This window comes from Lepisma saccharinum, chromosome 19 (assembly GCF_977018435.1).
Source record: "Lepisma saccharinum chromosome 19, izLepSacc3.1, whole genome shotgun sequence".
Classification (NCBI taxonomy): Eukaryota; Metazoa; Arthropoda; class Insecta; order Zygentoma; family Lepismatidae; genus Lepisma; species Lepisma saccharinum.
The window spans coordinates 34,935,799-35,079,977 of NC_139247.1; the positions used below are offsets into that span (position 1 = coordinate 34,935,799).

A 144,179-nucleotide genomic window follows, 5' to 3' on the forward strand; every position below is an offset into this window, starting at 1 on the left:
CTGTGATATCTAGATTCTTAAGAGATAATTTGAAAACTATGAAATGTGATATACACTTTTTAAAAAATCAGAGAAGGAATGAAAACACCATCAATTTTATTTCTGTGTAAGTTAGATTATATATATGAAACTTTACTTTAAAAATATTTGAGTTGGTGTTGCAACTTTCCCTTTAAAAAAATCGAAATTCTAGTAAACCTTGTTTTTGGGCCAAAACCAGGTAATATTTTACTAATATACTGGAATATGAATGTCACATTTTTCTCTGAAATCTATATTGTTCGGTTAACGTTGTGATATCTCAAAACACATTATATAATTTGAAGAGCGACAGAATTTTTTTCTTCTAGGACACTGCAGCTCACACTGGAAGGTTTGGGAATGGAATAATAAAAAAGGAATAACTAAAAGTTGAAGGGGTCATAATTCAAGGTAAATACCAAAAAAATCATGTGGTTTCTCACCACAATAAAAGATGAAATGTGCTGAATTTAATTAAAATTGAGGATCATAAGTTCTCAAACCTCTTTTGTTGGTAGAAACCCTCCAATGGTGCTTGTATAACCATTTTAGAAAAAAAACAACTTATTAGTACAAATTTCTAGATATCAGAAACAATGTTCAAAAATATTTATTGTCTTTAGTTCTCCTGGAACATCCTTTTTCCAACATTGCAAAGGTGTTTTTTCCTCATGTAGCAAATTACGGAAACCTTAATATCTAAAAAATCAGTTAAGCTAGAGACCTGAAACAAAATTCATTCTGTAGTTAATGAATCATACTTTCTATGATATTCAAGTATGTTTTGCTCAAAATTGCATCCTAAGAACAAAAATTAAGATGGTAATTTGGGTAACAAGACAGTGGCCGCGGTGGCTCAGTCGGTAACGCGTCTGACTACCATGCTAAAGGTCCCGGGTTCGATCCCCAGCCGGTTCAAATCCGGGAACTTTTCTAACGGTGGAAGCGGCCCCGGCGCCCACCCAGTGTCGAATAACATGGGTACCTGGGGGAAACCCTGGGGGGTAAAGGCAGTCAGGGGCGTGATGCTGATCACATCACCCCCACTCACGACCGGATCAAGAAAGTGTGGGGCGTTACCCCCAAATCCCCTATACGCCTTCATGGCATGGTGCTAAGCACAGGGGAACACTTTGCTTCTTCTTTTCTTTTAAACAAAAAATTGGATTTTTAAGCCAGATGTTTTTATAATTAAGGAGTTTAGTCTAAGGGTTGATTTTTTTAATGTGCACACCTACCTGCAGCATGTTTGCTAATAAAATATCAGTGCTTGGAAATGCAACCCTTTTTTTGCAGCATGGGCTCAAACATGGCCGTTTATGGAATTTTGACAGTTTCGGTTTTAAATATCTCAGATGGGTCCTTTTGAAAAATTCTGAAATATGGCGAGGAGGAAGCCCTGCATGAACCTAACTCACAGTAAAAATCCCAACTTTTAGACTCAACTTGTTTGGTAAATATGACATAACATATGCGATCTAATTTGTGACATTGGTGTAATGTTAAGCTATATGTATACCTAGAATAATGAATGAAGCATTTCCTTTTTCATTTTTAAAGTTGTGTTTAAAAAATCAGAAAATATAGTAACATAGGATTTGAATTAAAATTACAAGGTATGACAATTGAAGATCTGTGAAATCCGTCAACTTCTACATGAGCAAAAAAAGTCACGGGCAATTGGAAAAAAGGCTGGCCCAGGAGAACTAAATACAATATTTTTTGGGGATATTGTTTTTAATATCTACAAACATGTCCCAACATTTGTACTAAAAATGATTTTTTTTTCTAAAATGGTCATGCAACCAATTACTTGGTTGGTTTGACATGGAATGACCCAGAATTGACATGAAACTATCCTTGAGTAAAATAAAAGCAAGCCATATATTTGAACTTCTGCAACCCATATCTGTTCTACAGGGCTACAAAATATTTTTACATTTCAGTCTTAATAAATACATTGTGTGTTTGTTTGTTGCAGCCAACTGATAAGAGGACGTGATAGAAATATGAGCAAAAGCATACTTATGCCTCGCTAGGTCTTCTAACCAAAGGCCACTTTTTATTAACCAAAAAGACCTTTGTTCATCACAGTTTGACTGAACATCGCACAAATTTCCATGGAGTGGTTAGCACATTGCACTGCAATGATAGGGGTTCCAGGTTAGAATCCCAGCCTGGCCGTGGCTGAACTGCATCAATGAATAAAGAATTTCTAATAATAATAATAATAATAATAATCTTTACAATTAGCAAAAATGTGGCAGAAAAGTAAAGTAATATAAACCAAATCAATCAATCATCACCGGCAGTCGGTAGATAGGCCTTGGTCCTTACAGGCTGTTGCGCCACGGGTTATTACTATTTGGAAAAGAAGTTTGCATTTCATTTCATTTTAGGAAAAGAAAGAAAATAAGGTATGACTGAAGACGACCGGACCCCTCTCAGATTTTCTTCATATTTGGCATACTTACCAATTGAGGCCTGCTAATGATGAATCTGAAGTTAAAATTTGTCGGAACGTCTAGAAATTGCAAAATAATTGTGAATTATTGACGCTAGCCCCACAAACCATTGACGTGTGGTTAGGTTAGGCAAACATAGTTAAAATTTCATGTCGTGGTAGTATCAGGATCTAGAAATTGCAAAATAATTGCGATCCATTGACGTGTGGTTAGGTTAGTTTCGGTTAGGTTAGGCAAACATAGTTAGAATTTGGTGTCGTGGTAGTATCAGGAATATATATATTTTGCTTGTGAAACAAAAAATTTTGCAAAAATCGACGGTTACCAGCCCGAAAACTAACGCCTTATTTTAGCTTATTTTGCAATTTCTAGACGTTTCCGACAATTTTTAACTTTAGATTCGTGATTTGGAGGCCTCAATTAGAGAGTATGCCAAATATGAAGAAAATCTGAGAGGGGTCTGGTCATCTTCAATCGTTCCGAAAATAACTACTGTGTTTACACTTGGCAAATATGGGTGGGGGGAGAGTTTTGCTAAGATTTCTTGCTATCTTTGACTTTACATGAATATTGTGGCTAGTGGCAGATATAGAAATGGTGCTGATGCCATCACTGTACATTATGGAGTATATAATGGGAGATTACACTTTGAAACAAGCACAATAATGAATCCAGCACATGTGTAATTTCTACATGTGAATTTGGATCATCAACATAATGTTTTTTTATGACTCGTTGAGCTAAAAAAAAAATACAAATTAGCCCATCACAGAACGTTATTACTTACTTGTTTTCTCTGTCTAGCCAAGTTTGTCCTGCACAAGCCACAACATCAGACACCTCTTGCTCTTTAGTATTTGGCTGGTGTTGGCAAACAGTGCCTAGAAGAAAAAAATCATAAATTGTATAAGGAATAATTCATTTGTATGCAAACTGAAATGCAAAATTTTCCATAATTTGAACCCGTTGACTAAGCAAGTAGAAAATATTGCATTTCACATAAACTACTTATAAAATTACAGAACAGTAAAATAAAACATTCTAGAAGTCTGACAATACTTCCAGTGCCTGCATAAGATACCATACTGCTACGCCAACACAAAATATAAAATGAGTGAAACATGCTGCTTATCCATTGCTGATTAACATGTATCTCTCATAACTAATAAAGAAGTAATAAAAAAGGCTCCATCATCACCTGAATCACCTGGCAAAGCTAGTCACTCTATTATAATATACACTGTGTCCAGGCATGGCACTGTGTCACTTTCAGAGGATTGCAGTCATTTAAACCAGTACCACATCTACTTTGTTTACAATTGCACTTCAATGTACATGGGTTATTTATTATTGAAGGGTTTAGCCACCAAATGAAAAGCTGAACTAGTAAGAATTGAGTTTCAGAAGTAATTTAAAATTTAGCTGTAACTACTTTCACCAAGTGGTGAGAATACTCATGGAACTCTTTCACCAGGTTGTGAGAATAGCAGGAGGTACTGAAGACCAGAAATCACATTATAAGGTGTTGGAAGGGTAATGGTTCCGAATGTTTAATGATTTTTTTCAGTTTCATAGGAAGATTAAGAATTGCAAAATTGTAGAATTTATTGTTACAATAAATTTGAACCCTGGTGAAAGTAATTACCACTGTTTGGAATTCCAAAGTGCAACTCATTAGCAAATAAATAAAAACACAAAAAAGTACCTTCCGCAAGCCTTTGTCGACAAGGCATTTTTCATTTGGAACACTTAGAGCTATAAATGGCCCACCCAACCTAACCACAAAAGCATTTAGAGGCATTTTGTGAAAACTAAAAGCCCTAAACCTTATTTGCCTAACTTTATTAAGAAACCCCTTTGCATCATGCACACATGGCAGTAGTAGTCCGTAATCAAGATGGTAGTAAACAAATGGCTGATTGCAATTGAGAAGTACATGTAAGTGAAACATTAATCTCAAAGCAAAAACACAGAAAGTGATTGCTATAACTCTGAAGTACATGTGTAAACAGACATTGAACCATGAAAAAAATGCCTGTGTACCATAATGAAATTGTAATTAAACAATTGGAACTAGGACCAAACCATTTATGAATGTAGTATTATCTTCATCCCTTCTTCACATGATACACTAGTCCATACATGATACATTTTTCCAACTGGTGTGGAGGTAAAAAAAAGTAAGGCTAGAATGTACAATATAGAGAAAGTCTCCAATTTCGTTAATTTTCGGTATACTAACTAATTTTGGCCTCCTAATCACTAATCTGTTGTAAAAAACCGGGGGTTACGTCTGGAAATTGTACATTTTGATGAAAAATTGTTCGTTAGCACCAAAAACCATCCACGGGTAGCCCAACAAACCATTGACGTTGGCCCCAAAAACCATCCACGGGTAGCCCCACAAACCATTGACGTTAGCCCCAAAAACCATCCACGGGTAGCCCCACAAACCATTGACGTTAGCCCCAAAAACCATCCACGGGTAGCCCCACGAACCATTCACACGAGGTTAGGTTAGGCCTGTTAGGTTAGGTTCCATTAGCACTCATTTCACCCGTACATTCATCGAATAAATAGGGATCGTACTAGAATTGAACATCATACATCATTTTCTTGTAAAACAACGGCGTGGTTGGACACAATGACAGGATATTACATTTTTGTTCGTAAAACTACGCATATACACCTATATATATAAAAAATTCAATCGGCTTTTTTTCAAATTTTCAGACGTGACCCCCGGTTTCTTTCAACACATTCGTGATTAGGAGGTCAAAATTAGTTAGTATACCGAAAATTAACAAAATTGGAGACTTTCTCTATATTGTAAATTCACTCCAAAACTAATGATCGCCTGCATGTAAACACACACTAATGTAGTCTTTATACCCACCAATAACTAAAGAATGTGTGTGACAGTGTAACAGGCCAGGTCAGGTCAGAGATTATTCGCATGCACAGATTAAAACCTGGTGAAACAACTCTAAGCTAGCTTCACTAGTCACTCTGTCAAAATTTTACTTTGGTGGATGCTGTATATTCCATATTTAGATCAAATTCTGTTTACATAAGTTTGCAATAATGTGACAATTATATTTTGAAGCAATGTAATCACAGAGTTGGGAAAAGTATTTCTTGTGTGCATTGCTGATTTAAGGTAAATTATCGCAATCACAAAAATTAGTTAGCAAATAATTTTTTAAAAAAATATTGTTTCTGTTACTTGTTCTTTCACCCACTTCAAGCTGTGGTAATTGTAATGCAGCAACATTTCATTGCGTACTGTAAAATTAGAATCTGAATTATAGGAGCACCATGTAAATCATGCTGTGATTTTCAGTAGTAGCCTGTTCGCTAAGACTCGAGCTACAATACACACAGCTAAAAAAAAATTGCAAGTGACAATGCTGCAGCCTTCCATTTACGTATCGAAATCGCAGAATGAATTAGTAGAAACGTATTTCTTATTAGATAAAAACTACTAACGTAACAACTTATGTAGTTCAAAGTATTTTTGCCTCTTCAATATGCACAGGGAGGTGAGAAACTCTTTTTAAGAGGGCAAGTTTTGTACAAAATTAGGAAGGTGGTAATTATAATGTAACCGAAAAATGATACATTTTCAGCAACAAGTACTTTCCGTCTCTTCCATTCAATCTATTTTCGTTATACTATAAATGTGCACTGCTTATAGGTAAGCACTTTATTCCCTGTTATTTTAGTTTCATGAGGTGCGAGAAGTTCCATGCTTCTTCACATCATGTATTTTCAATTAAACAAACAAGACGAAATACTTCTTTAAACACTGGTTTGATAACGCCTGCCTTGTTTCCACTCACGTTCTCACACACGTTACACAACACAGATTAAATATATAGCGTGCATAAGTATAACACAATTAAACACACTTTGGTATTAATAATATTCAACTTACCACTCAATAAACAACATTATTCTTCATAAGATGTGCACGACTCCCGGTCAGCAATGAACGTAAACACAACATGGCCGCCTCAGAAAATTTCCCGGATGGCCGATGATGACTGAATCCAACGTTGCAATGTCTCTGAGACGTTCCAGAAACTAGACAATGAAACGATAACATTACAATGTTTCAGAAACAAAACTGGGACTTCATGTGATGCTTTCTGTAACGTCAACGCGAAACCAGAATGTTAGAAACGTATATGAAAGATTGCAATATTTCTGAAATATGTCTGAAACTTGGTGTGCTGTATGGGAAGCGACGCTTTATTTAGAGAATGTGACCTGTTGTAGTTCACCGTACGGGCGAGCATACGAAATTAATGAAGGAAAATGTTATGTTAAGGGTTAACGCCGAAAGTTGGGAGATTCGTTGAGGTTAACCAAAAAGTACCTTGTTATGCGATGCTAAAAAAAAATACATTGGCCGAGGCTAAAAAAAATAAACAACTGTCCTTTCGTATCATGGAGAGCTCCGTGGAAGGTGGGGGGGGGGGGGGTGGATATGTGTGGACTTTATTCTCCCAATCTCGAGGCGAGGTAAAAACTGGGATCTCCGAACATATGTAGGAATGTTGTGCAGAGCTCCTGGATGGTGTCAGCTTGCACAAACCGTGATAGGAAAAATCGTGTGAAAGCTGAATTGCAATTGTCCGGGGCGATGCAAGGATGTAGGTCGTTCGATGCTGGTGACTTTACCAACGCTGAACCACAAGTTAAGAATCCAATTCCGACGTGCTCAACCCGGGACAGGATTGAGAACATTCTGGTAGGATGTACTCACCACCAAACTCCACAGGTGTACGACCACGTAAATAACGCAACGTAAATTCGATTCATAAATAACCCCCTCGCACAGCCACACAGATGGCCTTGCTTTTTTCCTTAGGCATCGCTGGCAAATACTATTCTCCCCGGCCGCTCTGGCTCGAATCTTTCTCGGCAGCGTTCGATTCCGCCGAATGAACTTTGCCCGCATCTTTTGTCAGCGCTTCATAGTCTCTCTCTCCACCGTTCCATGTTTGCTCCGGAAGCCGCGGCAGTGTTGCCAGCGCACCTGTTCGTAGTTCGAATCCGTTTCCCTTGCATCCACGGATATAAATCTTGATCGCGTTGTCGAAACCTATGTTTCCGTAGCAGTGATCGGAAGGAGAGTTATTTTCACTAGCGAGGACGGTCATATTTATTTAACTATTATAACTGCATTAGAGTGTGAAATTCCGGCGTTGTAGCATTCACATTGATAAAACAGGTGAAACATTATAAAGAACGAGCAACTAGAAAGTAGAGCATTCAAAATATGGTCCCCAAAATGTATATAAACAAAAGCTTTATGAATTTTAATTACTTGATGAAGCCAACTTGGCTTCATGCACTGATTTATTTATTCATCGTCTCTTCATTGGCGCAGCACCTCAAACGTCGTTATTTATGTCGAGATATTAAACGTAACTTGAACGAACGCTAAGCAAAATTATTACTAAGGTGCTGTGAGTTATATATTCCCCGTGCAAGCGAGAAAGGGACTTTTGTATAAAATCTATTAAATCCTTCCACAGTAATTAAAAAAAGTAATATGCGTAAAATTGTGAACGTGTCTTTAACGCCACTTTCGTCCATCCACACACCAAACTAGTGAAGAATGTACTTCGTGTAAGTCATTGATCGTGTGTTCAGCACACGAATTGATAAAAAAACCAAAAGCCTTCGGCTTACGTCGTCTTTTTCCCTCCGTTAAACAGAAGGTGCCCCTGTCTTTTTTAAGCATCTCATGAGTGAGACTCTCTTGCTGTACACTAACATATAAACACTCCTAGTGTTATTTAACATATCTTGCATCTTCGTGACCTTCATTATTCTCGTGTGAGTGACGTATAGTTTGCACTACGTGCAGCTGGGGTGATTGGCGAAAAATAATACTTTCAAAACATTTTCGCATAAGAGAAGGTAGATATTTATTTATGAGCCATTTATGTATTGAGTTAAAATTATCGCGAAAAAAAAATTGCCTGTTTGATCGGGGCTGCTTATTGACCGCTGATTTAAAGAAAACTAGAGATGACCACAGCTTAAGTTAGTTAGGAGGAGGGGGACAGGGGATATTTAAATGTGAACGTTTGCACCGTTGAGAGAAACACATTTAAGACAATTAATGTGCGAACTGTCGCCATTATGCAATCGGCTTGCTTGATGCACGGACTAATAATATCTCCGTCTCGTTATTACTTATGGAAGAAGTCCTCTCGTCATTAACTTATTTACTTATTTCTTCTTGTCTTTATTTGCGCCTAGTCTGTCCAACTAGAAAACTTCGGTATCCATATAACCGTATTTGACTTAGACTTGGCTCAAATCCGTGCAATGAAAATGATATGCGTAAGAATGCGGAAGTATTTTTAACGCCATGCTGGTCCAACATCACACAAAAATAGCGAAGAATGTACGTCTTGTAAGTCATGGATCATGTGCTCAGCACACGAATTGATAGAAAAAACCAAAAGACTTCGGCTGACGTGGTCCTTTCCCCTCTGTTAAACAGAAGGTCCCCTGGGAGGGACGACTTGTATATAATAAGCGCATTATTATTTTCTTTTTTAGCATATCATATGTGAGACTGTGCGCTAACATAAGAATAACTCCTAGAGTTTCTTATTACTTGGTCGTAACCGTAACCATAACATCTTAGTGTGAGTTACTTTGGTTGGCCAAAAAGAATATAATCCACAAAAACTACGCACATTATTTTCCTGTATAACTACTATTCATCCCTTCGAAAAAAAAATCTTGCCTGTTTTAACGCTGTTTGCAATTGATCTTGCTAGATATGAGAAAGACAGAAATAACCGAACTCATAGCCGTGCTTTACCTAATTACGGGGGAAACGGAGAATGTGCTTTCATGTATTTCCGTAGTTAGGACAGTAAAACACACATTTTCGGTAACGTGAAAAATACCAAGGCCACATGCGCTTCTTAAAGCGATTGTATTTATATCATCTGTAGCATGAAATTGTACAGCAACGGGTCTCCGGCAGTCGCAACGATGAAGCAAAAACAAGGAAATCGCCAATATCGCGATAAAATTAATGAAATTCTTCTAACAAAAAAAATGATATGGGTAAAGATGTGAAAGCATTGTTGAAGCCATATCCGTCCAACATCACACTAAAACAATGGAGAATCTGAGTCTCTCTAGCCATGAATCGTGTGCTCAGCAAACGGGAAAAAAATAATAAAAAAAAGTCTGTGGCGCCGTAAGTCATCCTTAACCGTTTGTTTACATGTTCTGCCAGGGCTTCCCTTGCAGAACATGTATATAATAAGCGCATAATTATTTTCATTCGATGCATATGATAATTAAGACTGTCTCTCTGAGCGCTAACCTAATAACTCCTGGAGTTACGTATATAACTTGCTTTCTTAGAGCCTTAGCATCTCAGTGTGAGTGACGTCGATCTACACTTCGTGGAACCGTGTAGGGGCTAAAAACAATACCTTTCACAAAACTTTACGTCATAATAGGAGTATCAATACATATCTATCTCCAAAAAACTTTGCCTGTTTTAACGTTGCTGCTTGTCGACCACTTATATACACAAAGAATGAGCTGACGGGGGTGGGTGGGTGCAATTTCCTTAAGCCGTCGTGTGCTGATCGTCTTCATCAGACTAATTGGGGGGGGGGAGGGGAGGGGGTGCAAGCTAAGTCAGCAAATTCTCGCAAGGAGCAAAAGGCTAAGAACCTGATAAGTCACATCACCAGCTGCAATACCGGACTCCCTGGACTGCGTAATATGATACGTTGAAACTCTAAACTCACTTAATTTAGACGTAATGAGTTTAGCGCTTCGTGTAGTAAAAGAACGAATAAATCTGAAATTGGGCTGCCTATGCAGAGAGTAAACCTGCACGCACGTTGAACCGTATTGTAATATAACTGAATGTAAAACGTGATTATTTCCTAAAGGGAAGGACTATAAAGATTCTGCTTGATTGATCATAATTATAGACAAAATTCGAAAAACTTCATCGTTATTTAATGAAAAATGACAATTAGTTTTACGTTAGCTTAAACAACCTTTAACTTTTGTCTCTATTTATTTAGTGAGTTAATGTCTTACGTTCCGATTAAGTAACCACAGGAAATCTGCGAAGTAACGCTAAGGAATGTCTAATATTAATTAATTCCGTAACTTGAAGCGGAATTATGATATTAATTAATTAATAGAATATGTTATAAGTAAAGTAGGATCACGGTCTGCGCAAATGTAAAACAAAATGTGCAAATAAGTTCTGGAGCTTGCTTGCTGCACGGGTGCATCGCTTATAAACGAACTAACAGAGGCCACGGACCTAAGTCTTGTTAAAAAAGAAATGCTAGATTTTATTTTATTTCAAATGTCACTTTCAAAAGTACATTAAATCCTGGGAATGAAAAAAAATTCCCAGGTGGTACAACCTTGGTGACAATGAAGTTCGACCAGAAAGGAATACGTGATTAAATGCACAGAGGCATAGGTGGTGGAATGGGTGACCCGCAGAAGTGACGCATGTGTGTAAGAGGGGGCGTGTGAGCAGGCAAGAATCGTGATCCCAGCATGTTGCACCCAAGGTCACGTAAAGAACGAAAACGGGGAAATATACGCGTGACATTGAACTTCGACCAGGCACCAGACCCATACGGTAAATTCCAGATAGTGGTGCATTCGACGGAAGCATGACGTCACGGACACAATAAGGGAGTCCGCCGTATATAAGTGCGTGCTGTGCACCGAGGAACCGCAGTGCATCATCACCATGGCCAGGGGCAAACCTATTGACAACACCGTGAGGAGAAGAGTGGTGGAGTTGCAACGGGATGGACTCAGTGAATGGGAAATAGGGCGCCAACTGAACTGACCCAAGTCAACCGTCCACTGCATCATCAAACACCACCAAAATACGGGTACTACAGAGTCAGGTAAGGCCCCCGGTCGAAAACGCCTGCTGAGCGTGCGTGACCTACAGATATTTAGGCGCTATATCCAGACCAACAATCATGTTTCTGTGGCCGAATTACGACTGTGGACTCGAGAACGCTTTCACATTGAAGTGTCAACCAGAACCATTTGCCGTTACCTACAGCGATGCGGTTACCGAGTGTACAAGGCGAAACGTAAACCCTTCCTTTCCATGTTGAACAAAGGCAATCGACTACGGTGGGCACGAATGTACCGGGGATGGACATTTCGGCAGTGGAACAGGGTTTTGTGGACGGACGAATCCATTTTCAATGTTGTGTACGGGAAAATACGGAAAACAGTCCTTTGTCGGAAGGAGAAACAGAATGAAGCAAAATGTTATGCACGTCGGGTACAGAAACCTGCGTCAGTGATGGTATGGGGATGCATGACGGCATCTGCGGTTGGCCCACTACACGTCTGTGAGGGCATTGTGAATGCACACGCCTATACACGCACACTGGAGCGGCATCTTGTTCCACAGGCGGCGTCTCATCTTTCAACACGACAATGCCAGGCCTCATACAGCGGGGCTGACAAGAGAATGGTTGACTCGCCATCACGTGCGAACTCTGCCATGGCCACCTTCGAGTCCCGACCTCTCGCCCATTGAGAATGTGTGGCATGTTCTTAAGCGACGTGTGCAACAGAGGGGACCCACGACAGTGGCTGCTCTTATCGCCTGCCTGCAGGAGGAATGGCACCTCATCGATGTGGAATACCTTGAACAACTCGTCCGCAGCATGCCCGACGCATTGCCACAGTTATTCGCCGACGGGGCGGCGTCACACCATGGTAAACAGGATCCCCTCTAACAGTGGTCGAACTTCAATGTCACGTGTAGATGGACGAAAATGTTTTATTTTGTGTGGACACCATACATTGCTGCGTTGCAGCGGAAATTTATGTTTTCCTTTGTTCCATGTAGCCTGCTGAATAAAATATGTTCAGCATATGCATGTGTTCTCCTTCTTTCACAACGCACTCCTATATTTGTGACTGGTGGAACTTCATTGTCACTAAGGTTGTAGTTCTGTCATAGCCACCGATGCCTGACCAGGGTACCAGGTTCAAACGAACCACGGCGCTACCAGGAGCAAAATGACAGGGGCTCGTCGACGGACGTGCCCGTGATGGCCGCCTTAAGGGCACAATGTGGATCCCTCAAGTCCGACGTCGGACATGGCGGACGCCTGGGGCTCAGGGCTACTCCCTGGTCGCCCGTAGCTACCGAAGAAAACATGATATTTTCTTTTCCTCCGCATTGTTAAAGGTCGCTGGTGAGCGACCCTGACAAGAGGTCGATTAACCTATAGGGGAGGGGAAGGGTGAATTAAAGCCGAGTATCGACATTAAACATCGTTAACAGTAATGACGCGCTTTCGTAACACTTACAGCTCAGGGAGCAAAAAATAACTACGAAAACTTGGTCATACATTTCTCGAGGGGAAATGTATGGAAAAAAAAAGCCAAGCATCTCTACCACGTATAAAGACCAAATATTTGGGGATCAAAGATAGGCTATGACAGCCTTTAGCCACTCGCTTGCTAAGCGAGAGGAACGTTGTATGAGAAAGGGGGTAGCTCTGAAGAGCAACGTCGACACTCAAACAGCTATGGGGCTAGCCCCGTGAAATAACAACACACTGACATCTATTTAAAAATACTACCTTTGACTGAACAGGCAGGGGGAGGAAAAGTCATAAGGAATGTTCGTTACCTGAAGTTCTGCGGCGATCTCTTCTCCGATGGTCCTCGTTGTGACGTGGCCCTACTCTGTAAGAAAACGGACGAGGGAGGAACTCCAGGCTCCAAACTCTGTACTTTCGTAGACCGATATTCTAAACGATAAACTTTAACTTCCCGATCGTTCGTTCGCTCCTTTTTCTAAACTTATGATTCCTGTGGAGCTCTCTCGCGATAACCGAATTCAATGTAAACTGAAAACAACTAGAAACGGAGTTCTTTTGTAACTACTTCATTTGACGGAGAACGAAGACAATTAAGAAAGATATTTTCTCAGGCGACCTATTTAAATGAAATTCGAACTATCGGCTGTTACGACGGTTGCCTCGATCGCGTCCTTTGGAAACGGCGATTCTGAGGAAAAACGCTGAATTTTGATTTCATTTTCTAATGCAATTTCAGCGGAGTTTTTCCAACTTCGCTGAAGGTCGCTGTCGCGATGAGCTTTTAATGCTTTTTTCAATGCTTCAGAGCGGCCCTTTTCATAACATGATTAGCTTATTTATTTATGATGCCGGGTCCTAGGACGATACAAGAACACGTGGGGGGATTTTTTCAGGCTTAGAGAATAGAAAGATCCTGCCTTTGAGGTAGCGGCTCCAGAGGAGGCGATGGGACGTTAGAGGGAAATTCCTGTGGGAAGTCGGATGAAAAGTACCATGCTCCTAACATACAAACAGCTTCATTAAGAACATCCTGGACTCAAAAAGTATCTGAATTTTGATTTCAGTGGCTTCTGCTGTTCTCAACAATGGATCGCATTTTCTTCTCAGAAGTTGAAAGTGAATGTCAAAGACCATTGTTGTGCATTTCTTTATCAAGGAGGTAATAGAGAAAACTCTTATGTCCGCTTGTAAAAAAACAGATCTTATGATAAATGAAAAAGGAATTCTCATGAGAGCCTTGTATTATCCAATCCTAACTCCTGTGCAGTTTTAAATTTTCCCAATGGGGATGTTATTCTACATAGGAGACATTACACATGAAGTAATGTGCTACAAGACTTTAGCTGGATACATTTAACGTGTATGTACGGGGCGGTGCTGATAAGTCTTTAGCCTTTGTGTTTTATTAGGTTTTGACGTGAACAAATAGTAGGTTGTTACGAACATTTATCCTTGTAGTTTTTTAAGACCAAACGTTAGTCTTCTAATGTAATTACACCTTTGAGTTTTGCTGGTGTGAACTGACCGTGGCAGCAATTCAGGACAGTTTCAGGGGGAACGACAACAGGTCAGTGATCAATTTTCGATTCTCGCAAGGAAAGTCCACAAAGCAAATTCTTGACTACGTGACATTTGCCAAATCTTATTTCTTCTAGGTAAAACTAAAGACTTATCAACACAGGGATGATGTACGACTTAAGAGAGAGTGAAATGCGATATTTAAACACACGAGAGAAACAGGATATGACATAGAGTGGAATGAGGCTAAGCAGATAGGAAGGGAGAAGAAAATACTAGTGAGAAAATGGAAGGAGACCAAGGAAATAGAGAAGAAAGGTGAAGAAGACACAATGAACTGGAATGGGGGACTCAAGATAAACAAAGAATGGAAGAAGGTGTTAGAAAGAGTGGAAAGGAAACAGAGAAAGAGGAGAGAAGAAGGAAGAAGAATTAAGGAAAAAGAGCGTGAGATAAAGAGTCCAAGCACATTCTAGATGAAAGAAAATATGTTTAGCTTTTAGGTTAAAGTACAGTTGACAAGGGAAAGCCACCTGCTAGAATGTTCCAGAACAACTTTCTAATAGTCTGGAGGGGATTATTGTTTGTGTGTGTGTGTGTGTGTCTATATATACATATATATATATATATATATATATATATATATATATATATATATATATATAGTATTGTTTGCGTATATATATATATATATATATATATATATATATATATATATATATATATATATATATATATATATATATATATATATATATATATATATCCTGTTGTGTACATTGTTACATTTGTACTTGATACAGAGTCTGAAGAAGACCTTCTAGAAGGTTGAAACGTTACGTTTAGTTTATGTTTTATAATAAAATAAATTTCTGCCTTGGTCAGCATATTGAGTTTTTCATATCATGGAAACTAGGCTTAATGGTGTTACAATATAGTTAAATGCTTGCGATGATATTGTTGTTCTAGGAAATGGAAAGTGAAGGGTAATCCCCCTGATGCAACGGACCTGGATAACTAAAGGCGATCACACTGATTCGGGGTGAACACAAACAATAGTCTGTCCGAAATGGTCATGACTGTCAGTCCAAACATCATGGAGAAATCATGACGAAATAACATTAACATTTTGTTGACTGAATGTTAGACATTTAGGTACAAATTGCCTCAATCGACACTCACTTCCATATTAGATCCTGCTTATTTTACGTTTCTCTTATGCATTGTTGTGTTAATTAGGACTGGACCTACAGTTTAAAACTGGACGCGGTGGCTCAGTCGGTAACGCATCTGACTACCATGCCCAAGGTCCCGGGTTCGATCCCCGGCCGGTTCAAATCCGGGGAACTTTTTCTAACGTTGGAAGCGGCCCCGGCGCCCACCCAGCGTCGAATAACATGGGTACCTGGGGGAAACCCTGGGGGGGGTAAAGGCGGTCAGGGGCGTGATGCTGATCACATCACCCCCACTCATGACCGGATCAAGAAAGTGTGGGGCGTTACCCCTATACGCCTTCATGGCGTGGTGCTAAGCACAGGGGAGCACTTTACCTTTTTTTTTTACCTACAGTTTAAAATGGAATCCGAACCACTATGTGTTTCCATCGGGTTCCTAACACCGTACCCCTTGATTTCAAGGAGACCACGTTACCACTACACCATCAAGGAGGTGAGCAGTTTCGTGTGACGGATATCTCGTGAACATCGGAAGCTCCAAAGGTAATATTTGGTTAACTAAAGGATGTAGATTATATCGAGTGGTTTGTCTGACAAAACTATAAATACCACGTATTATATGTATACGCAAGAACACTGAATCGATCATTAAGTCAAACAATTTCAACCCACACTATATATTTTATGCTTACATTCAGCGTTTATCGAGTCAGCTACTTCAACTTGTGTACTCTATGTCCCGGGAATGTCTGGAGCAAAAGATCAAAAACACGTTCTATGCGCAAATAGGACTTCAGAAAGTTCGATCAATGAACGCGTAAAAGGAGCGGAAAACATGGTTGCAGCTACCAGCCGTTTTGAGCAGCATAGCCCGCTTTGCTCCGCCCACTTGTTTTCTCCCTTTCTGTAGCGTTATGCGTGGCTTTGCTGCACAGATTCCCGGGACCAGACAATTTCTGGCGACATCCTTGCTTAAAATAAAATTACATACATATATATTGGCGGCGCCAATGTTCAAGCATCGACTATAGGTATTTTCTACTCTTACGGCGGGCATTCTATATGCTTCAAAGGGAATTGGTGAGCGGGGAACACGCAGCAGACCAACCAGACAACAGCACTGGCGCCGAGAGTTTCGACGTGCACCTTATTCTACAGACTGCTGCGTTTTTTATCGCGCTGGATTGGTCGCATCCCCGCTCCCCACTTCCCTTGCCAGCATGTAGAGCGTCCGCCGTAAAACTGGAAAAGAGCTATAATATTAAATGCTTAGTTGCAATCTCACTCTGGCCACACATGTGCACCAGGAAACAGCAAAATAAGCAAAATTATAGTGAGCTACTTACACTAAGTTCAATGCATGCCTAAGTCTCGGTTAACAAGAATTTCCAATCTTGGGTTAACTGAACGTAGCAACGTGGACACAATAATACTGAAGAAACAATTATTCATTGTTGGCTCACAAGCTGTGTCTAAGTAACTATAAAAGCCATCTCTTAATGGGGTTGTAATGTAAGTATGGGAGAGTTCTAATTGATAAGAATGTCTAATTTTAAGTAGGATTTAGACCATAGTGTGTGGATAAGTGTTTCCAGTGTATTATTTTATTCTGAATAGGGATGGTGTTAAATTATTGCCAGCAAGAGGCGCAGCTGGTCCTTTTTCTTTCCTGATTTGTTGGAAGGTTACATATCGACAATATCAGGTTCAAATAGCATTTGCTAGGTCTTTAAATGTGGACAATTCTCCACATTTGATAGCTTTCAAAAGAAGTAACTTTCGATAATTGTCTCCCGCGGCCAGGCTTTGAGCTTTCGGAAAGTAAATCGGTCCACTTAATTTGACTTTTAAACTTGGGTAGTTTTGTCACATTAGGTCACTTTTAAACTGAGTAGTCTCCTACAACTAAAACTTTACAATTTTAAAATATAAACTTTATAAGGAGCTATTGTATTGCAGCATGGAAAGAGACCATCTACGCAGTACATTCAAAACTCACTTCCACAGATGGATAGATATATGGTATACTTTTTCAGATTATTCTCACTAGATTTAAGTTTCAGTTACTCATGACATTCTCTTACAATATTCTTCCACGTTAATTTAGGATAATTACTTATCCTTAAAAGAATTTGGCGGCTAGACATTATTATGAGAATAAGGGTGCATCTTAAAATCCATTCTTTCGATATATTGCTTATTTAGGTTAAAAGCGACGATGTACGTGAATGAGTGGACAAAGTATGAAGCGAGGATAGCATGGGCGTCGTGAGAAATTTTGGGGGCGGGTATCAGGCCCTGATAGTGGAAATAATGAGATCAATTATTATAATTGTGACAACCATTATTATTATTATTATACAATTATAACTATTACAAACTTATTAAAATGCTAATTTTATTTCAAATTATAATTTCTATTCATTATCATATCATTGTGGAAACCTACTTGAACCAGCAGATGAGGCAACATACAGTTAGTGTACTGAAATGCATGGTTTCACAATATTACTCTTAACCTTTACACACAGCATTCAATGTATTCAATAAAAGAGTTTAGCTTTCTGCTATTTTGTAACTTGAAATGAACAATGCCAATTTCCAGGAAGGGGTTCAGGGACCTGTTCGACCTCCCTCCCGACGTCCATGCTTGAAAGCAGAGAGAAACACACATGCTTTTTCTAGGATTCAATCCCGGGTTCTCAGTGCTAATATTGATGACTGCACGTGTAATACAGTCACTGATATTTCTGACTTGTAACGACCACATTGAAGTCAATGAGGCTGTTACAACCTAGAAGTGTCCGTGACTGTAGTACACGGTTGGTTCTCCGGCGCAAGGCCGTACGGTACGAACGGCCTTGCATCCCTCTCCAACTGAAACAAAAGAGGCCCCCACAGATGGTAGCCACGTTGACGCCGTTGTGGGGCTTATTCACTACTGAGAGCTACCCGTACCATTTCTGCTGTCCTTGTAGATCAGGGGTTTCCAACTGGCGGGCCGCGGGCCGCGATGCCTTTTTTTGCGGCCCGCGAAGCCAGTTTACAAAATACATTAATTGTATGTATTTTTATTAAAATACGTTCTATTTTTACTGAAGGAACGGAAGCTCTGCGAAGAAAGACAATATCAGAATGTATAATTGATTTTGCAGTTAATAATGATCATCAGAAGAATCTAAAGTGACTTAACTTTCTCTTCACACCATGCATTCCTCCCCTTCGCTATTCGTAATGAACTCGCCCGTTTCCCATCTTTTCGCTATGCTGAATGAACTCACCCGCTTCCGCGAAGGCTTCACTCTTTGTGTTTGGAAACAAACTGCAGAGCGGCGCTATAGAGATCTGTTTTACTACGCACGAAGTACGAAGAGATTTCCAGTATTCCAACTCGGATTGTACTGTGACTGATTGTTAAAGTTTGTGCAAATATCGAAATGAGCAATATCTCCAAAAAACGTAAGATTGAAAATGAAAATAGAACTTATCAAGAACGTTGGGAATAAGACTACCTCGTTACAAACAACAATGCCAAGAAAAGGGGCCAGCGTTTTTCAAATACCTTTCAAAGGAACGCTTTCCAAACCTTCGTAGTTTTGGCCAAAGAATGACATCGATGTTCGGCAGCACATACACGTGTGAAAGTGTTTTTTCTTCAATGAAATTCATCAAGAACCGCTACAGAAGCCGACTGGCAGATTCTTCACTGCTTCACCTTCTGAGACTTTCAAATACAGAAATTGAAGTAGACATTACAACTTTAATTAAAGAAGCAGATCAGCCTCAATTTTCACATTGAACACTTACTATGATGGAGTCTTATTTGTATGGTGTATTTTTAATTGTTTTCAATCCATCTATAAATATTGGCTTTTTGTGAAATAAATTGTAATTATACAATTTTGATTTGTGATTCCATTATTTCTATTGCCTCATTTTAGAAATTTAGGTCATGCGAAAGTACTACATTAAAAAATTATGCCCGCCAATCAACTGTTGGATATAATTTTGGCCCTCGGACCTTTTGAAGTTGGAAACCACTGTTGTACATCATAGGAAACAGATGTACCTGCTACATGCAAATTCTTCTGCTGGTGAAGGCACGCTTGCTAAGAGGAGCAGTGGGAGCTTTGAAGGATAATCAGGACAGCGTCTACAGTTCAAAGTGTGATCAGGACAGGATGCTGTGGACTCGACCTGTTACAACTGATGAATCGCTCAGATTTCCTTGAAAATGTGGCGTCAAGATATACAGGATGTGCCTCGACTACTGCAGAAATGGTTGCCATCCAGGGAAGGTCATCATCAAGTCATATACTTACCCTTCTCTTCAACGGCATGTAACGTATGTAAAGGCATCCTCTGCACTATTCATTTCCATACTCAATATCTTGCCACCATTTTTCTCTTCTCTGTACATTCGTTCCAAAGTGTTCCGTCTTTTCAGATATCCAGGGGAGCATTTCGTTGTCACGGGTGGGACACGTGAACTACATTTTTTATATTTAGGTAACTATTTTACTGATACTTGATCAACATTCATCTTACAGTTTCTGTGAAATAAAATATGAAATTTAACTCTGTTTATTAAACACTACTACCCTTAAAAAACTTTCCCAGATTTGTAGCTATAAGTGAACAATTTTGTGTCACAGGTGGAACAGACGAAACAATCCTCTTCACTTAATAAGAAGATTATTTTAATTTCTGTGAATTGTCAAATTATGAGAAATAAGTTATTTAAGGCAAAGAGAGAAGGTAATTGACATTTTAATATTCTAATAGCGTTGAAGGGAAATGTAATAGTTAAAAAAGGAATTACCAGAATTTACTAGCAAAACTTAAATATTTAAATTTCCTGACATGGCCCTTCTAGCAAATTGGGTGTGAATGGAAAATACGGTCAAACGAAAAACACAATATTACTCTTAAGTCTAATGTTTGGCAATGGATTAAAATACGTTGAGTGAAGAAGCCAACGTACTTTGAAGTTCTTGCGCTGTACCCTATACTGGATACTTCACTTTAATCTGTGGTTTTAAAGTAAATTAGTCACAATATTCAATGAAATTATATTCTGGTGTACGCTGTAACCTTGAAGTGAAACTGAACAAAAACTACATTAGCACTTAATGTCTACAGTAGTTTAAACCACCAAACATTCGGCTTTATCGATTTATTCAACTACTCTTGTAATGTATGAAAATATTAACCTCTCACTATGTGTGCGACATTTATTTTTGGGTATTTTTTTACCATTTTTAGGTCATTCTATTGGTCATCTTTTGACATTTCTTAGAGCATCAACTTCCGAATCCTAGTCATAATTTTTAATGCCACAAGCATTCTCCAGCTATCATAAAAGCTCAAAAAATAATCCCTACCTAAAACTATCCACTTCACACACCACTACACCTCTACAGAAATGTGTATGTGTATCTCTCGAAGCGAGTGCTTAAAATAACGTGAACGCTTGTTGTGCAGGGGGATTGTGTTTCCTTGTGGAATGAAAAATCATGGGTTCAAACCTATTTCTTTGCGAAAACTTTTTCGGAAAATTTACGGCTTTGGTCGAGAATCCTTATCTACATTTCTTGGAAATTTCCGTTGACATTTATGCAATATACGTCCAGCATTTCCAAATAACATTTTAATCGTAGTAAGCAAACTGTAATTTGGAATGTGCAGACACATGCGTTATAAAGTCCGAAGTGCGTAGTTTCAAACGTTGAATATATCATGCAAAATCCGACGTATATTTTAGGTCCGCAGTGAAGAGCACAGTGTGTGTGTGTGTGTGTAGAGTGTATTTTTGTTGTTGTCCTTATACATAGATAGGCCAATCGGGACTGGACCTACAATTTAAACAGTTGAAATCGCTCAAGGCATTCGAGAGTTATGACGGAACAAACATACACACACACACACACACACACACATACATCCATTTTTATATTATTATATAAAACAACAACAACAACTCTTGCTAGAAGAATGTGACACGTTGAGATAAATTACGTTTTAAAACCGCGGTTTCTTGATTTGGTGTTTGAAAGTGTTATGATTTATTTTTATAGATAATGAAAATAAGCTAATACGTATGATTTAATTGACTAAATTAATAACTTTTAATTAGAGAAAAAGATTGAAAATAACTAATTTCGAATTCAAATGTCACCTATCCTTGAATCGTCTTCATCGTCTCGGTATCTAATGACAAATATATACGTGTCACAACTTTCTATAAAAGTGAGCTAATGCAAGAGATATGTGTAAACTCCATTGGAGTATACATTTTGAAATATATTTTCATTAAGGGTGCCAGGGGTGTCTTGGAGTTGAACGGCATTGGGAGAGTCACTATTCATCTTAGCGACCCCGACAACTATGGATTCCACACTAATATCGGTCGTTGTCGATTATCTTTACATGTCACCCCCTTCCCACCCTCACCCCTAGGGGTGCCAGGGGTGTCTTACCCCCACAGTATTTCTTTCCAGATTGTAAGTCATATGTGTATCAAGTTTGGTCATAGTGAATGTCACTTATTAGCTTAGACACTCCGAAAACTATGGATTCAACACTAATGTAGGTCATTTTTGACATTTTATTTTTCACCCCTACTCACCCTTCATCCCGATAGGTGATGAACTTGGAATTGAACGGAATTGGTAGTGTTACTATTCATCTAAAGACCCTGAAATCTATGGATTCCACACTAATATCGGTTGTTTTCGATTATTTTTGCATGTCACCCCTCCCACCCCCACCCCTAGGGTCGCCAGGGGTTTCTTACCCCAACAGTATTTCTTTCCAGATTGCAAGTGATACGTGTTCCAAGTTTGGTTTAAATCGCTCCAGGCGTTCGAGAGTTGTGCCGGAACAAACACACAAACATCAATTTTATATATATATATATAACAGGGTGACTGGTAATCAGATGCATTCCCTGAAAGGGGTAAAAGTAGAGACAATTTGCAATAAATTTGACCATAATCCGAAAATTAGTAGTTTTCGAGATAATCGAATTTCATTTGTCTTTTTTTAAAAAATTACAATTTTCCACATAAAAAGATGAATTGAGAAAAAACTGCTTATTGTATGGAACTTATTTCAGCGTTTTCTGATAGCTAACAAATAAGTGGTTCGTTGAAAAAAAAAAGTTCTTTCCAAATAACAATCACATGTAAGTACCGGGTGGGTCTAAACATACAAGTGATGATAAAAACATGCACTTTTAGTTTACTTGGCAACGTATTAATAACAAAAATGGTATGACACGAAACGTACAAACAAATTACTTTAATTACTTCCTTGTGTCATCTGCTATCCAACAAGGTACAAATGTTGCTAACATTCACATTTGTGTACAAGAAATAATACTTCATTCATCTTCATGTGAATGGAATCAATGAACAATCATTACACGTCTTGCTCAAAGTGGGAACCTCCGTTACGAATGCAGGCACGCAGGTTTTTACAGACATTTGGTCTCTTAACTCGTGATGTGATGGTGTCCTTGATGTGTTGACCAGCTGTTAAGATCCTCTCCCTGAGCTCTTCTTGCGAGTTTACCGGTGTCTTGTCATGTGGCTCCAAATGTAAAAGTCGCAGAAGCGTCAAATCGATCGGGGGATCGAGCTGGGCAGTCATCATGCTGATAAATCATGTCACGTCTTGTAGCTAGAGGCACATCGTCCAACAACATTGCCATCACGTTCCTCAAAAATGTTCATAAGAGATGCCATTTTAGATTTGGGGCAGGAAAAATGGCTCGATCAAATGATTGTTGATGACGCCCATCCATACTTCTGCCTGGGCGTGCGACAGTGGCTGGATAAAAATTACCCAAAGAAATGGATTGGCCGAGGCTGTCCGATTCCCTGGCCGGCTCGATCCCCCGATTTGACGCCTTGCGACTTCTTAATTTGGGGCCAAATGAAAGACTTAGTTTACAACACACCGGTAAACTTGCAAGAAGAGCTCAGGGAGAGGATCTTAACAGCTGGTCAACACATCAAGGACACCATCACATCACGAGTTAAGAGACCAAATGTCTGTAAAAACCTGCGTGCCTGCATTCGTAACGGAGGTTCCCACTTTGAGCAAGACGTGTAATGATTGTTCATTGATTCCATTCACATGAAGATGAATGAAGTATTATTTCTTGTACACAAATGTGAATGTTAGCAACATTTGTACCTTGTTGGATAGCAGATGACACAAGGAAGTAATTAAAGTAATTTGTACGCTTCGTGTCATACAATTTTTGTTATTAATACATAGCCTAGTAAACTAAGGGTGTATTTTTAAGTAGCACTCAACCTGCAACGTAACATCAGCGTAACGGACACATACAAAGAAAAGTTAAATAACGTGAAAAGATCTTTCACGCATTATTTTTATATGACCCCTACTACAGACGAAGAAATTTCCAACATAATTAGAAATATGAAAAACAGAAAGTCAACAGGGCTAGATTCAATTACGATTAATGTGATCAAACAGATTTGCACGTACATTAACGAGCCTTTGGCTAAATTAATTAACCAGTGTATGGAAAATGCAGCTTTCCAGATTATCTAAAAATATCAAAAGTAATACCCTTATATATGAAAGGAAATAAAACAAAAATTGAAAACTACAGACCAATTTCCTTATTGTCAATTTTTTCAAATATTTTCGAAACATTAATTTATAATAGGATAATAAATTATCCAGAAGATAAAAAAATACTCATAAAGCAACAAAATGGGTTTGTGAAATCGAAAACAACAAAAAATGCCATTTTTGATGTAATTGATAATATTCTTTCCGCCATAAACAAAACGTATTCTGTTGTTGGAATTTTTTGTGATTTATCAAAAGCGTTTGACTGTGTGAATCATCACATACTACTAAAGAAATTAAAATACAACGTAATCCGCGGTCTATCAAACAAATTAATGGAATCCTATTTATCGAATAGAAAACAGAGCGTTGCAATAAATAGATTATCAAATAATAGGACACAAACAACATATTACTCCGAATTGAAAGATGTGGTTATTGTAATCCCCCAAGGATCGATACTAGGACTCCTATTGTTTTTATTGTTCATAAATGACCTTCCAGCAAATGTTGAAACTGCCCAAGTTACTCTTTTCGCTGATGATACTACGGCTTTAGTAGATTCTGTTAACGATGTAACTTTAATTAAAAAAAACGGAAGAAGCCCTTACTGAACTACAAAGCTGGTTTTCAGAAAACAAACTTTCTATGAACAACGAAAAAACTAATATAATAAAATTTGGTGTATCTAGAGCCAAAAACTCTTCTATTAAGCAATATAATTTGACAGTAGGTCATGCCGTTATAACAGCTACTAACAATACAAAACTTCTTGGAATATTTATAGACGAGTGTCTACACTGGAAAGTTCACATAGATCATTTATGCAAGAGGCTAAAAACCGTATGTTACCAATTAAGAACCTTAAAAATAGTTTCAATACAGTATGTATGCTAAATATCTATTTCTCAAACTTCGAAAGTATTTTGAGGTATGGTATCCAATTTTGGGGGAACTATGCTCAATCGCAGAAGATTTTTAAAATTCAAAAAAGAGCATTGCGTATTTTGGCAAATGCACACAAAACTGATACATGTAAACCTCTTTTCAAATAATTCCGTATATTAACACTTCCAATTTTGTACATACTTGAAACACTTACTTTCATACACGAAACAAAATCGAACTATCCAAAGAACATAGGCATTCACAATTACAATACCAGACAAAAATATAACTTCCACATTCCCAAAGTGCGGCTAACTGCATACCAAACAGGATCTTATTACTCAGGCATCCAGTTATACAATATGTTACCAAAAAGCTACAAAAATTTTGAAAGATCCACAATTATTAAAAGTAAAGTGAAAAAAATTGTTATTGGAATACACATTATATTCAGTTCAAGAATTTCAAGAATTATATAACTTTATAAAATAAATTTAGATTGTATACACTATATAATATGTACTTTTACAGCACTAGTTCACTTCAAGGAATAATTTGTCAATGTATGTTTTACTATTATATTATGTTATATTATTATAAAAAAATTCTGCCAAATTGATGCTTAGATATATATTATGTGCGATGTCAACATGTTGTATTTTTGTAATGTACATGCACCAATGCCCCTCAGGGGTACTTCCGGTGTGAAAAGTTCTCACATAAACTTAATAAACTCTCCTATCTTATCTCACTTCAAGTTTTCAGTTTCACACTTCACATCTCTCTCTGTTGTGTGTGTGTGTGTTTACCTTTCTTCTTCTTCCTCTTTTAATATCTCAGGCTTCTATTTCTGTTAATCCCCCCTCTCTCTCTCTCTCTCTCTCTATGTTTGGCTTCTCCTTTTCTCTTCCTTTCCCTCGTTCTCTACAGCTTCTTTCAACTCTCTTCATTACTTTCTCCTTTAAAAAGTTTTCGTCGCTTGAAGATACGTAAACATGACATCAAAATATCCTGCTAAATGATAGAAGTGATCAATTTTGTCCACCTACCCCCAAACTGACAAATTTCCTGTTTGGCCCTTTGAGGGGGTTGGCAGTAAATGAAAGGTTTAGAACCGTCTATCCAGAGCACTAAATTACACAGAAGGAACGCTGTAAAGATTTTATTTTATGTCTGAGCGAAACAGATCCTTTTACGAGTAACAGCGGGTATGCAAGGGACTCGGATTATACACGGAAAGTTTTGAGCCGACCGCGACCGAGAAACAGTCATAAGTTTTGTGAGGGCGTTTATTACTTATGCGGAAACTTGTATCCATTTGCTTCCGACCTGTGCTGCACGCTCTCATTCCAGACTTGGTCGGTGGACACGCTGTTCCCTGGCCACACGATCCAGAGTTCTCGAAAGTTGAAATCCGCAAAGAAATCTTTCCTCAGCTACGGCACCGGATGTGAAACCCTTTAAGCAATTGCATTTCGACTCACGGTACATTCAAGGCAGGTTTCAAACCTTTCCTAAGATTCAACTAACATCAGGCCTTGACACATAGATATTTGAAGTACTCAATAAACCTTGAACATTAAGGATCTCATCCAGAGAAGGTACTATTTACCACAGTATCTTAGTGCTGGTGGTTCAAAGTACATTTTTGTTCTTTCTAATACCAGTCTTAGTTAATATTTTTATTTATTATTGAAATGAATAAAACAAGAAGCCAGATATGTAGAGAGATGAAAGCTAAGAAAAATGGAAAATATAAGGTTGAGAGAGACAGAGACAAAAGAGAGAAATATAGATGAAGAGAGAAGGGAATATTTCAGCTTGAGAGAGAGATAAAAACCAAAGAAATCCAAAAATACTACAGAGAGATATACAAGCAAAGAGAAGGGATATATAATATTCACAGACACAGAAAGAGAGAACGAGAAAGAGAGAGAGAGACAGAAGCAAAAACCAAAATAAATGGAAGTATAGACAAAAAGTAGAAATAGAGATAAAAGTAAAGAGAAGGGGAATATACGTTTTAGACGGATAGAGAGAGAGAGAGAGGCTCATTGAGGAACAGAAAACAGAGTAGCGGGAGAGAGAAGTTAAAAAGGAAAGTGAGAGTAATGCATGTGCGAAGCAAGATGAGAGATGTAAAACTGTGGTTGACGACAAACCTGTATGTGATACTCTTGACAAGATAGAACGAAAGAGATTAATGTGGAATGTTCGTTGTTGTGAACATTGAAGATGTCATGAAATGTAAGTTTAATGATAATTATTTATTTTGTATTTCAAAAAATTAGATTTGAAGATATCGTTTCGGTAACGGCAGTATAAGCCGGAGACGGATTTCTTAAAATTTACAGGAGAAAAGACGAGAAATTACTTACGGAATTGTGTTCTTGAGGACTTTCTGAAGCCGGAGATATTGTTTTTTAGAATCGTGCTACGTATTTTGCCCGTAAATAAGGTATTTTTCGTCAATCATGCATCTTCGTTGTGCGATAGCTCATGCCGCCATTACCGTTGACTACGTGAATCAATTGTTCCGTGCGTTTGGTTATGTAACCCAAGGTTATTAGAAGTATAGGTTGGGCCAATCCGTTGTTTACTCGTAATGACGAAACGATGGTAAGATGTGAATTTATCCATGAAATGAATTCCAAATCTATGCGCTAGTGTTGCACTATGCAGATAGGAAACCATGCCAGATACTGAACACACGAAATCGAGAACACAAATGAGCATTTCCACCCATTTACATTTTGTGGCTTCAGACAAATTGAAAATAAATATAGATAGGTACTTGTTGTTATGCGGGACAGAATATTTTTTGATCGGAACGGGAATTTTTTTTAAATCCCGACATTCTGGACGGGAAATATTCGCAATTTCTCGACTAGTCGGGAAATCTCAAATTCTCATTTTCACCTTAAGTGATTTTCTTTGCATTTCTGGAATGAAAACTAACAATTTCCGATAAGTTCCAGACACTTGCAATGTAGAAAACGTCAAGAATTAATACCGTTTTAAAATGACCATTCGGTATTTCCCGACTGCTCGAGATCCAGAAATTTAGGGAAGTCATTTGCTGAAGTCGTGATAGGGACGGAATTTTTCTTTCCGATCCCGGTCCCGACTTTCCGAGATACCGCACACCACTTGATATTATTATTTATTTTAGTTCAGCACAAGATACATCTTCCAAGTACGTTGAACATAATATATACGTTATATACGTTTTTCAAAAGGATTCTTCGGTCACCGAGCTTTGGATTCGTGTGGAAACGCTAACGTGAATCATGCTAATGCTAGAATCTGCAGTGCGCATTTCTGCCCAGAAGATTATGTACGTAATCTGAAAAGTCAACTTTTAGGTTTACATCGAAGAAAGATCCTTAAGCAAGATACCTTCGACTCCTTATTATGAGCAGGAATGTGGGGAGTATAATCCTGGTAAATACTTCGCCTACCATTTTTTGCCATTGGTGTACAATTCTCTCTCGCTTTTTCCCTACATATTCACATAAAGCAATAAAAATACAAACTGCTAACTTTTCATTCCATTTTGGTTATTTATTAAACGGTACGTGTTTGTATTTATATTTGATAAATTTACTTTGCTCTTCCGGCCATTTAAGTCAATTGAGATTATGAAGAAGTGATAAAATAGATGAATGGCCAATCACAGTTCCCCTTACTTACAAGAGCGACCACAAGAAAAAGAACCTTCCTCCTCTTCCGTTCAACTCGGACTATAAGAGAGCATGCTCCACTTTCCCCCTCCCTCCGCATTGGAGTACGGTGCACAGGAGTCGCGAGTCTGCGCAGGTTTCTTTGCTTGTGGTTCCACTATAATAGTAATATAAAATTGTACACTCACCTCACTTAGTTCTCCGGCAGTTTGTTTCTTTATACATCATATTTGGAGAAGATACAATTCAATCTATAGTTGTACGTACACTGTATATAACACACCTTATTACTGACTTCCTTGACCCTGGATGTACAGGGTCAAGGAAAACAAAGAAATGAGCATAATTTTCTCTTCGGTGAAGATGTTGTACCTAAACAAAAAAAAACAAAAAAAAACTCAAATAATGAATTCGACAATGTAAATTGATGAGATTTAGTAAATCATTTGATGAAGTGAACTAATTCTGAGTGGACTAATCGCAAAGGACATAATCAGCTCAGATCCTATTACTTCTTCATGGTATGTGACGTAAAGTTCCCGCCCAACCGTTTGACAGCGTTAGTGGTTATCGCATCCCCTTTTCCATAGCCTGTAGTACACATCCTCATCTAGACATTGTTCTTGTTCTGGTGTTTAATATCTGCATACTACAACACTGTCGTTTTGTCATTTCACGTGACTTAACATTGAAGTGATGCATTCACTTGGCCGGTTACACGTCATCGCACGCAAAAACTTCAACCGTTACCATGGTTTTGGGCCAGGGCTGATGTAACCCCCTCACAGTGTAGCAACCACGCGGAAGTTTGACAAGATGACGTGTCAAGGTTGCGTTGTTAAAATGTTCCCGGATATTGAAGATCCTCGAGATTTTCTAATCGAACATGGAATAGTGAAAGAAGAAATGGAATGTCCGAAATGTTCCAGTATGTGTAAGCTGCACATTGCTCGGGATGGGAAATGGCTGTACATATGTTCGAAAAGAGTGCAGGGGCGTGGTAAATTAAAGCATAAAAGATTTCCATGTGGATTCAAAATCTCTGCTAGGAATAGTACATTTATAGGACAAAGTAAATTAACTGTTCAGAATATCGTGAAATTTTGTAAAATTTGGCTGTTGTTGCCCTACCCGAGACAAGAATACATCAAATTCGAACTGAACATGTGTTCAATAACTATTGTGGATTGGTCAAACCACTGCCGCCAAGTGTGTGAAGACTGGGTGATTGCAAATTCGAGACCAATAGGAGGTCCGGGAGTGGTTGTAGAAGTTGATGAAGCAAAGTTCGGAAAGACCAAAAGATGTTTGAATAGAAGGGCACGTCCAGTTGGGGGTCAGTGGGTGTTTGGAGCAATTGAAAGGGAGAACAGTGATCGTTTCTTCATGGTTCCTGTAGAAAACCGCAACGAACAAACTCTGTTGCAAGTAATACAGCAATTCATTCTTCCTGGAACAATCATCATTTCAGATTGCTGGAAAGCATATATAAACTTGCAGGGAGCAGGGTACACGCACCTCAGAGTTAACCACAGTGTGGAGTTCATCGACACACCTGCAAGTGGACATATCCGTATTCAAAACCAGCAAAGAATGAGAGGCGCCAATGTAGAAGTTCATTCTCAAAACATCCAAAGAGCCTGGCGTAACATCCGTCATTCCATCCCAATGTTTGGTCGCAAGAAACATCACTTCATGGGTTACTTATCGGAGTACCTCTTCAAGAAAAAATTCCCACATAAGAGAAGAGTCCATGAAATTTTTAAGCATGCCAGTCGCATGCAATACATATAAGTGTTGTGAAAGTAATTTTTTTTTCGGTGAAATTAATAAAATTATTTTTTTTTTGGTGAAATTAATTTTTCTAAATTTTCGTAACCTAATTGCAATACATTTAAGTGTTGTGAAAGTTAATTTTTTTTTCGGTGAAATTAATAAAATGATTTTTTTTTTTTTGCTGAAATTAATTTTTCTAAATTTTCGTAACCTAACTGAACCTAACCTAACTTTACGTGAATGGTTTGTGGAACAAGTTTCGATAGGTCTTTGTGGAAAAATTGTCGATGAAAAACATTTTGTGAATAGCCTGTACGACATTTATAGGTTCATACGTTTGGCAACACTGCACATCATCTGACAGTACTGCATATCAGCTGACGACAGACAACGTGAGTCAAGCTTTGGCCGCCGAATTAGGAACGACAAATAAAGAATCGTAATGTTAAAAGTAACGTGTTTTTCATGGAAAAAAAGTTATCGCCAGCTTGAAAAATCTTCGGCTATGCATATAAGGTAAGTAGCAATGATTTTTATTTGAAAACAACCGATTTTAAAGTGTCTCCGGCTTATACTACTGTTACCGTTTATTATTTGGAAACTTCGTTGCTGTGATTAGCAATTAAGTGTGCATTTATGATATCAACTGAACTAATAACATTTTTCTCACACGCATAATGTCATTGTAAAGTGAGATTATATTTCTCTTCGTTGCCAGAATCTGAGAAGTCCGATAGTGAAGAGTGAAAAAACGTGTTACTACTTTACGCAGACCGATTGGTGCATGTCAATGTAGATGCACAAATTGAACTCAAAACTACAATCAACCGAAAATAATTAATTATCATAATTAAATATTAACATATTGGCACATTTTAGCAGCATTTAGCATACTATTAGAGTTTAACACGTTAACTGCCGTGCCGGTCCCATGGGCCCGTCATCAAGATTTCTTATTAGGCCGCGTTGGTCCCTGGGACCGACGTTGTAACGTCTAATTCGAATCACTCTGGCAGGCCAACGGTCCGTCGCGCAAGCATATTTCATATTGGAAAGGCCTGGCACGGGGCCCTAGAATCGAACGGCACATGCATTTTTGGCAACTTATAAGCAGCAAAGCCAATTTTTTTATTTATTATTATTGTTGATATGAAGCATGTATATTCCTTAGAACGCCTTATGGGTAAGTAACCTGATTTCGCTCATTATTTAAATACAGCATTTTAATATATTCATTTATATTTAATTTATTTGTCGTATTTGTATATATAATTAGACAGTGATATTAGTGCATCAACACTGAGGCTATTTGCACATATGTAACTCTATGGCGAGGCGTCTCTATAAGAATAGGGACAATATTTGCATTTGTTGCCTTTACGCTATTTTCACCAATTATGTGAAATATATGTTTCATTTTATTTTCTTAATATTTTTTTTATATTTTTTATTATTTTATATTTTTTTATAATATGCACGAACTTACAGGATAATCTTTAGCACACATTTTAAATATGTATTCATACAATGGAATATATTTTGGGAACATAGAAAAAAATATAATGAAGCACATACCGTACATAATATTCATATTTTTGTAAAAGAAATGAGTTACACTACTGCATTGCAAATATTTTCACAAAACTTTTGAAAAGTTTCAGTCAACACTTGAAAACTGTGATCACTCCACGTAAACTTTATTGAAGCAAGGAATACACATATGTGGTTTACCTTCACACCCTTCACAAAAAGTAACAATCTTCTTCACTTTCTTCGCTGCTGTTTTTCGGCCTTCTTTTTCAGAGACCAATTTATAGCAGTACTTGCAATATTTGCGCACTTTATTATACTCACACACCATTTCAGGCGTTTAGGCCTCCCCGATGGCGCAGTGGTAGCGTCGTCGCCTTGTAATCAAGGGGACCCGGGTTCGATACCCGGTGGAGGCACATAGTGGTTCGGATTCCACTTTAAACTGTAGGTCCAGTCCCGATTAGCCTTACTGTGAATAAAGTGTACTTAAAACACCAAATCAAACCAAACCATTTCAGACGTTTGTGTTGTACCACCCCTCGAATGAGTGTTTTCCTGTTGGCGCCGCGTTGGTCCCATGGGACCGACACACTATAATTTCGATTTATGGATATAATAAAAACCAAATTCGAAATTTGATAACATGAAGTTATTTTACAACAGAAACACTACCCAATGGCATTAAAGGCGCTGTCAGTGAATATTGAAAATTTCATCCGGCAGTTAACATACAACGCTTGTTGTTATCGGGTCGATGAGTGCGATGCAAGCAAATTTTTCAAGATAGAAGTTTACTAATTCTTGAGACTGACAAGAGCTTTGCGCTTCAACCTTGGTGGTCCTTCGTTGAGGTGAATCCGCGAGCATCGCTTTGTGTACGAAAGATTGGTATTTCCCTCAGGACGTCCTAAAATGGCGTTAGAATTTGATGTAAGAAATGGAGTACCCTTTAGCAGATCAAATGTGTTTTCTTTACAGTGACCCAGATTCCAAGACGCGACTTGTGAAATTTTATTTGAGCTTCTTGCTTTGACTCCACCATCCGGTTGACGAATGCTTTCACTCTTGTCTCGGGAATATCTGGAGCAAGGCCACGTATAACGGCGGAGAATGGGAGAAAGCGAGTGGGCAAAACAGCAATTCACCCCAAACATTGAAGTCTTCAATCAAAATTAGAAATGACGAACTGCAATAAATGTGTGGATGTTCTAAATTTTGTTTGCAACAAAGACTAGCTCCCATACCTTACCCATGTGTCGACAATATAATATATTACTTGCCTGGCACCCCACACTTTAGCTCCGCACTCAAGGTTCTGTGCACTCCGTACTCTGCACTGATTTGTCTAGGAGTATCTTTCGCTGTACGGCAATGCACGTGGGTTGTAACATGTCAACATAATTATATAATTAACGACAAGAGACCAAGGGTTACCTTTTGCAAAACCTTTTTGATCAGAGGGATCACAATTGTGAAATTAGAGAACAGAAATTTTGGGTATTTTCTAAAGTTTAATTAACGCAATTTTAATTATATACAAGTCGTATCCGAACGTTCGTTTCTACGGGCCAAAACTCTAATTTTGATGTTGGAAATCTCTAATGTTTGTACCTGGATGCTTTACATTTCATGAATTACACCGGGAGTACGCTTTTCACAAGGTAAACTCACGTTACTCAAAGAAACGTCTTAACAGGCGTGAGGTCGCCCGACGTGTACATTATTTAACACTCCACGGTTCCAAGCCTGCCCGACGCACCGTAATTGCTTCCAAATAACATCCAGAACGAACTACCTTTTTACCTGTAAATTAGATACCTAGGCACTAGCCTGCCCGGTAATTCAATTCCTTACAGCATCCGTTGCGGGAGAGCTGTCCTCCGATCCGAGCTGACCGAAGCGAAACAGCCTCTCCCTTCCAAGTCACAGTTCCAACAGTCGACCTCTCCCACACTCATCTGAGAGTTTATATATGTTTCGTTGGCGTCTGTTGCCAACGGCACGTCTTTCATTTTAATCTTTAACAGCTAAAAACTACCGCCTTTTTCTGATCGTTCGAGACAAGAAAAAAGAACAGAGTGCTACATGTTTAATATCCAGGGAATATATGAACCTAAAAAATGCATAATAAATAGAGTTACACTAATCACACATACAATTATTTTTATACACATAATTACCTAATTTATTAACATATTTATAAATATTTCAATAAGAAGAAAAAACACTGTTGCCCTGACACGGGGGCAGAGTAACAGAGACTAGCTCCATACCTTACCCATGCGTCGCTCTAGTCGACTACACATTTTTCAAACGTTAACTGAGCCATCTGTGTAAGAATAATCTGTGGTCAACTCCGTTTTCTTTGAAAAATGTTTAAAATAAAATATATATATACTTTATCGTTAATATCATATCTGTAAAGATTTTTCCAACTGATTTCTTACTAAAAAATAATGTAAAAGGTTTTGGTACGTATTTTGCTAAAATACAAGAAAATTGTAAATCATTGTAAACGTTCTGTAACTATGAGGATGTTTAATCAACTATAGTGTTGGTTGGTTGATTGCATTGGTGTTTTAAGTCCACTTCATGCACAGTAAGGCTAATCGGAAGTGGACCTACAGTTTAAAGTGGGATCCGAACCACTATGTGCCTCCACCGCCTTGATTGCATCGCCAAATATAGTGTCGTTTGAAAAAATGGGTAACAGTTTAGTATATCGGAAACACACTTCTTCATTTTTACTAAGAAAAATTACTTACGGAAATGAGTTTGTCTAAGGTTTACAACGTTCGTCGAGGTATTTTCTTTCATCGTGGAATATATTTGACCGGGAAATCATGTATTTTTCAAGAGAAATATCTCACCGACGCACAATTGCCGTTGTTTTAATTTGCCTCCCGTGCCTAAACCGGATGCAACGTACGTTTCATGACGTAAATTCCTGTCAGTGTTTCCAACCCCTTTTTTTCACTATGCTTGCCTAACCTAACCAAACCTAACCTAACCTTATGGAAATGGTTCGTGGGGCTATCAGTGAATGGTTCGTGGGGCTATCCGTGAATGGTTCGTGGGGCTATCCGTTAGCTACCGTGCATAATGGTTCGTGGGGCTATCCGTGACTGGTTCTTGGGGCTATCCGTTAGCTACCCATGCATAATGTACAATTTCCACCGGTGACTACCACGATAGTAGGTATTTTTCGGTGAAGGTTGGAAACACTGCTTACCCACAACTTGAGTCAAGATGTGGCCGCCATATTGTGTGTTACGGAAGCGAGGAAAGGAATGAAAGAAATCACTCTGTATGTGAAAAAATGTGTTTGTTTTCGTGTTAAAAGCATAATGGCACCTTGAACTATGTTCCGCAATACACAATTGGTAAGTACGAACCATGCGAAACACAAAATATCTGATTGTAATGTGTTTCCGATATATTAAACTCTTACCAAGTAATGTAAACAAAATTTTTGTATAAAAAGGAGAAAGCTCTGTAAAGTCGAAAATCCTCCAATCTTCGGATCCAGAAAAAACATACCGAGTGAAAGAAATCGTATACTAATCACAGTATATTAAATTCCATACTTTAATGGGCCTCGAGAGGGGGGAGGTCTAATCGGTCCGTAAATCCCACCTCCAAATTGGCATCGCTTATTAAAATTTACAAAAATAAACAAAAGTTATTAGTAATGTTAATAAGATAAATAGTTGATTAGTTTGTATTTGAACAGAATAATAAAGTTAAAAGCTGCGTTCGAAAGAATAGCATGAGTATAGCCGGCCCCCGTGGCGGAATGGTTATCACAACGCGCTACGACGCCAGGAGGCCCGGGTTCGAATCCGGTACGGAGCTTGGCTTTGTTTGTGAAAGTCCCTTCATCAATTTCATCATATCATCACCCATCCTCAGCTTAGCTATTAGCAAAAAATTACAGAAAAACAAGGTAAATCAATCAAGATGAGTGTAAAATAGGTTATGTTTTTTCACACATCCTTTTGGGTGTCCCAGTTAAAAGTAGGCAGGCTCCAAGACATTGCATAAAGTGCAGTAGAACATATTGAGGCGCGCCCAGATGTGTATTGATTCTGTAGGCCATCATATTTCAGCATCTTCAGTAATCAGTAAGTAAACACGCTTCACTTCTCATGACCCTTGGTATGTAACTGTTAACCAAAACCGGGATACCTTTAACTGGGACACCCTGTACCTTATAATCCAAACTTAAATTGTTGCACTGTTTTCAAAAATTCCAAAAACTAGAGTTTTATGTGATAGGTAAACACAAACATTAGGTATAAAATTTCCCCCTAACTTCCAAAGATTTTTCTTGAACGAGATGTACCGACCTCTGTGGGGTAATGATTAGCACAGTGCATTAGGGCGTCAGGAGTCCCGGGATTGAATTCCGGCCTGGGCATGAATGTTCTTTGAAAGTACCCCTTCATCAACCTCATCATATCATCAGTCATCCTCATCTTCGCGATTAACCAAAAGTGACAGAAAAGCGAGGCTAAAAAACAATCAAATCAAACTGAACGAGGAATGTAAACATTAATAACAAAATGTAATAACTATGCATTAGACATTTACTATGTGAAATGTAAGAAATAAAGGATAAAAGTTATGCTGAATATTAACTCATCTGATAGAACGAGTGCTACAAGAGTCTCTCCAAGGGACATAATAATAATAATTATAATAATAATAATAATTTGAAGAAGAAGAATATTTGGAATAAAATTTGTTAATTTTGTGTTTATTTACTGCATAATTATTAGCATATCCATGATTATTATTGTTATTATTTTTACTATTTGTGATCTTTCAATGGCCTGATCCCCCTACAAGAATTGCTGGTGACACCCGTGCATGCGTTATCTAGCAATAACTACTGCAGAAAAATCAAAATAATTATCTGGTATTACAGGCAAAATACCTGTACATGAATGGGCGAAAGTTTGAATAAATGTATCAGGATCAATCCTTTCACAAAAAATGAATTAATATTTTAGTAAATGTTCAACAGGTTGGCTTTTTCCTCCTGCTAAGCTTCGGGCCAATTTTCTGATAACGCTCCAGTGTTTATCGAATTAATACACCATCCGATGATAAATTGCTTTTCGAGGTTGACACGAGATGGCCACGTTTGCTTGTAGATCATTACAGGCAGATATTGAAGCCGCAAACTACAGGATGGAGGGTGGATATAGAGAGTGGGTTTATTTAATAAACATCAGCGAAAAAAACAAACATTCCACATACGCAAACCGTGTGTTCAGGCCATATTAACTACTAAATATGGTTTATGAAACGTAATAAATCGTACGGTATTGACATGATGTTGAATGTGCTTCCTGTAGTATTAAGATATATTCTTGTTTTGATGGGTTGCTTACCAAATTTAAAAATCTACCCCATCCAGTGCGATCAATAGGAATGGCTGGATCTTGTGGGTAAATTTGAAAGTCTGGAGCATCGCCAATAATAGGTCCCCACAGAATTTATTGCGAGTAGGGTTACTGAATCGACAAGAAGCCTCGGTACTTAATATTCTTCATGCATATGCAAAAAGAAAGATGGTATTGGTTTCCGTGTTTTCCCAGTGTGGTGAAAACGGTACCATTGTGAAACAGTCATTTTTGAACTTTCGTCATGTGTCCCATTAAGGTAAGTTCAAAGAGGAGAGATTGCTGGACTCTCCTGAAAAGAGAAATTGTCCATGTATTATACATCTCTGTTTTTTAATTTGTATCCCTTACCCCTTTCCTATTCTAATTTCCTTTTATCTTTTTCGTCATAGTATTTGGTTCATACCAGTCTTCATGATTATTAAATTGTTTATGTCATGTTCTTCATGTTTTGTCTAATATTCTTCTTTAATGCCTTTCTATTTTTATCACATGCATAAACATACATGGATAAACGCGAACGCAAGCACGAGTTATCTTATTTATTTTCCTTTCATTCCCTCATAGATATCTTATTTCTCTCTAAAAAATACAGGGTTATTACAAATGATTGGAGCGGTTTCATGACTTTGCTGTAGCTATAATATTTGACATATTGACATGAAATTTGACAGTAATGTAGAGAAACTCAAAATGTTTTCTTCTCTTGCAGGCGTGTTTCGGATTTCTGTCGGGAGAGTGCAGCACTGAGCAGTGAGTAAAGATGGCGACTGGCGCTGAGAAAGCTTATGCTGTGCTGGAATTTTATGCATATTTTTTTGTGGCTTGTGTAATTTTTGTGTTAGGATATGTGAAAGATTCCGTTTTTGTGCCTCCCTTACCAGCAGACCTCAGAGAACTGAAAGATCGCATCAACAAGTTTTGCACTGATTGATAGGAGCATGTTACATCGAGTGTGGGACGAACTTGATTATAGACTCGATATCTGCAGATGCTGTAACGAGAGACATATCGAGCACTTGTAGTAGTCCAAGGAGTCCTAACACAACTTTTGGAGTTTATCTAGTTACATTACTGTAAAATTTCATGGCAATATGTCAAATATTATAGCTACAGCAAAGTCATTAAAATGCTCCAATCATTTGTAATAACCCTGTACTTTGTAACAACATATACATATAAAAAATATATTACATCAATATCCCACTTGAAAACACAATTTTCCAATTCAGACTCCCTTTAGGAAGAAGAGAGAAAAGAAGATAGAGAGATCGAAACAGAGAAAGAAACTCCCCTTCCTGAAGTTTGTATATTACTTCCTTGATTCATAGTTACAGGGTCATTCAAAATTTTATGGGACGCTCCTGAAGAAGGGAAGCAAATCTCCATTCAATGTGTGTTTGTGTGGTAGTAGAGGAAAATGTGTGTCTTTACTGCAAAACATATTCAGGTTTCCATTTAAGGTCGTCAATTCTACGCATGTAGGCAGTGACCGTGATTAGAGGGAGCGTGGAGACTGTTGGTCCCCTACATTTTCTACTAAGGGAAAGTAAACTGTCCTCCCCCCGCGCTAGTTTTGGACCCCAGTCGCCGCCACTGCTCGTAGGTGAAAACTAATATGGATTTGGAACAGGGGCAAAAGACAGCAATGAAGTTTTGCGTCAGACTCAAGACGATCGCCCCAGAAAACACATAATAATACAAGAGGCTTATTGGAACGATGTTCTATCTTGTGCACTGGTTTTTGGTTGGCACAAGGAATTTCGTGATGGACAGGGAAATGTGGAGACGCGCCACGACCAGGAAGCCCATCTTTAGTTTGTTTCAGAAACCAGTTGAGGTACAGGAAAGTTGCGACAATGTGGTTACCACATGTGCTCAGTGATGACAACAAGAACAATCGTCAGCTGATATGTGAACCTGGTATGCTAAGTAGAGTCGTTACGTGTGATGAAAGCTGCTTGCTGTAGGAACCAAGCAACAACGTTCGCTAGTGAAGCACAGTGACGGTCCGAAATGTAGGAAAGGAAAGGTGAAATGCAGAAATATGGCCCGACTTTACAGAAACCGGCTGGATTCTACATCAGTACAAAGCTCCGTTTCACCGTGCTGCTATCACCCACCCTACTCATCTGATCTCGCCCGTGCCCCTTTACCTATTTCCTGAGGTTAATAATGAGCTTCAAGGAAGCATATTTACTTCCAATGATGAACAGAACGCTGCCGTGATGAGTATTCTGAACACATTCTCTCAGTATTTCAAAAGTGGGTGGGACAAGCGCATTCAGTTGTAAGGGGAATTATTCGAAGGATCCTAAGTGTTATTTCTGTTTCGTGATTAACCACGTATTATTTTTCAATACCCCTCGTACATCCAATTTGTTTCATTAATGACAGTTTTCTACGTTGAGAGTAGTATTAATTCATTGGCTTAAGAAGCAAATTTTTCGCCTTAGTTTTCATATCCATCCAATTATTTGATATTCTAATATCGCCAGCAGATGTCACGCTTCTACATTACCCTTCCTAACATCATCACAAACGTCTAGCTGTCCCTCTCTCCCATCTATGTAATCAGTAATAAGATTTATTTTATGGTCTGTAAAGATTAGAAGCTGCATATTATATCATGTCCTTGCATTGAAGTGGCTATAGGTTTCTTGGATAAGAAACTGGTTGTGCAAGCGTATTTCTTTCTATTATATTTTGTTAACTTGTGCGATTTTGTGTTTCATATCCATCTTGGTTATGTTGCTGATTCAAATATAACAATAAATGATTAATAACCTTTCTTGTCAAAGAACTTTTTTTTACTGAAGTGCGCAGAAGCTAATCAAAATATATCACTGTTAGTGTTATTGACAAGATGATGGAGGTACCATTTTGAAATTTGAGAAAATGCCCAAAGGGGAAATATGATAATATTCAAGGCAGAGAGAAGGAGAAAAAATAACTTACAGATGTCACCACCATGAACACTTTGTATTGTTAGTGAGACTCAGCATTTAAAATTTTTTATTTTAACTTTCTCTCAGTTACTTTCTATACTTATAATAAAATATTCACTTACGATTCATTACTAGAGTAATTACTTGTATCTTTGAGCAGTGTTTAACTCTTAAGCGATAAAATAAGATGAAATTTTGTTTTCGAGAATTCTGATATGAATTTAGCATAACTACACTTTGTGTTATCAAGAGAGAGATGATGTTAAATCATAAGTTCTTAGCTTCTCTTAAAAGTCAGTCATACAGAAAAGCACAAGCAAGAAACAAAATACCAGCCGGTGACGTCAAACTGCGAGGAAGAACAAGTCTCTACGCAAGTTGTGACTCGAGAGGGCTCGACCAATGAACTCGTGAGAGGGGAAGCGAGTGCAGCTACCAGCCGTTTACAGCAGCGCGAACTGCTTTGCTCCACCAGCTCGCTTCTCCCTTTCTCTTCCGTTATGGGAGACCTTGCTCCATTTCCTGCCCATTACTTCCTCTGACATGAACTTTGATTTTAAATATTAATTTTTTTCCAAAGGGTGTTTAGTTTTAGCGCGTAGGCATTGATTTTGGGTGGGGGTTAAAAGGTAACTCAATTGAAGGGCAAAGTACTATTTTGACTCACTCTCAATATTCACTCTCAGGTAAGAATTGTTTGCTTAAAATTAACACAGTAAAATAGTGCACATATTTAAAGCAATGGTGACTTATATTCCTTTAAGTCATATAGGTATATCTGGTGAGTACATAACTTCAGCAAGATTAGCTATTAAAGGTTTATTGAAATAGTCTGAAAGGTCGGAGGAGGCAAATCTTGACAGCCAAAGGTATTATTAAACGAAGTGAATTTCTTTCACAAAACTTATTTTTTTAACGCGTCTGCCCTTATACTCTGATATTATTATTTTTCAATTTACATACATATTTTCGCTACTTGCATGTCTAGAAGAATAGATACAATTGATACACGTAACGTTTGTTAATGTTCCATCATGAAGTCGTCGTGATTGGTTGAGTATAACAAGTATGATAGTACCTCAAAATTTCTCAACTTTCAATCTCCCCACCGAAGCCTGGGCATGGATGACTTTTGAGAGACTCGATTTGTTACTTGGCGTTGCTCCTCTGCCACCTTTGGTTAATTGCGTCGATGAGGATGACGGATTTTACATGAAAATGATGAAGGAGCATTCGCAAAGTTCACCCATACCCAGGCCGTGATTCGAACACAGCTAACTGACCACTCCCCCACGGAGGCCGGCCGTTCTTCATCAAATTCGTATGATTACCATTCATCCTCATCGTCGCGATTAGCCAAAATGTGGCAGCAACAGACGTCGCAATACACACAAAACTGTCTTATCTCGTTCGGCTTTATCATTCTTGTTTTCCTAGTGGAATTTCGGATCGACTAACAATTTTTGGATCTTTGTTTTTAATATAAACCTACAGATTTAACGAGATAACCTATACCGAGAGCGCAATATTGAATTGATTTGATTTTCATCGACGATATTAAACCAAAGTGATTATTTCCTGATAGAACCTCCTCCAACCCCCTGCGTTACGCAATGCTTCATTTGATTACCGCTGGCGATGAAATCGACAAAATAAAACGCTTCGACATTGAAACCACTCTACTGTAAGAAGTTTCTCGCAGGCAACAATTAAAATTTTCATTAGGTGGAATCCTGCGATCAATGAAATGTTTTGTTTAGGTTTTTTTTTCCTCCTCCGCTTTTTTCCAAGGGTGTTTTCTACGAACCAGGCATTCATACCCTGGACAAACGAAGCTCGTCTCACTGACAGCTTTTATCGAATGCTGGGAATCGAGTCGACATTCGAGTTAAATTCCGCAGCGATATTACTTTTCGAGAGCACAAAGCATTTTGCTTCGAAATACTGCATTGTCCGAATACAAGGCCGATGGTGGAGTTGCAGAATGTTGAGTGAAAGTCCTGTTGGAACACGACGCGAGTTTCAGTTAAAAAATGCTGAAAAAACATGCATCAACATTCGGTAAGTTACTTCTGGATACAACATTGCATTTTAGAATTGAACAAATACTACAGTTAATCTTGGCGTCACTTCAAAAATATATAGTTAAACTTGTAGTGGTTTTGGGATATAATTATTGGTATCCAATATTTATTGCCGGTAACTGTACCTACTGCATACCAATTATACACACACACACAGGGTGTTTCTAAAGTTCGTTTCCAACGCGTAGGAGGTGATTCTACAAGTGAAAATAAACACAGAAGTTCATATGACAATGCCGAAAACGGCACCCATTAGGATTTTTTGAAGTGGGAAAAAGTGCGAAAATTATTTTTACAAGTGACACAATGGCCAACTACATGACCGACCGCGGCGAAGGGTGAATTTGAGGGGGTTTTGCAGTAGATAGCGCCACATTAACCCGATTCTTCGCCTTTCACTTCTTACTACCATTATGTTAAGAGCAATATCAATAGTTCATCTACTTTTCTTTACATCAAACCGGGTCTGTTCCACAAAGAAATGCGGCATACTCTATTCCAAACAGCACATGGCAGATGAGTGAAGTTGATGCGCAAGGGATTCCCCAAAGGAAGCGAATGGGTCTGTTGAAGTCATGGGGGTGGGGAAGGGTTTTTATGGAGTGATTAGCATGGGCGATGTTTTTGGTCGTGATGTTGTGTTGTCGATATTTGTACACTTCGCAACATCTTATTTGACCGCCCCGAAAGAATTCTTAGTCCCGAAATCGTAAACTTAGCAACATTGCACTTCAGCTCCAGCTGAGAGTAGCCAACTTTGAGTAGGTGCTTCCACTAGACGAAAAACGCTGCGGTGAAAGGTTTTCAATTTAACACTTTCCATGAACTTAGAAACTATAAACCGCTATTATAGTACGCAATCAAACAAAAATAATAAATTGGAAAAAGAACCTTGAAGGATATTTACGATTCTGCTTGCTCGACTTGAAATTTGGTGGGTTTGAAACACTGAATAGAGTTTTTCTCCACCTGGAGGAAATTGCCATCAAGTTTGTGCAGAAAGAAGCAAATTTGTGAGGAGTTTATGCGACATTTTATTGACAATACCTTGCATAATATCGAACAGTTCTCATAAACATATATTTTACACGACTTGTCGAGAAAATGTGCTTGAAACACTGGAAGGTGGGAGTCTTCATAACGTCAACATGTTTTTAAGTGTATAACGTCAGTAATTTAACGTAGAGCAGTTGGTTAGGCGCTGATATCCTTATTTTTCATCAAGCGTGAAAGGTCGCGGGTTCAAATCCCACCCTCTCCTCTTTCTTTTTTCTTTTTTTTTGTTTGCTGAACAGATACCGTTGATATTAGAATATTTAAAAAATGAATACGATGCACACTTGAGGGACGTCAGTTCTGCGCATATTTCCCCTTAGAAGTTGGAGATTTCCAGGATTTAAAGTTATATCTTCTCTTTTTAGTTATTGTTCATATGTTGTGTTAACACACACATCATGATTAATTCACAAATCACATATATGTATTCAGGATGCAAAAATGTGTTTCTTCTTCACTGACACCTAAAATATTGATTATTTGATTTCGATATACTAAAAAAAGATATACAGTTATGTTAAGTAGTGATGTAGTGCAGTACTGTAATGAAGGAGAGCGTTTAATGAGTTCATATTGCTAAGATTGGTAATTTTATGTCCGTTCCTTCGTAATGACTGTTTTCAATCCCCTCACCACCATCTTACCATTCGTCTAAAACTAATAGTAAATCGCTAATTAATGTAAGTAAATTGTTATTGCGACGAAGGCGGATTCGATAAGAAACTACTAATAAGTATTTATATGGTGAGTGACAAACAAAAAATTCAAAACCTCATAATGATCGTTAATTCATCACTGCTTTGTATCTAAAATGTTTGTCTTCCTTGAACAGAAAGTACGAGTATCAGATATAACAAACTTTCCGCACTAACTTTGCAATATTCGAAACCACATTACAGACTTAGCTCTACGTAACTTGATTCTGCGCATTCCACGTGGCATGTGACTTCCTCCTATCATCGAAATAACTTTCTCTTACTATTTCCTTTCCTCTCGTGAAATACAGAGACCAATGTTAACTTCTTAGCACGGTGGATAAACTTTACACCTAACGATATACTCCTGAAAAAAATCCTGCCTAGGTGGAGAATCGAACCTACGACTTCCCTCGTATGAATCAAGCACGCTACCTCTTCTCCAGGTAGCTCATGTTAAAATTTGCTACCAGTTTGAAGAAACCAAATCACACATAATGTCATATCAATAATTTCCTCATGGCAATTTTCATGAGGAAACAAATTCAGATAAAATCGAGAAACTCTGAAAGGGAAAAATGATGAACATGTCTATTCGCGTTTTGTCATATTTTGTAAATTGTGTAAAAATTCCATGTTTTGAACAAGCAATCGTTTAGTTACGAAGTATTTTGTTGTTTGTTTAAAGTAGGAACAGGAGAGCGACAAGGAGTCATTTGAACCAGACCCCGTTTGACAAGAAACTTCAGCTTATTTCCAAAGACTGTATGAAAAGAGAGGAACGTATGAAATATAAAATATGTGTGAAATTAAACAATGGAAACCTTGAAAGATAATACTAACGAACTTCAAACTATGGAAAACATATTTTCGTGGTGGAAAACTCCAAGTCATTTTCGAAATATGAACTTGATGTTTTTCTTTATTATGAAGTGGAGATATGGGACTATACGATCCCTCAGCAAGAAAAAATTTAAGTAAGCTACCTCCAACTTTTTCAATGGTCATAATTACTAATTAGGGCCCGGAAGTTGATGAAAAATCAACTTTTTTCTGACCATTAAAAACAATGCTAAACCTGATATCATGTCCGTTTCCCTTCAGTTAGAGCCAGAAAACACTTTCTATTTTACATTTTTTTTCATTTTTCGGCCTTTTTTGGTTTTAGTTTATTTGTCAGTATTTTTAACAGTTTTTGTTGCATTTTTACTTATTTTTTAGGTTTATTTTTCTCCTCCCCTGTTGTTTCGTGCATTTTAAAAGCATTTACTAGTAAAACTTACATATTTAGATTTCTTGACATGCTCCTTTTAGCAACTTCACCATGAATCGAAAATACGGTCAATGGAAAAGCATAATATTATTTAAACTGAAATGTTTGGCAATGGATTAAATTACTTTGTGTGAAGATCTACTTTGAGGTTCTTTTTCTGGACACTATTATCGCTTTAATCTGTAGTTTTAAAGTAAAATTAGTCACAATATTAAATGCAATTACACTCTGGTATACGCGAAGCAGAACTGTATTTTCGGATGCTGGCCGACTACAGTATCGTAGAAGGCCCACTCTGAAAGGATATGAATTGGTTGATTTTGGTGTTTTAAGTCAACTTTATGCATAGTAAGGCTAATCGGGACTGGACCTACAGTTTAAAGTGGGATCCGAACCGAGTGCATAAAATAACGTGAACCGTGTGGTATAGGGGGGTCGTTTGCTTATGGAATGGAAGGTCATGGGTTCAAACCTACTTCTTTGCAAAATCTTTTTCGGGATCTTTGGACGAGAATGCTTATCTACGTTTCTTGGATATTTCCGTTGATATTTATGCGAATTATGTCCAGCATTTCCGGATGCAGAAAGTTGACATGTAAGTTCTTATATAATATGTGTTAACTTATAACAGCTGAATGAAAGGAAATGTATTTCCTAAAATCCTGCCAATCACTGAAAGATTAAAAACATTAGTAGAAGCATTACTTGAGGCATGCACAGTGGCGACGATTATGGAGTGTGGAGGGGCAGATGACCCAGCACTATGCTAAACATTATCTACCAAGGGAAAGAAACTGGCCTTGCCCTCCACCCTCCCCCCCACCTTGCCCCATCAGTTTTGAAACCCACTCGCCGTCACTGAGCATGCATCGCATAAATATTTACAGTAATATCATATAATATTATATTACGTTATTAGAACACTTCGTACTCGGTAAATAAAAAGGAAAAAATAATAAGGAAAGGGTGGGATTTGAACCTACGAGGTTTCGATCTTGACGAAAACAGTAAAAAAACGGAAATTCAGTCATCTAACCAACTACTTCAGGAGATTGCTAACAAAGAGCTCATTAAATCACGTTAATCTCAGTTGAAGAAACATTGTGCCGGAGTTTCGAACCATTTTTCGCCAAGAACCAAGGAAAAGACACACTTTGCAGAATCGTTAGGTGTTGTGCAAGGTATCTTTACTAAACATTTCGCATAAAATCACCATAAATTTGCCATCTTGCATTCAAATGTGACCGCAATTCTTTCCAGGTGGATGAGAACCTGTTCAGTGTTTCACAATGCACATACATTTTCCTATTTTCAAATTCAGAACGAAGAATCTTGAAATATTTTCAACATTCGTATTTCTACTTAACATTTTTTTGTCTACTCATATATTTTATTACTGCTTTAGGGTATCTTTACTTTATGGAATGTGAAAGAATGAAAAAAAATCACGAGCGTTTTCATTCAGGAAGAAGAAATGTTGCAAAGTTGGCTACTCTTAGTTGGCTCTGAAGAGCTATACTACCAAATTTACGAATTCCGGACTTTGAAATTTTTCAGGGCGGTCAAATAAGATGTTGCGAAGTGTACGTACCCACATGCAGAAAGGCCGAAGCCACCGAAGCGTGACCTTGACTTTGGCGTTTCCAGCTAGGGGCACGAACACAGTAGTCTTCTTCCGACAGGAAAGCACCGGTCGCTGCCATTCGTGCTTCACGTACTGCGATATCAGCATCACCGCGCATCAGGTTACCATCACACGTTTCCGGTTGAATACGTACAAGTGAAAGGACGTGAACTTGACGAATTGGGTAAACCTCGCAATAGGCACTGCTAGCTGTTATCGATAGGCACCACGCATCGTGTACAGTGCACTAGTGTTCGTCGTCTACGGGTCGGCAGATATCCAGCAATAGGGATGGCTGCATGCACCGCAGAGGAGCTGGCAGACATGCGTCTCATTTATGGCGAGACAGGAAGTAATGGCCATGCAGCGCGGCGATTGTATGGGGAACGTTTTCCAAATAGGAGGCTGCCGTCGCACACCTTCCTTCAAAGAGTGCATATTCGACTTCGGGAAACAGGTTCAGTGCTACCACCCCGTCGAGAAATTGGAAGACCAAGAAGTGTGCACATAGATCAGTTTGTGGATGCAGTGTTAAATGCTATCAGGGATCGCCCTGACACCACCACGCGCGCTATAGCGATAGCCAGTGCCCAAAACACCTACCACGTTAATGTGTGGCGCGTCCAGTCCGAAGAGGGGTGTTACCCTTTCAAACTTCAAAAGGTACAAGACCTCTTACCTCAGGACTTTGGCCCACGTGTGGTGTTTTGCCAATGGTTTTTGCATCAGATGGAAACTATCCCGAATTTTGAGAACAGGGTGTTGTGGACCGATGAAGCAACGTTCACCAAAACGGGTGTGTTCAATAGTAAAAACAGTGACGTTTGGGATTTTGTAAATCCACATGCAATTCTCGAGGTACACCATCAGCACAGGTTTGAGGTTAATGTGTGGTGTGGGATAGTGGGCCGTACATTTTTCCTGTTCGCCTGTGTGGTGGCACATATCATGCATTTCTTCGTGATGTTTTGCCTGAACTGTTGAAGGACGTGCCCTTGGCAGTGAGGCAAGGACCATGGTTCCAACACGATGGTGCACCACCACATTTCAACCAAAATGTGCGTCACTTGCTCAATGGCTTGTTCCAAAATTGGTGTATTGATAGGGGTTGGCCTATGCCGTGACCAGCGAGATCGCCGAACATCACTCCTTTGGACTTCTTTCTATGGGGAGAGAAGAAACGCCTGATTTACGAAACACCTGTCGTGTCAGCCGAGGATCTCGTTTCACGCATTAATGTCGCCGCAGCGACGTTAGCAGACACTGCGGGGTTGTTTGCTCGCACTAGACAATTGTTGATTCGGCGTTGTCATCTCTATGTGGGGAAGTTAATGACAGACAGTTTGAAACTCGTCTGTGATGTGGTTCCCTCGGAACCTTCACTCTGCACACAGTGAACACGTCGACACATATGCAACCTAGCGCAGCACCACCACCATCTTTGTTTTTCTACGTAATAGTGATGTTCACTATGGATATTCGCTTTACTCTTGGTTGTCAGTCTTCACACATCACCTTCCTTGGATAACATCTCGCTAAACTCATCCCTACTTCCATGACTTCAACAGACTCATTCGCTTCCTTTGGGGAAATCCTTGCGCATCAACTTCACACATCTGCCATGTGCTTTTTTGAAGAGAGCATGCCGCATTTCTTTGTGGAACGCCCTTCGCCGCGGTCATATGATTTGCCGTTTATTGTTTTTTTGTGTACCTTACAGCAACAGTTATTTTCATTATTATTATTTTTGATGTAGGGATACTGTAAGGTTTCTATCTAACATATAACTATACAAAAAAAAAAATTTCGTCGTACATGAATTATATGTTCAGTATGCATTTATGATTTTCTTTCAAATTATCGTTTTGAGTCCACTTTATACACAGAAAGGCTAATCGGGATTGGACCTACAGTTTAAGGTGGGTTCCGAACCATAGTGCCATGTGCATCCACCGGCTATCGAACCCGGGACCCGTGGATTACAAGGCGTCAACGTTACCACTACGCCATCGGAGAGGCCCAAGTATACATTTATGCAAGTATGTATGTATAGATATACAGAATATGAAAGTCTTCCTGATAGCGTAGTGGTATCGTCATCGCCTTGTAATCAAGGGGTCTCGGATTCGATACCCGGTGGAGGCACATAGTGGTTCGGATCCCACTTCAAACTGTAGGTCATGTCCCGATTAGCCTTGCTGTGTATAAAGTGGACTTAAAACCCCAAATCAAACCAAACCAAACCAAACCAAACAGAATATGAAAATTATAAATGTATGTAAATTTTAAAAATATATATTAGTAGTAGTAGTAGTAATAATAATAATAACAATAATAGCTATAATAATAATAATAATAAATGATTCTAAGACTCTGCTCCCCTTGCGAAATTATCCTGCGGGTGCCCTTGACCGTAACGTTACAGCTCCAAGTCGACAAAATTTCACGTAACGAGGAAGGCACCACGACACGGTGATCTCTGGAAGCAGTCGCACTCTTCTCGATGCTCTCTCTGCATGCAGAAGCAAATATTCTGGAGAAACTCTGACGTAATGAGATTTGCGTTTTCTGCTGGTTGCCGGCAAGTTACTTCGGATGGCGTACGTTACAATTGAGTTTCCACTGCTTGGCAACCACCCTTGTCGCGATATTCCTTCTGTTCCTCAATTTTCTACCTCACTTTCATCACCAGCGTCAATTTTGCTTCACACATATATTCTCTCCATCCCCCCCTTTACACCAACCTCTCGTCAACAAACAGTGTTATTAACTCGATATTTTTTTAGTTTCAAACTTGCTTTAACACTCATTGTATTGTAATGAATTTATTTATTTTACTTTGCGATTCTGTCACTTTTGGCTACTTGCGAAGATGAGGATGAATGAATGGTGATACGATGAAATAGATTAAGTGACAATGACAAAAACAGATGGACAGGTGCACAACACAAGTCTCACAGAGGATTTTATTGGCTATGGGTCCACACGCCAGAGCTTCGCTAGACTGAAAAATGCAGTCCAGGGTATACTACGTGGAAGTGAGGTTGACAATTGGGTATCGTGAATAATAGTTTGACTGCATTTATATTGTTATATTACATCCCTATTATACTCATTATCAAGGAACAGATTTATATGTATATATATATATATATCCATTGATTGAATTATTTACTTTATTTTACTTTGCTTTTTGTGCCACTTTTGGCAAATTTGCGATGATAGGAATGAGTGGTGATATGATCAAATTGATGAATGGACACTCACAAACATCCATGCCTAGGCCGGAATTCGAACCCAGGATCCCTGGCATCGTGGCGCAACGTGATAACCACTCCACCACAGGGCCGGCATATATATCTCTCCATGTGATGCTAAAATCTATGGTATTTGGTATTTGCGAATCTGGTATGTAAGCTCGAAAAATGCATATCATATTTTTACATGTATTAGCTTTTGGGACATATTTTACATATTTTAGCTATTTTTATATATCGTTGCACCAATGCCAAAACCACGATTGTGCTACTAAATCTTACTTTGATATAAAGGCATTCCGACATTCAGGTCCGGGAAAGAAAGCTGATTTTGCATTTGCATAAATGTTGTCACTGCAAAATGTTAACCCTCGTATTACTGTTGATTAGCACAAAACATTTTGCATAGAAATCTGTCAACAAAAACTAACTCACATACTGCACTTAGATGAAACGGACAAAATTTGCATATTCTGTGGTTTTTGGGCCGGACCCTGTGGCTGAGTGGTTAGCACATCGCGCTGCGACGCCAAGGTCCCGGGTTCGACTCCCGCTCGGCCATGCTTGTTTGTGAATGTCCGTTCATCAATTTCATAATATCATCACTCATCCCCATCTTCGCAAATTAGCCAAGAGGCACAAAACGCGAAGTAAAATAAAATAAATCAAATTAAAATCAAATCGTGGTTTTTGGCATTGTAATTTCCATATTTTCAAACATTTTCCGATATACATTCCATATTCATTCCATATTCCCCTTCTCGTATTAAATACCAGATAAATAACATTTTCCGTTCATCTATTCTGTTCGTCTTGTACTCTCTCCTTACCTAAAATCTTGACAATCGACAATGCATTTGTTATTCTGACGTTCTTGTCAACAATAGAGAATGCAAGCTCAAACAAACATTCACAGTGAAATCTATTGATTGATTTAAGCATACTCACATTACTTCATACGTTATTGAACGTAGTTTCAGTCAATAGAAAATATACTTCAGGAAAAACAGGAGGATATTCACATTTCAGCACTTCATAGACAGGGTTCTGGAGGAACCAGGGGGGCCTGGACCCCCAACTTAAAAAAGACTAAAAATAACACATAATTAAGTTCAGTTACTACATTTTTGTTATGAAGGCATGTCGCAAATCTTGACGTTCTAAAAACCCTGAAGCCAAAGGCCTTCTTTCAGCTATAAAATCGTTGGATTTCATTATATGTTTATCAGTATTTTCTGAATTTCTCCCCCTCATAAATGTTTTTTTCCCAGTCCCTTCAGAAAGCTGATACCTCAAAGTTCCAGTGTAGCGAACAGAGGGATTAAGGTGCTTGAGTCTCAGCGAAACGAAAACACTTGGGACAGAAAATGGAATGTAATAAAGGATGTTGACAAACAATTAGGTCTAAACATTTTTGAAGGTGAAGGTGAGATGAAAGAAGGTACAAATCCAAAACGGCCTAGACTGATATCAAACAAATTAGATGCTTATCGAGTTTGTTCTTCAGTTGGCCAGAGAACCAGAGAAGAGACATCTGCTGAAACACTTTCTACATTTCAAAGTGAAGAAAACTGGAAAGTGAAATACAAGTGTGATTTTTTTTTTATCCATTACTGGATATTTTGATTGGCGAACTGAAAAGATGATTTAGTGGTGAAATTTTGGAATTTGGAAGTTGCTGAAGCCAGTGAAAGATTTATTCATCTGGATGACGTTTCATTGAGATTTACTTCATTCCTGGTATTGACACAACAATGTTGAAGGCACAAATGATCATTTTAAGAAATGTAATGGAAAGTTCAGGTTTGAGTTTGGTAAGTGCGTCTTTGAAGAATGTTGTTCTAAAGATAGTGGACACAGTTTTGAGCAAACATACAGAATCATACACAAATTTTAGCATTCTTCTGGAAATTGCTCTTACCCTGCCAGCAAGTAGTGCCACTTGTGAGAGGACATTTTCTGCTATGATGCGAACCCACAACTGGTTGCGTTGCACAATGGGTGAAGGGAGATTGAACTATTTAATGATTTTATACTCTGAACCAGATGTTGTTAAAATAATTAACTTAGACGATTTGATTGATGTGTACCTACAGTTTGAAGAAAGAAAAACGTTAAATGACTTTGTGTTGAGTCAACAGTTACTGTTGAGGCATCAAAATAACTTTTCAATTGAATTTTTCTAAAATTTCTGAAGCTTACTATTGTACCGTAACTTTTTAAAAGTAATACGAGTATTGTATCAATAAAAAATTAATGAAATGCAAAATGAAATAATCGTACTGTTTTGCTTCTTTTAAAACTGACAACCAATATACTAATTAAAATTTGTTTACTTAAGCGACGAAATTTAACATTTTCAAATCTACAAGGCCAAAAATTCAGTTTTTTAAGTTGTTTTTTTTTTTTAATTTTCGGGGAAAGGCCTCCGTACCCCTTATAACCTAGGGGATATTCAATACCACTCAGGTACATCATATGCTTCTCCCAGGGTCTGTCCCCCCCCCCCAAAGCAAGAGCTCAAACGTCGCTCATGCAGCACTTACAGGAAAGTTTGTTAATCTATTTTTAGGTAGCAAAATATAAATCACACTTTGTATTTGAATTTAGCACGACAATTAATGTCACGTAAGCCTAGTGCATTTTATTTAGGTAGGTGAGCCACTGCTTAATGAGCATTGCAATTTTTCACAATTCTAAGTCCATATTTAATTCCATATTATGACTAAAAAAATATATATATAGTATTTACATATTAAACAATTTTTAGTGCATATAAATCCGTTCTCTGGTCAATACTGCAGGCGAATGACTATTTTAATATTATAACTACCAGACTGAATTTCTCGGTTTAATGTTCAAAACGGGATTATATGACTTTTCATTTTTCAGTGTTATTCTTCACAAAATTCATATTTTTTAAAAAAAATCCTCCTTATTCAGCATAAAATATTCGTAAATTTGAAAAGAAAAACATTATGAAACCATCTATCGCATCACTCAAGTTCATAATTTCTAATAGTTTTGCACCGATATTATCGATAAATAATAAAAATAGTGAAAAAGACCAAATTCCATCATTTCATGACTTATTATGGATACAATATGTTCATTACACAATTTTGTTCACTTGTAATCACATTCTAGCCACAAAACGATTTTCGGTACTTTCCGATTCGTAAAATGTAATGTATTTATTTATAATCAATTCGTATTTCATTGTTGTTAATTGTGATCTGATTCTACTTAGAGGTCTACTATTATATTTATAATCCTATCATCATAATTATTGTTTATTACGGTGAACATCTTTCAAGTATTAGAAATAACGAATACTTTCCGTACAAAATATTAAGAAGCAACTAAAAATAATTTCATCGCTGAACACAAGATGGCGAAGATAATGTTTTAACCCTTACATCTAATTCTCTCTAATGCATAGACTCCCATACAGGTTTGGATTAGCAGGCAAGAAAGAAATGTCTTCATCCAAATAGTTTCTATTATCCCTACGAAAATATATAAATTTTTGCAGATGTAAGGAATGATATAATGCTCCTCTCATAAAGTAATTGTCGCAATTTCCCAATGTTATGTTAAGTTAACATCCTTTTTCACGTAATTTTTACTTCTTGCTCGTTTTAGTTCATTGTGATAAGTACAATCACTGAAATTATATGGAATTATAATTAAATTGACAGTATGTGCCATTGGCGGATTTAGTGGAAGGGAAACTGGGGCACGTGCCCCTTTCAAAACGGATAACTAAGTGTTATTAAATGTATAGGTAGCATCATATTACAACGAATAAAAAATGTTCGAACAATTTTTTTCCAAATAACAAAATAATATAACAAAGTCTAGCACCAATACATTTATCAGGACTACATGTATTAAACAAGTCAACATCGGAAATCGAATCCGGACTTGTTGATTACCAGACAATAACGTTATTTGATGCCATAAAGCAAGAACATTCTAAGGATTTTTTTCGGAAGGGGCTGGAACATTCCATAGATGCTTTCTAGGAGGGGTGGGATTTGCAATAAAATATTTCGGAATGGTAATCCCTTCTTAACCACTCTTTTAAGAGTTGATCAAAGATAAAAATGGTGATCAGGGTCATTTAAGAGGGGTTAACGTCAGGACATATTTAGGGAGGTCCAGGGGGTCTGCCCCCCGAAAGACTTACTAATTACACAAATTAAATAATGAAAATAATGAAGTAATAAAATAAATAAAATTAAATAATGACAATATACTTGTTCTTTAATCGAGGATTATTTATTTTCACCAAACTTATTGGAAGGCAAGGAATGGTAAGATGGCGAACAGTTTTTTTCGGGTGAAAATCATACACGGTTGGCACCACTGCTTCATCATCACTTCCCCGATATAGAAGCTAGCCGTGGATGTTAGTGAAGACATGTTGGTAGTTCGTTGTGCTGAGAGAGGAAAGCGAGAAGAATTTTAAGGTGTTTACATTTATTTTCATAATAAGTTTTCTTACAATTTCTTCACTGTAAATGTAGAGAATATCACGATGTTGATACATAGGCAGCTGTATTAATGCAGAGTCCGCCTGTGTTTTAGTTTTCATTGCATTGTGCAATGGCTGGACATCACGTGCTTTGTTCCTGATTGTAGCGCGGGGCAAGACTGTGCTATAAATTCCAGGTGAACAGATATTTTACAAATCTGCAGTAATTATTGTATAGATATAAATTTCAACATGCCGTGCATTTAATATGGATGAATCTGGTGTCAGCACAGTTCCTTCGAAACCTCCAAAGGTGATAAGTGTGAAGGGGAAAGGATCCGTTAAGAAAGTTTTTATTGGAGAAGGTGGACAAACCATCACTGCTGTATGTCGTATGAGCTAGGGATGGCCAAACGGATCCGGAATCTGATCCGGATCAGAAAATTCCAGATCCGGATCCAAAAGTTCCGGATCCGAGAGTTTCATATCTCAATCCCATTATAATATTACCACACCTTAAAAGGTATTATGATCTTCGATTACAAAGAAATTTTTCATTAGTTAGTCCTACAAGATTTTTTTTCAAGTGTTGTTCTTAAAATACTTTACTACGCATCGGCTAACACACTCGTGCACAAAAATAATCTTACTTGTTTAACATAAAATGTCAGAGGTGATTTTGTAAATTCCATTGAAACGAATATTTATTTATTTATTTATTTACTGCCCTCAACAGAGGTAAACCTCCAATTACAGACGGCAGGAAAAAAAATACAAAGAAAACAATACAATTAGCAAATATATAAACATACATCCACCGATAATACAATTAATCAATAACATAATCAATAATTAAATTAAACAATCTGACGCTTTCTCTTGTCTTTCACCATACAAGAACAAAGACTTGTGCAATAATTACATACATAAAATACCTATAGATATATAATTGTAGAATACAATGGAAAATAATGGGAGAATAGTGATACCGGAATGATTACAGTGTATTTGTCATAATTCTGTTTCAATCATTATTTTATATAGTGTGAATGGCAATGATAAATCTAGGGCCTGGTTATTCATTGAAAGCGTATTATACAAATCACACATTCTACTTAATGGGCTGCTTTTATATTTCTCAGTTTTGGGAATTTTCGGAATCAGTAAGTTTCGCCCACGTAAATTACTTTTTCTGGTATTGAATTGTAGTTGACTGAGGAAATAACTATTGTCTAACATACCGTTTACAGTTTTATGTAAGCATAAGTGATACAGAATATTCCGCCTATTACAAAGGCTTTTAAAATTAAATTCATGCAGCAAATTTTGATATGGCACATTATATTGTACTGGCTTTTTATATTTTATATAATATAAATACCTCAAAAATTTCTTCTGTGTTCTCTCTACGGTATTTTCATGTGATTTGTAGATTGGTGACCAGATAATAGAAGCATATTCCAGTCTACTTCTCACAATACTGTTGTATATGGTTGTTATACAGTTTATACTTCTGAAATTCTTAGTATTTCTAATAACAAAGCCTAGTATTTTGTATGTGTTATTAACAGCATGTGAGATATGCTGTTTGAACGTCAAGGAAGAATCAATAAGAACACCAAGGTCTTTTACTACGAACACCTGAGGAAGAAATTGACTATTTACAGAGTATGTATAATGAATAGTATTTCTCTTATTTGTTAACTGCATAAAGCAACACTTCTTTATGTTAAAACTAAGATCATTTATACAACTCCACTCATGTCATGCATTTAGATCTTCTTGAAGTTTTAATGTATCTTCTACACTAGTAATCTCTTTATATAATTTTACATCATCAGCGTAAATAAGGCATTTTGAATACTTAACATAAGTTGGCAAATCATTTATAAACAACATAAATAATAGAGGCCCGAGGTTTGATCCTTGGGGCACACCAAAGTTTACATAATACTCACGAGATATTGATTGTTTATATGGTACATATTGCTTTCTTCCCTGAAGATATGATTTGAATAAGTTTATTAAATTGATTGTGAACCCAAAAGTTGATAACTTATGTAAAAGAAGATTATGTTTAATTCTATCAAATGCTTTAGCAAAATCAATATAAATTGAATGCACACTTGATCTATTATAAAAGGCATTGTGGACATCTTGGACAAAATTTACTAGGTTAGTTGTAGTGGATCGGCATGGATAAAAGCCATGTTGATTGCTACTTATATAGCTTCTAACATTTTTAAAAATCCTTGAATACAAAATTTGTTCCCACACTTTTGCTGGAGCACACAGAATGGCAATCGGTCTGTAGTTTTCAATTTTTGCATTTTCACCTGATTTAAAGATAGGACATATTCTTGTTAACTTCCAGATTGTAGGAAAAGTTTGCGTCCTCATAATTAGATTAAATATTAAACATAGAGGCGTTTTAAGCACTTCAGCGCACCCTTTAAGTAAATATGGAGGGATTCCATCAGGCCCACTAGATTTTTTGGGTTTTAATTTTTTTATTGCCTCCCAGTATTCCGGTTCAGTAATTTTGTTGCTTGAGAGTGAATTAGATACGCATAATTCCGTTTGCTCTGTTACATCATACGTGCTTGGAAACTCAGAATAGACAGATTTAAAGTAACAAGCAAAGTTATCGACTATACCTTGATTTGTTTCTATTACATTATCCATATATGTCATACTTTGATTTGAATAAGTATTTCTACCTTTTCTGGTTTTTACGTAACTCCAGAATAATTTACTATTATTCTCAATACTTTCTTCTGTTTCTCTTAGGTACATATTATATGCCTTATCTATGAGTGTTTTGACTTTTTTACGAGTATTTTTATACTTAATTCTACTGTCGCAATCGTAATTCATGCGCCTTCTATGTCGTTCTTTAAGTTTAAGTGTTTCAATGATCTCTCGCGTAAACCAAGAAGGATATTTATTATTTGCATAGATTTTCTTTGTTGGTACTTTAAGATTAAATATTGAGTTAATATTGTCATTAAAGAACTTTACAGCATCATCTACATTATCCATGCTACTAATAGGTGCCCAGTTTACATCACGTAACATTTCGTAAATTCCAAGAAAGTCTGCCTTTCTAAAATTCAACGATCTGACTGGGTTATTTTCTATAATATTTGTTGATTTTGCGAAATGTAGAATTATTACTAATGCTGGGTGGTGTGCATCTTCCTTAACAAGAGGGAGTTCTTCTCTGTTAATAGTAACATCATCATACACGTTAGCTAAGATTAAGTCCAGTGTCCTATCATTATGATTTTGTATGTTGTTTAATGAGCGTAAGCCATATAGACTCAAAAAGTTATCTAGGGCTCTGTAACACGGTCCACCTAGTTGCAGATTGTAACTCGTATTAGAGATTTTTGGCAGATTAAAATCACCAACAATAATAATGTTGGCATTATGAAATTCATTATAATTCTCAAACAAATTATAAAAATGCATATAATTATCAATCGTTGAGGAAGGAGTAAAATACACAGCTACTATGTAGTATACCTTATTTCTTAAATTCATTCTCACACATAAGACATCGAAATTATCATCTAAAATAACATTCCTAGATGTTATGTTTTGCCTCACTGCTATTATTACTCCACCTCCTCTATTTCGGTTTTTCTTATCGTGACGATATATTTTATAATTATCACTAAACAACTCACTACTAAAGACACCTTCATGTAACCAGGTTTCTGTAATAATAACTATGTCATAGCCATTTTCAATATTGTTTACATAGAATTCTTGAGTCTTTGTATTAAGACCCCTTACATTTTGATAATAAACTGTTATGTTATCAATAGTCGTCATCTAGAAGTAATTAGTGGTAATGACATCAATTTAAGTTAGATACATCTTCAAGTGTTCTCAATATATATACATTTTTCTCTCCCTCATTCTTTCGCAGTTTAATAGTGCCTGAATTATCCACCCATAGGTAGGCGTAATTTCTTTCGCGTTTAAGTTTCCTAGCTTCACTATAAATATTCCTTCTATATGGGGTAAGATTCTGATTAACATATACCATCTCACTGCTTTCATAACCTAAATGAATACAATTTAAATTTCTCTTCACCTTTCGCCTTTCCAGAAACCTATCCCTGTCTGCACGCCTTACAAATTTAACAATTATACCTCCTGCTTTTTGAGTCGGTAGTTTTCTTAACCTATGACACACATCTATCATATCATTTGTCATCTCAATATACAATGCCCTTCCCACACATTTTACAATTTCGTACGAGTCTTCATTTTTCTTCTCCGGAATACCATAGATTTCAAGCGTGTTTCTTCTTCCATATTGATCGAGATCATAGTGTTGTTGCTGAGTTTCCTTCAGTTGTTTTTTCAAGAGAAGATTCTCCTCCTTCAGTTCCTGAATTTGTGCTAGACAAGCACTGATACTCTCAAGATTGTTTCTTCATTAAGTTTGCATTCTCGTGCAGTTTCTCATGTGCCAGGTTTAGGAATTTTCCCAGCTCACGCTCAGTCTCCTCATTACCCTTCCTCAAATTCTCTATTTCTGTCTTTAAATCCCGTAACATGTTGTAAACATCTGATATTGATAGAGTTGATGAATGCGAAGGTAGTGGCATGTTATTATCTTGCAAGCTACTCCTCCTCGTATTTGAGCATTTTTTGCACCGCCATGTTTGATTTACGGACTTCATATATTCTACGTCAGTTTCCTTTAGACCAACATATTTTATGTGAAACCAATTGTAACAGTCACAACACTGTATTTTTGATGTAATGTCTTGTCTTGGTACGGCTTTAGAACATTCCACGCACACACTCATACTCATGTCGAACGACTAGTGACTTCGCTCCACATAAATCTCTCCTTTTTTTCCTCTGTGACTGGCAATACTGTTTGTTTACACTCTGCGCATCTTACCGCAAGGCAAGGCAAATATTAACTGAATCGCTGGCTCAACTCATCATTACAATGAACAATTCATATTCAGTTGTCATTAGTAACACTTACCGTTCTCCGTGTCTCACTCTTGCTGCCATCACTCACCTCAAACCAGATAAATTCACACAAAATGTCGGAGCACCAAAGCCACTTCACTTCACTCGTCCATCGCCACAGACTAATATTTGTTATAATAATGTTTCCACTTGCAACATGGAGAGAAATTCATATTCTCTTGCATACTAAACCATTTTTTAAATAGCAGTGCCCAATCCAACGATATTGCAATAAATGCACAACTGGTGCGTAATTGTCCCTCTTCGCCTTAAGGCCAGCAACCTAACCACACTCACTGAGCGTTGCAAGTGTTAGATAGGCCTATATTCTGACTTGGCACCGCGGAAAATTCTTGAATATGTATTCATTCGAATATATTGAATGGAAACACACATAAATGTGAGACATTCCATTCCAGGACGAAACCTTTAACAACACATTTAACAAGATAGAAATGATATAGAAAAATTATACAATTGTTTTACAGTTACAGTTTTAAAAATTAAAATAAACATTATAATATATGCAGTGTTATATAATTACAAAGTGTAAGACTAACGTAAGTGTATTAATTACAAATCGCGCACACACACACACACACACTATATATATATATTTATATATATATATGTACGTATATTAGCAGGTAACAATATGTTATAAACACATTTTTACTTTCCAAAGAAGCGCTCATGTGGGATGGCAAAACGGATCCGGATCCGAAAAATTTTAGGGTCCGGATCTCAAGGATCCGGAACAAACCGGATCCGAATTTCGGATCCGCCAGGATCTGGACCCGGCCATCCCTAGTATGAGTTCGTCAGGAACTTTCATTCCTCCTGCATTCATCTTTCCACGGAGGAGAATGAGAGCAGAGCTACTTGAGAGGGCACCGCCATCTGCTATTGGTACGGTGATGAAAACGAACATACTTGCTGAAGAAGACGTATCAAGCTGGCAACGTCAAAAGAAATAGTACAGTTTACCTGGTAGTGATGAGAAGTACAGCGAACCCCCAGCCGAGGATTTGGTTCACTGTGCCACTTGTTTGGATGGCACGACAAATGCATCTCATGTGAAAGAGGAACTTTATGTGAATCTGTTTAGAAAGTGTTAGTACGATGCGCATATTAACCCGAACGTGATTGCAATCTTACCCCGCGCTTCAGTTAAGACTGCTTTTCGTTTGTTTTCTGCTGAAATATTGTTTACTGAGCTTAAGGAAATATACTATATGTTGAGAAAGGATAATGCATTCTGTGTTACTTTCTATCCGTATGTTACTATAGATTCATAACTTCAACATAACGTAACGAACAAAAACTGCACAGTCTTGCCCCATCTTACTCTAATTTGTAATCATACTACTTTGAATGACAGTGGCAAAGTAGATTTATGAAATATTTATTACTACTTACAACGTAACATTCATAAAATATCACCAGCAACTTTACTTTTCGTCAACCGGATCTAACAACCTTTTGCTAATATTTATTAAATATTCAATTCTTTATCTATATATATATATCAAGGACGTATTTAAGGGGTTCAGGGGTTCCGGCCCCCCCAAAAGATTTATCAAGTACTAAAACTAAATAATGAAAACGATATATCTTTTAGACTTTGTTGTATAACTTCCTCTGAACTTATTGGAAGACAAGGATTGTATTGAGACCATACGGCTTTGAAGAACAGGAAGTATGTATTTAGGGTTCCGGACCCCTCACCCCCACCCGAATGACTTATTAAGTACGAAAATTAAATATAATGAAAATATACTCGTTTAGCATTTGTTGTATAATTTCCTCTGAACGTTTAAGAAGGCAATGATTATATTTGGATCATACGGCTATGAATGACATTAAAAAGAAGATTTATGTACACTACTACTCAATATGCATAAAATATTAATCAGAAACTTACTTTTCTCCAACTACATGTAACGTCATCTTTGTTATTCCATAAATATTGAATTATTCATCTATTTGACATTAATTTCATTGCCAGGCCACTTGTTTTTATGTAAATTATTCCGATCTTAACTACAAGTAAGCTATGTAATGATTATACGCTGTTATATCTCTATTCCTATACAGTATTTTTACCTATTCGTGTAATAATAATATAATTTTAACCCTTTACTGGAAGTATGTGTCTGACAGACACGCATGGTTTTTTTTCTCGTTGTGCTGGCATCCCTGTATGTTTCTGTGAAGCGAGCTCCTCAATACCTTCATAATTTTTTTTTCTTAGTTTGGTGGTGTGATTCATTGTTGTCGGTCGCGCTTGTGTGTTAGCTGATAAGAGCTTTTTTGTAACCTACCGTGTCTGAGAGGCACATACTTCCAATAACGTAAGTCTTTTTGCGTGTCCCTTGGACACATACTTCCAGTAGTGGAGTTTTCTTGCACACAAGTATTATTGATGTTGATGATTAGAACTTAGTTATAATGGAGGAAGGACCTTCTACATCTAGGAAAAGGAAACTAAGCGATGTAGCGAAAGTGGGTGAACCCAATTTTTGCGCCAAGGTTTCAAAAATGTGGGAAGAAGTTGAAGAAGAAGACGGGCTAGAAGAGGAGATGGAAGATCTATTTTCTGATGATGATTCCGATGTGGACTCCATGTTCATTCTTGTGACATATGGTTCTTCCACTGATGATGAAGATTGTCGTAATATCGAAGCTAGTATTTCGTCTGTAAGTTGCAGAACAAATAAAGAGAATGACGTTCCAGCTTTCTTTCAAGGTAAGGAAGGATATTCTTGGGAATCTAAAGAACCAACAAAGACTAGAAGTGTTCCTCGTCAAAATATAATACGAGGAATTCCAAGCTTGACAAAGATTGTTAGAAATTTAGGTGAAAATCCTCAAATGGAAGATATTTGGTCTCTAATTTTTGATGACGACATTATTGATCATATTCTGTTGTGGACAAATGTAAAATTAGAGAAAACAAGAATTAAAGTCAAAGAGCATCAAAAGAGCAATTACAGACCAACCAGTGTGAAATAAAGGCACTTTTAGCTCTTTTTATACTTACATCAATTTGTAAGTCTGGACATGAGGATATGGTTTTCCTATTTTCTACTGATTCTATGGGTAGACCCATATTTAGATCAGCTATGTCAGTGAAGCGTTTCTAAATTTTGTTACTCTGCCTCTGATTTGACGACTCTGAAACAAGAGAAACACGGAAGGAGACAAACAAAGTTGCATTTTCATAAAAAAAGAAAAGTTTTTCTCAATAATAGTTATTTTTTCTTACGTAGCACCTGCGTTGTGTATGTATTTTGAAATAAATTTTATAATATTAGATTATAAGAATAAATCTATGTAATACTTTGCAAGGAAACAAAAGTTTCGGCGTTCCGTGTCTGTCAGACACATACTTCCAATTATGTAATAAAAAATCATACTTCCTGTTAAGGGTTAATTTATGGTATGTATTTAGTATTAATTTTATTTAATATAAATATTTTAATTTACACATTATTATTATTATTATTATTATTCCTGATGTTCGGACTCCCCAAAACATATTTCTAGATACGTGTCTGATATATAAAGTATTGTTAAATCGGCAAACGATATCTAAAAGTTTTACATTATTTTGCAATTTTTGACTTATCTAATTTATTTGTGAACTCGTTCCCCACTGTTATTGCATCATCTTGCAGCCCACGCAGGTACACTTCTGTACCTGTACCATACATGAACTCATGTGTATTTTGTGAAATGGGAGTTATCTGATCTCGCTATCAGCTCTAATCTTGAATAGGAGTGTAAAGAGCCTCTTGAGGAAATAAAATGCAAAGTTGTAAACGGAGCTGCAGATCTCTGAAAAAAAGAGTTAAGAAGATTCATGTAGAAGTCGTGGTTCTTCAGCAAAGTATTTACAAAATCTGTAGAAGATAGAAGATAAATATCTTAAAAATAGTTCCAGTTGGCTTGAAAAGATTGATGATTTTTAGTTTTTTTCTCCTTCTGTTCCTGTTCACTCGGAAGAAGTTTTGAAGAAAGTAAGGAGAGAAATAAAAAGTGACAAACTGAACTTCCGAGGAAATACGTCCACGGGAATCGCATTCGCAATCAAAGTGCAGTTAAAGAAGGAAGAAAAAGAAAGTAGTGAATAAATATTATTTAATGACTTAAACGGCGGAGCATCGCGCGCGAGTATTTTCGTTGAAGCCAGAGCCATTTCAAGAGCGCGGTTTTCGAACCTGACGCGAAGTACAAATAAAATCGTAGCTCGAGAACAAATCGTTGTAAAGGGATCAAATTTGTTTTGCTTTCTCTTGCAAAGATAGGACTTCTAGCGGAGATAAAATTTACCCATTGTTCCTCCAAATAATTAGTGTTAAAACAAGAAGAAGAATCAAATTGTAATTTTTCAAACAAATGGCTTAAAGCACACCCATGCGACACCCCCTCAAATAGCCCGAAGAGAATGAAAAAATGAAGTATGTAGTGGTGGTACATTCCTACAACCATGCAAAGTCATCAGAGTGATACTTACTGGTTTAAAAAGATAATAATTTTGTATAAAGCACAGTGTTGCCAGCTTCGAGACAATGTCTGGAATTTCGCTTCTAGCGCCGGACCTATGGACGCTGGAAGGACTAAATTTGGAAGGAAGCACGACAAAGGACCACGCTATGAGAATATGTAATGCATGTGCCGCAACTGTTAAAAGAGAACGGAAATTACAGCGTTCGGAAATTTTGCGTTATTACGGAAAAAATCTAACTTTTGGTATTTGCCCCCGTCCCTTATATGTGGGATGTGACTTAAGATGTTTTTTATTCATGCCTACATGCAGAATTTCATTTCTTTTTTCGAAGAGATGCAGTAACGAAAGGGAAACAAAGTACTCTCTCAATGGCGCTTGTTTATAATAGTATGGGAGTATTGTTTTGCAATTCGAGGATATAATACCGTCAGAGGTATACGAATGAACAAAAAAGGCAGAATTGAAATAAAGAGTATAGTTTTCAATAAATAGCGTGTTAATTCTGCCACGTGTGGTTAGGCAAATTTTGAACATTGTGTCTTTGCCCTGACGTGCTCCATGGACGTTTTAATTGTCGGACGTTGCTTAAACTGTTGCTTCTTACTAATTCTTACATCTAAGTATTTTTAAAAGATGCAGTAGTTTACAAGTTATAGCCATATATATAAATTTGTCCCATAATATTACGGGGATAACAAAAGGAGACAAAGGACTTTTTCAAAAGGCGCTGGATAATAATAGTAACAATAGATATATCGTTCTGTAATTCGAGTATGTCATAACTTCATATGTACACATAAGATCACACAGACAGAATTGAAATTTCGTGTGTAGTTTTCAAGAAATGGTGCTTTAATTGTAATGGTGCGCTGATGGTCGATATATCGACCATCAGCCATCATCAAGAATACAGGCGTGGCAGAAATATCGACCATCCGTCCGCTAAAGACAAATTTATTTTGTACACGATTTCACTTTAACGATACTACTCACTATTCAGCGTGGCTACTCTAGGACCATGATAAAATTGAAATATGATTACCGGTTTTCAAGGCTAAATTTTTAAAAAAAATCAAGGATATAAGCAGATATTTCCTCTATTTCAACCTTACGTGTTACGTATTCAATATATTAAAAATATAAAGTTTATCTGTGATTCCAATGTATCCAAAAATTTTAGTTTAATTCAATTAAATGGTATATATATATATATATATTTAAAATATTTAATTTAAGGTGTAGAGTTTACATTTGAAATTTCACACACAGACTCAAAATAAATCTGCAAACACAAGTTACAAATGTTGCGGGATATAGTAATCTATGAAAAATTGTTAATTCTAAAAGAAATTCACACTCAATTTTACCTAATCAACTTCGATATTCTTATCTTGCAATAACCTACCGTCTGACAGACAGATTGTTCTGCAAAGGACATTAACAAAGCAAATGGATGGAGAAAATTTTGTTTTATTTCCACCCAAATTTATTTTCTATCCTTGATAAAAATAAACGTTAAACGGAGGAAAACTTGCCTCAGAAAATTTATAAATATGTACACATTCAATGAGGTTTGGATTAATAAAAGTTGCAATTTTTCACGTCTACGGAGAACCATTCACACATAATTCCCGGAGCCAATATTTCACGCACAATTCCCGGTGAATAGCCACCCTGGGTTTGTATTACATACCAAACGCACAAATATACCTATAATTGATGAGGAAATGATAAATTTAAATTTTCGATGAAAATAAATAAACTTACACAATTTATTTCGAAGTGACTGACTGACTGACTCTCTAGCCTTCTTAAACCCGAAGGTTCATGGCTGCAGCAACACAGGGCTTCCATCTGTCCCTATTCTGAGCAAGATCTGTATACTCTTTTCCATCCCTACAAATTACCTTGAGGTCCATCTCAACGTTGTCCCTCCATCTTCGTCTTGGCCTTCCTACAGGTCTCTTACCATCAGGTTTCCCAACAAGAATCCTGTAAACTCCTCTTTCCTCTTCCATTCGTGCCACATGGCCTGCCCACCTAAGTCTTCTTGATTTAATTATTCTAACAATATCTGGACATGAATATAAATTATGTACTTCTAAATTATGTAACCTTCTTCACTCACCTGTCTCCTCATCCCTTTTAGGTCCAAATATTTTCCTAAGGATCTTATTTTCAAATACTCTCAATTTATGTTCCTCTTTCAATGTAAGGGACCAGGTTTCGCATCCATATAATACTACAGGCAAAATTACTGTTTTGTATATTTTAACTTTTAGTTTCTTAGATATTAATTAAACAAGAAGACAAAAGTTTATGAAGAGAGAAGTAACATGCATTTCCTGAATTAAGCCTACTTTTTATTTCCTCTTTAATATAATTTTCATTTGTTAATATTACTCCTAAGTACTTGAATTTGGAAACTGGTTCAAACGAGTTGTTATCAATAATTAGATTTTGATTATTACCTAACACTTGGTTTCGGCCTGTAAGCATATATTTAGTTTTCTCTTTGCTAACTTCCAAACCTATCTCTTTAGCAGTTTTGAAAAATATTTTTTAGCATTATTCTTAATTGTATTTATATCATCCCCTAATAAGTCTACATCATCTGCATATGCTAACAACTGAGTCAAACCGTTTAATTGTAGTCCTTCCTTACTTTCTTTTACCTTCTTAACAGCATATTCTAAGGCAAAATTAAAGAGCAATGGAGATAATGCATCTCCTTGTTTTAACCCATCATGAATTGTAAATTTGTCAGACACATTAATACCCACACGAATTTTACTTTCTGTTTCACTGGCGCATACTTTTATCATATTAACAAGCTTCTTAGGTATTCCAAATTATACTAATATATTATATAATTTCTCTCTTTTGACTGGATCATATGATTTCTTGAAATGAATGAATAGCTGATGGACACTTTGATTATATTCCCACTTTTTTTCAAGTGCCTGTCTGATGAGAAAAATTTGATCTGTAGTTGATCTGTTACGTTTAAATCCACATTGATAATCACCTATAATTTCATTAGCATATGGGGTAAGTCTCTTTAAAAAAATGTTGTTATATGTTGTTGAGAGTAGAGAAATTCCACGGTAATTACTGCAGTTCATTTTATCACATTTTTTAAACACAGGAACAATTATGGATTCTTTCCACTGTTGAGGGATTTCTTCTTTATTCCATATTAAACAAATTAATTTATGAATTTGACGTATTAACGAATTTCCACCATATTTAATTAACTGAGCTGGTATTAAATCAATGCCAGGTGCTTTGTTATTCTTTAGCCTTTTAATAGCATCTTTAACTTCAGTCAAGTTAGGTTTTGGAACTAAAGGTTCTGCTGTATGTACGGGAGGTTCATTTACTTCTGATTTATTTCGTACATGAACATTTAAAAGGTCATTAAAGTAGTTTTTCCATCTATTTAAAATATCGCTTGGATCGGCCAAAAAATCACCGTTTTTATCTTTTATCAAGTTTACTTTAGGTTGCCACCCCTTTCTAAATTTATTTATACCTTTATTTAAATCTCTGATATTTTTGTTTTTGCTGGGTTTTTTTCGAAGTATTAGGTAGAATACGTAATACCTAGCTGTTGGTAAGCACCGTCATTTTGTACGTATATCTGAGTTCTCCAATAGGAAGATGAATCGCTACTACTCGTACACGACGTCAAATCATGCATCCAGGGACTCCATCCGTTCCTGTTCGTAAAAACAACTGCGTTTCGGAAAAACAATGCTGAATCTCTAATAAATTGTTTCAGTTGCTATGGTAAGTAGAGGTTACTTGATGTTGATGAAAAAAGATAAGTACATATTTAATCTAAAAGATATCCAGGTAAAAATAGTGCTTAATTAGTTACTATAAGTATAATTAACCACACGTCAAGTAATTTGCTTGAATAATCTGATTAATAACTAGCACGTGGCATACAATACCAATGACCCATCAGTCCGAAGTAGAGCCCGGATTCATATGTCAAATTTTTATTCAAGCACATTTTGTGTCGCACAAAAACCTGAAATATCGACAGACTACATCAATAGATTACTCATATTAATTTTCTCCTTTGCGTACATCAATAGATTCTACATATTTCTAGTGATCTTACACAAAGCCATATACTTTAAAGTTTTCCAAATTAAAGTTATGTCCTTCTGCAACACGTGAGTACAGAAGTTTAAAATATGGACATGTCGATGCACCAAATACCACATGTGGTTAGCACATCGCGCACTAAAACGCCAGGGGTCCCGGTTACGAATCCCGGCCTGGGCATAGATGTATACGAGTGTCCATTCATCAATTTCATCATTCATCCCCAGCCGGCAAGTACCTTACAGAAAAAGTGTTAGATATGTAAATACATATTTAGTTATTTTAATCAAAAAATGGACTTACAATTGTGACGACTCACCTAGGTAATGCATAAGGCTCTCCTGACATTAATTGTGATGCAAAATGTAAATACAAAATATGCTTTATTTTCTGTTAGGAAGACAATGGCTTAGCAAACTTTGTTATAAATGCTGACACCTTACTCCTCCTATTGCCCGTAAAGACAGATTTGAGGGACTCAGATGCCTCTATGCGCAATAATTTGAAACTTAGATACATACTTCTAGCATTGAAATGTTGATACTTCACATTTCCACGAAAAGTAGAGTTACGCCACTTCCCAGTTTTCAAGGCGAACTTTCCAAAAAAATCAAGGCTCTAGCAGATGCTTCCTCTATTTCAACCTTACGCATTATCGCCTCTCACCACTCACACACATACACACACTGGTATATTAACAATATAAATGGTCTGTGTGATTCCAATGTATCCGAAAAATAAAGTTTAATTCAATTAAATAGTATACGTATATTTAATTTTAGGCGAGGAGTTCAAATTTGCCATTTCACATACTCAGACTCGAAATACATCTACAAAAAGAAGTGACAAATGTTACGGGATATACTAATCTACGAAAAATTGTTAATTGTATAAGAATTTCAACTCATACTTACCTAATAAACTTTAAGATATCTTATCTTGCAAATCTTCCGTCTGTCAGATGGACTCTGAAAAGGAGACTAACAAAGTAAACGGATTGAGAGAATTCAGTTTTATTTTCCATACGGTTTTCTTTTCTCTCCTGGATAAAAATAAAAGCTAAACTGTGAAAAACTTGCCTCAGGGCATTTATAAATATGCAAAAATTCAATAGGATTTGGATTAATAAAAATTGCAATTTTAACATCTACGGAGAAAAATTCACGCAGAATTCCCGGAGCCAATAATTCAAGCATAATTCCCTTAATTCAATGAATTTCCGGAATTCAATGAATACCAGGTGAGTATCTACCCTGTATTACTGTGGTTCCGCGTGTCTATTAAAATAGGTCATAAGCTTTAGGTTTTGTACGAGAATCTAAATAATCTACCTCGCATAAAACTTATTATCTTGGATATTCAGTCAATATTTATATTTCTTGTAGCACACCTCACAATGAATCAGAAGGTATTCGAAAGCAAACTAGATTTAGCTAGTTCACGTGTTGTCACGTGTGCCTCCACCAATAGAGTAGGAAGCATAAAAGAACCTACGACCTTGATAAAAAAAGAGTCCATCTTAGTGTTCGCAACCAAAAGCACCTGGGTGTGGTCAGAATCACGTGACCTCTTAGGAAAGTTGCGTGCTCTATCTGTTGTTGGTTACTCGCATGTGGCGAAATGGGCCATCACGAAAATGTGCTGTCAGATGAAATTACAGGCAACGGCTGAGCACAGATGGACGAGAGGTCGGAAGAAATATGTTATTTACGTTCCCATTTGTAGAGCATTGTGACGTCATACGCGCGTCTCTTAATGCCTATTTCTTAATGGATGTTAGACATTTCACAGCTTAAAACGTTCGCTAACTATTGCTGTTAATTTATGTCGTTCTAAAGTATTACGAGTTGGAGTTTTAAGTCTACTTTATGCGCAGATAAGCTGATCGGGACACGACCTCTAGTTTAAAGTGGGATTCGAAATTTTGGTGCATCAAAATATACACAGAAATGCATGAAAGGGTACTTTTATCAGCTGTTGCTCCATGTGATGAATTAAAATGCATCACGTGAGAAAATCAGACACGATTGTTTACGAAAAAACAATTTACACGTCTAACTGTGTCTATTAATGCACTTCAAAATTTGATTAGATATGTCTGTATCGATTGATTTAGTTTATTTTACTTCGCGTTTTGTGCCTCTTGGCTAATTTGCGAAGATGGGGATGAGTGATGAAATGATGAAATTGATGAATGAACATTCACAAACATCCAAGCCCGACCGGGATTCGAACCCGTGACCCTTGGCGTCGCAGCGCGATGTGCTAACCACTCGGCCACAGGGTCCGGCGATATTGTCTGTCGATAATTTTCGTCGAGCAAGTAGGACTTCCAGTTCACTAAATTGTAGTTTTACTTCTATTAGTAGTTTCGAAGTAATCGAATGGAATGAGAGAGGGAATGAGAGATAAAAAGAAAGGAAGACAGAAAGAGAAATGGAGACAGCAAGGAAGAAAGAAGGAGATACAGAGACAGTGAGAGAGAGATCAGAAGAGGAAACAGAGTGTGTGTGAGAGAGAGTGAGATAGAAGAGAAGTGTGTCTTCAGGGGAAGAAAAAGGGAGACAGAGAGAGACAGACATAGAGAGAGAGAGAGAGAGAGAGAGAGAGAGAGAGAGAGAGAGAGAGAGAGAGAGAGAGAAAATCAAATTGAGGTACTACAGTGCGTCCATTTCGATCTTCAGCCGAGAGATCGGGAGAAGCGTGGCGGGCGGCGCTGACGGAGATGCCGACATTTGCGGCGTGTAATGCCCGCTTATTTTTATGGACATATGTAGACATTTATATAAATATTGCAAAACGAGCACTAACCTGTGTTATAAGATTACGGTTTTAATTTTAGTAGCTTAGTGGCTGTATGTGCCGATGATTTTGACACGCCCACCTCTTTTGAAACACGGCGTAGAGGTTTGTTTGGAGAACGTTCTAACGTGTTTTAAATTTAATGATCCAGTTTCTCGTAATTTAAGGACAAGATGTCTAACCGTATCTCTATGTGGAGTTGAAACGCCTGGGAATTTCTGTACAAATTGCCTACACACGTCTCGACACGAGTCTGTTTTCATGTACGTGTCATACATAATAAATCTTTGTTCTAACGTGAAAATTGCGGCTGGTATTCCAATCGTCTAACTGACACAACACACATACACACTGCAATAACACAAACAAGTAACTGCAAGTAACCAAGCATAACACTCTTGCGCACAGTACGAAATTAACACGCTCTTGGTTTACATTGCTCGCCACTATATTCACAGCTCTGTCTTCATCTAGTCGCGAAGGATCAATAAACTCGAGCTCGGATATTTCGGATTGCAAGGAAGCTCACGAAAACTATTCACTTTTAACGGTTTCGTCTGCAGCGTAATCTTGATACAGTGTTGCACATTCGAAACCTCCAAACGATTCCTATCGCCACAAAACTCTTTCAAGGATATAAACTTAAGCAGGACGTTACTGGTCAACATTATGATTAAAATGTTCTTGTAAAGGGTTTGACCACTCGTCCGGGAGACCGAAGTCCCCAGTTCGAGGTGCCAAACTACTCTACCGCTGGTCCGTAGGTTCAGGGTTACGCGGCCGCCCGATTGGACGGTCGTCGGTCCTTGGTTCGCGTCTCCGGTTAAGGAAACACGATTCCTACCACCAGCTAACGGTTTAATTCCAGGTTCGTGTCACCGGGTCGGTTATTTACACCTCCGGCGGTAAGCCACGTCGTGCATAAAGTGGTGCTGTTATTCATTTTATAGCAATAATAATAATAATAATTGTTGTAATAATAGAAAACTATAACCCTTCCGGTCAATGGAGACAAGCTATACAGCTTCAAACTCAGGACTAAAACCAAAAATATCGACCATACGAGGATATACATCTATACATACATATAAATGAGTCAAGAACACCTGTAGGATAACGAATATATACGTGTATTCGGCAAAAATAAACACAACAATGATAATATAACACATTACTTGTACATATCCCCTCACTCTCATTCTATCATGCACTCACACACACACACACGCTGCAGGGGTGAACACAATATACCATTACATGATAAAATATCTAACCGCCTCTTTGGTTTACTTCCCGTGTACCTTCGAATTTGAGATTTCTATTAGCCCCTTAGGCTTGCTTTCAATGTAAATAAGCGCGGCCAGCGCTCTGTCACGCATGAGACGCGATTAGCTAGGCGTCATAGTTACCAAAAGTAAATAATAATTGACATTACACTTGTTGAGGCACTATGCAAAAAGAATAAGCATACACTAAATGAATGACAAGAGGAAATTAACTGGATTACAAGTACACGAGTGCTGATAATACAAACAACTGTAATATAAACTAGGATATATTCAAAATGATTAACTCAGCTATACTATTTAGTACCTAGTTTTTCTAATACCTATATATATCTAAGAGCACGGTAAAAGTCAAATAATTAATTATATAAATACTCGGCGCGAGAATAGAAAAACAATAACAAATAGTAGGTCTTTTACATTTATAGAATTTCGAAGGGTGAGCGAAATAGGTTCTTAATTTTTGAAGATTTATAGTACTTTTGATTTTGATTGGCCAAAATAATTAGTAATTGCAGGCAACATTGTTCGATTTCATCTCGCTTCGTCTTATGACGAACCAGTGGCGACGTAGGTAGACAAATGTTCACTCTCACACATAAAGAGAAAACTGGAGGATACTATACCGACTCAATGGCGGCGTGGTCCTCGTTGCGGCGTCCCGACGATACTCGTGGCTATGCCAGTCTGTCCTCCTGGCGGGCAAAAAACTGTATCTTCGACTTAGACGTAACATTCATTTTCTTCCTATTTTCCATCGCGGCGACGAAGATGGGCGGAAAAAGCACCTCGCTTCCATCTGTCTGCTCGGGGCGTTGCATCCGATCATGGCTTCAATGGCCGTTCGGGGTTACGCAGGGCGTCGGGTCGTCTAAGGGCGGACGTCGTTTCATCTCTCTCTTTTCTCTATCTCTTCTTCTTTTCTCGGCGTAACATTCGTCTCACTGTTGTACTGTCGTCTCCCACCTGGGTTGGCAATGCGAGTTGTCGCTGCGGCGTGGCTTTCATCTCAGACGCCGTTATGCAAGCGTCGTGGTGCGGTTCTCTTGACTTAAGGCGTCGTATAGTTAAGCAACGTCGTGGCTTCTTCTCTTGGCTTCATGGCAGCAGTAATCGGAAACCCTAAGGTCCCGTCCCTCTCGTAGCTTTCTCAGCCGCCCATATTTATTCAATGTCCCTCCTTACAAAAAAGGGAAAAACACAACTGGAGCACGTGAAACACGTAATTAACACGGTCTCAACTCCTGGCACTGTCACTGTGATCACACACTCACGACAATTAACACGACGCGGTCGAAAAGTTAAAACAAAGCAAAGTTCCGTAACTCGCGCAAAGTGACGCGGAGATGGTGTTCGGTCTGAATATGGCGCTAAACTGTGTCGGTCCTCTGGAGTCCAGGGGTATTTAAGGAAATCTTGAAACTTCAAAAATCAACCACCTCGCAGTTCGTTAGCTTAGAAAAAATGCTGGACGGTGGTCTTTCTTCCAGGCTCGTTGTCCACTTGGGGGATTAGGGGTGAAGAAAAAAAAAACAGAGCAGTCCTCACACGTGTTGCGAAAGAACTCCCCCTCGGTCGGCAACTTGGACGTTGTTCCATTCGTTGAACAAGTAAAAGTCACCCTTAGTGTCAAAAATTCCACAAGTCGCTATTGTTTTCCTACCCTCGCCGTCTAGAACCGAAAATCCAAGAAAAGCCAAAAAGCACAACTGGCTACAGAAAGTTGTTAAGAGTATTTACGAAATTCTAAAATACACTCACATAAACTACAAAAAAGACTGGTGACAAAAGTAATTGTCACATTCTATTATCTGTGGCTCTTACCATCGTTTCTAAAGCGTATTTTTTGTGTATATAAGGGCAGAACTTGGATGAATTACAGTTGATAAATTATAACACAGGTTAGTGCTCGTTTTGCAATATTTATATAAATGTCTGCATATGTCCATAAAAATAGGCGGGCGTTACAGGCCGTAAATGTCGGCAGCTCCATCAGCGCCAACCGCCACGCTTCTCCCGATCTCTCGGCTGAAGATCGAAATGGACGCACTGTAGTAGAGTAATCAGATTCCTTCAAAATCTTACTTGGTACGAGGTCTATTATTTTTATTAATTTAAGCACAATAGAAAACCTATTTTGACGATGTTTTTGTCGATTTTATACTATTGCAACTCTGTGATTTTTCACCTCGTACTTGGTACGAGTGTCATAATTTATTTCGAGTTAAATTACGTAACATTACGTAACATTGTGATGACCCATATTAAGCTCTCTTTTATTGTATTTTTTATAAGAGTAAACTATTGCATCATGTTTCGCAACAAGCTAATACGCAACATTGTGATGACTCGTAAGGGTAAACTATTGCATCATGTTTCGTAACAAGTTAATACGCAACATTGTGATGACTCGTAAGGGTAAACTATTGCATCATGTTTCGTAACAAGTTAATACGCAACATTTCGATGACTCGCAAGGGTAAACTATTGCATCATGTTTCGCAATATTATGATGACCCGTACCTAACGTGGTGTCTTCTGATTGGCTCACTGTTTCGGATGTTTTCAACGCGGTCCGCGCTTAGGTTATTTAAAGGGTTTTCGCATTACAGATCAGTCAGTATCGTGAGAGTGTTTGAAGAGTGCGGACGTGTCCTTAGTAGTCAGAGAGGGGGTACAAGCAAACACCCCCCCAAAATCTAAGAATTTCATAGTGAGCTCTCTTAGTGTAATTAACTGAAAATCATGATTTTAGCTCATTTTCCAAGTGTAGAAAACTGAAAATTTGTTTTACGCAAGAGCTTAAATTCCAATTGTATTCTAAAAAAATTCTGTTATAGTTGCAGAAGTTCAAAAAACACATATGTCTAAAAGTGTAGCGAACTAGACGGGGCTAATAATTTCTTAATTGCAATTATTTTTCCAAAGAAACTTCAGCAACACAGAAATGTTGGCAAGAATTCTCATGTAACCTAGTTCACTCAGACAAAATTAATAGTTTTGCATTCCAAACATTCCACAAGTGTGCGTGCGTGTGTGTAGATGTGACGTCGACCTGTTAAGAATGTGACGTCAATAATACTAGCTTGGATATGTCATGACCTTTTCTTTTCTCTATAAAAGAGAGAGAGAGGGAGGGAGAGAGAGAGAGAGAGACAGAGAGAATCATGTAACTGGTGATTTGCTTGGCTAAGGGGAATTTCCTGAGAATTCTTTCTATTCCAAATATTTCTGTATGTGCGTGTGTAAGTGTGTGTGTGTGTGTGTAGAGATTGATATGCTTATGTATGTGTGTAAACATTAAGGCATTGACCTGTTAAGAAAGATACATCAACAATACTGTCTCGGGAATGTTATGCCCTTCCCTTTCTTCTATAAAAAAGAGAGATTTGTGTTGATTGCTTGGTTAAAAAGAATTTCCCGAGTACTTGTTTTGTTAAGATAATTCTTTGCATTCCAATCATTCCTAAGTGTTTGCGTAAAGATTGATGCACTTATGTGGGCATTAACCTGTTAAGAATGTCACATCAATAATACCAGCTCGGAAATGTCATGCCCCCACCGCCCCTCTTCCTCTATGGAAGGTCATGTAAATGTGCTAATTAGGTGGCTAAGGGGAATTTCCTGATTAGTAAATTGAGGTTATAAATGTAAAGGTTTTGCTAATGTGGAATGCAAACGCTCAGTTCATGGCTCCCTCAGGGATTCGAATCCTGTTTAGGTTAAACATCATAAAAATTTCACAGCAAGAATTCTCATATGGACTGACGATTTTTTCAACAGACCTAATAATGAGTTATAACCTGTGTTGTGATTCCACTATAAACTGTATACAAAATATGCAGTCTCTGGAATGAGATAGACGAGGCTTATGAACCTAGACCTATACAGTTGTACAATCTGGCAATGAATGGATGTTTCTTCTTTTTTAAGCATAGCAGTGTGTTTTCACTTATTTTAATATCAGGAAACAATGTTAGAAAGTATGTGCATGGCCCCAAGAATACAATTTAAAATCACTAATGTGATATGAACCCCCTTCACTTGTTTGTATTTGAATATGAAAGTGAGGTACCCTGAATAATTGAGGAGAACAATCACAAATAAGCTTGCAACGGTATTGGGAGGGGTCACGAGTTCAAACTTCAGACGATTTCTGTTAATCTGCTAAGGTCCAGGGTCTACGGATATCAGTACGAAAATTTGTAAAAAAAGAAGATGTAATTTTGGCTAATGGCAACGATGAGGATGAATAATGGTAATTATGATGAAATTGATGTGTGGCACTTAGAAAACAAATCTTCAAAGTGTATTGCACAAACAGCTACAATTGTCCTCCCCTCCCCGCAAACAAGGCAGTTAACAGAGGTGTACTTTTGTTGGTTTACGACTCTGAGGGCTTAAGTTACTAAGTTCATCTATAACTGTACATATTAAAACAAGAAATGACCTGAGCAATAAAATATGACAATACCGATCCTGGCCTTTGTCGGATGACGTAGTGGTAATGTTGTTGCAATCCCACCCCCGATGGTGTATAAACTTAAATGTTTTGCATAACATGAAATACTGTTAATGGAAATGTGTTGTTTCTAATATTCTATATAGAAAGCAGATAACAAGAAAAAGAAGAAAATAAATGTTGCAGGCAGATACGAAGCTTCAACCCAAACATATATATGATCAGACAGGATGTCAACGATGCGTTTATAACTAACATGTGATTATTCAAAATTCAAATAGTGCAGTGGGAAACAACTAACTACAATAACTAACTCTCTAGACTTCTTAAACCCGAAGAGAGCAAATACAAGCACAAGTGTAAATAATTAAATACGTTACAAGGGGCTGAGACATGGTTCGAATCTTTTGATCTAGGTATGGATGCAGACAGGCACAAAGTGTTGTGTGTGGACACAATTGATAATGGAAAAATCCACTTCAACACAATAACATAGTGGTAATGTTGGTCTTGCTTTCTTCCTATCGATAACATAGTGGTTACACGAAAGAAAGAAATAAAAAAAAAAAAACACTGTCTCCTATTAAGAAATACTTCTCGAAATTATTCAACCACTCTTTTTTTCTCTTCCTATCTTCGTAACTAAAAAAATGTTTTGTTAAATGTTTGGATGACTATGAAAATATTAAAACATATGATGTAATAATAAAACGTTGTTGCATTGTAATCAAATGAATTAGTTGAAGATGTAGAATATGGTAGGATATATCTTAAAATTTTAGAAGCTATTTGTTATGGTATTTTCTCTCTCTCTCTCTCTACCCTTTCTTAAATTTTCATCATCATAGTTAAAATTAATCAAAGAGAAAATATATATTTTGTGTTGACATGGGAAACATGCAATAAAAATTCATGATCAATAGTTAAGGTCAAAAGCTGAATAAACAGTGAGGGTGATATACGCAAGCTTCCAGGCATGTGATTTGCACAGAATTAAATACAAAATTGAGTGATGGAAGGCTTTTGTTGCTAAACCTTCGAGTTTAAGAAGGCAAAAGAATTAGTTGGTTAATACGGAGTTACTTAGAAACTGCCATCCTCGAAGCTTCATGATGCAAGCCTCGCCTTCTACAAGTTTATTTTCGACATGATTCTTGCTCTTGTTATGCTTTTTACAGATAACATCAAAAGCTGTGTCATGTGATTTTCTGGCTTTTTTACTTACAACACAGACACTCATGTTTTTTTTTTTAAAATCGCACCGATTTTAAACAACTAGGTTTACATGAGAATTCTTGCCAAGCAAGTTACATGACTCTCTCTCTCTCTCTCTCTCTCTCTCTCTTTCTTTTATAGAGAAAAGAGAAGGTCATGACATATCCAAGCTAGTATTATTGACGTGACATTCCTAACAGGTCGACGTCACATCTACACACACGCACGCACACTCGGGGAATGTTTGGAATGCAAAACTATTGATTTTGTCTGAATGAACTAGGTTACATGAGACTTCTTGCCAACATTTCTGTGTTGCAGAATTTTCTTTGGAAAAATAATTGCAATTAATAAATTATTAGCCCCGTCTACTTCGCTACACTTTTAGATATATGTTAGAGTGCAGGTGCATCCCAGCGCTAGGCAAGTGCAGTAGAACTGTGTTTTTTGAACTTCTGCAACTGTAAAAGAATTTTTATACAATAAAATTAGAATTTAAGCTCTTGCGTAAAACAAATTTTCAGTTTTTTACACTTGGAAAATCAGCTAAAATCATGATTTTCAGTTAATTACACTAAGAGAGCTCACTATGAAATTCTTAGATTTAGGGGGGTGGTGTTTGCTCGTACCCCCTCTCTGACTACTAAGGAACACTGCAACAACACGTCCGCACTCTTCAAACACTCTCAAGATACTGACTGATCTGTAATGCGAAAACCCTTTAAATAACCTTAGCGCGGACCGCGTTGAAAACATCCGAAACAGTGAGCCAATCAGAAGACACCACGTTAGATACGGGTCATCATAATATTGCGAAACATGATGCAATAGTTTACCCTTACGAGCCATCGCAATGTTGCGTATTAACTTGTTGCGAAACATGATGCAACAATTTACCCTTAAGAGCCATCGCAATGTTGCGTATTAACTTGTTGCGAAACATGATGCAATAGTTTACCCTTACGAGTCTTCGCAATGTTGCGTATTAACTTGTTGCGAAACATGATGCAATAGTTTACTCTTATAAAAAATACAATAAAAGAGAGCTTAATATGGGTCATCACTATGTTACGTAATGTTACGTAATTTAACTCGAAAGAAATTATGACACTCGTACCAAGTACGAGGTGAAAAATCACAGAATTTCAATAGTATAAAATCGACAAAAACATCGTCAAAACAGGTTTTCTATTGTGCTTAAATTAATGAAAATAATAGACCTCGTACCAAGTAAGATTTTGAAGGAATCTGATTACTCTACTAGTACCTCAATTTGATTCTCTCTCTGTCTCTCTGTCTCTCACACACACACTCTGTTTCCTCTTCTGATCTCTGTATCTCCTTCTTTCTTCCTTTCTGTCTCCATTTCTCTTTCTGTCTTCCTTTCTTTTTATCTCTCATTCCCTCTCTCTTTCTTTGTCTCCCCTTCTTTTCTCTTCTCTCTCACACTTTCTCTGCCTCTCCTTCTGTCTTCATTTCTCTTTCTGTCTCCCTTTCTAGTTCTTTCTCCCTTCTCTCTCTCTCTCTCTGTCTCTCTCTTTCTCACTCTCTCTCTCTCAAACACACACTTTCTTTCTATGTATCCCTTTCAATTCTCTCTTTCTGTTTCCCCTTCTCTCTATCTCCTTTTTTCTCTGTTTCCCTTTCTCTCTCTCTCTTTCCCTGTTGCCCCTTATCATTTCTTATCTCTCTTTCTCTGTTTCCTATTTCTTCTCTTTTTTCTCCTCCCTCTTTTACATCTTGTAAATTTCCCAAATATCATATTTGTAACTTGATCAGTTTCGAAGCTAAGACAACTTTAATAAATTGGCCGATAGTTTAACACCCATAACCTAAATACCTGAAATAAGGCTTGAAAGTTTATTTTTATCCCAGGACTCCAAACAATTATTTGCTTGCGACCGCACAGATTTTATTTGTAACAACTGACTTACATTAACATATTTATCATAAACCTTTAGGCTGTATTTTAAATGCAAATATATCTTATCACATTATACTGTAATTAATGTCGCCAGAAAAAAAGCTAATATTTATGGCGGAGGAAGGACGGAAATATTTAATACACCGTTAAGTATCACATGAAAATGCATATTTGTTGTTAAATTACCAAATTGTTCTGTGTGTTTGGGCAATATTGGAAACAAACTATATTCGTGTTTTTATTTAACCTCGCTTTCAGCCACGTTTGTATGATGAGCATGAATAATTATTAGATAGAAATAATAACACTCATGACGAGGCAGGATTTCCACTCATTTCAATCAAACAAATTTTCTGGTATATCCAGCTTTTCAGGACAATGAAAATTATTCATCATTGCTCACGATAAACGTACAAAAAAATTGAAATATTTCTATGTAAACTATGTACCGTTAAGAAGTAAAAAAAAATATTCATTCCAAGCTCCTGGCAAGATAAAAAAACACTTTAATTGTCCTGACTTTTCAAGGTTGTTGGATGTATTTCTAACTTTTCCACGACTTTTCTATTTTATTAGAAACGTTGATTATCCTGACCTGACAATTACGTGACTTTTCACTCGCAGGATAATTTCCCTGATTTTATCAGATTTCTTGGATGTGATTTCATTATTCCCTGACTTTTTCCTGATCCTTTACTCATAGGTTGATTTCATTAACATTTCCACGACTTTAGCATTCATGCTCATTATGTTCATTTCCTGTTCATTTTCCATATTTCTGGATCCATTTTCAAAATTCCCTGATTTTTTCAGATTTTAATGAGTTTTCAAAATTTCCTGACTTTTGAACTCACAGGTTGACTTCCGTGGCTCTTGCAAATTTTTCAATATTTCCAGGTCAGTGGAAACACTTACTCGAACCTGTGACCTTCGGTATCAATTTCGTGAATGCATCTCCACCGACGTGGCGGTGGCGGACTGAGGAGACAGATGCTTCCTTTCTCCCGTCCTCAATCTGGCATAGACACTGAGTTGATGAATTATATCTGCTGTAATACCCTCTTTCAGACACCGTGTTAGAGCATTTTCTTCCTTTTACCTCAGAACACTTTTTTGGCCAAAATATTACACGGGTTGGTGAATTTTATTATTGTATCATTTTCCAACGCATGAGAAATATTTTCCATAAAATCAACGCTAAAACTTTGCACCGAATGTTGCTCTCGTAAATTTGACGTACGGGCACATGTTGCCGTGTTTCATAATGTCTGTTTCAATGGAAAACACTTTAAACATTTACCAGCACGTCTGAAATTTGCTTTAAATCATGTGGCTATAAACGTGGCCCTTTCAGATAATGAAAAACACAGTATAACGATAGAAGAGGACTTCGTCCTGGACCATTTAGTTGCATATTTTATTACTCGTGATATCTCTTGTTTATAAAACTTAGACCATTTATAATGCATTTTAAGTCTCTATCTGTTGTACTTTAATTTGCGTTATAGAGTAGAAATAAATAAAAAAAAATGGAGAAAAATATTCATGCAATTTGTAATACTGCAAAGAAAAGTACAAAAAGAGAAACAAAGATTAACGAAATCCCGAGAATATTAATCTAGATTTTTTCCAAAGTTGGTAATTCTCTCACTGATAGTGTTGTTTTATGAACATGCACTGTTAATCATCTATTGTCATGTGCATCTGCCCCCAAGCTTACATCTATCCTAACACCATGTTTCGAGAGAACACCTCTTTTATCGTATTCAGATAAATAATTTATTTTTTACCGTAGTGGGGAACGAACCTATAGTCTGTCCCAGCTAACTGTGGAGTAAGGCAGCGCATAGCGTCAGAGATGCGAGGAAAATCGAGTTGCCAGAGCGAAGCAGTACACGCTGCTGGGAAGGCAGTCGCTTTCCCCCACTCCACGCAATTCCGTTCCTCTCACGTGTTCATTGGTTGAGCCATCTCGCGTCACTACTTGCGCAGAGACTTGATTTAGTTTGCCTGCTCTACAGGTAGCTGGGACAGAGTATAGGACAGTAGTGCACAACCAACTACTCCATTGCGCCTGCAGGAATTGTAGACTATGTTGCGATCCATTTAATTGGTGATTTTTACTGATTGTGATTATTTTGCTTCGCTTTTCTGCCACTTTTGGCTAAAAGGGAAGATGAGAGTGAGTGATGATATGATGATTGATGGATTGAATTAAAATTGTTGGGTGAGTCCGCACATATATGGCAATTTTGCAGTCTTCAATGTTTTCTGGGAAATATCCCCTTATCTAAAATTCTTACTTAATAATTTAAAACAATGGGTGTAAAAAGCCCCTTGAGAAACTTTAAACGTCCAAGATTGTAAAGGGACCTGTACAAGACAAACACAACACATTAACAAGTAAGAATATACTAAAAGCTTCCTCATAGACAGTGGAAGAGACCAGCTCTTCGCAAGAAGCTAAAAACATTTGATAAAACATTGTCATCTGCCAACAGGGATGACAAACAGTTGGGAAGATTACAAGTCTGCACGAGGAAAGCAAAATAGGCACATTCCACAAGAATATGCCGAATACATTGCGAACAGACACGTTGGAGGTTCCAGTCCTTGAAGTAAGTGGCCGTGAGTTAGACGGCTGTGTCCAATACGCAGTCAAGTGAGAGGAACTTCTTCTCGACGAGAAGGACGGGACGGGAACGCCATGCACCAATGGTAGGCTTAATAGCATGAAGCTTGTTTCCCGTTACCGCATCCCACTCTTCCTGCCAAGTGTCAACAAAGAAACACAGTCTGCAGATCGCTAGCTACTAAAAAATAGCTGATCATCTATGGATTGAATTGCATAGAAATCCTTGGAGCAACATAACAGTACTACACAAAGAATAATATTGGAAACATAAAAATCAATGCAGCATCCTTCATAGCAGTTACCCAAAGCATTATAAACCACCCCAGTGTAGAATTCTAGCAAATTATTGGTCTGTCGATCCTCACTACCAACAAAATATTTGAGTTTCAAGTCCACTTTATATACAGGCAAATCGGGACTGGATCTGCAGTTTAAAGGAGAAAACGAACACCTATGTGCCTCCGCTGGTATAGAACATTGTCTTCATTACAAGGTGACGACCTTACCAGTACGTCATCGGGGAAGCCCTCCTAGTATTATTGTAAAGTTTAATTTGTCACTTTGAACTCAACTCCTCTTAATTTATTTTAGTTGAAGCTGCCTGCTGCAATCATTTGATGCTATGTTCGTTATTCGTATGTTATGGGTACGTTTCAGCTGTCCGATTCTGTTAAAGGTATTTCACTTATTTGATGTGGCGTTATGTGTGTTGCATAACTCTTCGGCGATACGTTGATTTTCGTAGCAAATTTTAAATGCCAATTTCTGTCACCGCCGGAAAGTTAGGCAACACTTGCAGGGAAGATATAGGTGTTCCGCTTTTATTGCCGGTGACTGTACGTCCAATACTGCAGGTAGAAAGTACCGTTTCATAACCGTAGCAAGAGCTGACCATAGATAGAGGTAACAAGTAGTCTCTCAAAATCGAGTTAATACATTTCAATCCTATTAACATGCATTATTCGATTAATTGATTGATTGATTTCCTTTACTTTACTTCGCTGTTTTGTGCCACTTTTAGCTAATATGCAAAGATGGGGATGAGTGATGACATGATGAAATTGATGACTGGACATTCACAAACATCCATGTCAGTAGTGGGATTGACTGTATTATAAGCACCACTTACAAGTGTAGAAAAGAAGAGGTTTTTGATTGAACAACCCGATTTGGCTACACTTAAAACAATGTCAAGAGGGGCATATGCCCCAATTCTTCAAGTGTGATATGCCATGATTTTTTAAGAATTTTGAATTCTAGTGTAGAATAGAAGAAGCCTCAACAGACAGATTTGCTTACACTTAAAATTATGTCAAGTACCCATATGATCTTATTGTTTATAGTGTGTTTTTCTGTCAAAATCCCAAGAATCCCCCTCCCTCAGACAGATTCGGCCATGTGTGTAAAAGCTATATCTGTGTGATTGTTGTTCATAAACTTGTCAAAAATATGGCTTTTTTGTATGAAAACATGCAATCCTGAATACAATTCTGGTTTTGCCTTGTTCTGTTAATATAAACACAAGTGAGACTTACAGAATATTTATTTCACAGTTCAAAATCCAATTTTGAATTGTATTTAGTTGATATCGAGATGAGGTTTTAAACCTGGTGAAGTGTGTTGTACATCAGCATAATAGAGGAAAACTATCACCAAAACCTAGTTACTGCTGTTGTTTGGGTATAAAAGCACCAGCTCAGCCACTAACTGCTGAACCCAACTGATATTTTGTATAGAATTTTGATTTGAACCCCAAGAAATTTTATATAATAAACAACAACAAAAATGCCAAACCAAAAATATTGCAATCAATGCAATAAAAATATATCTAGTTCTAATTGGGCCAGGCACCGGCATAATTGTGATCGTAAGAAATGCAGAAAGGCTACAAAAATATGTCCAAGATGCCATAAAATATTAAGCAAGGCATATTACAAATGGCATAAGTGTAATTCTTATGTACAGTCATCAATATTGCCCTCACAACCATCTACATCTGGTCTGAAAAGGAAGCATGAAGCACCTGTTAATGCTGGACCCGCAAAGCAGCCACGCTATGAACCCATCCATAGCAGTTTTAATGGCCAATTAAGGGATTATCGGTTTGTATCAGAGCCAAGATGTGGTATTAACAATTTTTTGAACAGTATAAATTCTGATATGCAGGCAATTCTAAATACACAAAATGGCTCTTATAAGCTGTCCCTCAAATTGTTTACACAATATAAGAAACCAAACGGCACAAAATGTACACAGCCCCACATAACAGAAACTGTACCGGTATACTCAAATGCAAATTCAGACAAAATAATAAGCAGTTTGATAGATCAATTGAATATTAAACACTCTGAATTAGCGGCAAAAGAGTCTGGATGGAGCCTATGCGATTCTCCACACAAGTTATATGTTAATATTTCTGAATTCAGCCCATTACAAGGATCTACATATTTGCCATTACCTGCCAATATTAAAAACAAAAGAGGCGTGGTTAATATAGAAAATAATGATGAGAAATGCTTTTTGTGGTGTATTTTAGCTGCTTTGTTTCCAGTTTCAAGGAATCCTCAGAGAATAAGTTATTATAAACAATATGAACACAATTTTGATGAGGCAATGGAGGGTTTAGAATATCCAATGTCTGTTCAGAATATTGATAAATTTGAAAAAAAGGCCCGGGATATTAATGGTAAACAATTATCTATTAATGTATTTATTTGTTCCACTGGCCGTGGCAATTGCTTGATAGCACCTCTCAGAATCAGTACATTTGATGATGATTCTGCTGTTCCGATTGATCTGCTCTTAATTGAAGGGGATGGCACATATCATTACACTCTGATACATAATCTTGAAGCTTTAGTCAGAAAACAACTAGACAAATCCAATACAATATTCAAGTTGTGCCGAAGATGTTTAACTGTATTTTATGGTCAAAAAATGGTAAAAAAAATTCGTGAAGAGAATGCAGAAATTGCTAAAAACAAGTTAATTGAGCATCTGAAATACTGTGGCAACTATAAACCTGTTCATATGGTGATGCCAATGCCAAGTGAAAATGCAGAATTCAAAAAATTTGAAGCCTTGTTGGAACACCCAGCATATATAGTCTGTGATTTTGAATCAAACCTCAAACCTCTTGCATTCTGTAGCCCAGATCCTGATGATTCTTCAATTACACCATACCAGTTACATCAACCTTCTAGTTTTTATTATGTTGTTGTACAGGATGGTGTTGTTAGTAAAAAAAATTCATACATGGGAGCAGATGCCATCAAAAAATTTGCACATAGAATAGAAAATGAGTGCCATGACATAGCATCTAATATCTTATTAAAATCAAAACCTATGTTGCCTTTAACAGAGAAACAGATTGAAGATTTCAACAATACAGAAAAATGCCCACTATGTGATTGTGAATTTTCAGATACAAAAATCAAGGTGAAACACCATTCTCATACAGATGGTAAATTCAAAATGGCCCTGTGTAATAGCTGTAATATTAAGATCCAGAGACCAAAATTTATCCCTATATTTTGCCATGGAGCATCCAATTATGATTTTCATCATTTGATCAGGTACGAGGGGTTTGACAAACAGAATTTAAATATTTTAGCTGAAAATGATGAGAAATATATATCTATTAGCAAAATAATTAAAGTTAATGGTGTTCCTATTCACTTAAGATTTCTTGATTCATACAGAATTTTATCGGCTAGCCTGGCTACACTGGCCACTCAATTATCTGATGATCAATTCAAAATCACATGTGCTTTGTTTCCAAATCAGGACCTGAAATTAATTAGGCGGAAGGGTGTATATCCATATGATTATGTTACAGATTTTTCTAAATTTGATGAGTCTGCTCTGCCACCACAACAAGAGTTTTACAGCGAAATCAGAGGATCTGGAATCAGTGATGATGATTATCACCATGCCCAGTTGATGTGGAACAATTTAAAATGCCAGACATTTGGTGATTATCACATGGCATATTTAAAACTTGATGTGACCCTCTTAGCTGATATACTGCAGGCATTCAGAAAATCTTCCATGCAAAATTATAAACTGGATCCAATGTATTTTTACAGTGCTCCGGGCCTAGCATGGTCTGCAATGTTTTTAAACACTAAAATGCAATTGGATCTGATCCAGGATCAGGACATGTATCTGTTTATGGAGCAATGTATAAGAGGAGGCATGGTGCAATGCTCTCAGAGATATGCCAGAGCAAATAACAAATATATGCCTGATTATGATCCAGCATTGCCATCAAATTATATATTGTATGTGGATGCAAACAGCCTGTATGGTTATGCCATGATGGATAAACTGCCATATGCAGGGCTTGAATGGGTCAAAAATTTTAATATTGAGAATCTTAAGGATTTTGATGACAGTAACTATGGCCTCTTCTTAGAGGTTGATCTGACAATTCCTGATGATTTACACAACATATTTTCTGATCTTCCCCCAATTCCCGAGGTTCAGTGTTCACCTGGCTCTAAACAGAAGAAATTGATGATGACACTGGAGCCAAAACAGGGTTATGTCATATATTACAAAAACCTCCAGTTCCTGATGCATCATGGTGTCCAAGTGAGCAAAGTTGGCAAAGTTTTGAGGTTCAGGCACTCAAGATGGTTGAAGCCTTATATTAATACAAACACAGAGCTTCGAACATCTGCAATGAGCCAATTTGATAAGGCCTTGTTTAAATTGATGGTCAATTCTGTGTATGGCAAAACTATAGAAAATGTCAGAAAACATACCGATGTTAAAATAATTACTGACCCCAGCCTGAGCAAAAAATTGATTGCAAAGCCTAATTTCAACTACAGAAGAATGTATGATGAAAATATGGCACTTTTCAACATGAAAAAAACAAAGATTAAGTTTGATAAACCTATTTATGTAGGGGCTGTGATATTGGAATTGGCCAAATTACACATGTTAAAATTGTATTATAATGTGCTGAAACCTTTTTATGGTGATTGTGTAAAATTGATGTACATGGATACAGATAGTTTTGTTCTTGATATTCAAACAGAAGATGTTTATCAAGATATAGCACAGCCTGCATTGCTTGAATATTTTGATACCAGTGAACATACAAAGATTCAACCCCACAACAAAAAGGTGCCTGGCAAGTTAAAAGATGAGACACTTGGTGATGTTATTGTGGCATTTGCTGGGTTAAGGGCCAAGATGTATAGTTTTGAAACATGTAGTGGTGTTGTTGCCAAAAAAGCCAAGGGCATTGGCAGAGTGACTGTAGACAAAGAGCTTGAATTTGAGGATTACAAAAATTGTCTCAAATCATGTAGCACAATCAGAACATCAGAAAATAGAATTCAGAGTGTGGATCACTTATTGACTAGCAATATTGTTAGAAAAGTGGCTCTGGACCCACATGATGATAAGAGATGTATTTTATCATGTGGCATACATACTTTACCATGGGGTCATTGTGATTTGAAAAATGGCAATCAATGCCCAATTACAGAGCATGATTTGAAATAAATAAACATGCCTATGAACTTATTTGGGTTCAAAAAACAGGCTATTATGGACCTGCCAACACCACAAGCCTCTTCTGATATAATATCTAAACTGAGTGCTTTGTTAATTATTCATCTGAACAGCATACTTACAGATGTTGATGATAAAACAGGTAAAACATTGTACATATTTAACAATAATTTAAATTATTACCAATTACCTGTAGGTGGACAATTACAATTTATTACAACCCCTGAGGGTAATGTCAAGGTTTCAATAGGGAGAAATATTTATAGAATTAAGCAATCAAACATGGTTTCTGGCACTGTTTATACTGTTTCTGCTGGTGACTGCTTATATATTGAGGTCCCGGGATCCTATGACAAGCTTATACCCTTTTTTATAGAATTAAGAATTAGATATTCAATAATAAATAACCGCTAAAACAAAAATGCCTAATGATATATTTGGCCATACAAGACATGAAGATCACAGTGATGAGATTCTGATGCTTGATGTCAGAGTCAAGAAATTAAGAAGTGATTTACAAGCTTTACAAACCACACTCAATGCCAGTCTTCAATTAGAAATTACAAATTTACAATCACAATGCATGGACCCTCTTCTTAAAATTGACTCAGAACTCAAATTGCTGCTTCAGAAATATACTGATTTGGCCACATTGGATAATTTTCAAAGTTTAGAAGAGGCTGTAGCAGCTCTTCAAGCCAAATTTAAGACCCAGGCCACCAACTCTGAGCAATTGAAACAACAATTAGAAGAGCAAATAAATAATGTCCAGGCACAGCTCCAAACAATTGTCAAAAGCATAAAATCACAAGAAGATTTTGATCTAGTGATTTCCACTCTAAAAGAACAGATTCAATCATTACAGATACCTAATCTGGACCCCTTGAACAATGCCATAGCCGAGGTTAAAGAAAAAATTGAGACACTTGAAAATTTTATGAACAACTTGCCATCTTCTGATGCTTTGAGTGCAATAACTCGCAGTGTAGCCAATATTAAGCTGCAACTTGAAACATATGAAGATTTTGGAAAAATTCAAAGTACCATAACCCATCTTGAAGGTACAATAGCAGCAGTGCAAAGTGATTTGGCAAATGTACAAGAATCTCTAGAATCCCGATTGCCTGGGATTGTAGATACCCTTGTCAGTGTCCAGCACCAAATCACAAAGCTTGAAAACCTCAACACTGAATCTGAGCTATCTCATTTTCATCACTTGATCGATGATATCCAAACAAAGCTTGAAATTTTACAACTATCAACACCCTCTCAGGCAGATATAGCTCTGCTCCAAGATGCTATGCAAAATGTGGCTGATGCTTCTGAATTAAACAATGTAAAATTGGCACTTGAATCTTTGCAAAATACAGTATCAAATCTGCCTACATCACAGGAACTTAAAAATATTAAGAGAGCAGTGAATCGCTTATTGAAATCAGAAGATATCAAGAATATCCAGGCAGAGATCAAGCATCTCACTCAGGCAGTGGCCACTCTTCCAACTAATCAACATATTAATGAATTGCATGCCCTGTTTGAGGATATCAGAAGACAGGTCCATGATCTTACTGCTCAAAATTCAAAATTGGCAGTTGTTGAAAATTTACAGTAAATTGTAGCTAATATCAAGCAACAGCTAGGGACCATGGAATCCAATCAAGCAAATGCTCTGTCTGTTTTTGCCACCCAGCTACAAGACATTGTGCAACAATACAAAAAACTTGTTGTGGACATAAAAATGAAGCCAGGCCATGATGATGTTGTTAGGACCATCAATGAGCATCTTGAATCTGTAACAAGTAGATTGCTCACAGCAGAAAAAGAAATAACAGGCATCATTGAAAATCCTAAACATACAGTAATTCTTGAATTGTACAGCATCCCCAACAAAGAATATGATTCACCATTTACACCAGGCGGCAAAATATATATGCTGTCCCCTGCACAATTTTATTACCAGTTTTTTGTTGGGGGCACATTGAGACCAATCAAGATCAAATATTGGCTACAACCACAGGCACACCACTACCCTACCTTATCAATAACAAATGCTGATAACAAAGTGAAAATCACCGGTGTAGAATTAGAGGATTTTACAGATCCCAATACATTAGAAACAGCCTATGCTGAAGATGATGGCTCTCTGGAATTTAAAATACAAATAGGGGACAAATTATATTTAGAAAATCCTGTAGTATCAGCTGCTGAACACCCCATAGTTCCAATATTCTTGTTTACATATTATGTCTAGACAAATTATTGTTGATGAATTACACAGACAAGCCAGACATAATTTTAAGAGACTCCCAGTAGTCACACAGGGCATAGATGATTTATAGCAGAGCGACTTGATTGAAATGGCAAGTGGACAGTTCAAAAACTTAGACAAAATCAACAAGGGCTACAAGTATCTACTCACTATCATAGACACATTTTCAAAATTTGCCTGGGCTGTGCCACTCAAATCCAAGACTGGAAAATGTGTTACAGAAGCCATCAGAACAATCATGAATCAGAGTGGAAGATCACCGCGCTATTTGCAAACAGATAATGGCAAAGAATTTTATAATTCAGTGTTTCAACAATTTATTAAAAGCCAGGCAATACAACATTATTCGAGTTACAGTGACCTCAAGGCCTCAATTGTAGAGAGATTCAACAGAACCTTAAAAAATCATATGTATAAACAATTTACCCTCCAAGGTAATTATAAATGGATTAATATTCTTCCAGAACTTCTACATAAATATAACAACTCGGTCCATTCCACAATCAACATGAAACCCTCTGAAGTAACTTCATCTGATGAGCAAAAATTGATCAGCACTGTTTATTATCCTAAATATCAGCCAACAACAAGAAAAGCCAAATACAGGGTGAGTGAACAAGTAAGAATCAGCAAATATAAGCAATTATTCAAAAGAGGCTTTACAAGAAACTGGAGCACTGAATTATTTACAGTGGTTCAAGTTAAACCTGGGACCCTTAACACATATATAATAAAGGATCACCGAGGAGAAATTCTCAAAGGCAGGTTCTATGAAGAAGAGCTCAGCAAAACTAAACAGCCTGACACATATCTCATAGAAAAAATCATCCGCAGAAAAGGCAACAAGTTACTTGTCAAATGGCTAGGACTCCCAGAACACAGCTGGATCGATGCAAACAAAGTGATAATATGAACACCTGGGATGTTATAAAAAGGCTGCCAGAACCTGAACAGCAGAATAAGAGAAATGGAAAATTGCTACCTGATAATATTAGGTGTCTTATTGTTAGGCCATCGGCTTGTGGTAAAACTACACTAATGGTTGATAATTTTTTATTAGCACCCAACTGGTTAGACTGGAAAAACAGGCACTTGTATATCTTCTCTAAGAGCTTGGAACAATTAAAATATCAGCAGCTGATGAAGCTATATGATGGATTGGATATAGCCACTTTTGAACCAGATGTTAAGCCACTCCATGAATGTCTCGATAATTCTGTTGTTGTGTTTGATGATATTATACTGGATAATCAAAACAAGGTTAGAAATTTCTTTACACAGGGCCGACACAAAAACATTGATTGCTTCTACCTGGCACAGACTTTTTCAAAAATACCCAAGCAGCTGATCCGAGACAACAGCAATTTTATATGTGTGTTTCATCAGGACCATACCAACCTCAAACACATACATGATGAATATGTAGGTGGGGACTTGAGCTACAATGATTTTTCCAAGTTTTGCAGTAAGTGCTGGAACCAGGACAGTTATGGGTTTGTCACAATTAATATGACAAGAACACCCAATAGTGGCAAATATAGAAATAAAATCAACAATTTTCTAGACATTGAAACATAAATAAATAACCATGAAAAGGCCAATCATTGATGATCTTAAATTAAGAGATTATCTTGTAAAAAGATTTAAGAGATGGAAATCAGAGAACCGAGGTATTTATGAAAAACACAAACAAACAGAACAGCCTATAATTGATGCTATTGGTGAATTAGGTAAAAATATCAAAACTCTTACAGAGCAAAATCAAAATTTGATCACAGAGCTTGTACCTGTAGCTGCAAGGAACATATTAGATTATCCATTCACCCCACTTTCCAGTATTCATACACCTAGTCCTATTGCTCCTAGAAGAATTGAAGCTACTCAGGATCCTATTGAATTGGGTCTTCTTGCTCAAAAATATTTAAGCACATCTAAAGACAACAAAGATGAGGTTTTTGGCTTATATGCTGACACAGAGCGTGATGGTAGCATCATACATAGAATTGGCAATTTCAGAGTAACATTTATGGGAGATGATCTGATTGTATATTCAGAATCTCGTCTCGGAGAAAAAGGTGCTTTTGTTAAGTACCCCGGCACACCTGGATTGTGGGAACTGATGACTAGGAAAAGGCCTGGCAGCTATACAGATCAAGATTATGAATATTACAAAGAAATATTAATAAAATCAGATGCTCTATACCAGAACAATGATCCCACACAAAAAAGAGTCAAGTCTAGCAGTGGAGCAAAATATAACAACTTAATCAAGCCCATATGGTCACAGATCAAGACTGGCAGTGGAATCAAACAATACAACACCCTGCCTAAAGAATTTGTGTGGGTTGATGATGTCAGGAAACTTGTAGATAGGTTATTGGTGATAGCTGGGGAGGAAAATGCTGGCAACCACAATTTTTACAATGAAAAGGTTGGAATTATGGACATGATAAGCACCAAATTGTCTAATTTTATAGTGAATGACACTAAGGGGATTGGATATCTCATAAAAATTATTAATACTCTACCACCTAAATTTTGGAATATTTCTGAGGGTCGGGGCCTTGTTAATGACATTATAAACAAGCTGCCATTTGAACTACACATTCCAGGCTATCAATATTGTGGTCCAGGCACAAAATTGGACCATAGATTAAACAGAGGTGATCCTGGTGTTAATCCCCTAGATGCTGCTTGTAGAGACCATGACATAGCATACAACACACATTCTGATCTTGACAAGAGACATGTTGCAGACAAGAAATTAGAAGAGGCTGCATTTGGTAGATTTGTAAGCAAAGATGCTTCTTTGAGTGAAAAAATAGCAGCATTGGGGACCACCATAGCTATGAGCACCAAACAAAAACTGGGGTGGGGGTTGTGAATATGTATATAATAAACCTACAATAAAGGCCAAGGGTGTTATGTATCAAATACCTTATGCAGGTCTGAAATCTCTTAAAACTATTGATAGCCTTTTGACCAAAAAACAGCGCAAGAAAAAAAATTCTTCTATTGCAAAAGGGCATGGTATGAAATTGTTGCTTAGTACCCCCCAATTAAAAAAATTACAGCAATCAAGAAAAAAATCACATGTGGGGGATTTATATTTACCATCCCTGCCATCTTAGCTGCTCTCGGGGCTGTGGGGAGCTTGGCTGGGGGATCAGCTGCCATAGCAAAAACAGTAATAGATGCCAAGAAGAATAGGGCAGAATTAGATGAGCAGAAGCGCCATAACCTGGCCATTGAGAAACAAGGCAAAGGTGTTAAGAGAGCCATGAATAAGTTAAAAAAAAACAAGAGCCGCTTACAAACCAAGATATTGAAGCTTTAATCAAGCCACTGGGCATCAAAAATTTTAGAGGTGTGTACATGTCTGATTCTTTACCAGAACAACCACTCAACAAAGAGTGTGGTATTGTTAATTTGGATAAGTACAAAAATCAAGGCACTCACTGGATCTGTTATCTTAAATATTTAAAAGATGAGGCATTTGTGTTTGATTCATTTGGAGGTGTTCCACCTTAAAATTTAATAAAGTATCTAAATTCAGCTAATCTTTATTACAATAATGCCCGTGTTCAAAATTTCAAAGATGTTAATTGCGGACATTTGTGTTTATCTGTTCTTAGATATATGTCTCAAATAAATAAACCATCAATTGAAAATTTTTAAAAAGCCTTGTGGTATTTAAAACATCATGGGGGTATTCCATCTAACCAGCCAAAATTCAATATTGAAACTCAAATTACATGATGACAGTGTATCCCAAAACAATAGCTCTCAGAGCATTTTATGGCATGTACTTAATCCCTAATATTACACACCACAACAACACAATTGCAGTAGGGGATCAAAAAATTGTCATCACTCCAGGGCAGTATAATCTGTCCACTCTAAATGCTCAATTACCCAGAGGTATAGTATTAAGTCAAAATTCTGTCACTCACAGAGTAGAGATTGTATCTGCTACAGAAACAGTGGATCTGGGTACTATAGGAGAGCTGTTAGGATTTGAGAACAACACAAAACTTGAACCAGGCATCAAACACACTGCTATTAATATACCTAAATTCTTAGCCATAGAGACTCTGAATATTCACTGTAATGTGGCTGAGGGTATGATCACCAAATCAAATGGCATAGGCACTCACAAACAAACTGGCATCATTGCAACATTTAAGCCTAATTCTGAATTTATGGAGCCCATCATCTACAATCAATCCCCAACATTATATTTTCCTGTGTGTCATAATAGAATAGATTATATTGAATTGATGGTCACTAATGAAAAAGAAGAATTAGTTGATTTTGCTGGAGCCACAACAACTGCTATCATAGAGATTAATATTTAAATAAAAATACATACAAGAAGAAAATGGAAAATATTGAGAGTTATGAGCTACAATCATTCCCCCCAAACAGGAGGAACTTTGCAAATTTAAATCAACCCAGCACAGAGATTGAGGTTGATCTTGATGTAGGGGATGGCTTTATACACCCCCACAGAGCAGATCTATACATCAAATTTGATGTTGTAAAGCTCGATGGTACCGATTATCCGGCAAATTCAAATATAAGATTGGTAGATAATTTTGTGCCTCATCTATTCTCTGAAATTGAGATCAGAAAGCATGGTGTTGTTATAAACAGAGTAGATTATCCCGGCATTACCTCCACAGCTTTGGCCACACTAAAATTATCCAAAACCGAGGCTTCTTACTACAAAATAGGTGGATTTGAGGCTGGTGATAAAATTATATCTAAGAGCCACACAGTGCTGTTCCCAATGCGCCTGTTGCCAGGATTCTTCTCAGATTACAAAGATATTATGTGGAAGGGTGGTTTAAGAATCACATTTAGAAGAGCTGCCAATGATAATAATGCTTTGATGAGGTACAGCACATTAAACTCTACAGGGGAAGCTCTGCCTAATACCCTACCAGATGCAGGCAAATGCATTATTCAGACTATGGAGCTAAGAATCCCAGTTGTTGAATATGAAGCCAGTTATGCTCTTAAATACAAAGCAGATATAATAAAAAATCCACAGGTTCCTTTACAATTTTATACATATCAATGTGTACAGAAGCCCGCAACTGGTACTTATTATGAGTTTGATGCTACAAATTCATTCTCCAGTATACAATATGACATGTCGGATTTTGTGGTGGTACTGTTTCAGACTGGAAGACACAATAATCAGGAAAAAAATTCAAGTAAATTTGATAACTACAACATCAAGAACATATATCTTAAAAATGGCAGAAATGAGGTATTTCCTAGAGAAAATTATAATTTAAACATGTCCAAGGATGATTTCCTCAAATTATATGAGGCATTTTCAGCATTCAAAAGAGTCACTACTGGAAATACTGACATGTATTACACACCAGATGAATTCAAAGCACAGAGACCCATGTTTGTAATCAACACCTCAAAAAGGAAACAAGTTGTGGTGAATGACAGGACAAACATTAAAATTATCTGTGAATTCCATGAGGCATTACCTGATGACACCATATGTAGTGTTATTCTCATAGGTGAAAAATCATATGTTTATGATGTAAGAAATGAGAGAGTCACGGAGCAATTCTAGAGGGCCGATTCAAACACAGAAGCCCCTTGATTACAAAGCAATAATACCAACACTTTGCTGTCAGAGAGGCCCAGACACTCTACCAGCTTTGAAACCTCAACTGTATATCAGCTAGCAGTGAATATCTCATGTGTGGGCATATTATTTTGTTGTATGTATTTCAATCTTACACATTTTATCAGGACTCAAACCCAGAGCCCCTAGCAATATTAACACTTCTCCATATGGAATATATCCACATTTTACAGGGTTCTGAGACCCTAATACAGACAAAATTGGATTTTGAACTGTCATAATATTCTCTAAGCCTTGCCTATGCTCGTATTATCAGAATAAGAATTGCTTTCAGCATGAAAAACAGTTCATTGCCACTGTGTCAGAAAATTCGCATCTTTATCTCAATGATCTTTGTTACACTTTTACATGTTGCACAGAAAGATTAATGGCCCCTTCAGTGAATCACACAGAAATATTATTAATGGCCCCTTCTAGCTGTGTAGATTATATCTCTTGCGTGCCGGCAAGGCATGTAAGCAAAACATTAGTCTTTTGATAGATTAATATCAATTCATGCATTTCCGAGCTAAATAATTGCTTACCCCGAGCAATGGAATTGATCAGAAATTAGAAAAAAAGCAGGCAACAGCTCAAATTTTTGCTTGCATTTTGTATTGAATTAGATCTGTAAGTTGTAGAGCATAGAAATATGGCCAAAAACAATAACAAAAAAGCCATATTTTTGACAAGTTTATGAACAACAATCACACAGATATAGCTTTTACACACATGGCCGAATCTGTCTGAGGGAGGGGGATTCTTGGGATTTTGACAGAAAAACACACTATAAACAATAAGATGATATGGGAACTTGGCATAATTTTAAGTGTAAGCAAATCTGTCTGTTGAGGCTTCTTCTATTCTACACTAGAATTCAAAATTCTTAAAAAATCATGGCATATCACACTTGAAGAATTGGGGCATATGCCCCTCTTGACATTGTTTTAAGTGTAGCCAAATCGGGTTGTTCAATCAAAAACCTCTTCTTTTCTACACTTGTAAGTGGTGCTGGTTATATTGTAAATCCCACTACTCATGTCCAGACTAGGATTCGAACCCGGGACCCCTGGCGTCGTAGGGCGATGTGATAACCACTCTGCCACTGGAGCGGCAGTTGTCACTTTGATACATAAAATAAGAGTTTGATATTGAATGCACCAGGTTTTCTAATTACCTATGTACGTATTGTAGACGGTAGGGCAAGAGTGACGCACACAAGACCCTTTCTCAGCATAATATGCGTGTGCTCCATCTTGGTCGGAGTATTCCGTGAACTCTGGGATCATGCACCTCCGAGTATAGAACTGCGAGACGCAACGTCTCAGGGCTCTCATTACTCTTATTGCTACCATCGACTGTCAATCGTAAAGTGCACAACTGGACTGTATCGACCTGGAGTCGACACGACGAGGTTTACGGCTGAGCAAGGTGAGTTAGTGGTAACTGCCTTACCGGGTAGAATCCCTTCGAATATTCTGCCTATAATTAAATGTGTGGAACGAGACGACGGTCTTTTTACTGAGGATCCTCCAATCTCCCGGTGCCGTCTCTATCACACCGAGATAATAGGTGTGAGCTAAGCAGGAGGCTGGAAACGAACAGGTTCTCTACGCCTCTAGCCAGCGACTATATCTCAGGGTGATGAGAGGCTAAAGTATAATGAATTAATATTATCAATAGTTATATTTACAGTTACTGAACAACACTTATATTATTAACTTGAAATTTTGTAACAAAGAGCTAAATTTTGCAACCCAGTTGCCAACTGTGTCTCAACTGGATGTTAACGTTATGACAAAATTTGACCATACGCCCGGAATGTAATGTATGTTCCAGGCCACACACCTACTTAAGGCCGGCCCTGACCGTAACAAACGAAACAGACGTAGCTACTAAAATGCCTCGCAATGTAGTCGATAACGCTTCCAAAGGTTTAATCATTTTTTAAAATTTCACAGGAGAAAGATCAAATACTGGAGAATTGTAGAACTAAGTGTTGCAGTACATTTTAATCTTGGAGAAAGTAATTACTACTGTTTGGAGTTCCGAAAAGTGCAATATATCGGTCGAACAAAAGACATAAAAAGTACCTTCCCCAAGAAGGATTATCGCTTCTCACTGACAAGGCATTCCACAGACTACTGACGTGACAAGACTAAAAAGGGTGTTGAATCCAGCACCAACGTGATGAGATGTTGAGAGCATTTAGGGAAATTATTATTATTATTAGGGAATTATTATATTATTATTTTGGGAAAACCTGGCCATCCTAACCTAAATACGAAAGAAATCAGGGATGTTAGTTGAATCCTAAGAACCATAAGTCTAACCCACCTAGATTAACTACGAAACCCCTTCGTACCCCACACATGTTACCTATATGGCAGCAGCAGTCTGTAACCTAGACGACAGTAAACGAGTAGCTGATGGCAAGAAAAGTATCATACAGAACTAAAAAAACAACATTCTAAATCAAACACCCAGTAGTGATCGCTAAACTCCGAAGTATGTGTTAACAGACATAAGTAGACACCGAACAATGTAAAATATGCCTGCGTACCATGATGAAATCTGGATTAGACAATCGGAACTTGGGTCGTCTAATATCGGTCGTGTTCCTCTGAGACCGGCCTGAGGCGTCGTTACCTACACCATTGCCTCGAAATAATGGCTACCCAATTTCCAATGCACCATGACCTTTAAGGATCTTAGCTTTTCACATATTATATCCAGGATGCTTTGACAAACTTTGATGTGGCTGTAAATTCAACACCACCTGCTCGGTAGCCATAAAAATGGCGAATGTCTAGCCTCCAAGCACAAGGTTCTACTAAAAAGCATCATTGCTAATCCGAACTTTACGACCATAGAGGAGAAGGGAGATGCTATTATTATTATTAGTGGAATTCTCGGAGGCACAATCCACCCCTTTTGTCGCCTTTGATATGTGCCTTATTAAATTGCAAATTTCATGCGCTGACCTCCAAAGTATTTCAGGCGGTAGCCACACTTCTCGTGCCCTCTGACTCGGTCTCTGAATAGCGTAATGTTACATTACCGACCTCCTCACAGAAAGGGGAAGTTTCTCAGCAGGTGAGAGTAGACGTGAAGGTGATCCTTGATTATTCATTGGTGCAGAAGTCTCGGGTTGCAAAGCCGACCAACGGCTTTGCTTTGTTCTTGCTTTACTTTTGTTCAGGTGCAGTGTTGCAAACGTGGAATTTTTAGAGCTAAACATTCAACACATTTGTTACTGCTTTCTTTTTAAAATAATATGTCGATATTGTAGACACACACTCGGAAATACCAAACGTGCAGAATTTCTCGAGCACCATAATGTTTACTTGGAATTTGACATTTCAGAATGTGTTCCTACCACATTCAGTTTAGAATGTGGACTGAAGATAAACAAAGAATGAAGAAGGTGTTAGAAAGAGTGGAAAGGACAAGAGAGAAAGAGGAGAGAAGAAGGAAGAAGAATGAAGGAAAACGAGCGTGAGATAAAGAGTCCAACTACATTCTAGATGGAACAAAATATGTTTAGCCTTTTAGGTGAAAGTACAGTTGACAAGGGAAAGCCACCTGCTAGAATGTTCCAGAACAACTTTCTAATAGTCTGGAGGGGAGTAATGTTTGTGTGTATATATCGTCCTGTTTTGTATCTTGTTACATTTGTACTTGGTGCAGAGTCTGAAGAAGACCTTGCTAGAAGGTTGAAACGTTACGTTTAGTTTATGTTTTATAATAAAATAAATTTCTGCCTTGGTCAGCGTATTGAGTTTTTCATATCAGAAATGATAATTAAAGTAAAGAACATGTCTAAATGTGAGTTAATCGAAAAACGACACATTTTCGAATCACTACTACAGTTCGAGAAACGTCAAGACATGAATTAAAAATAATAGGTGGACGTCTGGTAGACTTGGTTATAAAACTAAAATTACTCAATACTGCAGACGGAAAACTTCCGGAGCCTGCTTCTCTCCACAAAATAACAAAACTTTATGCAAGATCGAAATCGAAATTCTTGCGAAATATATAAAACAAATCGTCAATGTTATTATCGTACATTTTTGTAGGTTCAAATTTAAATATTTCATAGTTCGAGGGGGGGGGGGGTCCCCGTAGTCCCTCTCCTGGGTACAGGCCTAAGATAAGCTGTAACACGTAGAAGGTTTTACATGCAAAAACTGGAAGTGTGCTGTTCTTTCTTCGCAGGTAATCATCTTAAGTCAACCAAACTATCCGTTACTTTGCTCTAGCTTTGAAAATGACAATATAGAGGTCAGAAATTCCTAAGTTAATTTGCAGTTTGAAAAACTAAGTCACGCAAAATATTTTCTCGTAACAAATGCAAATGCGTAGATAAAATTTAATGCATCTCTTTATATAACCATAATTTTCGTCCTCCACCTGTCTGAGCATAAAATGCACTTAAAACGCAATTCAGGAACAACAAAGCCAAACCTTAATTCTGTTCATTACTTCTGAAACATACTTACTGTTTCTCGTTAAAAGCGAAAGTGTAATTCGTCACTTGTGAGTAATGGTTGAAATGTACATTATTACAGAGTAGATAACATCTTAGTGAGTTGATAAACTTAAAAGTACTTTTCATTATTCATGCTAGCATACTCCGTGCGTTCAGTAAATATAAGAAAAACTCTAATTTTGTAAAATAAGTTAGTTCTCTCCTCCGAGAGCGGTAATTGAGCAACAAATACCGCCCAGCCGATTACCAATTATTATGGGACAACAAACAAAGGTGTACCGGACAATAATTATGGGACAGAGGGAGTATGTTGTACGACTGTATTTTCCCTAAACAAAACATTCATCAATTGTCAATTTCATGCAGCTTAGACTAAGCGCCATCTATCTTACCTTCCCTCCATGAGTGTTGGGAGTACGTTGCAGCGATTGTTGCAATGCAAACGCATTGTAAGGCACGTTGAGTTGAAAGTGTACTTATCTGCTACATTTAGACTTTTATTGTGAAGTTTTTTAGAACAATTTTAACTTAACTGTGTGACATTGACTACAGTACGAGTGTCAGTAAAATGGCGAAGCCAGGTGGCAGCAAGCTATAGAATGCGGTAAGCTGTTGCAAGGACGATTTCATCGAAATGGATGGTAATATTATTCGCTATACTTTACCTTCAAAAAAGGAAATGAAAAGGGACTATAGTTTATTTTTGCACTGAACTAAAAGTATTATTTTAAATGAAAGCACAATATATACCATTCATATATATAAAAGGATACGTTAATATGAAATTTAATGTATACCTTCTTATATATGAATGGTATATATCAGTGGCGGCGATTAGGGGGCGAGGGGGGCAACTGCCCCCCTACTTTTTGGCACTTTTGCCCCTGCACTAAGCTAAAAATTGTCTACAAAGAGAAATAAACTATATTTGCCCCCTCCCAGTTTTGGTAGCTTGCCACCCCCCGATTTTGGAACCCAATCGCCCCCACTGGTATATATTATGCTTTCATTTAAAATAGTATTTTTAGTAGAGTGTAAAAAGACTATAGTCCTTTTTTTCCATTTTTGGCAATAATTTTCCCTTTTTTGTACATTTTAGTGGAAATTCTTTCTCTTTAAAATCCGGTCTCTAGTCCATATCTCGGGCTATAATATTTAGCTCAATTTAAGCTAGTAGAAGTTGGCAACACTGTACGAGTTAACACTGAACGCGTGTGGTGAAGACGATGGTGCGAGGCGCGGTTTAATGGGCGCAAAGCGTAAACGGTCATGAATACGTCATCTTCCTGGAAATAATCATGAGCCGTCGCTGGTTCCGTGGCATTTTTGAAGCGTCTGCAGAGTGTGCGAAGTTCTGGGGAAGCATTGCAGAGAACAGGTGAGGAGAAACGTTCCGAGAAAGCATCGAAACGTGTTCCCGTGCGCACCCGGAAACCAACCGATTCTCCCACGGCAGTTTCTCGAACGTAATCTCGCCACTGAAGGTTCTATGTTATTTCGCAACCTGGGCATTGGTGTTCACAGCAGGGCTATAGAAGGTCCAGGAACTCATAAATTCTAATAGGTTCGGCAACAGGACCGGGACCTTTTTTATCTCACAATTTAAATTCGGTCCAAGTTGCGTACTGGTTCATTTCAATACGGACCATATTTAAACTGATCCAGAAAAAAGGTTCCTGGACCACATTTATATTGATCAGGAAAAAAAGTTCCTGGATCGTATTTCAATTGAACCTGAAAAACGTTTCCTGGACCACATTTAAACTGATCCGGAAAAAAGGTTCCTACACCAGGTTACAGCAATTCCAGGGAAAAAATGGAAAGAAAACTTTGAGAGTGTCTCCATTATAAATGCCAATTGTTTCATTAATTTCTCCAGAAAGTAATATTGAAACGCCAAGAATCATTTTGAATAACCATGTATTTCTGATAAGTGGCCTTCACACATAAACTTCATGAAAGCAAGTGCTGAACCGAAACAATACACAAAACACCACCAAAATCAGCAACTGTGTACTGATACACAATATTTGAATTTGTAAACCCGAACTAGTACTGTATCTTCATAAATATAATTGTGATTATTTTGGTATTCGAACCGCTTACGTATACGATACTCAGTTGTCTTTATAATTGAATAGAATTTTAAATGAATAATCTATTTAGTTAATATACTCTTGTGTTTCTACATTTAACAATGTTCGAATAACTGATTGAAATAATATTTATTATAATATTCTATGTGCTGCCATCTTGTGACCTCTTTACGGACTACGTTGTTTCATTGCTCTAAATATACATCCTTAATATTAGATAATTTTCTATTTTCCTCTGAAACCTGACGTGATAGAAAAAAACGGATTTCGGTTTTGGATTTACCACCCTAGAATTACTAAAGAACAACCATCAGCCTCCAGTCAGAAAAATGGACGTAGACCAGTGTTATGAACAGCAGCACTATGGATAAAATTCCATCAAAGTCAACAAACACATTCCTCTGAAAGCCATCTTTGGATAGTGATCCTCAGGTGTTCAAGCTCGAAGCAGAATAGGTCATATGGCTTCATTCTTACTCGCTTCTGTTTGCCGAGTTCCCTCTGATTTTCTAATACTCCGTTGGAAATCCCCTCCAGCGTGGTCCACTTGTGCTTCTGGTGTTTCCACTATCGTAGCCTACCTCTCATTTTCGATTTACGCTTTAGCCTTGAAGCAGGCAGAAAATACTAAAGAATGTGTTAACTTCAGCATAATGCATTTTCCAGTTATTGCAGAGGTAAAGTGGAGTGAGACGGAGAAAAGTAGGAGCAGCCTACAGGGGCGCCGACTTGTCAAAATTATTGGGGGGGCTCTGATCACTGAAATAAATTAATGAATGACTCACTCACTCCCTTTTTTAAAAATAAAAATTACGTCTTCGTATAGCAGTTTTAAGCAGCTATTATATTCCTCATGCAAATGAAATGTAACATGAGAAACGTTTAGAAAATGTTTCAAAGTCTCTTTATGTATTTTGTGTCTGTTCATTTGTTTTTTAGATAACAATTAACATTTTTATTGAAAAGTATGTATTTACATTAAGATACCAACCTAACAGTTTTATGCCAGCCTCGGTAAGGCGAGCGTGTTGGGTGGTCGACTCAACTCGCTTTGATCCAGAGGTCTCGGGTTCGAGTCCCGGAGAGGGCATGGGTGTGTTTTAATGTCCGCAACAGACATGTAATGGGTTGCAAATAACCTTAGTGTTGACGTACCCATAAAATAACGAATATTTTCAATATTGAACAGTTTTGTTTAATTATTTACATACTCGTAATTGATGTAATGGAGTACCGCTAAGCTGCTTAGTCTCTTCTGCCTCATTGTAGATCTCAAATATGTCTTTAGTCGGCGAATAGCACTGAATGACCTTTCGGCTGTGGCTGTCGTCACTGGCACAGTGCGGAGGACCATCACGAAGTTGGCAACTTCGGGCAGAAGCTCCTGGAGGGTGCTGTCTTCCAAAAGAAACTTCCTTATGTCACGCATGGTAGTTAGAAGAACTTTCTTCTGTTTGGCGACATCACCAAGTATAGACATGTGTAAGGAGAGCCTATCGGCATCCAAATCTTGGCGAAATAATTCTCGCGTTTGCTGAAAGTTTGTTGTGCAACTGTTCACAGTTGAGATGCATTCATTCTCTACGGCTGTTATTTTTTGTAGTCCGGTAGATTCATGTCCTTGTTTAACACATGATTTTGCTGTGTCACACACGTCAGTGTATATTGATTTATAATACTATTTTGGAGTGTAGAACTTGTAATGTTTGGCAGCATCACGATTTTCAAGTCTCTTAGGGACGTGACGTTGCCAGGGTAATTCTGGCTCAAGGCTCGGTTTTCCCTCTGTGCATTTCAGCCAGAACTGCTCAAAACACATTCGCTTTTCTTGGAAGATGTCAATCAAGTATTTTAGTTTTGATTCCACTTCTGTAGCACCAATGCTTGGAGACTGAATCTTACAGTTTACCTCTTCTATTGGACCCATTACATGGCAGTAGAGGGAGAAAAAGAAAAATGTCTTGAAGTGAAGCATTGTCTCCAGGAATCCAGCACATTTTGATGCTGCGTCAGTAGAATCTTCTTCAGAAAATTTCTCAAAAAATTGAGAAGGATTTCATAGTTCCTTAAGATCTGTTGCATACTGGAGGCTCTCAACGTCCACCGACGAGGGCAAAGTGGTCGCAGTCCTGTATGGCCAGCCTTCTCATTCACATCAAAAATATTCCGAAATATTTGCATTATTTTAGGGGATTCCCAAACAGTCTTTAACAAGTCCATCGCTAAATTCATTATGTCTCTGATTAATATATGTATAATAGTAAATAATAATTATATACTTAGTATATAGTAATAAGTAGAGGCACATATTTTTGGTAAATACAAAAGCAAAATTTTGGTGCAAAAACAGAGTCAATTTCGGGTTCAAAAGCGGTAAATAAAATAAAATTTCGGTGTTATAGCGGTGAAAAAACGGATCGAAAGCAGTATATAAAATGATATTTTGGTTTTAAAATTGTGAACATAATCCAAAATTTGATTTAAAAACTGCACTTATTACAAAATAAAACATAACCCTTCTAATAGCACATTTGTGTAGTTACCATAGTATTAAGTATATTCCTGTATAAAGGAGTCCATTCTTGGTTCTCAAATATTTACAGCAGAATTAAAAAGTTTTCCGTGAATTGCATAACTCACAGGATAATTCAAACTTGAGAAAGTGTTACGTAGGTAAATAAACTCTACATTTCGTGTTTAAGAATCTATTTTGCAGTTCATTTCGCACCATTTCGTGACAAAACAAAGTAGTAAAATGCACTTCACACCTTGCAGAAAGATGAAGAATTAACATTAGAATGTATTATGTCACATTTCGTGTTTTCGTCAAAAACGAAATATGCATGCCCCTAGTAATAAGTCATGTGTTTTGCTGTCTCCGGTCATAGCCCCCCCTCCCCAAAGTTGATGGTTTAACAGTCTGAGCCCCCCCAAAGTTGATGGTCTAGAACATTTCAAATGTGTATTTAAAGTTAAGTTCATGTGGCACAATTCAGAGAACTTTACAAGAGAAGAAAAATAATACATTAGATCCTCTTAAGCAAAATTATTTGGGGGGCTCTGCCCCCCTAAGCCCCATGGAGTCGGCGCCTATGGCAGCCTAGGTGGAAAGCAGGCAAGTGTAATCTTGAATAAGACAGTCGGTTTTCATTTGGAAAGAGAGGCGGTTGAGAGTTTGAAAGAGAGCCGGGAGTCTGGAAGAAAGTCGGCTTTGAAAGACAGTCGCTCTTTATTTTGGAAAGTTAACGTTGTTTCGAAAAGTTGTTCGGGGGAGAAGTACAGAGTAGTTACCAGACAGTAAACTTTGAAATTCTCATTGATCATCTCTTCGAGAACGAGACAGGTAATATGCTTTTCTCTCATACGCCAACATTGCCAATACAGTCTTAAGGTAATTTTAACCTGAATATCGTAACGCACTCTGTGTACGTAGGATCGAACCAAGAACCTTAACCATTGAGGTGGGTGATGTAGCTCGCTTAATTATTCATCCTCTTCATTTGAGCACTCGCACTTCATGGAACCCTAATGGAAACGAACAAGAGGTACTAACTACACACTTGGAAATGGCAAAACACAAGCTTTTGAATTTCTACCTTCAAGTCATAAGCAACAAAATCTAAAAGTTCTAAAATTTGATACAGGAAAGTTTACTGATGAAAGAATTAAGAAAGATTACCAAATTAAACTGTCAAATAGATTTGATATTTTGCAGGATTTAAATGATGATGAAAATATAAATGAAACAGACGTAAATAAGAATTGGGAGCACATACGTAATGCAATAGAATCAGCAGCTAAAGAAAGTATAGGATACCATAAACCGAGAAAAAGTAAGCCATGGTTTGATAATGAATGTCATAATCTAATAGAAATAAGAAATCAGGCTAGACTTAGGTGGTTAAATAACTCTGATGATACAAATCTAAACAATTATAATAGAATAAAGCGAGAAGTTAACCACACGTTTAGAAGTAAAAAAAAGAGATTACTTGAAAAGCAAAATTAACGAAATTGAAACAAACAGCAAAAATTAAAATATCAGAGATTTATATAAAGGTGTAAATGAGTTTAGAAAGGGGTGGCAACCTAAAGTAAACTTGATAAAAGATAAAGACGGTGATTTTCTTGCTGACCCAAGCGATATTCTAAATAGATGGAAGAACTACTTTAATGACCTTTTAAATGTTCATGTAGGAGATAAATCAGAAGTGAATGAAGTACACACAGCAGAACCTTTAGTTCCAGAACCTAACTTGACTGAAGTTAAAGATGGTATTAAAAGGCTAAAGAATAACAAAGCACCTGGCATTGATTTCATACCAGCTGAGTTAATTAAATATGGTGGAAATTCATTAATATGTCAAATTCATAAATTAATTTGTTTAATATGGAATAAAGAAGAAATCCCTCAACAGTGGAAAGAATCCATAATTGTTCCTGTGTTTAAAAAAGGTGATAAAATGAACTGTAATAATTACCGTGGAATTTCTCTACTCTCAACAACATATAAAATATTATCAAACATTATTTTAACAAGACTAACCCCATATGCTAATGAAATTATAAGTGATTATCAATGTGGATTTAAACGCAACAGATCAACTACAGATCAAATTTTTCACATCAGACAGACACTTGAAAAAAAGTGGGATTATAATCAAAATGTCCATCAGCTATTCATTGATTTTAAAAAAGCATATGATTCGGTCAAAAGAGATAAATTATATAATATATTAGTAGAGTTTGGAATACCTAAGAAGCTTGTTAGTATGATAAAAATATGCACCAGTGAAACAGAAAGTAAAATTCGTGTGGGTATTAATATGTCTGACAAATTTAAAATTCATGATGGGTTAAAACAAGGAGATGCATTATCTCCATTGCTCTTTAATTTTGCCTTAGAATATGCTGTTAGGAAGGTAAACGAAACTAAAGAAGGACTAAAATTAAATGGTGTGACTCAGTTGTTAGCATATGGAGATGATGTAGACTTACTGGGGGATGATGTGAATACAATTAAGAATAATGCTAAAATATTTTTCAAAACTGCTAAAGAGATAGGTTTGGAAGTTAACAAAGAGAAAACTAAATATATGCTTACAGGCCGAAACCAAGTGTTAGGTAATAATCAAAATCTAATTATTGATAACAACTCGTTTGAACCAGTTTCCAAATTCAAATACTTAGGAGTAATATTAACAAATGAAAATTATATTAAAGAGGAAATAAAAAGTAGGCTTAATTCAGGAAATGCATGTTACTTCTCTCTTCATAAACTTTTGTCTTCTCGTTTAATATCTAAGAAACTAAAAGTTAAAATATACAAAACAGTAATTTTGCCTGTAGTATTATATGGGTGTGACACTTGGTCCCTTACATTGAAAGAGGAACATAAATTGAGAGTATTTGAAAATAAGATCCTTAGGAAAATATTTGGACCTAAAAGGGATGAGGAGACTGGTGAGTGGAGAAGGTTACATAATTTGGAACTACATAATTTGTATTCACGTCCAGATATTATTAGAATTATTAAATCAAGAAGACTTAGGTGGGCAGGCCATGTGGCACGAATGGGAGAGGAAAGAGGAGTTTACAGGATTCTTGTTGGGAAACCTGATGGTAAGAGACCAGTAGGAAGGCCAAGACGAAGATGGAGGGACAACGTTGAGATGGACCTAAGGGAAATCGGTAGGGATGGAAAAGAGTATATAGAACTTGCTCAAGATAGGGAAAGATGGAAGGCCTGTGTTGCTGCAGCCATGAACCTTCGGGTTTAAGAAGGCTAGAGAGTATAGTATAGTACCTTCAAGTCTAGATCAACATGGTTGGAAGCAACAATACCTGCCTGTCCCTGATGATACAATTTCCCGCTGATAGCTAGCTGTTCATATCGAAACGTGTTTGATCGCTCAATCTCCTCAATCTCACACCACACGTTGCTCTCGTTGTACTGAAATACCAGCTGATCAGTACCTTAACTCCAATAGACCAGAAAGGATTTGTAAATTACTGACGTGACATTCTTTGAATGCCTGAGAGAGCAACGGCTGGCGACAGGGGTTATGAATTTAGGCTAGCTAAAATCTCAATTTAGAGGAATTGATACGATATGTCTGAATTGCCATTCATTTAAAAGGTTACGTAGATTAACTTTATCTAGGTACCTCCGGAGATGAAGGATGCAGCAAAAGCGAGTGCTTATGACCGTACAAAACTCCAATGGTAAGATGCGGAACCTGTAAGGTTCATTACAACGTTGTAAGGCCCTTTAAGGTTCTTTATGTGGTGGAGTGCTTGGCAATCTCATCCGCTTTCTCGGAAATGCGATGAGAAAAATGGTCCTTTACGTGATGCAGTTGCAGGATTTCATCAATTTCTGTAAGAAATGTGATGAAATTTAGTGTAATTTTTCTCACACAATCTGGCTTGTGTACAAATAGAAATAAACAATAACAGCGACCCCTTTAACAGCAGAAAATTCATTCCTTACTTCAAATTTAATTAATTGGTGTTTGCGCACTTTCGACGATAAGTCATGTTATTACAAATTGCATGCATTGGAATTTTCTAAATTTACATTGTTGAACGCGAAATTTGCTTTCGTAATTGGCAGTAACGAGGCGATTGTTGATAATGTGGGATGTTCAGTTTAGATGTCAGTGACGAATTGAATGCAACCTTGGATAGATTGGTAGAATTAGCGGAGAATGCAGTTGGCTATAGTTTCAAGGATACAAATCCACCTGCGTTCTCCACACCAATAAAGCGTAGCTCTATATTCACACGTAGCCGAGCTAAGCTTTTGCCTGTTAGTACCTTAGTTCGAGCCCCGCCCATGAAAATGGCGTACCCATTCACTGTTGTGAAACTGTGAAAAACGTACCTCAGAGCATTTATAAATATGTATAAATTCAATGGGATTTGAATTAATAAAGGTTGCCATTTTTCAAGTCTACGGAGAAAAATTCACACAGAATTCACGTATAATTCCCGGAATTTAAGTAATTCCCGGTGAGTAGGCACTATGTGAACCTACTATGGAAATGTTTGTTGAATGTGTTAATGAAATAATTAAAATACATCATTTCAATATCTCTTTTTCCAGTAAAAACAAAACATTGTGGAGGTTATTGACTTGGGAGACGAGGAGGCTTTGAGTGGTGGAATTGACAGGAAGTGTGGGCAGTTGGCGAGAACACGAGACAGAGTAAGGTCTGCGGATTGTGAGAGAGAAGCAAAGTGGAGAACGATTTTTGGACGATGGCGTTTGATTGAATCATTTTGAGAGGACAAGTATAGGAATAATCTTCATCTATTTGTAAGGCAAGTAACATCCTTTTCTAAACCAATCCATATCGGTTCAGTCATGGAGAGCGTAAAACCGTATCTAACCTAAGTTAATTTCTATCGCCATTCCTTTAAATGTAACCTCTTGCACTTATCATATTTAGGCTAAACGAGTGATAACCATCTGAAAGATGAATGAGGAATCAATCAATACAATCTAGAGGTTCTTGGTTCGATCCGAAACGCAGAATTGGAGTTGCGTTACGACTCTATAATTGTAACTTAAAATATTTTTTAAAGTCTTTGTAGCTGAATTTTGGCAATTTTTCAAATGATAGTTTGCAAAATATTAGCTACCATTTTTATTTATAGTTTAATGATAATTACACAATTTACGGTTTAACATGATTAATATGTTGTATATTATTCTAAACAAAAAGTTTGCTACTTTTGCCTAAAAAAAAAATATTGAATTTTAAATGAAGAGAATTTAAATGTGTTTACAGTATACATCTTACATTTCCTTTCGTACGAGAATCATATATTTTGTTTCCATCCTTTTCCTTTCTTATAGCCTAATAAACACCATTAAATGATTACGGGATTAATGTACTTTCACCACAAGTGTTTCTGATATCTACAAAATCCTTATGTACATTATTTTATAACTTATTTATTTAAAATTAATTAAATTAATTCTTCTCTTAACAAAATCACCTGATTTAAATATTGATTTAAATCGCGATTTAAATCAACCTGATTCAAATCAATCCACCTTCATTTTGATTGTGTATTACATTAAGACCAATAATTTATGCATGGATTTCAAAATTAGTCGCAGAATAAGTGTGTAACCAGACATTCGCCAATACAATGTGCCTCGCCGATGACGCAGCGGTAGTAGCGTCGTCGCCTTGTAATCAAGGGGTCCCGCGTTCGATACCCGGTGGAGGCACATAGTGGTTCGGAACCCACTTTAGACTGTAGGTCCAGCCTCAATTAGCCTCACTGTGCATAAAGTGGATGTAAGACACCAATTCAACTAGACAATACAAATACAGAGTGTCGCACATTGTATCTACCAATTTGAGTTGACAATCGTGCTGCCTTTCCATTGCCTTAGACCGTACGCTCACGATGCAGAACAGCATCTAATGGCGAAAAAGTGGGGAACACCTGCAGATGAGTTTTTGTTTCCTAATTTTGATTTGGCAAAGGGGGCTCTCTCACAGCACCGTGCGCCGTCAACCCTATGCCGGTCGTTTGAGTATCTTGAGTTTGAGTTTCTGTAAGTCTACTTTATGTATAGATAGGCTAATCGGGACTGGACCTACATTTATAGTGGGATTGAACTATTGGGCGTTCACCAGGTACCAAACTCTTGACCTTTTGACATTATGAGGGTCATCTTTACCATTACGCTATAGGGGAGGCAAAATATATCCGAAACTAAGAAGACATTTTGAATGGACGTGTAGAATGTAGGAGGCAGGGTTCGCGCTGAATAGGAAGAAGACGGAATTCTCCCTCCTATCCTAACCTGTACATCTCTAATGTAATTCTCAACCACGCCAAGAATCTTGTGCTTCTACATTTTATGTCGCTTTTGTTCAAATTAATAATTTCTTTAAATCTCAAGTTAGCAAGTCAGCCAAAATTATGTTTTTATACTAAATTTTACATTAATTGAAGATTTGCAAAGAAACAGTAGATCTTTTCATGATCTTTTCACTCCAAAAACAAATGTTTTATAAGAGACACATCAAGTTTATAATTGGAAGTAGTGAAGTTCTAGGAACCACACACACACACACACACACACACACACACACACACACACACACACACACATATGTAAGCAACAACAATAGTAGGCTATTGTAATTTGGAGAGGATGTGATTTGTGAGCGGAACAAGCATGGTAATTTAACGAAGTTCCTTTGCGAATCATCAATTATGTGTGTGTGTGTGCACGTATTTCCTATCTGCACCGTCGACTCACAAAGTACTACATGTGAGGTAAAACTATCGAAATGTAAAAAGAGGAAGTGCTACCACCCTCGCCGCCTTTTCTACATTTTATTCAAATCGAACACGAGGCACGTATCTAGATATATATATTTCGGAGGGGCGTCCTAACGTAATGTCTCAAAATAATAATATTAAATTAAAATAAGTATAATTATATTAAATTATTTAATATATTTTATTACATGAATAGTTAAGAAGGCGGTATAACAACAGTGATACAGTATAACATCACGTATTCATTATCTAGCTTACGTGTAGTTAAGGTCGGCAAAATTTGTAAAAAATAGAAACTGCCCTGGCAAGGAAATTAATGTCAAATAGATAAAGAATATAATATTTATTGAGTATGAAAAAATGATGTTAGATCCAGTTGACGAAAGTAAAATTCCTGGTAAAATTTTGCATGTTATTATAAGTAGATAGTAATAATTCTTGCATAAATCTTCTTGGGTACTGTCATTCAAAGTCGTATTGCTTTCCAATATTTTTGCGGAAATAAACAATTTGCGATTAAACAACAACCTTAGTTTCATTACTTAATTGAAGTTATTTTATGATCTCATTACACTGCTCTGCAGCAAAAATGAGGTTTTCAAATGAATGAGTGTTCCTAAATGGAATTTTCACGCTGAGTTCAACGGTGCAATCCGTTTTTTTCTATCACGTCAGGTTTTCGAGAAAATTAGGAATTTGTGTTTCATAAAAGTCCCGTTTATATACCATAGGAGGGCATGGAGAGTATGTGGTCTTGAAACACTAATTTAACTGTTTCTTGTTTCACAGCTGGTCGAGTGATTTGTATTCCTAGTGCTGAACGGTTGCATGAAGTGACAAATTGTGTATATTCGGACAACAATGTCTTCACGTGGCTGCAAAAACGACCCTAACACTTTCTCTTAAGTATGTGGGAAGTACATGTTGTGTAAACAAAGACTAAAGATAACGCCATTCGCCAAAGAAGCCTACCTTGCATATTTTGGACTTGTGCTTGGCGATGAAAATAAACCATGGGTACCCCAGAAAGTATGTAAGACTTGTGTGTAAGGTTTGAGGTTCTCGATGAAAGGACAAAGAGAGAAATTCTATTTTGCTCTGCCAATGGTATGGAGGGAACAATTAAACCATACGGATGACTGTTATTTTTGTCAAGTTCAAGTGCAAGGTTTTAGTGCCAAGAACAAAAGTGACATAGTGTATCCACATTTGCGATCTGCAATGAAGCCAATCAAACATGACGAAAGTCTACCTATTCCTTCTCGTCCATCTTCAAGCTGTACATCGCCTCGAAAGGAAGTTGTAAGCGATACAACGTACATCAGTGGATCAGTACAAGTGATAGTACCCCACACTTATTTAGTCAAACCGCACTGAATGACTTGGTACGTGATCTTGCGTTACCAAAGGAAAGTTCTGAACTGTTAGCTTCTGAACTGAAAGACAGACATTTATTGTTACCTGGCACTAAAATTTCATGTTACAGATCCCGGGAACAAGAAATAGTTTCTTGATTTTCAGAAGAAGGGTCTATGATCTTCTGCAATGACATACCGAAACTTGTAAGGTGGCTTGGTATGAAGTATGTAACTTCTGAATGGAGGCTTTTCATAGATTCTTCTGTAACCAGCCTGAAAGGTGTTTTACTCCACAATGGTAATGTTCTTGGATCTGTACCAGTTGCTTATTCTATTACTTTGAAAGAATCATATGAAAGTTTGCAGTTTCTATTGCAGTGTGTGAAGTACTCCGAGTATGGGTGGGTTGTAACGTTATGTGGTGACTTCAAAGTTATCAACCTTTTACTGGGACTACAAATGGGATACACAAAAATGCCCTGTTTCCTGTGCGAGTGAGATAGTCGAGACAGACAAAATCACTGGCAAAGGCGGGAGTGGCCAACCAGAGAACCTCTGAGACCCGGAACAAAGAATGTTAGGCATGTGCCCCTTGTGGAAACCACGAAAGTTCTTCTCCCTCCTCTACACATTAAATTGGGTATCATGAGTCAGTTTGTACGTGCCCTAGATAAGTACATATGTAGTGTTTATCAGAGAATGACCCTAGATAAGCTGAAAGCGGTCTTTTTACTGGACCTCAGATCAGGAAATTAATGTGTGACACCAATTTTGAGGATACAATGAGCCAAACGGAAAAGCAAGCCTGGGAGAGCTACAAAGATGTAAAAAACTTCCTAGGAAACAGAAGGAGTCAAGCTTACAAAACCATTGTGAACACCATGTTGGAAAATTTGAGAAAAGTAGGTTGTAACATGAGTTTGAAGTTACACTTCCTACATGCTCACATTGACTATTTTCCAGATACCTGTCTTGGATTTTACAGCGAGGAACAGGGTGAACGTTTCCATCAGGATTTGAAAGATATGGAAAGAAGATACCATGGTGGTTGGACTGTGAACATGACGGCAGACTACTGTTGGTCCCTGAAAAGGTAAAGTTCTTCTCATGCATATGGAAGAAGTTCAAAAGGACGAAAATTCCTGCCTGTAAAATAAGTGAGGTCACTGTAAATAATATCACTTGTTGGTAGTTCTTGTGAACTGTACGTACACTGTGTTTACAATTACATAATTATAATATACATCACGTTTTTAAGCGTGCCAATGATCATGTAGAAGGGTATAAATATATGTCGATAATGGTTCAATATGCACATTTTGTTTTCATTTTTTTTAACAATCTGGACGTGATACAAGAAAACTGCTTACATATTTGGAATCAGCGCCCCAAAATTAGGGGGAAACGACATTCGAAACCAAAACATCAAGAAAAAAATTTCAAATTGCAGAGCGGTGTTATTTTCATTATTTAATTTTTGTACTTGGTAAGTCTTTCGGGTGAAGGTTGGGACACCTGGACCCCTAAATACGTCCTTCGCGGTAGGGGTCGAGATAAAGTTACTGTGTCACTGGTTCCAATTGACGGTAAATATGCTCTGCTTCTCTACACTCATATTATACACAAACTCATGGCCTTCCTGCTTCCTTGGTTTCTTGCCTGGGAAAGAGGCAATAAATCAAGCTGTGACAGCTACGGGACTTTCTGACAAGGGGACGGAACCCAGCTGTGCAGAGGATTCAAACACCCGCGCGAACTAGCCCTCCCCGTCAGCCTGAGGCAATTTTCGAACAGAGACATCTAGTGGTCAAGTGGCGAACTATGATGAATGAAATTCGGCTGAAGCGGCCGTATCTTTCGCCGTTGATAATACATGACATTTTTAAACAATCATTTTGGGCCGTGCAAGTGACTTTTGAAAGAAAAGCCCTCCCTAGCTTAGTCATAAAAGGATTGAGCATTACGTTAGTATGCATCATAATAGCCATTTTCGTTGGTGCTACCCACAAATCCTATAACCATTCTGTGCTTATTTACGTATTTCCTTATGGGAAATTGAAAAATAATAATGGAATTTGTGCACATTTATCGAACTGAAATTGCATAAATGTGTCATGTACTCAAAGTTTCATAAAGTAAGTTCACATCTACTGCGTGTTTTCCGGCAAATTTTTCTCCTAAAACGTTATATTCAACAAAATGCACAACAGCCCATGTTAAATTTAAGCGCTTTCCACGGCGACCTTCGCCAAACTCCACCTCGCTCTTAAATACTATTACCAAATTTAATTGACTCTTTCGTACAACAAAATAATTTTAACACCGGAGAAAGGTGACATTTCTACAAAAAATCAGTGTTACTATTTATTGTGAAAAAATCAGTGTTACTATTTATTGTGAAAAAATCAGTGTTACTATTTATTGTGATCAAATATTCGCACACTAAACCAATTCGTCTATGTACACTTGTTCGGTATCAACACTAATAAAATATATTTACGTTGTGCAAATATGGCTTATGAAGGTAATAATATTGTTTGAAATAAATGTCGTGATTGATAGATAAAGAGATTTAGCTTGTATCAAGTGTCCTAAAATATCGTTCAATAAAATTATTCAGAGAGAAGTTGGTTGGCAAGAAATAGGTATTGCAATGTAACAAAGGGGACATTATGAAGAGAAAATTGCAACAGAGATTTATGCAAGATAGACAGCCAGAACTGGTATAGATAGTGAGGACAATGGACAGGAGACGAAAGGACAACGCACACCTTTAAGCAGCGACATCTGATAGTCTTTCACTACACGCGGGGTAAATCGTCAAGCAGATTGTGATGATGCTACCGATGAAGATTATCATCATTTGGTATCATCAGACAGTTCGTCATGGATGATTGGACCTTAACATAATGCTCGTACAGGAATGTTTTTTCTCAAAGACGCTGAGTTTGTGAGAAGGGTACAAAAATACTCCAATAATCTCATTACTGCAAAGAAAATGCATCCCAAGACAGGGTGGCTACAAACAAGCAGAAATTAAATTCCCTGACTTTTCCAGGTTTTCCAGGACAAAATTTACATTTTTCCCTGACAATTACAAAGTAAACTAAATCGAAGTTTTTGCAAATAGAAATAATAAACTCACACAGATCCACGTATGGTTTTCTTAAGTACATTTTGTCATATGCAGTAAGTATAAAATAAAATACTTGATTATTTTCAAAGTTACGACTAAATGAGAAGAGTGAAGAGTGAATGATTAAGAAATACAATTTGTAATTTATCAGTATCCATATACATTCTCGGTATTATATGTTGATATTTCCACTGAGGTTTGGAACCTTCTGCTTGCAGGAACCATGAGTGCGGACTCATTTTTCAATGCATAAAGCTACTTCTCTCTTCTCTGTAAAGCAAACAACTTAACTCTTGCATATAAGTGAAACAATTGAATCGAACAAAATAAAATGTCATATTTCCTTACATTATCAATTGGATTTCTGCTTCAGTACAGTATATCCAAGTGAAGTACTGTGAAACTAACAACATGCAGTTTTACCATTAATGCTGACGAAAAGGGTATGTAGGTATTAGAAATTTAACGCAAGGAATTTACAGAATTGCATTGTATAGGTACCTGATTTAGCTAACCACACATTAAAACAAGAACACTCTAATAATAAAAGCTTCTGAAAGTTCATATACGAGGGCCGTCCTGAAAAGAGCTCCAATGGTGTCTATTCGCAGCACTAGTGGTCGGAGAGCGTCACACACACATGCAGGCAGGAAGAAGTGGCATGTAGCTGTAATCTGGTACAGTTACAATGCAGCCGTTTAAGGACAGTTCTAGGTTAAATATTGCAGCTCTCATACAGTCTCCCATCGACTGCGATGTAGCCTACATTGCACGCTCAGAATTTTGCAAAGAGCCACCAGCAATCGTGTGAGGTGTGCAGACCAGACGTCGTGAGTGATAGTATGGTCAGACGATGGTGCAGACAATTCACAGAAGGCCAATCGAATGTGCACAACCCCATACAGCTGAGTACACACGGGCCTTTTGCATCACTTCAGGTGAGAGATCTTGGACCACTCCCTGTACAGGCCTGGCCTTGAATGTACCGACTTTCATCTCTTTGTTTAACTGAAGAGGTTTCTGGCAGGGCAAGGATTTGACAGCTACACTGCGGTAGAGATAGTTCCAGTCTTTGCTGTCAGACACATATGCCATGGGCATACAAAATTTAATGCCATGCTACGAGAAATGCCAGAACAACAGTGGTGATTATGCCGAAAATTAGGATAGAACTCACTGTTACTAATGCAATAAATTACAACTGATATTCTTGTTTTATTTATGCCTAATTGGTAGGGGCCTTGATTTCTTGTTATTTTTTTTTTCAAATTGGTGTATACAGGACAGAGACTGGCGTTAATTTCATTGCAATACTAGTGTTGCAGTAAATTTGAGGTTGGGAGCATGCACTTTCCAATTTTTATAACGTTCACCAATGCAGATTTATGTTTCACTTTTTCGTGATAGTATTCAATATATATCCCATTTGGTTGGATTCATCTTGATATCTAAGAATAGTGCAATGTCATCGTAAACGTATGTTAACTTGTGCGAAACCAGTAATACGTCCGGATGATGAAAGAAAACCTTTGCAAGCACGGCTACATTAAATAAGGTGAAGTGAGGCAGAAGAGTAACAAAATTCCAGCAGCATATTTGCAGTCTAAAGCTCTTCTTGTTTATGCGTGCGATTTTTGTTGGATGTTGCAGTCCATGCAATTTCTGTCGCATGTTGTAGTGAGATACTTTGTCAGGTGGCGATATTCAACAAAAATCGTATGTATCAATGGAACCAATTTGTTTCTATGTTCCTTCAGTTTGCCCAACAAAATGCCTTACTACAACGTCCGACAACTATCGGACGGCGCTACCCGCTCTCTTATCCCCTCCATCTGTTGACAAGTTCCTTACTACTCCCATAAGGACAAGAAAAAATTATAATTCAATGTATTTTCCACGTAATATTTAGAGGCTTAACCTTTACTCCCCCGATGATACCATATGGTATCATGAAAGTAAGGTCGTACTCGCCCGATGATACCATATGGTATCATGGTGCTGATTACGAAATGAATGTTCTTTTTGGACCTTCATACTCTTATTTTTGGGTGGAAACTCTGACACAGGTCTGGAACAAGCCTGGGAAATGCATATTGATGACCAACCTCCCCCCTCTCCGCAACATATCCATGCCACATTTCCGAACAGAGTTTCACATTTTGGTTCATTATTCAACTTGTATGGCAACCAGAAACATGAAACATCTTTCAATCTCTTTGGAAACGTCCATTCTTTGAAGAGAATACTAAGGTTTTTGCCTTCTCCCCAAAATAGCGGGAGAAGAAGGGGCAAACTCCAGATTTTTATGTTGTTTTTTTTCATTGAAATTCGGTGGTCAGACCCCCAAACCCCCTTCCTCGGTTCGGCGTTCTGAATTGTACACTGTTGCATGCTCTGATGTTTTAGCTGAAAAACAAAACTGATCCGAAGTAGATTGCTCCCACAGTGCCAGAGTTATAACAATTTTCTGAGCAATATGCAAATTACCTATTTTTCGTAAAAAAACAACAACACATTTTGGCTTATTATTCAACTTGTATGGCACCCAGGAACATGAAACATGTTACGTTCTCTTGAGAAATGCCCATTCTTTTAAAAGAATACTAAAGTTCGCGGATTCTTCCAAAATAGCGGGAGAAGAGGGGCAAACTACAGATTTTTATGGTATTTTCATTGAAATTCGGGGGTTGCGCCACCCAAACCCCCCTTCCTCGGTTCGTCGTTCTGAATTGTACACGGTTGCACGCTCTTCTGTTGTAGCTGCAAAACAAAACTCATCAGAAGTAGATTGCTCCCATAGTGCCCGAGTTATAACAATTTTCTGAGCAATATGTAAATTACCTATTTTTCGTAAAAAAACAGAGTTTCACATTTTGGCTTATTATTCAACTTGTATGGCACCCAAGAACATTAAGCATGTTTCATTCTCTTTGGAAACATCCATTATTTTAAGAGAATACTAAGGTTTGCGCCTTCTCCCCAAAATAGCGGGAGAAGAGTTGGGCAAACTCGTTTTTTTCCATTGAAATTTCCGGGTCCCGCCCCCCAAACCCCCCTTCCTCGGTTCGGCGTTCTAAATTGTACACGGTTGCATGATCTGATGTTCTAGCTGCAAAATAAACCTTATCCGAAGTTGATTGCTCCCATAGTGCCCGAGTTATAACAATTTACCTCCAAAAATGAAAATTACCTATTTTTCGTTAAAAAAAAAACCACATTTTGGCTTATTATTCAACTTGTATGGCACCCAAAAACATGAAACATGTTTCATTCTCTTGAGAAATATACATTCTTTGAAAAGAATACTAAAATTTGCGGCTTCTCCCCAAAATAGAGGAAGAAGAGGGGGAAAACTCCTGATTTTTGTTTTTTCCATTGAAATTCGGGGGTCGCGCCCCCAAAACCCCCTTCCTCCGTTCGGCGTTTTCGAATTTTACACGGTTGCATGCTATGATGTTTTAGCTGCAAAACAAAACTTATCCGAAGTAGATTGCTTCCATAGTGCCCGAGTTATAACAATTTTCTGAGCAATATGCAAATTACCTATTTTTCGTAAAAAAAAAAACGTTTCACATTTTGGCTTATTATTCAACTTGTATGGCATCCAAGAACATGAAACATGTTAGGTTCTCTTGAGAAATGTCTATTCTTTGAAAAGAATACTATAGTTTGCGCCTTCTCCCCAAAATTGCGGGGGAAGAAGGGACAAACTCCAGATTTTTGTTTTTTCCATTGAAATTCGGGGGTTGTGCTCCCAAGCCCCCTTCCTCGGTCCGGCGTTCTGAATTGTACACGGTTGCATGCTCTGATGTTTAAGCTGCAAAACAAAACTTATCCGAAGTAGATTGCTTCCATAGTGCCCGAGTTACAACAATTTACCTTCAAAAAATGCAAATTACCTATTTTTCGTTAAAAAAAAAATCACATTTTGGCTTATTATTCAACTTGTATGGCACCCAAAATCATGAAACATGTTTCATTCTCTTGAGAAATATCCATTCTTTGAAAAGAATACTAAAGTTCACGGTTTCTCCCCAAAATAGTGGGAGAAGAGGGGGCAAACTACAGATTTTTATGTTCTTTTCCATTGAAATTCGGGGATCGCGCCCCCCAAACCGTTCTTCCTCAGTTCGGTGTTCTGAATTGTACACGGTTGCATGGTATGACGTTTTAGCTGCAAGACAAAAGTTATCCTAAGTAGATTGCTCCCATAGTGCCCGAGTTATAACAATTTTCCTCCAAAGAGTGTTCGAATTTACAATTTCCGCCGAGAAGCCCAGACGAGAGAAATTTCTCTTTATCTCCTCCTGCCATCACTGGTTTCTGACGCCTTGGTTGTGTTGCGCATAAAAGGGGCCTAAAAGTTGAGGCCGAAACTTACGAACGAAATTTCCTGTTCCCATGCAGTTTCATAACGATATCTTTAAATAAATAAATAAAATAAAAACATTCATTGAAGATGAAATTCCCTGACATTTCCCTGACTTTTTTTGACACCTCAAATTCCCTGACTTTTCCCGGTTTTCCAGGTTTTCCAGGTCTGTCGCCACCCTGCAAGATATTGGAAGATATCTTCAGAAAGCTATCCGTCTGTCAGACAAATTGACCCAACAAGAAACAAGTTCGTGCAATAAGGAGACCAGATTTTTTTAAAAATGAAACGGGGCATTTTTTATATTTCCCTGAAGAAAAAAACGGGACAGCAAAATGTACACATTTTAATGTTAAAACTGTTTCGTCATAAATACTTATGTTTGAAAACTAACAAAATAAAAATATACTGTGTAAATAGCTTACGTAATATAGTGATACGCATTACGTTCCAACCAAACAAAGGTTTAGAATTAGAAATCATTCATTCGATGAACTGATCTTCTTCAGTAGGCCTACATCCTTCTTTTCAAGTAACATTTTGTAAAAGTTTACACACTGTGATTAAATTTCACCTTTTTAAGAAAGCAGAGTTTTGAAAGTTTGTATTGAAAACATGTTCTTGTCAATTGTCCACAAATAATTCATGTACGAAAACACTCATTCAATGAGGGACCTTAGTTACAGGTAAGCAGGGAATATGGCTCGTAGTTGACATTGAAGTGTGAAATAATTTGTATCCAACAATTGGTCGGTGATTTTTTTGTTTCAGTTTCCATTTTTCCAATATTTCTGGCGTTACGTATGTTGATAAGTAGGCTTCGGATAGTTATGCATTTTGCATATAGCATATGAAAATGCATATTTTTAGTGTCTTCAGGATATATTGCATATTTTACCGATTTTTTCTTACAAATGCATATTCTTCTGTTTCTGTCTGAAAATTTGTAGTTTCCTTTCCTTTGAAGCAGTTCTGTATTCTTCTCTATATTCTTAAATGTCATCAATCTCTGACGGTTGCTACATTAATCCCATTCTCAGCTGCTATATTGTTGGTAAATTGTGATTGTTTTCACAGCATCTCCAGCTGATTGCAAAAGCCTAGCTGACAACAACAATATACAAAGAGAGTATAGGTTCAGGATTGAAATGACGTTAACGACTCACTAGGTTGCACGCTAAGTGATTGGAGACTTCTTGAGATATAACTCGCTCTCAAGCTGCAAATGCCAGAAAAGGTTGTGAAATCAATCTCACTATACCATCAATTGGCACTACAAAACCCAAAAATTCAAATCATCATCAGATTATACTCGCAATAGGTCCAAACGCCAGAGCCTCGTTGGTGTGAAAATTGCAGTCCATAGTGCAGCACGTGGAAGCTAGATTTTTGAATGACTGCAAAATTCTCTACTACACTTTGTTACATTTGATTGCTTTAGTTATTATCCTGTAGGTGCTATACTTTTACAGTACTTTGAGTATCCATTTTTCAATTTATATTAAGGCAAAGGTAGAGGTAAGAACAATTAATACTTCGTTGGGTTCGTCAATGACTTTATATTTTCTTTGAATTTCTCCACCAATACCTAGGTGCAAAGCAATATTAGGTCGAAGTATTCTAAGAATATACATAACTACCGGCGTATGTTCCATTATATTGCTTTTATTTTGCCTTTGTGCCACTTTTTGCTAAGAGTGAAGATGGGATAAGTGTTGATATGATGAAATTGATGAAAGGACATCCACAAAGAACATTCATGCCCAGGCCGTTATTCGAACCCGAGACCCATGGCGTTGTAGCGCCCTGTGCTAACCACTTTGCCACGGAGATCAGCTATGTGAGTGTGCGGGAGGGTTCTTTATGATAAAAATATGGTATTGGCCGCCATTTTGAGAATCACGATCATTTCGTGATATCCAGAAAACTTTTTCTTGCTGTGGGAAGGGCATACTGTAAATTTTTAGTAGCCACAAAAACCAGTTTTTAATTTTGTACAAGACCCTTGTTAACGTCTGGATTGCTATGGTTCGTTGGAATTGTAAAAGTTAGTGGCAACTCTTATGATTTTCATACTTTCCCAAAGATAGCATTGACCGTATTGTCAATAGCCACGGAGCTGGTATAATATGATAGAACTTCCTGCACAAACCTTCAGGGAATACAAAAGCAGTGACAGGGCTGAAAACCAGTAATATAATCTTCTCAGAGTGATAATGTTTAGGAAAAAAATAGAAGATGAAAAAGAGCATTTTTTGTAAGCCAGGGTAAAAATAAACAGAATGAAAAATGGAGAGATGAATCTATCATAAAAGAAGAGGAAAACGTACGTATTAGAGCCCCATGTTCGTGCCTTTCTCCCCAGGGGGAGGAAGCGTAAAACCAGTTTGAATAATCTGCTTCAACATGTTGACCGAGCGTTCCCTATTAAAACTTTGCCTCAGTTTTCACAACAACGTAATGGAACAGCAAACCTCACTGATATAGAATCTGGGAGTGCGCATGAGTCAACATTACCGCCACTTGGCGCAATTGGAGTTGCAATTATTCCTGGTCCACTATTCGACATCTTGTTTACGAGCCTAAAAGTTACTTCCGCTTCCAAAGATTTCTTAACTTCTCAGCAGATGGCCAAGCGGAGCAAGGGATGATTGTGGCAGGTGGCAGGTAAAAAGCTAAAGTGTACCCCTGTGCTTAGCACCACGCCATGAAGGCGTATAGGGGGTGTGGGGGTAACGCCCCACACTTTCTTGATCCGGTCGTGAGTAGGGGTGATGTGATCAGCACCACGCCCCTGACCGCCTTTACCCCCCAGGGTTTCCTCCAGGTACCCATGTTATTGGACGAAGGGTCAGACGCGTTACCGACTGAGCCACCGCGGCAGGTGGCAGATCTATTAGAATTATTTCAAGATTTTTCAAACAGTCCTCAACCAAGATGAGAAGAACCCCGCAATCTCGCGAACTAAACAGTCATTTGTTTTCTCCTCTCGTTTCCATTTCGCTTTTGCCAGAGTATCCCTTGCTATGTTGTCAAAAGCTTCAATTACATTTCTGCAAGTTGACGCAAAAGTCAGGAAAACAAATAGGTACATACAAACTTATACATTATCGATAAGTAATGGTTAAGTTACAGTACACGTTCAATACGTGCAACATCTGTTTATTGAATGCATTCGTCGCTCCCGGTTGCGTAAGATGTCTGATACTGTAGTGGGTGTGTTTTTTGGAGATGGCGCCTGTGAGTATTTATTTGACGTGCTCTAGGTTACTAGTTTTGTTAGCGTACGTGTCCGCACAGTAAAATAGTCTGGCGACCGTGGTGGCCATTCAACGACTGATTTTGCCTCACCCTATACTTCCGCTGCATACGGTTTCCCTTTGCTGATGATACCAACCCTTGGCACAGAATAAAGGTGGCGACGATGTGTTGAGGAATGCTCCTTCGGCTCGCTTACGGTTGAAACTTCGACGATCAGAGGCTTTTTAGCACCTAGGTCAAGCTGAGTAGTGTAATCAGATACGTTCTACTCCATACTTGGTACAAGGCCTATTATTTTTATTAATTTAAGCACAATAGAAAACCTATTTTGACGATGTTTTTGTCGATTTTATACTATTGCAAATCTGTGTTTTTTCATCTCATACTTCGTACGAGTGTCATAATTTCTTTCGAGTTAAAGTACGTAACACGCACACCTACACCCACTCACGCACACCTACACCCACTTACACCCACCTACACCCACCTACGCACACCCACCCACCAACACCTCCGCACAAGTTATTAAGCTATATTGCGATGGCTCGTAAGGGTAAACTATTGCATCATGTTGCGCAACAAGTTATTACGCAATATTATGATGACCCCGTATCTGATGTGTAGTTTTCTGATTGGTTATGACGTAATGAGTGTTTTCTGATTGCTTGGATTATGACGTAATGGGTGTTTTCTGATTGGCTCACTGTTTCTGATGTTTTCAACGCGGTCCGCGCTTAGGTTACTTAAATGCGAAAGCATTACAGATCAGTTAGTATCGTGAGAGTGTTTGAAGAGTGCGGACGTGTTGTTCCAGTGCTGCTCATAATTTTTTGTTTAAAGTTAAGTATTTAATTTATTTTAAAGATACATATTATTTATTATTTTTAAGTTTAAAAAGTGTTTCAAGTGATTTTTTTCATAGTAATTTCAATCAGATTGAGTTTTGTTGTGATCAGATGTTACTTGTTGTCTCCGGAAATTCTGTATAAATAACATTGCTGAAAATTTTATCGTAATAACTACAATTATTTTATTTTGAAGGTGGTTCAAGTTGTTTTTTCACACAGATTGAATTTTGACTTGATTGTGCGTTTTGTATTTTTCCCCTGAGAAAATTAGTAGTCAGAGAGGGGATACGAGCAAACCCCCCCAAAAAATCTAACAATTTCATAGTGAACTCTCTTAGTGTAATTTAACTGTAAATCATGATTTTAGCTGATTTTTGCAAGTGTAAAAAACTGAAAATTTGTTTTTCGCAAGAGCTTAAATTGCAATTTTATTGTATAAAAATTCTTTTATAGTTGCAGAAGTTCAAAAAACACAGTTCTACTGCACTTGCCTGGCGCTGGGGTGCACCTGCACTCCACCATATGTCTAAAAGTGTAGCGAACTAGACGGGGCTAATAATTTCTTAATTGCAATTATTTTTCCAAAGAAACTTCTGCAACACAGAAATGTTGGCAAGAATCCTCATGTAACCTAGTTGTTTTTACTCAGACAAATCAATAGTCTTGCATTCTAAACATTCCTGGAGCTAATACTAGCTTCGCAATGTCATGACCTTCTCTTTTCTCTATAAAAGAAGAGAGAGAGGGGCATGTAAGTTACTTGGCTAAGAGGAATTTCCTGAGAATTCTTTCCATTCTAAATATTCCTATGTGTGTGTGAGTGTATGTGTGTAGAGATTGATGCGCTTATGTTTGTGTGTGTAAACATTAAGGCATTGACCTGTTAAGAATGTTACATCGATAATACTGTCTTGGAAATGTTATGCCCTTCTCTTTACAGCTATGTGTGGGCATTAACCTGTTAAGAATGTCACATCAATAATACTAGCTCAGGAATGTCATGACCCTCACCCCCTTTCTCTATAGGAGGTTATGTGAATGTGCTGATTGGTTGACTAAGGGGAATTTCCCGATTAGTAAATTGAGGTTATAAATATAAAAGTTTTGCTAATATGGAATGCAAACGCTCAGTACTTGGCTCCCTCAGGGATTCGAATCCTGTTAGGTTAAACATCATAAAAATTTCACAGCAAGAATTCTCATATGGACTGACGATTTTTTTAACAGACTTAATAATGAGTTATAACCTGTGTTGTGATTCCACTATAAACTGTATACAAAATATGCAGTCTCTGGAATGAGATAGACGAGGCTTATGAACCTAGACCTATACAGTTGTACAATCTGGCAATGAATGGATGTTTCTTTTTATTAAGCACAGCAGTGTGTTTTCGCTTATTTTAATATCAGGCAACAATGTTAGAAAGTGTGTGCATGGTCCCAAGAATACAATTTAAAATCACTAATGTGATATGAACCCTCTTCACTTGTGTGTATTTGAATATGAAAGTGAGGTACTTTGAATAATTGAGGAGAACAATCACAAATAAGCTTGCAACGGTATTGGGAGGGGTTACGAGTTCAAACTTCAGACGATTTCTGTTAATCTGCTAAGGTCCAGGGTCTACGGATATCAGTACGAAAATTTGTAAAAAAGAAGAGGCAATTTTGGCTAATGGCAACGATGAGGATGAATAATGATAATTATGATGAAATTGATGTGTGGCACTTAGAAAACAAAACTTCAAAGTGTATTGCACCAACAGCTACAATTGTCCCCCCTCCCCGCAAACAAGGCAGTTAACAGAGGTGTACTTTTGTTGGTTTACGACTCTGAGGGCTTAAGTTACTATGTTAACCTATAGCTATACATATTAAAAGAATAAATGACCTGAACAATAAAATATAAAAATACCGATTATGGCCTTTGTCGGATGACGTAGTGGTAACGTTGTTGCAATCACACTTCTGATGGTGTAAACTTAAATGTTTTGCATAACATGAAATACTGTTAATGGAAATGTGTTGTTTCTAATATTCTATATAGAAAGCAGATAACAAGAAAAAGAAGAAAATAAATGTTGCAGGCAGATACGAAGCTTCAACCCAAACACATATATGATCAGACAGGATGTCAACGATGCGTTTATAACTAACATGTGATTATTCAAAATTCAAATAGTGCAGTGCGAAACAACTAACTACAATAACTAACTCTCTAGACTTCTTAAACCCGAAGAGAGCAAATACAAGCACAAGTGTAAATAATTAAATACGTTACAAGGGGTTGAGACATGCTTCGAATCTTTTGATCTAGGTCTGGATGCAGACAGACACTAAGTTTTGTGTGTGGATATAATTGATAATGGAAACATCCCCTTGAAGACAATAATATAGTGGTAATGTTGGTCTTGCCTTGTTCCCATTGATAACATAGTGGTTACACGAAAGAAATAAATAAAAAAAAACACTGTCTCCTATTAAGAAATACTTCCCGAAATTATTCAACCACTTTTTTCTCTTCCTATCTTCGTAACTAAAAAAATGTTTTGTCAAACGTTTGGATGACTATGAAAATATTGAAACATATGATGTAATAATAAAACGTTGTAATCAAATGAATTCGTTGAATATGCAGATTATGGTAGGATATATCTTAAAATTTTAGAAGCTATTTGTTATGGTATTCTCTCTCTCTCTCTCTACTTTTTCTTAAATTCTCATCCTCATAGTTAAAATTAATCCAAGATAAAATATATATTTTGTGTTGACATGGGAAACATGCAATAAAAATGCATGATTAATAGTTAAGGTCAAAAGCTGAATAAACAGTGAGGGTGATACACGCAAACTTCTAGGCAATGGGATTTGCACAGAATTAAATACAAAACTGAGAGATGGAAGGCTTTTGTTGCTAAACCTTCGGGTTTAAGAAAGCAAGATAACTAGTTGGTTAATACAGAGCTAATTAGAAACTGCCATCCTTTTTTTTTTTTTTTTGAGGCTTCATGATGCAAGCCTCGCCTTCTACAAGTTTATTTTCGACATGATCCTTGCTCTTGTTATGTTTTTTACAGATAACATCAAAAGCTGTGACATGCGATTTTTTTTGGCTCTTCTACTTACAACACAGACACTCATGTTTCTTTTTACATCGCAACGATGAGGATAGTATTATATGGGTTTTGGGGAGTCTCAGGCCTCTAGGAAAAATAAACTTCTGTAGGATTTTTTTGTGTAGTAGTGAGACATGCTAGCACCGTAAATTGAACAGCACATAACTTAGATTTTATTGAAAAGCAAGCAGAAGCTCTTGGAAGCAGTTTAAAGACTAAAATGGCTATGCAAGGACACTTATTATAATGTTAATATTTTAGTATAAGGTTTTGAGAATTGCTTGTCGATAATGTTTGGTATTTAATTTAATCTATTGTTAGATAAAATACATAATTATTAGAATTTAAGGACGGAAAATATGAACAGCGAATGAATGCTACGTTTGACTAATGAGGATGACAGAACGTTCCATCGTTCTTATATAAACGTTTCAACCTAACGACCTCTTGACTCATCTCACCTAACAGAACGTTAGGTGCCGGGGCTTGCCCTGAGTTGATAGCTTCCTAGAGATGAGGCCTGCTTGAAAAGTTTTACAGTTTCATATACACGATTTTAATGCTCTATCCTAACTGCTGACTTCAATTTGAAATCATTTATCAGTAACGATTTTACAACTCTCGCTCCTAATAGGTTAACACTTTAAAAACCAATAGCTTTATAGCATTGTACAGAGAGGTTTTATATGTGGAAGCTTTGACCATCAATGATTTTACAGCAAATAAACTGTGTAGCCCTCGTTTGAGATATTTTTTGATTACGCACTGGTGCATCAGGATTATTTGCAGTAACTTCCATTACCATTGCTGTCTATGTACAGTGACCGGCAATAAAAATTAACACATAGGTCCTGAAATACTTACTTCCCTGCAAGCCGTTATGCATGTTGCCTAACTCTTAAGGTTATAAATGGACTTTAATAGCAAATTTTCAATGGCAACTTCTACCACCGCCGTAGAGTTATGCAACACGCATAACGCCTTGCAGGGAAGAGAGAGTATTTCCGGATCTACAATATTGGACTCACTGTATAAAAGAAGCACATTTCCTTGTTTTGAAAGTGTTCTAACTAAATAAATTTGACGATTGTTATAACTTTTTATTGGATTAAACTGTTTGTCTGCTTCGATGTAATCTTGCTTCCCACAATCCTTTCTTTTACTGTGTCCCAACAATAGATACCACCACGATTCTTTGCATATTCGCAAAAATTCCTGAATCAATACACGCATTGTTTACCGTGTTATTTATGCTACATTTTGGTTATAACAAAGGAAATAATATTAAACTCTGGTTGTTGTAAGGATGTTCTTTATTTGTATTGGGCCCGGTACCCCTTTCTACACCCTCGATTTCAGGCACATTTAAAATATTTTCGTGAAAATATTTAGTTCCTCATAACAAACAATGTTTGCAAATAACGCGGAAGTTAATTTTTTAGATGTACGTGCTACGAAACTTACGTTTTTTTATGAAATTAAAATTCCTTGCGTAACGTCAAAAAGGTTTTTCAGAACTTCTATGTTGGCGAATGATAAATTCATGTCACAGGCGCACGTCTGATTTTTTCTTTTTCTTCTTATGATTGGCTTGTACAGTCTTAGAAAAAAATACCTGGACCACGGGACGTAGAATTTCGTAACGTCTTAAAGCCTGTTGTTTATGCAACCCAAATAACAAAATATTCGCTTAAGTTTGCCTGGTGATTCCGAGTTCTCGGGAAGGATTGAGCTTTGATAGCATGAGTCACATGACTCGTGCCCCAGCCACAACAAACAGCTGGGTGCTACGATGCCTCCAGAAGAAAATTTCAGGAACTGGTTTCTTGACAAGAGCTACTCGTAAGGAAATACTACTCTTTCAAGTGATATTAGAGTCATTGTCAAGAAGGTTCGCTTAAATGATGGTTCTCATCACAGACCACATGCCACACGTTAATTGTTTAAGTCCAGTTCATGCACTGGACCTACAGATTAAAATGGGATCCGAACCAAATGCGTCTCTATTTGGTATTGAATTCGGAAGCCTTTCATTACATGGCGAAGACGTTACCACTACGACATCAGAGAGGCAATGGAACCCCTTGAGAAAGAGATAAGCGAAAATTGCTACGTGACAAACCATATTTGCCCGTAAATTTCAAAAATAAGACAATATTTTTACTGACAGTTTCGAACCGTGGGAGTCCCGGGTTCGATACCCGGTGGAGGCACAAGTGGTTCGGATCCCACTTTAAACTGTAGGTCCAGTCCCGATTAGCCTTACTGCGCATAAAGTGGACTTAAAACACCAAATCAAACCAAACCAAATCGAACCGTGGGAGAGGCATATATTTTTTTGTACCATCGTCCATTTCACGAGTTTATAATTCTTCCTCACCGACACGATTAACGCGAGAGGTAGAAGAAAAGCGAAGTAAAATAACTGAAACAGAAATAAAAGGAAAAAGCGAAATAAATTTTATTCATAATATTCTGCAGTCACTTGAGTTGTATTCACGGAATGCTATCTTTAAAGAAAGCCGTGGTCTCTTCCTTGTCTTTCTCGCTTCCTTTGTGCTCTTGCTTCCCCCGTCACGATTGGTCTTAAACTAATTAATGCGACGTTAATTAAACAATCCAAACAACGAAACAATGCACAATCAACTGCACAAAACATTCCAAATGTTTTCGAATTGGAAAACAATTGAGATGCTGTAAAATGACTTAAGATGCAGTAATAAAGTGGGAATTTGGTACCGTATAGAATTAAATCGGTGGAGATGTTCGATTTGATTTGATGTTTGTTATTTAGATTATCTATTCTTTCACTTTTGGAAAATAGCGACGATGAAGATGAGTGATGCTATGATGAAATTGATGAAGGGACACTTACCAAGGACACCCACGCCCAAGTCGAGATTCTAACCAGGGACCCATGGCATCGTAGCGCGCTGTGCTAACCACTCCTCCATGAAGTGGACATTATACCATATTTTGTGTGCTCAATTGGGATCAATCAATGGAATGAATAGGCATATTATATGATTAAAAAATTCATATCATAATACCACGTCATATTATTCGGCACGAAGTAACACGAAGGGACCTAAACGCTCTCAAATGTAGGCGGGAATGATGATGCGTGGAACTGGAAAACAAGAAACGAACGTGTGAACACTTGTGCGTGTGTGTGTACCTCATGAACTCCATCCAGAAATTAACTCACAATTTATCACTCCCCAGTTACTGGAAAAATTCATATTATCTCATTTGGTATTTGATTATTGTATACTTTTGTGTGTTTTGTGTGTGTGTGTGTGTGTTTGTGTTTAGTGAAGTTACATGTAAGAAAGTGCTTAAAAATGTGAAGATGTTAACTGCTAACTGTGTGAGGTTTGGCGAGGCTAGTTTTTACATGGAGACAGCATGTAAGTACTCGTACACTCTCTTCTTTTCATCCCTCCAGCGTGATCTATTTTTAAAACACCAAATAGTATTCAATGTTTTTATGTCGTTTTTAAAAAGAAAAACACCCGACTGCCTTGATAAAAACTGTTACCCATCCTGGTCCCAATCTCAACAAATGGTACCCCTGTCCGTTCCTCTCTGCAAAAATGCCTTCCATGTCAACGACATCACGTGACGCAACCGCAAGAAACGGTTCCCTCCCCCCTGGTCATCGCCTTTCAGGGAAAGACCAACCACCCCTCCTCACCCTCGCACAGGCTAACGTCAGGTCTCTGTCGCGGACAAAATTAGAGGAACTAATAACAATCACACGCGAGTGCCCTCCCGACTTCCTCCTAATCACCGAGAGCTGGTCCTGTGAAGAAGCGGCCACGTCCTCTTTCGCTATCCCTGGTTACACGGCCATCAAAAAAGACAGGACTACGAAGGGTGGAGGTGGTATTATCTTATATCATCGCGAAGACTTAAATGTCAAGGTCCTTTCAACATCCACCAATTATGAAAATAACGATGAAGTTGAAATTATAAACGTAGCGATAAAGATTCGAAACACAACCCTGGGAATAATCGGGATATACAAAGCACCCAATATATCCTACACAAAATTATCACGTTTAGAAACCGCAATCTCTGAAGTTTTCCCGCGTGTTGACAAATTGATTATTTTAGGAGATACAAACGTAGACTTTCTTTCGCCACACAAACCGGAGACAAAATACTTTCGATCAATTCTTAATTCTGTCGGCCTTACGCAAATTATCAATAAACCGACTAGAATAACGGAAAATAGCGAATCACTCCTGGATGTCGTAATAACAGATGACCCTGCCATTGTACGTTCATCAAATGTAACCGTACCTATCGGAAACTCAGATCACTGCATGGTAAGTGTCACCCTTGCCATTGAAAAACCGAAAAGAGAAAAACATTATGTCACATACCGTAATTTCTCAAATTTCAATAAGGAGAAATTTGATGATGATGCTGCAAAAATTGATTGGGCACAAATTAACAGCTACGACAACATCGAAGATAATGTACAGTATACATCTACCAATATTATCCACCTTTTTGACAAACATGCACCTCTCCACACTAAACCGGTTAAGCATAAAAGTGTTCCGTGGATATCCGAAAACACGAAATTACTCATGAAACTCCGCGACAGAGCTTTATTAAAATATAAACGCGAAAAGACAAACAACAACTGGGAACATTACAAGGAACTAAGAAACTTTACAACTACGGTGCAACGACAAGAAAAAAAAGCATTCTTTAACCATCACCTACGACCTAATGAAAACAACAAAGACCTGTGGAGCAAACTCAAGGCGTGGGGAGTGTATAGTAAAACTACTAATAATGAAATACCCTCTGATATACGAGACGTAGATAAAATAAACGAACATTTTTCAAACATTTGTCGTGAGGCCGACTGCTCGAAATCAGCCTTAAATAAAACCAGTAATTTTTTTAACTCCAAAATATTTAATGAAAGTGCACAACAATTTCATCTTAAAGAAATCAGTGAATATGACACAATTAAAGCAGTAAATAATATACGATCCGATGCCTCCGGCAATGATGGAATAACAATAAAAATGCTCAAACTATCACTTCCGTTTATCTTAAGTCACCTGACACATATAATAAATTTCTCCTTTCGGACTGGACAATATCCAATCAGCTGGAAAACAGCGCGCGTGATCCCTCTACCTAAGAAAAAAGTAACATCGTCCTTAAACGATCTTCGTCCTATAAGTCTACTACCCACCCTTTCCAAGATCACCGAAAAAATTGTTTACAATCAAGTCAGAAATCATGTGAACAGCCTCAATCTCCTTCCGAAATGCCAATCGGGCTTCCGCCCTGCTCACAGCACGGCGACGGCGTTGCTAAAAGTCACGGATGATATATTTCGCTCAATGGACAAGGGTATGACAGTTGCTCTGGTTTCACTGGATCTGACAAAGGCTTTTGACAAGGTTCATCACGACCTACTCTTAAGCAAGTTGAAATATTATAATTTTTCACACCCCGCACTCAAATGGTTCAGATCGTACTTGACAAACAGGCAACAGAACGTGTTCCTAAAAACTGCCACGCCCTCTCTCTCGAACACGCTTCCGCTAGAAACTGGCGTTCCGCAAGGATCAATTCTAGCTCCTCTCCTATATACAATCTTCACAGCAGATTTAGAAACCAACATAGAGCATAGTACCGTACACTTTTATGCAGATGACACCCAAATTCAAATCCCATTTCCACCAAAATCACCAGATTATGCAATAGCATTACTTAACAAAGATTTGGCAGCCATAAATACCTGGTGTAATGCAAATGGTCTGAAAATAAATCCTCAAAAGTCTGTTTTCACCGTCATGGGTTCCAAGAATAGCCTCGCAATGATAAATCCGAATAATCCACGCGTCAAAATAGAGACATCCGAAATTCCACATTCAAAAAGTATAAAGAATTTAGGAGTTATGTTAGACGAACACTTGAACTGGGACCTTCATGTTCAAGAGCAAACTAAGAAAGCCTACGCAGCACTAAGATCCCTCTATAAATTTAATGAATACTTAAATACAAATACTAAAATGAAACTTGTGCAAACACTGATTCTCCCTCTTCTAGACTACTGTGATATAGTATACGGTGCAAACTTGTCTGTTCGAAATAAGGTCAAAATTCAAAAAGTTCAAAATTCGTGTTTACGCTTCGTATATAGCATTAAAAAATTCGATCATATTCTTCCAACCCTGAACGAGAACAAAATGCTAAACATGAACAGACGTCGCAGACTTCATTTCTGTTGCTTTATACAGAATCTTTTGCATAAAAAAATTCCCGAAAATTTATTCGAGAAACTAAAAAACCAGAAGGGAAATACACAACTACAAAACAAGAGGAACAGCGAAACTTGAACTCTTCAAACACTCACTGGAAATTTTCAAATCGTCTTTTACACTTTCAGCGGCAAAAACATGGAATGAACTTCCGCCCTCCATTACCTCCCTCCCCAGTCCTAACACATTTAAGAATAACCTAAAGAATTTTCTGTTAGATGAACAATATCTCTGTTCAAGCTCCCACGAGTAACACTACACAGTACAGTTTAGATTACATACGAGCCTCGCCAATCCAATCCAATGCTTGACAAATCTACAACTATATTGTAATATTTACGTATGCGTTGTTCTATCGTATCTCACAAAACTACCATAATCATGTACATCAATCTCAACATCCGTGCGTGAATGTCCTGCTCAGAAATGTTTAGTATGTGTGTTTTAATGTGTGTGTGTGTGTGCGTGAATGTGTTTTTTCTCTCTTTCTTTTTTACGTGTTGTCTTGATTTTTTTTTTTTTTAAATCTCATCTTTGTTCTTTCCTTGTAATCATTTTTTATTGTATTTTCTTCTCTTTTTTATGATTTTGTTTATGTACACTAGGTAAATGTCAAACGGGGTTAGGTGGGAGAACAGCCACAGGCTGAACCTCGCCCTTTAATAAAGAAATTTGAATTTGAATTTGAATTTGAATCAGAGACATTCAATCTTACATTTTTGCCTTTCAACTAATTCTTTGAATTCAGGTTAATCACAACAATAAGATAAATTATGAAGCAAATGATAGTGAATGTGGGATATTATTACGAATTACCTGACAGAAATAACATTAAGCAGGCTCGGTGGTCAAGCTCATTAAGTGATTGACATTCGATATCGTCGCCAAAGTTCCCGGGTTTGAGTACCGTCCTTGTCGGGGGTGTTTGACTATTTCGTCATTAATTTCATGTAATGGTCACTCGTCCTTATCGTCGCGATCATCGAACAGGGAATAAAAATTATAAAAATAAATACGATGGAAGAGTACTTATTTCATCTCTCACGAAATCTCCTACGAAACCGGAATATATAAAATACATGTATATTCATTCACATACATTTTCGATTTCTATATTTAACTAATCGAGACCGAGAACGGGAGAGCAATTTTCAATTCGAGAAACCGAGAGACGGAGAAACTGTCAAGTCTCGTTTCTTCTTGGCACCTCCGTAATCGAGTTGTTCTGTTTGTCATTGGCTTTGTATTGGCAATTATTGTCATTATTCTTCCCCTGCAGGTAAACCATAACGATGAATTATGATGAAATGAATCAGATAAAAGGGCAAGAGCAAGAAAGTCATGCCTGTTCGGGACTCCAACCCAGAACCTTATGTAACGAGATTTGAAATTCTGGAGAAGGCGTCCGTGTTTCGCTTGGTTTTCTCTTTCCTCTACTTCTCTTATATTATCATACATGTATAATAAAAATTGATCTGATACGATATGTTGCGATTCATAATTGTGCTGGTTAGATGCTACAGATGTGAACTCCAACCTGCAATATATTATTCCCTTTTGTTTCGTATCTGGTTGAACATGAAATTTTCTTACACTGTGACAATTTCTTTCTTAGTTTTGGTTTGGTGCACAGATATGCTAATCTGGACTCGACCTTCAGTTTAAAGTGGGCTACTAACCACTATGTGCATCCACCGTGTATCAAACTCGGGATCCACTGATTACAAGGCGACGACGTTATCACTACGCCATCGAGGAGGCCCCATGACAAAATGTTATTTACTCGATCTCTACCATAATTTATTTCAGCATTTACATTTTCGTTTTCTTCTTCTTTTTTCCTTTTGTTAACTACTCTTATAGAACTCTTTTTGCGTCTTCGAATTTCTTCTTGTTTCAGGAAAAAATAATACATGCAGGCTGTATAAAAATCCCCCGTTCAAATAGATAAAACGTTCACTCTCGAGAACTAATTTACATGTTTATCACTAACGTAACCATTAGGAAGGAAACTATTGAAATGTTAACTGATATAACTGCAGATGAAACAATACTTACAGCCACTGACGAAATATCTATTCTTGTGTAGCCTCACAGACAACAAGTATCTGGTTAGTCATTCACTCTTGCTGACTACGGGCGAAGGTCACTGAACTAAAGGGTGGTGGCAAGCAAGCAGGCTTCTGCTCTACCAAAGACGAGGTCACGTGTTCCAGTTATCAATGGCGTACGAAATAAGGAGGAACACAGCCATCTGACGTATGTTTTGGTCCCAATATTGCACGTAGAACACTTTATCATCGTGGCCTTGAAGTTCCCTCAGGGCACTCCTACGTAAAGGCTTCTCAGCTAGAAGGATATCTTCCCCATTGAGTGGAGGAAAAGTGGGTGCGTATAGAGGTCATTCAACTTTCGTATTCTTTTTCATTTCAGAACCCGTGCTGTATCGTCGACTTAATCCAATCTATCCGATGTAGGTTTTAGGTTCTGTTTCTGTTCGGTTATTTCACGTTGTCTTCCTGTTTATGTTATTCGCGACGAAGGTTCTGGATTCGATAATCTGGACAATAACGGGATTGTGTTGGTTGCTTGATTTAGTGTCTTAAGTCCACTTTATGTCCTGTTAGGCTAATCGTGAATGGACCTACAGTTTAAAGGGGGATCCGAACCACTATGTTCCTCCACCGAGTATCGAACCCGGGATCCCTTAATTACAAGGCGCCCACGATCCCACTGCGCCATCGGGGATTGTGTTCGAAACGAATGAATCAAATTTGAGTGATATGATATGCAACCATTGGAAGACTATTGAAAGAAAAGCTATGGGAACCTGCCAGTTTTTCTACTGCAGACAGGAAACCATAAACATGGAAGAGAAGCTTATATTCTATGAAATCTGACGCTATGTGCTCGAATACTGGCTAAATATAATCCATAGAGGCATAGCAACGTTAAACAACCTCTTATATGATACATATAGGTTTAAAAAGGTCGAAATACAAATATTGTGTGCGCCTCACTGATGGCGTAGTGGAAGGCCTTGTAATCAAGGGGTCTGGGGTACGACACCAGGTGATCGCACATAGTGGTTCGGATCCCACTTTAAATTGTATGCACTTCAGATTAGTCTATCTGTGCCGGTAACTCAGTCGGTAACGCGTCTGACTACCATGCTATAGGCCCCGGGTTCGATTCCCGGCCGGTTCAAGCCCGGGAACTTTTCTAACGTTGGAAGCGGCCCCAGCGCCCACCCAGCGTCGAATGACATGGGTACCTGGGGGAAACCCTGGGGGTAAAGGCGGTCAGGGGCGTGATGCTGATCACATCACCCCCACTCACGAACGAAGCAAGAAAGTGTGGGGCGTTACCCCCACACCCCCTATACGCCTTCATGGCGTAGCGCCAAGCACAGGTGAGAACTTTGCCTTTTTTTGCCTAAAGTGGACTTACAACAAAATTTAAACTTGCGATAAAGATTATGAAAAGGTATTAAAGAACTGGGTCTAACACATTTTTTTATTGTTTACCAATGACATTGTTAACTAATATTCTTAATTTCAGTTTCAAGATGAAATCGGCTACGAAATAGAAGGAGTGGGTTCATATTTCTGTTACGAAATTCCACTTCTGTAGTAGACCTGTGCCACACTAAGTTGTGACAATAAACAAATCTGAGACACTTTCAAAGTATTAAATTGCTATCTACGTATTTGGGAAAAATCTTTCAATATAATACTTTTTTTGGACGCGTCAAATCATAGTATTTAATTCCTGTTTTAGCAGCTTTACGAAACCTGATTTTTTTTTTTGGGGGGGGGGTTACAAATGCCCTTTCTGCTCCCGTCAAGTTACGCCTATGACAAACAGGAATTCAAAGTAAAAGACTGTCCCGACTAAATCGGGAGACACGTCTGATAGATTTACAATTGGGAAAATCATAATTAAGCGTGTAGTTGAAAACAACCTATTTTCATATATTGCATGCAGCTCTGCTTTTTCTGCAATGTGGATCAAGAACTGGGGACGTGGAGAAGCACAACACTCCACGTAACCAATAGTCACGTGACCCTCTTTGCTTTCCTGTCATGTTGACCTTCGCGTGGAACACATTTCTCGGTGTTAAGACAGGCAAAATCACCCGATCATCGAAGGGTGCAATATGTGTTGCCTACCCTCCTGCATTACTTGCTCCTATTAAAGCCTTATGGGGAAGAACTTTTTTCCATGACTGTACAATGGGAACATTTGCGATTGCGATATGTTATTTGTGTGATATATTGGCGGATTGGACATTTCAGACATTGGATTTCATTTATGCGACTTCAGAAATTGGTATTAATTATTTATTTTCGGCAACTACAGGCTGTAAAGCGGAGGGTTGTTGTTGTTTTTTTTCTCAATGACTCGTGGGATGGGATAATTTGCGACTTCTTATTTTTATGATGGGAAGCGAGTGGCGGGTGGTATTATGTAGAAAATGACAACATGGCCTTTCAACTTAGGAGTTATTTCATTTTTGGACTTACAAATTTAACTTCGACCCGCAATTCAGTGCCTGGCCTTGGTAAAAAGAGGTAAGTTACCTTCTTAGGTTTAATTTTAGCCTTCATTTTTGGTATCTTCATGTGTCAATGCGGAAAACAGTGAGAAATAGTGTTGGGGGCAGGTGACTCCGGCCAATTTCTAACATGCCTTTAAAAGGGACTCTATGGATAAAGGCGGGGCCGCAGTAGTGGTAGGGGGCGGTAAGTCAATTACCCCAGGGGCGGAGCCCGGAATTGGTGGGAAATTTGGACTCAACAATTTCAAACGACAAAATCTCAACTTTAAACGGCTGTACAGTGGAAAATACTTCTTTCCGCGCTCCATTTTTTTTATTCACAATTAGGATCACATAAGATTCATAATGAAAGAACAAAAATGAAAATTCGAGGGTGTATCTTCGGAACAACGCGTAATTTCATAAACCACGTGGTTTGAAGTTAAGAAAAAGAGTGATAAGGTATTATACACAAAAAATTATTAAAATGGGCTCAAAAAGAGCCAAAGATGGTCGTACGGAGTACTGACATTACTTGCAGTTTTTATAACAATGCAATGTGTATCACAAAACATTAAATCTGTCAAATATTTCTACATAAAATGAGTTAATCCGGATTTCATTTTTTCAACTAATGAGTCCAATAATATGGCCAATACTGTAGGTGTCCCATTTTATATCCGGTGACTGTATGTACAATCAGGGTAGAACTACTCTTTTGGTTTTATAATGCGGGTTACCTGTGTAAAGCACAGACTCGGGATGCCATTAATCCTGTGATGAACTACAAACACATATCATGACGACTGTACAGTTCACCCTTAATGTATTGACCAATATTTACCTTGTATTATTCTGTCCGCCACTGCATCAGTGTGGTCCAAAACCTGATAGACAATGGACGTGGGCGGTAAACAATTTACAAACAACCGCCAGACCGTATGCTACGAACGCCACATTTCAACTTAATAATTCAAAGCCGGCAGAGCAACATCAGCTCTGTGGTTGTCGATAGAACTCTTGCTGCAACTATTTTTATACGCCTGCAGATCGATTTTGTCGCCTTGCTCAGTAACTTTTAATGCAATTAAGATCCCAGACTTGAAGTTGCTTGGAAGCGATGCGTCTGTGCAATTAGCACTGTTTGCAGCTCTCATACTGGGATAAAACTCAACGCAAAATCTCTGATTATTACACATGAGACTCATTTCATTTTTCTATTGTTCGGATTTTTCTGTGTGTAGAGGGGGAAGGGGTCTCAGGGGCTCGGTGCAGTTTAAATGTGCTGAAAGGAAAAGTCGGCAGCATCATTCTGCTCATACTAATGGAATTTCTTGTTGAAAGAACTAATCTTCCTTCCTCTCTGTGCAGATGTTTGATACAAAGTACGTGTTTTTCTATCTCCCTCTTTCATTCAACACCTCTATCTCAATCTCTCTACACTTCTCCCTTTTTACTTCCTACCTGCCTCTATTTTCCCTTTCTCCATTTTTATCATCTTTATCTGGCCCTCCTTTTATCTCTCTGTCTCTCTCTCCTCTCTCTTTTACACCTATCTCTCTTTCTTTCACGTTCTACTCCACACTCCAGGTCTCTAACTACCGACTTCTACATCTCTGTCTATGCTTCCATTTCTCGCTATCTTTTGGAGCTCTTTTTCCTTCTTCTTTCTTTCCTTTTCTTTATCTCACTTTTCCTCACTCGCAATTCGAACCTCCCTCTCTCTCTCTTTCTCACCATCTATTTTAGTCACTTTCTATTTTTTTTCTCGCACACTCACTTTATTTAACTCTCTCTCTCTCTCTCTCTCTCTCTCTCTCTCTCTCTCTCTCTCTCTCTCTCTCTTTCTCTCTCTCTCTCTCTCTCTCTTTCACAATCTATCTTAGTCGCTTTCTATTTTTTTCTCTAACACTCATTTTATTTAACTCTCTCTCTCTTTCGCACCATCTATCTCAGTCGCTTTCTATTTTTATCTCGCACACTTACTTTATTTAACACTCTCTCTCTGTCTCTCTCTCTCCCTCTACGTTTCTGTTTGATTTTCACTCTCACTCTCTATTTCTTTATCCCTCTATCTCCATCATTCTCCCTCTGCGTGTGTGTGTGTGTGTGTTTACAGTCACCGGCCATAAAATTGGAAAGCATAGATCTTGAAATGCTCGCTTCTTTGCCAAGTGTCATGTGTGTTGTCTAACACTACGGCTGTGGTACATGTTGCCATTAAACGTTGCTATTAAAATGTACAGAATATCGCCCTTAGAACGAGGATATACACTTTCTGGATGTAGTGCTTTGCTGCAGGTTGTTGTAGAGTTTCAATACACCACTAATTAGTCAGTGGCATCTTATACGAATCAAGAATTATTAGCGGGTGAATAAGTTGCTCGAGTTAAAACCCGGAGTCTCCTAAATTTCTGACTTGCGCTGGTGATGTCTAAACGAAACGTCCTGGTTAAGTTTAGGTGAACACCATTCCCCCTTCCAAGATTCCGTAAAGATCCTCAGCCAGCGTTGTTTTTACCTAGCAGTGAGTAAAAATCCAGCCGGCGGAACAAAGACAATGACATTCATAAACTCAAGAAAATGGTAACACTGTTAAGCCTTGTTTCCATGTTAATAAAACATTAAAATGCTGACGAAAGCTAACTTTTATAGTGTAAAAATATGCATAAAAACATAACGTTTCCACCCTCTAATAGGATCTTCTTCAGACGAAACTTCACACAAAAAAAAAGTTGTGAATTTTCGTCAGAACAAGACCTTGTTAGAGGGTGGAAACGTTACGTTTTTATGCATATTTTTACACTATAAAAGTTAGCTTTCGTCAGCATTTTAATGTTTTATCAAGAAAATGCATTAAATTTAGAATCGACTAAAAATAATAATTCCAGTGTTCCAATTGGTTTATCTTAACGCTTCATTTTCTCTTGGTGCATTAGAAGTTTGGATCGCCGACTAACTAAAAAACCAACAACTGCAGACGCGGTTGTATCAACTGATGCATTTGAAGTACATAAGTTGAATGTGATGTATATTATTCCTTGTAGAAACAACATGGATATTTGAGTGTTCTCTGAACGTTCTCTTACATCCTAAGTATCATGAGTTGACTCACACTTTACACATGTGTGCAAGTGCAGTTAATACAAAGGTAACCAAAAAAGTTCTTGCCGTTTTTAACATCACATGGGAAGAAGTGATCACTGATAGGAAAATGTGTGCGCCACGTGCCGGAAAAGTGGTCAGGGTGGGAGTGGGGACATTGGTCTTGCCCAATAGACACATTGCGCACTCATAGCAGCCATAGCTTGAGCAGGGGCGAAGAGAAATGGAAGTGTTGAAGCATCTCGTTTCGGGTTGTATGCTTTATGACTTTAAGGTGGGCTTGTCGCCGAATATGTCAAGCCTTTGGGGATAATGCTTTGATTGAACGCATCAATAGGAATTGGTTCTAGAAGTGACGAACCCTGCAGTGGCCGAACACAGGTAGTGGATGATGAGGCCCTGAAGGCAGCCATACAGGAGGACGGCAACCTAAGGTGTGGTGAGCTTGCCAACCACTTCTAGGTTTCCGATAAAACAGCCAGACTGCACCTGCATCACATAGGAAAGACGTTCAAGTTGAGCAAGAGGGTACGTCATACACCGTCAGAAGGCAAGAAGCAACAACGAGTGACAGCTTGTTTCTCGTTGCTTTCTTGGCACAGCAACACACGCATATTCGGTCGAGTGCTCACCAGTTACGAAAAGTAACCTTGTATGACATTCCCAAGTGAGCCCGACATTGGTTGTCAACACGGGACTTTGTGCCTCACGCCACAAGACCACCTTCACACCCACGCAATCCTGTATGGTGGACTAGTCGCCAAGTGGTGCAATATGAGCTGCTACCAACGGGCCAAACCATGTACTGCTTCTTCACGACAATGCAAGCCGCATGTGGGTGGCCAAGGATACCATACAGTGACTTGGCTGGGAGATACTGTGCCATTAGGGCGTGTCATTTAAGGACTGAAAATTTTCTTTTGCGAATTTGCTCAATGAGGGGTTCTAAAAATATGTTATTGGACATGAGGAATCCAAATCTGCAATTATTTTTATGATTGATTGATGATTAGCTTGGTAAATTGAGGTTTGTTTGAAATGCACTAAAAAAAGCCAAAAACTCGCATTTTGAAGCAAAGTTGAAGTTTATAATCATTTTATACAAGCGAGAATATAAAGAAATTTTGTTTCCAGCTGTAACAACATATCATTACTTTATCTTATAACGTCCTATTATAGTAAAAAAAAAGAATAACATTAATTAGAATTAATAAGAAGTTTCATCAAGTCCTGTTTTGATTCATTTCTTGACAAAAGCCGACGACCTACTTCTTTGCCTCTGATGTAGCCCTCCCTTTTTTCCTGTATATACACTTTTCCTGCAGCCTCCGTGACTTGTTTCTCACATCTTTCAATCCCTTGACCATGACAAGGCCACTGAGGAACTTGCATAGGCTTGTCCATAAATTCCTTTATTTCTGTCAAGGTCATTTTGCATGTTAATGGAGGTTCATAAACTCCATCAAACCAGTCTTATCAACTCAAATAAAGTTTGAAGCAGAGGTGTTTATAGAAGGTGTCTTCCTTGGACGTACTGAAAGGTCTCCAAATGTATCATCATTGGCACCTCTCAAAGCGATGACCTTTTGAATTCCAGCTCTTCTTTCTTCCTTATTATTTGAGCACAGCAGTGTCTGAATTAACATTTCACTAAATGCATACCACGCTGAACGCTTAACAGTCGGCAAAACAGCATTTACTACAGCCTTGTTTTGCAGTCTAAGCTGTTGCAATTGAAACAACAAATGACGTTGGCCTTCTATCCACAAATGTTTTACTTTGATATTGAACCAACACGGATAGTACACAATAACGATGTATTCCACAATCAGCCTTAAATTCTCGAGGTTTTTTTCCTTTTGGGCCATGTTTGGAAACCCACAAGCGACAAAGTCTGTTTGCTGTTGCAAGCCACCTTGAATGGCTCACT

General features: G+C 37.6%; 1 long non-coding RNA gene across 1 annotated transcript in view; it reads right to left on the reverse strand.

Annotated features, from left to right (window-relative positions):
- Positions 1-6,471, reverse strand: part of LOC146002896 (uncharacterized) — a 7,785-nt gene extending 1,314 nt beyond the window's left edge. Inside the window, exons 1-2 of the long non-coding RNA XR_014443768.1 lie at positions 6,424-6,471; positions 3,274-3,367 (exon numbers count right to left, since the gene is read on the reverse strand). This is a non-coding gene — a long non-coding RNA (uncharacterized LOC146002896). The remainder of the gene's footprint in view (positions 1-3,273; positions 3,368-6,423) is intronic.
- Positions 6,472-144,179: the final 137,708 nt, after the last annotated feature.